At 45.4% G+C, this 128394-nt stretch overlaps 1 protein-coding gene across 1 annotated transcript; it reads right to left on the bottom strand.

The window, feature by feature from the left end:
- Positions 1-17519: 17519 nt before the first annotated feature.
- TBX20 (T-box transcription factor 20) lies at positions 17520-60120 on the bottom strand. Its single transcript, XM_036247268.1, has 8 exons — positions 59994-60120; positions 56583-56838; positions 55419-55583; positions 51856-51964; positions 48007-48165; positions 38808-38884; positions 19067-19176; positions 17520-17871 (listed from the first exon to the last, which is right to left on the bottom strand). The coding sequence occupies exons 1-8, from the start codon at positions 60118-60120 to the stop codon at positions 17531-17533; spliced, it is 1344 nt and encodes a 447-aa protein (XP_036103161.1). The 3' UTR covers positions 17520-17530.
- Between the last annotated feature and the right edge of the window lie 68274 nt (positions 60121-128394).

The following is a 128394-nucleotide window of genomic DNA, read 5'->3' as shown; positions in this document are numbered from 1 at the left end:
CTGGCGTTTCTTGTTGGCCTTGGGGGAGAGCAGGCGAGTACAGAAGCGGAGGCAGCTGGCGATGAGCGGGAGGGGGTGGAGGTGGGAGGGGGCACACATCTATGGTCAGGCTGTCCTGCTAGTCACTCTGTTTTCTAAGCTCTAACAAAGAACAAATTCGCTTAGAGGACACATTCGCTTAAAGGAGTACAGGCCAGCTGGTGCTTCCTCAGTCTGCCTCTGAGAGCTCCCCAGTCGGCCTTTTGTTTATTTAATCAGGGCGAGGTGATGTGAGCAGACCAGCACATTCCCCACTGGTTTTCAGGGGAAACAAGTCATTGTTTCCTCTCCTGAATTTTGAATTCTTTGGTAATGGGTGCTTAGGACCCTAAGTTTAACTGTCTGGATTCTTTCTCTGATATATTTAGTTAAACAGTTAATAATTATGGGGCCAAAAAGTAGCCCTAAGAGCAATAATGGAAGAGGTCCTGCTATTGCTGATAAGAGGGTCGTTAACCATGGAGACCAGTTATATAGACCCTCGAACCAGTTGCTTCCTGATTTTCTTAGTTCTTCTCAGTCTTTAATTCTCTAATTAGAGTCAAACTGTCTCTTATTATTCCAGAGTGGCTAGCATAGAAACAGCAGGTCTCACCTAAAGCCATATATAGACCTCCTTGGTTTAAGAAGAGATCAAGTTCCCGTCTATTCTGTAATAGTACTTCAACTAGGGAATTTAGGGACTTTTCTAAATGGGTGATAGAGTTTTCCAGGTCTGAGAGGTCTCGATCTATCTGTTTACTGTTTAGAATTCTGGTCTCCTGTGACCAGTGCAGTCGTACCAATGGCTGCAGAGCCTGCTGTCCCTAAGCCTGCCAAGAGTGGGACTAATATGGGTGTTGCCCGTTTTTCCTTCCAGCTGAGATTCCAGAATGCTCGCGCCCGCCTTCACCAGAGAAAAGTAGGCCTGTGGGATTACATCAGTTAGAATACAAGTCCAAAATCATCATCACGTGAGTTAATACAGGATGTTAGTCTGGTAGTGCAGGCAAACCAAGTCCCTTCTGGGGCTACAGGTAATCTGGGGCCTTTGTCTTCTTGGAGGTCCTCTGGCATAGGAATCAAAATATAAGTTTGTTGTTCCAAAGGATGTGTTAGTGGCAATAACATGTCCATCATGGGTCCAACTAAGACTCCATAGATACTGAGTTGGCTGGTGGGGATTTCCTCAAGTCAGAGAAGCAGAGGTCCCAAGTAGCAGGGTTGGGATTGGAGTAATTTTACCTTCAAAGTGTTGTCTGTCCGTTGAAGGGTCCATTTTCCTGGTATCTGGTCAGGGTGTGCCTCAGGTAACAGAATTCTTCGATCAGGGAGTATGTACCAACCGGAAGAGTTTATGTTCCCTCCTAGCTTAATTCTGAGTTCTTTTTCTTCTTCTGTATAAGAGGGAACTTCAGGGAGATTTTGTGGAGGTAGCACAGGTAAAATCTGGAGGGGCCCTACTGGTTTTGAGCAGTCTCTCTTGCAGTCTGATCTGCAAAAGCATTTCCCCAGGCCATCAGGTCATCGGTTGTCTGATGTCCTTTACAGTGAATGATGGCAACCTTTTGAGGTAGCCAGATGGCTTCTAACAGGGCCAGGATTTCAGCTTTGTTTTTAATTTCCTTTCCCTCTAAGGTGAGGAGTCCCCACTCCTGATAGGGGCCCCCATGTACATGAACAGTAACGAATACATATCTACTGTCAGTGTAAATGTTTATAGTCTTCTTCTTTCCCCAACATAAGGCTTGTGTTAAGGCTGTAAGTTCAGCCCTCTGTGCAGAAGTCCCATGTCCCGATGCCTGTGCCCAGAGCACCTTATCTTGTGTTACCACAGCAGCTCCTGCATATCTGGGGCCGTTGGACATGAAGCTGCTCCCGTCTGTGTAGAGATTAGCATCTGGGTCCAGCCAGGATGTCTCTGAGGTCTGCTTGAAGATTAGTCAAGGAGTCCAGGACCTTGAGGTTCTTCTGGGTCATCATCAGGCAGCAAGGTGGCAGGGTTTAGGGCAGCAATCTTTAGGAATTTAACCTTTGGGGGGTCTAACAAGAGCACTTGACGTTGGACAATTCTGGCATGGGACATCCATTGTTCAGGGGGACTCCTGAGTAGGGCTTCAACAGCATGGGTGCTGTAATCTGTAAATCTTGTCCCAGGGCCGGCTTAGAGGCTTCCTTAGTGAGCAGGGCTATAGCCGCTACGGCCCTTAAGCAGTGTGGCCACCCAGAGGCTACTGGGTCTAGTCTCTTAGACAGGAAGGCCACTGGACGTTTCCAGGGACCGAGGGCCTGGGTGAGTACTCCTGCAGCAATCCCCGCTTCTCAGAGACAAATAACTGGAAAGGCTTATTGAGGTCAGGTAGGGTCAGGGCAGGGGCACTGATGAGAGTCTCTTTTTTTTTTATCCTCACACGAGGACATTTTTTCCATTTTTTTGTTCAGATAGAGTGGGAGGGAGGGAGTGGGAGGGAGAGAGGAGAGAGAGAGAGAGAGAGAGAGAAACATCGATGTGAAAGGGACACATCGAATGGTTGCCACCTGCACAACCCAACCAGGGCCGGGGACAAACTGCAGCCGAGGCACATGCCCCTAGTGGGAACCAAACCCGGGTCTCTCCGGACCGCAGGCCAACACTCTAACTGCTGAGCCAAACCGGCCAGGGCTCTTTTAGTTCTTGGAAAGCCTTTTCCTCAGTTTCAGTCCAAGTTAAATTGTCTGTCTTTCCCCCTGTACTGGTGTATAGGGGCTTTGCGGTTTCTGCAAATTGGGGTGTCCAGAGGCAGCAGTATCTAGTTGTTCCTAGAAATTCCTGGACCTGTTTCTTTGCTTGTGGTCGGGGTATTTTCAGAAGGGCCTCCATGCGGCTTGTGGAGAGGGACCGTTTTCTTCCTCTCTGCTCACAGCCCAGACAGGTGGCTTTCTCGGGCATAACTGAGCTTTCCCTTAAAGCCCTCTAACTTCTGTAGTTTCTTTCTAATGTCTGGGGCCGACTGGGTAACAAGGGCAATATTAATAGCTGTCCAATTATCAGGGGCTCCCGGGTCTGTGGGTGTAAACAGCTGGTAAGCTTCCATGAGACACTCTAGGAAAGCGGAGGGGGATTCCGCCACCCACTGGACAGTTTCGCTCACCTTAGACAAGTTGGTCGGTTTTTTTAGTTGTTCCCTGGATGCCCCATAATAGAGTCAGGCGACATTGTTCGAGAGCCTCCTTACCTTGGGGGTGTGGGTAGCCCGTGAGGCAGGCAGTTGGGATCAGAGGTGGGTTTTCCGTCTGGCCTAAGAACAGCCTTAGCTGCTTCTCTATAGATTCTAGCTCTTTCTCCAGAGGTGAAAAGGACCTGTAAGAGCTGCTGACAATCATCCCGGGTGGGCTGGGGGTGTGAAACACAGTTTCTAACACAGAGATTAATCCTTGGGGTTTGTCAGAGAAAGAGGGGTTTTGTTGTTTCCAATTATACAGGTCTTAGTGGAGAAGGGGACATATACCATCAAAGGCCAGCAGATGACAGAGTAATGAGTGATTCAGGGCCTCGCACCTCAATAGTCAAACAGCTCGCCTGCGAGAACGTTAATAAGCCTCGCAGAGAGGCGTTGAGCCTTCACCACAAAGAAGCCAATACATCCGTATTCATTCAGACACTGGGTCCTCCCATACACAGGACACAACAGCCGAGGCTTTGAGAGAAGCCCTCCCCACCGGCAAGTCAGGAGGAAGCAGCAAAGAATCATCATCATTTTTAATTCTTTTATGTCAATTTTCCTATCTTCTATCATTCATAAATCTTAAATCCTTATTATCTTTATAATTTCCTTTCATAGAGCCCTTCTCAGGTGGAGACCCAAAGTACATCAGAGGTATCATTTTATCCAGGCTCTAGTAACCATAGCTCAGCTCCATTTTTCTCTTTTTACATGTGAGTACATTGTTGCACCATGAAAGAAAAAACTTCCTCAGTTGAACCAAAAAGAGCTTGATCTTTAGGCCTCTGGGGCTTAATCATGTTCTTTCTTTAAATAACCCAAGCATGACTTTACCAAATATCTCATATTATAAGCCCCTTGAGAGTGAGGACTGTGTTTGTATAGTCCACAGCATTAGCAGAGACCCACATATAAGAGGCATCTACGCATCTGCTCAGTGAAACAAATAATCACTCTCAGTAGTGTGGATGCTCTTGCCCTTGGAGTCTGTTGTCCCCTTACCCGTATTCCAGTGGGGAGACAGACTGTGCTAAGCTATCTGCACTGATTGGTTTCCTTTCGTAAGGAGAGAACACAAATCCTTGAGGAATTCCAGGTCCTGTTGGAAGGACTCAAAGCTAACTCCAGGTCAAGAAAAGGTTTCCTAAAATTCAAATCCCGGGAAGGTTGTCAAACGTATTTGACCAAAAGATTACATAGTATTATTATGAAACAGTATTTAATTATTTATTCATTTAAAGTAATAACAACAGATGTTAAACATAAACATAGGTCAGTGAAACTTCAGTTCTTATGATTAAGAAAATGGGTCTTTAAGGAATCAAGTACCTGATTAACACAACATAGAAACATTTCAATAATATACATAACTTTTGCTTCCCAGACAAATATTGGGGGGCTAATCTTTTTCCCTTTCAACAAGCTGAAAAAGAACCAAATAAATTCAATATTAATTTATTTTAGATTCATGTATCTTATTTCTTTCTTTCTAAGATTTCTCTTAACAAATCTTTTAACTTTCATAAACCCTTTTATCCTTCCAGAAATAACTAGTTTTAGAATAATTTTCTTTCAAAGAATATATATATATATTTGCATACCTTATATCTTCTTTCATCAAAACCATATAATTTCTTTCTAACTTAATCTGCATTTTAATTCTTAGAAATGTTGATTTTCTTTTTTTGCGACAAGTAATTAACATTCCTCAGATTGGCAAATATATTCATATTTTTAATAGACTTTTTTAAATCAATAGATCATTAACAGATCCAAATCCATCTTCTAGCTTTTCTGTAATAAGAACTTAAAGTAGGCAAACTCAGGTTTTTTAACATTTTACTATATCCTTGGGGGTCCTGAAGGACAGGATATAATTTTCTTGGGGGCTGGGAGCAGTTACTGTCCTTCAGGGCAGACTGAGGCATTGTTAACAAAACTGTTATTCCTTTCTTTTGAACCTCTGGACACTGACATTTTTAAATATAATTGGGTTTGTTTGTAGTTATATCAATCCAAATATCAATATATGGCATTTGATCCAGGTGTCCAGGGCTCCTGTATATTTTCTGAGAGACCATAAAAGCCAATTGCAAATTGAAATTACCTTTGGGTGGCCAATTAACCCCTAAGGTAAGCCATTCACGTTCACATAGGGTCAGTAAGGTCCCAGAGCTTACTGGGACATTATAGTTTTTTGTTTGTTTGTTTTTTGCCTGAGCTTTGAAATCTTTAAAATGATCCAGTAGGCATGCAATGGAATTTTTGCACCAGATTGACTTTGGCCCATGACAACAAAGGGAAATGCAACCAAACAACAACAGACAATCAGGAGGGTCAATAAACAAACAGGAAAAAACACAGACAGGGCTGAAACCAAAGTTACTGAAACCAGAAAACACAGACAGAACTGACTGAAACCGAAGTTCAACCAAAAAACAGACAGAACTGACTGAAACCGAAGTTCCCTGCGACGTTTCACTAGGGGACCTGACTGAAGTTCCCTGCGATGTCTCGCTAGGGAACCTGGCCCGCGAAGTGATGCCGCGTCCAGCCTTCCCCCTGGCCACTGAAAGGCACCTACCAGACTGAACAGAAAACAGTCCTCACCAGCGAGATTCCAGGTGACTCAGATGAGTCCAGACGCTCTCTCAGAATTCAGTTTAGAGCAGGATTTGAGACCAGGCTAGGGAAACTGGGAGGGCAGGCTTAATCCCGAGGCAGAGGAACATCCCTCCAAGGCCTTTCCCTAGACCAGCCCCTCCTTGCAGTTTTGATAGCTGGTCTAGTGGTCCGGCCTGGGGCTTCCCCATAAGGGAAGAATCTCACTGGGGCCTCCAAATGTTGTGGTGCAAGAGAACCGAGAGACCACCAGAGCCAAATGAAAGCCAATTAGAGAGCAAAGCCGGCCGGCGACTGATCCCGAGTTCTCAGAGATCAGCCCCGACTTTCAGCTTCATTTCTGTTTTATAGGGGACTTGTTACAAATTTCTGCAACTGGCGTTTCTTGTTGGCCTTGGGGGAGAGCAGGCGAGTACAGAAGCGGAGGCAGCTGGTGATGAGCGGGAGGGAGCACACATCTATGGTCAGGGCTGTCCTGCTAGTCACTCTGTTTTCTAAGTTTTAAAAAATCACAAATTCACTTAGAGGACACACTCGCATAGAGGAGTACAGGCCAGCTGGTGCTTCCTCAGTTTGCCTCTGAGAGCTCCCCAGTTGGCCTTTTGTTTATTTAATCAGGGCGAGGTGATGTGAGTAAGCCAATACAGTATGTGCTTAATAAAAAGAAAAAGTTCTTATATTCTGCTCTGGATGGATTATATCCATAGTGATGGGTATTGCTTTTAATTTTTTGGCTCACCAGATTCCTTGTCACTACATTATGTTATTTCTATCATTAAACAGTAATACAAGTTCTAGATTCATTGGTTAACTTAAAAATGACAATTGCCTACATGATTATGCATTGTTACTAAGGAGACAATCGATTTGCATTAGGTGAGGGGAAACATGGCACTTAGTTTTATTCAGTTGACTAGACAATTAAAATAATGCACTATAATTTGATATAATACAATATATTTTCACACTATCTTATCCTCTTTGAAATGAAGATACCTCGTGACTTAGCAAATTAGTTATCTCTTATACTTAGGGATTTTGAATGTAGTCATCTATATCTAAAACTCACCTCTGTTTTCCCTTTTGTCTTTTAGTGAAGCCAATTGCTAATTTTTGCAAAAAATGCAATGAAACTGTACAACCAGCAGATGGCAATAATGACCTGTAAATCAGAATTTAAAATTTTAGGTAGTTTTACATTTTATTTTTTAAAAGAAAAATCACCGTTCTTGTAGTAAATCAGTTTACTAAATATGAAATTTAGGAAAATTCCAAATGTAACCCTGCATAAAATAGTTACATTGCATATTTCATGCATCAAAGTAATTAAGATATTCATCGCAGCCAATGTTTGGTTTTCCATTTAATACATTAATGGCTTTGCTTTAAGTGATTCAGATAATTTTTTAATCAAATTTAAATGTTTTAACTTTGCACAAATACATAGATATAAATGTAAGTGGATGATAGCCCAGTTACATCTCTGTCTAGCATAGTCATATGGAATGAGAAAGATAGAGGTATTTCAATGAACATCATTTTGAAAATTTGAAATTTCCCACCTAAAGTTTGATCATTTAAAATACTAATTTTATTTTAGTTGATACTCTTCTGTATTAAAGATGTTTTATATTTGTGCTGTTTCATAGGTTCTTTTACATTAAAGTATTTTTTTCCCTTTTATGGTGCAAGGAGTTGGAATTGGCATCTCTAGTCTGTCATCTTTAGTCCCAAAGATGGTAAAAAAAGGCTTAGGATTTCATAATTACATTAGCTATAATTGAACCACATATCCAAGATTCTTTTAGAGCAATTTGATTCAGTAGTTTTAATTCATTTCAATTAAGAAGTTTTAAAAAGGTAAACCAAATGGGATTCACATTTTATACTTTTAAAAAAATTTTTTTTTCTTTATTGATGTTAGAGAGAGAAAGTAAGGGAGAGAGAGATAGAAACACTGATGAGAGAAAATATTGATTGGCCGCCTACTGCATGCCCCCCACTGGGGATTGCACCCACAACCTGGCATGTGCCCTGACCAGAAATCTAACTGGCAACCTCTTGATGCATGGGTCAACATGAAACCACTGAGCCACACTGGCTGGGCTCTTATTTTATACTTTTGCAAGATTTCCTATAAGTTCACAAAGATTAAAATAAAAAAAATAAAAAAACTCACACAAAAACATTTTGTTTAATTATGTATCTCTACTTTTGTCTCAAAAAAAAAAAAAATAGGTATGCTCTTCTTGGTGGCTATTTTCTAATTTAATATGTAACTTGTACATGTTAAAAGGGTTTTTTCCAAATTCCCTTCAGTTAAGTTACCCCCACTGAAAGAAATGTCTTTGCACATGCATCTATTAGAAAACAACTGTTTTAGTCTAACACCATTACATGTCTTGAGGGATTCCCTTTCAAACGGTACGCTCACTGCTGGCGACTTGCTTGGAGAGCACGCTGATTCTGGCTGGAGGCAGGCGCTTCTCCACGGGGAGCAGACGGTGGCACGTGGCCGTGAAGCGGCCAGCGGTGAGGACGCGCATCTGTGTGTACTGCTGTGCGCCGCACCGCCGCATCACGCAGGTGTCCAGAGAAGAGGTATCGGTAATAAGCTGGAATTTCTAGGCGTTCTGGCCTACCTTCCGTGTCTATGAGGGGCCTATTCTCCTCTTAAAACTGGAGCTCGGTCAGCCACCCGTCCTCCGGTTAGGTCCCCAGGCCTACAGCAGATGAAATGAGACCTCCTTGACCTTGAGCAGCCTTGCATGGGCATGCTTCCGTGAACTAATGGGTCAAGGAGAAGGCCTTCACCCCTACGTGGGGACACTGCCCGACTGATTTCAGTAGAAGGGCACTCAGTATACATTGTTATATGGCAACTGATATAGACATATACCACACACCTCAAATAGCAATTTTTTAAATGAACTCAGGGATGACAGTTCCATGTATGAACTCCAACATATTGAGATTATTTTTACTTATCACCAAAGTGGCTAAGACAAGAACCACTGCATTCAATACTAATAAGCAGAAGTCTTAGACTATCTTAAAGAATCGAGTGCGAAACAGCAAACAGCCGTGCCGCTTTGGGCATCTGTACGCTCTGTTTCATGTTACATCGTCTTTTAGGTTGGTTTAAGATTTAACGCTGATTATGACATAGTGGTCTAGAAATATCACTGGACTGGGCTCACGGTGTTTTGGGCAATTTATTTCTCTAGCTCTGATGTCTTAAACTATGAAATAAAGACTTCGGACTACATGTCTTATTAAAGTCTTTTAAACGTATTTGATTCTAGTTAGGGTGTGTGCAGATATTTAGGTAGCTGGGAAGATACACCTGTTGAGTCATACAGTGCCCTGTACCAACTTCTTCTTTCCAGTGTTTTCCCTTCTCTCCAGCTCTGTGTTCTGCTTCAACCCTGGGGGTCTGATTCTCTGTAGTTCACTCCACAGTTTGTCCCCATCCTGTCCTCCAGTTACGACACCTTTCACCGCCAAGCCAGAGTTGCTAAGCCGATCGCCTCTCTCTAACCTGCTCAGCCCAGCGGCAGCCCTGGGCTCTGTTCTTCTGTTCTCCCTGACTTCACTTGCTGTCCAGCCTCTAAGTGCAGTGGGCTCCATCGTTCCTATTTCCCAGTTACTTCTAAATGGCAACCAGAACATGTTCCCCAGTAAGTGCCGGGTGTTTACATCAAGCCCAGCAGACGGTGCTTGGACGGCAGAGTCTCGCTTTCCCATGGCTATTCCCCACCCACCAAAGATAAATGTGAACCCTTCCGATTCCCTTCCGGTCTGCAGTCTGTTCACACTCTTCTTGAGACACTTACCAATGACACTTTATAATCCACTAGGAGAAAAAGTGTTGAGTTCGACAGTTTTTATGTTTCTTAGTTAAAGCCTCTACCTGGGTTCAGAAAAAGCAAGATAAACTTTTCTTTAATCCTTAGAATTTGGAGCTGTTTGTGTGAGGGGTGAGTGCAGTTTGTTAGTTATGAGGGACGACAGGATTCGGACCCCGGCTTTCCCACTTACTGTAGGTCACTTCATCTCTCTAAGCCCCCGTTTCCTAACCCTTCAAATGGGAAGAGCAAGAGCCCCTACCGCAAAGAGTTGTTGCAAACATTAACTAAGATAATGTATGTAAAGTGCATAGCTATAGTAAATGTTTTAACAAATGTAGCAATTATTACCATATCAAAGCTCGGGATGAAGGATTATTTTCACTATCTTTTTCTTTCCCAGGGAATCCTAAGAACCAGCTATAATTCTTCTTGAAAAAAAACAAAAAAATGAAGGGGTGAAAATCAACTAATATAAATTGAGAGCCTAAAGCCACACAAAGTTATCAAATAGGCAATATTATTTTTTGTTAACAGATAAAATAAACTGAGAAAGGAAGAAACTGGACACTCACTGTTAACTCACAAGTACACACAATGTACTCCCCTGGAAGTCCTCAAAGTTGACAAGGTGGGCCCTAAAGAATGAACATAAAAGATTTAATGGCTATCTTTTTTCTTCTACATTTTAAAATAACAGCTTTAGTGAGGTAGAATTCACATGCCATAGCATACATTCTTTTAAGCATAGGATCTGCTGACTCCAGTGTATTCACAAGGTTGTGCAACCCTCGCCCCTACCGGCTGCCACATGCTCAGTTGTGAGGTGGTATCTCGTTGTTTTAATTTGCATTTCCCAAAGGACGTAGGATGTTGAGCAGCTTTTCATGTTCATCAGTGAGCTGTGTGTCTTCTTTGGTGAGGTCTTTTCTCCTTTGTCAGAGATCGGTTGACTATATTCTTCTGGGTGTATTTTCTGGGCTCTCTATTCTGTGTGGTTGATCGTCTTGTCTACTTCTCCAATATCCTACTGTCTTTATTACTGTATTTTTATAGCGAGTTTAGAAGTTGAGTCCTGTCAGTCCTCCAACTTTGTTCTCTTCAGTGTTGGGTTGGACAGTCCGGGTCTTTTCTCTCTTCGTTTTAACTTTACAATCAGTTTGCTGACAGCCAGGAAACTTTCTGGGATTTTGATTGGGATTGTGTTGAATCTCTAGGTCAAGTGAAGAAAAACTGGCATCTTGACAAAATCAAGTCTACCTATCCACAAAAATAAAATGTCTCTCTCTCCACTTATTCTCATTCTCTTATATTTCTCTCATCAGAGGTTTATAGTTTCCTCATATAGATCTTGTACATACTGTTTTATTATATTTATACCTAAGTATTTCTCTTTCCTTTTTTGGTGCTGCTAGAAATGATGTTTTTTTATTTCAAATTCTAGTTATTTGTTGCTGATAGATAGGAAAGCAATTGACTTATTTGTATTCACCTTATATCCTACAACTTTGCTATAACAACTTATTAGTTCTATGAGGTTTTTTGTGGGAAGCATGTTAATATTCCATGTTTTGTTTTGTTTTAAATCCATAAGAATGAGAAGGAAACAAGAACCTTCAAACTGTAAGAAAGCTGAACCAATGAACCCAGTTGTATTGCAAATGAATAACATAACCATGCAGGAGAACCAAAAAGGAGCTAACCCAAGTAACTGCAAAACATGTCACTTCACCTTAGACCCTTAGTTGAGAAGGAGGAAAACATCTTCACACAGATTTTGAACTCTTTGTAGAAGGTGAGTTCACTGTAGTTGTTTGAGTGAAGCAGTATGAAATTCGTTGGGATGTATGGTAGAAATAAGTAAATGCTGTGTGGCTACTGTTGGAAGCCAGGATGCTCACCGTGGAAGGCAGAGACAGACATCGAATGGGGCAAAGCAAGGAAAAAGGGATCCTATGGGGTCCATTGGAATTAGAGATATCAGCATAAACCCATGATTTCTAAGACATTTCACACACACACACACACACACACACACACACACACGAATGTGTGCTTATGTACATCTATGTATTCCTCTCCACTGAAAGGACCTAGAAGCAAACACACCCCACTGGGCACATTGGGTGCCCAGATCGTGGTCCCTAATAAAAAGAATCTGGGCTCCTGTAGAAATGGCTAGCTCCAGGGCTGGGGCAGAAAAGATACAAGATGAGTCTGGAAAAACATTACGCCAGAAATTGAATAAGTGCTAAAAAAATAAATTAAGGCATGTCAAAAGGACACAGGAGCCAGCTTAAGGAGCTCCCAATGGCCAAATCTGGAATGAGTTGTGCATCAATATGACTAAGATTTGTAATGATAAACCACTGAACAACAGGAATGTGTTTTTTTGTGCCATGAAAGACAAAGAAAGGCTGAGCAACCGTGTCAGATAAAAGGAAAGTACAGAAACATAACATGTAATACGTGGCCCCAAACTGGGTCTGTACTGAAGGGAAACACGTGCTGTACAGGACATCACCGAGGTATCTGGTGAAACCGGAGCACAAACGGTAGATCACAGTATTGTTCCCTGGTTAAATGTCCCAAGGTTGCTAACTCTGCCACAGATATTTCATAGAATCTTCCTGGTTTTAGGAAATACACTTTGAATTACATAAGGATAATAAGGCAGGATATGTGATCTCTCAGATGATTCAGAAAAACAATCTGTATACACTACGTGTGCGCGTGTACACACGTGTGTGTATGTGTGTGTGTACACTACTCGGTGCGAGTGCAAATGGTAAAAGAAATGGGTCAAAACGTTAACAATTGGTGAGTCTGTTAACAGTTCATATACAGGGTTTCTTTATACTATTCTTGCGACTTTTCTGTAAGCTTAGACTCATTTGAGAGAAAAGACTTCTACAAGGCTGGTGTGTGGCGTGCACAGACAGTGCAGGGCAACAGCTCAGACCTCTGCAAGGGCAGAGCATGATAGCCTCGGCTGTTCTGAAGGACTGTCATGTGGAAGAAGGATTAAGGCTGAATTCGGCTAATCTTATTTCGTGTCAGCCTGCTGTGCAATGTCATTACATCACATGGCAGAGCTCACGCCTGGAAGGGGAGGTAGGGTTCTTTAAGCTTTGCGGCATCTTCATATCATTCCATACACAGAGGTGCAAGGTCCCCGAATTCTAAGGGTCTATCGGGGAGAGTAAATGAGTGAAGGGGACCAGGTGTAGGACATTTGGAACCAGCGAGGACTTGAGAGCAATGTCTTCTCTATGGGTTTTCAAAGGCAAAACCAAACCCTGTGCGGTAACCCAGTGTCTGTGTCCGGCCTGGGAGTGGCCAGCTTGGCCTGTGATCTTACCTAACCCTCCTCTGCTTTTTCCGGTGAGGAAACAGGTACCAGAAGTCACGCGGCAGATCGTGTCAGACAATGAAAGGTGTAAATGTGTGTGTATATATATCAAAAACACACCGCTTTTAATGAAAGAAATTAATATGCACACATTTGTACTTCTGTACAACTTTGGGTAATATATAATTTTAAGCTGTTTACAAATAACATGTAATGCTTCAAATATTACATAATGTTGATAATACATTTCTAGCAGAAATAAATATATTGCACTTAAAAAGAACTTCGTTAGATGTTACTTCATAGTATTAGGCTTATAACTTCTTTTTTCATAAAACATTTCCCATGCCCTTCCCCCAGCCCCAGCACACACACTTCATTACAGTGACTGTTCTCACACAATTCCTTAAGCAAATGAACACAGCAAACAACAGAATGGTGTGGACTCTACTAAAAAGGCTAATACATATTTTTTTCCTTTAGGAAATCAAAGACCTTCTTTTAGGTTTTTGAAACTAAGAAAAAAAAACAAAAAAAAAAAAAACTAAATACAGTATTATAATATACCAGAAGTAAAATACAACAAACCGTATTTTTTTGTCCAGATGTATTATTTCGCCAAAACGTTTTAATTTTCTTATTATCGGGGGAGGCCATTGGGATTGTTTAAGGCATGGACAGAGAAAGAAGGACCAGAAAATACTTTGGGAATATCTGCCTATCAAACATTTATCAATAAACCTTTTGCATGTGTAAGCATGCTGAAGAAAAGTATTGGTATATTTTATAACTAGTGTGGAATAAACAGTAGTGAGGATTTTTATTTTCCAAATTTTTAAGAGTTTGTAACCTTCCTTTTGCTTGTTTTTCACAGAATCCTTGCATTCTGAAATAATACAGAAATGTATAAAAGTCATCGTCCACCCCAGTGGGATTCTCCTAAGGAGCCAGCTGAAATTTTCTCCATTCAGGGCTTTATTTCTATCTAGGATGTCTGGATTCAGGGTATAATATCGTTTTACTCGCAATAATTATCAAGTGCATACACGTTTCATAGTGAAAACAGGTTTTCCTTACCTAGTGAATGGAAGATTGAGTAAAAAGAGTGTTTTTCTTACAATCTGTGACCCCTGCACATTACATTACCTCTCTGCCCACCCTTAGTGATATAAAGATAAACTTGCTCCCCTGGCTGGTTTGGCTCAGCAGTAGAGTGTTGGCCCGCAGACCAATGAGTCATGGGTTCGATTCCAGCCAAGAGCACATACCTAGGTTGTGGTTCATCCCTGGCCCTGGTTGGGGTCATGTGGGAGGCAACCAGTCCATGTGTCTCTCTCACATCGATGTTTCTTTCTCTCCCTCTCTTTCCCTCCCATTCTATCTGAAGATAAAGGGGAAAATATCCTCGGGTAAGGATTTTTTAAAAGAAGAAATAATAGAGCTTAGAATTCTTGATAATTCTTTTAAAACAAAGCACACACACAGGACCTACTCCGTTGTGAACTGATTCCCCGGGTTAAGCACAGCAGTCCTGCGGCCTCTCCAGCCGCTGCACGGACCAGCGTCTGACGCTGACGGCGTGGAGGGGAACCCGAATTCACCCCACGCACACTGTAACGCCCGCTCTCTATCGCTCACGTTGCTTTCTAATTGGGTCGTTCTTGCAATTACTTTTGGTAAAATAGATTTAACAGTTTTAAATCTTAAATCTCAAGGACTTAAGTAGGAATCAACAACCAGACTGCTCGAAAGGACTTGGGTGGGGGACATTCCTACCCCCGGTTCTCGGGGCTAATCCTCTGAGAGCCACTGTGCGTGTGCAGACGAAATCTCAGACTTAAAAGTCTACCCAATGGAGAATTTCAGGTGTGGGCTTCCGATAGCATGCTTTGACATCCTAGTCGTTTCTCTAAGCGCTCTACTTATGCTGAGTTTTATTGCTTAATTACAAAATAAAGTTACAAAGTCAGGAAAGACTGGTGTCAAACCATATTTAACAAAAACATCCCACCCTACTTTGAGACACACCAATTGGGGAAAATATCGAAACAGTATTAAAGTGATCCTTTCATTCTAATTGAAAAGAAAAGTCAGGGACGATTTACTTGAACAGACCAGTCATTTGCCAGGGTATTGAGTGGCATCATGTCAAATAGCACCTACTTTTGTTGTTGCTGCTTTAAGCAGCTGTACTCTGTCTTCCAAGGAGCCAATGGCAACAGGCCAGCTATTAAATATTAAATCCCTATCCTAAGCTTTTGAATATTATGAATATTTAGACATTAATCATGAATGCTTTTTAAAGGAAATGCACATCTGTGCTGTGTTTGAAGAAAACTACCTGTGCAAACTAGAGTGAACACGCCAGAGGCTGTAAGTTAGCCCACAGTGTCTGCCATAGGACTTGGAGATGCTTGGTTAACACAGCCCGTACTTCTCCACATGCGAACGCGGGGATACAGTTGAGAACGGCATGAGAAGTCCAACCACAGCATCACTGAGACAGGCTATGCCATGTTGCCTGGTGTCATAAGCTGGGAATGCCCGAGAAAGGAATTTGATATGGAAAAGCCTAACGTTAAGACAACCCAATAAAGTCCCCGTGGAGTCTGATGTGATAAGTATATTGCATTTACTCTGAAATATACCTCTTCTCTCAGCAGCAATATTCCCATCTCTCTGAACAGATCCAATCCTTTTGCAGTCAGACAGAGTATATAGAAAATTTAAATTAAATTAAAATGGAGTTGGGAGCTCTGTGGAGAAGACTGGTTATATTCTTGAATCAGGGGTGGGGCACCTTTTTTCTGCCAAGGGCCATTTGGATATTTATAACATTATTTGCAGGCCATACAAAATTATCAACTTAAACATTGGCCTGCTATATTTGGCCAGGCTAATTTGGTGAGGCGTGTGATGTGAGCTGGCATTGATTTCTCGGGTCTCATGCAGCCCGCCGGCCAGACGTTCCCCACCCCCACTAAGTGCAGCTACCGGCATTATCACATCTAAAGTTGAAGCACTATCAGCTTCATTAAATTTCTGTTACTAGGGTTATGCATTGTTGCAAAATACCAAATGTACTATCCTGACCATACATGTTTAGATATACTATGCTGCCCCCAAATAATATAGAGATTATATGTATAACTAAAATATAATTAATCATTATACAACATGAGAGGAAGGATTAAAGAGACAGCAAGAGCTGAAAATAAAGTGGATAAATGTTTAGATTTACTTATAAGCAATGTTTCAGTCAGGGAGTCATTGAGTAACATGTAATTTCATATAATAGGCTAGAAAGATGGTAACGGAATCATTGAATGTAACAACAAGAAAAGCACAAATCAGAGATGTGGACACCTTCCTCCTCGTGGGCACAGGTTAGGTGGTGGCTATGCCGGCATTTAGAACGGTCATTCACAACCCCGTCAACCTGCTGTAGCAGCGGATCCAACCACAGGGCAGATTCGCCAACAGTGAGAATCTGGCCCAGGCATCTTAACGTCCATAAGGTCTCCCAAAGCTGAAGGAAAGACGAAGTGGCCTTTGGCACCCGTGGCAGAGAAGCACCTTTCAGAATAGGGCTACCGTCTCTTTATGCAGCTGCAGGTGACAGAAGTCTCCCATGTCATCATGGAGCAGCTCGAGAGTGTCCTCAGTGACTACATCAGTAGTAAAAAAGAAACCCTCTGTTTTGTGATGTAACACAGAGAGCCTCTCGCTTCCAAACTGTATACAGGAGATTTTCCCCACCTGAATGGCAAGTGATTGCAAGAAAGAGAATCAGGAAGAAAGAAGACAAGACTGTCAGGTACTGGCCCTTCAATATCACAGAGAGGACTTGGTGAAGTCATTACCAAGTGTTCACCCCCAAACAGGATGCATCAGCATCACCTCGGCTCCTTCCCCGCAGGCTAACACAAAGGAAAACTCACCATGCTCAAGCTACAGCACTACCAATACTTCCCTATGGGCTCTCACTCTCTACAGGGAGAAATGGACGGGAGTTAGTTTCGATGCATTATGGTTGGTGTGTTCTACAGTATTGCCTCTCTGAAGATGCTTTTAACCGGTGGAAAGCAGAAAGAAAACCTATACGCGTTGATTTTATACATTACTGCATTGACACAGCATTTTTTCACCACTAGGAATAATGCACTTTTCAGATTCATCTGCCTCGTATTATTAAACTTTCTGGGTAAAATGATATCCCATCCGTTGCAGGACTTAGGCTGGCTGAGCTCTTTGCACTGATTCTTTCTCGAACCCAAGAGTCTCCACCCACAGCTCCGGATGAATCCTGTCCGTGGTGCATTCCCTCCGCAGCGGGCTTCCTGGTGAGTCCAGTTCTCCTCATGAACAGAGCACGTGTCCCCTGGAGAGCCCCTGCCCCCAAACCCACACCCCAGCCAGCCAGCCCTGTCCGCTGTTCCCAAACCCACGTGCACCTTCTGGACGTGGACTCTCCCGCCCTGGCAGAGTCATACGAACGGCGTCATCACTGCGGAGGAATGGCGCAGTCCCTGGATGGCAGCGTAGGGCCCTTGCTGAAAGTAGTGGTGGTACCGGGGCATGTGGAAGGAGGGGAACGTCGGGCCACTGCCCTGCATGGAGCTGGCGATGGCCGAGGGCGTCAGAGGCATCCCGAGGCGGCTGTAGGGCGGCAGAGAGCCCTGGATGGGGTGGGGGATGGGCGTTGCTATGGACGCGGTGCTGGTGCCCAGAGCAGTCAGGGACTGTGGGTGCTGAAAGCCAGGGAAACTGGAGGAAGAGGACACCCAGGAGCTGAGGGACAAATTGTCGGACGTCGTAAAGGCTGACCCTGAAGGGGAACAACGCGTTAGACTAGAAACTCCATGTCAGTGTGCAGCCCGAGGGCTGTATCATTTATCTGTAAGGATCACAGTCTTTTAAGAAACAAACGTGTCATTGATCTGCAACTCAAACAGATAAACATGTCAGCTCAAAGGCAAAGTCACCTTCCAAGATAAGAAATCATTCACACCATACATGGAAGAGAGAATCTGCTAACTAGAAAAGGACAACTTGGTGGCCTGCACCCCCCAGAGAGGGCCTGAAACACCGATCCCCTTCCAAGGAGCCCCAAGGAGGAGCCCCAAGGAGCTGACGCCTGTCCTGGCCTCTGGGCGCCCCCAGAAGAGAGGCTGGTCATAGGGCCTCACAAGGGTACTTGGTTTCCAAAGCCATTGTGAGAACCCACAGAGTGTTTTCTTTCTTTCTTTTTATTTCGGTTTCCAGAATTCTTGATTAACTATTTGACACGTTACAAAGTAATTTTTTCTTACATTGTATTGTCCAGAAGTTTAAATGAGAGTTGACATTGAATTTTTCCCATCGTATAATTACTAGTAGTTTATTTGGGTTAAGTTATAAGCAGTGTCCTATGTTTTGACTAATTATGCTCTTTCTGTAAGATGGACATTAAAATGTGACAGAGGGCTCTCCGCCCATACAGGCGCCCCTGTGCTCAGGGTTGGGGACCCTCTGGTCTCCTTTCTCTGGACTCCCCGGTGCAGATGGCTTCTCCTGGGCCTTTGTGACAGAGGTGTCCCCCCCCCCCCCACTGGGGCCACTGCCTCCCCGTGATGCCCTTTACTGGGGATCTTCTTTTTTGAGCATTTTCAGTTGTCAATGTCCTAATAAGGTATTCCTGACCTAAGGAGAATAGATGTTCATATGATAAAACCGAGGGTCAGGAAGATTAAGGGACTGCCCCCAAGTCCTACAGCTCTTTGGTCAGTTATGGACAAGTAACTCCTGAGCCCTGACTCAGAGACTCAACGTCCCTTTGCTGAAAAACAAAACCAGAGGAAACGTTCAGGCAGCATAATCTCCTAAGACTCCCGGGCAAAATAATGAAGGACGTGAAAGTCAGCCTCCAGAGCTGTCCCTCCTGAAGAGGCTCCTGGAATGCTCTGGGGGTCATGTGTCCCCTGAGGTCCAGCCTCAGTGGCACCTGCCTTCACCCTTCAGGGGCTCGGCCGCAGCCGCCTTACCTCGGGGCTGCGGGGTCTGCACCTCGTCCCCCAGCACGTCCTCCTCTCCGTAGGTGCGGATGGGCGAGCGGGCGTAGGAATGCTTCTGGATCAGGCTCTCCACGCTCTCCCTGGTGAGACAGCAACGTCCTGAGTGTGCGGGACGCTGGGTGCGGGGGGGGGGGGGGGTCTCGCAGCTCAGGTACTGGTCAGCCCAGAGACCTCCACTCTGGGCAGATAACAGACGCTGGCGATGTCTGCCATCGTAGACTTCTCGGGAACAGGACCTCGGGCGTGCAAACCCAGGCACACACACTGGACAGGGCAGGACAATCCCGGATCCCCACGAAAGCAAGCGGCGAACAAGGTGCTACGGACCCTGCTCAGAGGGGTGCGGAGTTTGATTACATGAAAAGCTACCAGGAGGAGCTGCGAAGAAGCTTCTCGCTGATGTCATCAGCTAGCAAATACAAAACCAATACTCAGGTCACAGGAAACACACTGATTCGACATCTGATTAAATGCTGGCAAAACATTCAAAACGGCATTAGTCATAAGAGACTCTCTGTTTCAACTAACAAAACTAGTGAATCCATGGAGTACACGACAATGCGGATAGTTTGGGTAGTGGACACTGGGGTCCTTGTTGCTTTAAGGCTGAAAATGACAGAAAGGCTATGATTTTGTATACATATATAGCCACTAATGAATTGAGGCCCCCATATAAATGGGTCCATCGCCTCTGAAGATGGTGTTTCTCTTGCAACATAGTCTATAAACTAAAGAGTGCATTAACTTCAAAGAGAAAAAAAAGCCAGCATGAGTTTAGTTTAATTTCTTTGCCAAAAAGTGCAAATCGGTAATAGATTAGGTCACACAGTATCCATCTCCAGAATAGCTGTGGGCTGGAGATAATGTCGAATTGACGAAGGACAAAGAAAGCTACCAGGTGGGTCCAGTGGGCAGGCAAGTGAAGGAATGGATGGCAAGGGTGTGTGGTACTTTTCACCATGTATTCCCTGTACCATTTGAACTTTGGTCCTATGCATTGTTTATTGAAAATCAATTACAGATGATAAAGCATCATGAGAAATAATAATCTACCAATGAAAAGAGAAAAGAACTACTGGTCTAAAAAAAACCTGCCTCACAGGGCCATTCATTTATTCAAAAAAGATATGTTTATTGAGTACCTATTATGTACTAATTTGAGGAACTGTGGAGATAGCAGTAAATAAAATTTAATAATCCATGCTTAATGAGGGGGGGCAGAGGGACAATAAGAAAAACGTGGAGCATCATAGATGATGACGACAGTACTGTAGAAAATAAAATAAAGCATAATTATTTAGTGATAAGAACTGTAATTGTGAGGATTCAATGAGATGAGGCTTTTGAATTGCCCAGAACAGTGTCTGGCACTTAGGAGCTCCTCAGTAAATATGAATGACCTATAAAAGTATATCTAGCAGGTAAAAAACATTCTATTGTCTTAGATTATATTTTCTCCAATTTAATTCTGCCCATCTGAATAATCCTAATTTAGAATAATGCAATCCAAACAAGAGGACGTTTCTCAGTGAGGGAAAGCTAAAGTCAGCAGGGAACTTGACTAGAACATGATTTGCAGTTCTATTATAAAATCATATCTGTCATAAAAGATAAAATGTTAAGCTTTCTTGAGTCCGTATCATTTGTTTAAGACTGTAACCTATTTTTGGAAATCCCTTAAGCAGACTTGTTGAATCCTCTGAGTTAGACTTGTTGAAATGAAAATATTTTATCATTCACTAAAGGGTACCCGTAAATATATTAAATTGAATAATTCATATATTAATAAATATGTTAATGGAAAGGATCATTTGGCGTGACATGGACCCTAATTGATCAATTTGCCAACTGCCATGTGTTTCCATCTCTGTGCGCCCACAGTCTGGAAACGTTGGAGCCCCACACCCTTCACAGCTGGAGTCCCCCATGCGAGGACTTAATCCACAGTGTTGAAGAGTCACCATCTCTCTGGGTAACCTGGGTCATTAAGCAAACGGTCAAGTGAGCTGAGTGACCCTTAACAAGATAACAAGCCTTAATAACAGGACATACAAGCCGATGTCCTTTTCATCTGAGCCAAATGCCATGCTGCTAATATGTACTGCTGACACCTCATGTGGTTCTTTTCACATGAAGAAGGCACTTACTTCAGACACTCTAGAAAATATGTTCTCTGCACAGTCATGGAGGGACGACCATCAGCGCCCACTGTGGATGGTGTGTTGCCGAGATGTGTTCCTCTTCCCATCTTAGGCACATGAACTGCTCCATCCAAGCATTTAGTTTAAAAGCAGAGTTTAATCTGACACACACAACACACACACAACACACACACACAAACTCGCTTTCCAAACAACACAATGCATCACTTGTGAAATAGTTTGCTTTTCTAGAAGAAGTACATTATATTCATTTTGTTCTTGGTCGATCACTGGTATCATTACTTATTCCTGTCTCCAGGAGGGAGGAAAAAGGGGATTTTATCGAAATGATTTACTTGTGTCAGGCCTGGGAGTGAACCAAAGCAATGGCGGTTCTCGTACGGAGGATGGCGTAATCGAGTTATTGCCTTTTAAGTGATTGAAAACAGTGGAGCATATCAGGGCCATCTCTCCAAAGATGTTACAAAGAGTAGGCAGCCCTTGCTGTTTATGTCTAATCCCTGTTTCCAGCAAAATGAAAAGTGCAAAGAATTTGTTTAGCCTGGAAGCCAATTGGGGAGATTTTTAAAATACTGTACCCTGAAAAATAAGGGCTGACTCACCTAATGGGTTAAGTGATTTAGGTCACAAGCTGTAATAGTGCTTTGTAGTCCTCAGAGCTGTTCTACTCCAGAGCTAGAGACGGTAGTTTTAGTAGACTTACTTTGGATTTAACAGGTAAATGAAATGGGTACTATTATTGAAGGTCAGCCTTTCTAATATCTAAGACGAAATTACTTTTCTAGGCAAACAAAGTACATCAGCTCGGGCCAGTGTGGCTCAGTTGGTTGAGTGTCATCCCAGGCACTGAAAGGTGCCAATTCAATTCCCAGTCTGGGCACATGCCTGGATTGTGGGCTCGATCCCTGGTAGGCAGTGGATCAATGTTCTGCTCTCACATCCATGTTTCTCTTTCTCTCTCCCTTTTCCTTCCTCTCTCTCTAGAAATCAATACAAAAATATTTTGTTTAAAGAGTACATCAGCCCAGACAGTGTAGCTCAGTGGACTGAGCATCGTCCCATGGACTGAGAGGTCCCAGTTCGATTCCTGGTCAGGGGACATGCCCGGGTTGCAGGCTCGATCTCTAGTAGGGGGCGTGCAGGAGGCAGCTGATCGATGTTTCTCTCTCACATCAATGTTTTCTATCTTTCTCTTCTTTCCTCTCTCTAAAAAAATAATTACAACATATTAAAAATAAAATTTTTTTTAAAGTCTGACCAGTGTAGCTCAGTGGTTGAGCATCAACCCATGAACCAAGAGGTTGCCGGTTCCATTCCCCGTCAGGGCACATGCCCAGGTTGTGGGCCCGATCCCCACGGGGGTGGAGGGCATGCGGGAGGCAGCCAATCGATATTCTCTGCCATCGATGTTTCTATCTTTCTCTCCCTCTCACTTCCTCTCTCTCTAAAATCACTAAAGGAAAAAAAAAAAAAAGAATACATCATACTTTAGGTATTTTTTAAAGATTTCTTCTGACTACTTTGTAGCCATCAATTCCAAGAATAACACCGCCTGTGAGAGGCACAGGCCCAGGCAGAAGGTGGGCAGGACAGACAGCAGCTCCAGTGCCTGTGCTGATCCTGCCGGCGTGGTCAGAACCATTTGAAGTCATTTCAACTATTTGTCCAGACTCTAGATAAGCAAAACCCACAGACTCTATCAGTTTTGGAACCGACTGCCCTTCCTCTGTCTTTGAAACTGGAGTGCAAATCTCTCCTTGCTCCAAGAGCAGAAGCTTCCTCTTCCCTCCTTGCCCTTTGCACCAGCAAGTACCTGATGCGTTCCTCCCCGGCGCGCCTACGAGACTGATGGCAACGGCTGGTTTGCACACGTGTCCGTCCTGCTACGCTGCTGGCCTCTGGACTAGGCAGGGAACAACGCTTTCTCTACCCAGGCATTGCTTCTCACACTTGAGTGTGTGTTACACACTGGATGAGTGTGTGTTCCCCCAGGATTCAGTGTTGAAATCCTAATCCCTAATGGGATGGCATTAGGAGGGGAGCCTTTGGGGACAATTAGGTCTTGAGGGCAGAGCTCTCGTGAATGGGATGAAGGGTCTCATAAGAAGTGACAGGAGCTTGGTTTTGCTTCCTTCTTCTCAGCCATGTGAGGACACGGGGCCGTGGCTCACGGCTGTCTGTGAACCACGAGGCAGGTCCTTGACGGACACTGAACCTGCCCGCACCTTGATGTGGGATGTCCCAGAACTGCAAGAAACAAGTATCTGTGTGAGCCATTCAGGCAATGGCACGTTTGTTACAGCAGCCCAGACAGACTAAGACAGTGTGCATCAGAATTACTTGGAGGGCTTGTCAGGACAGACTGTCCGCCCCTCCCTAGAGTTTCCAATTCAGGAGGTGTGAGGTGTGGCCTGAGAACGTGACATCTAGTGTCTCCAGGTGATGCCGCTGCTGGAGACCACCCTGGGAGAGCCTGCCCCAGCTTGGCAGAAGGAGCATGCTTGCTGGAGCCCACCCACTTAGCTCAACTCCTAGCTCCGCCACTGGCCAGCTGTGTGCTTACGGGCAAATCTCTTCTCCATGCCTCACTTTTCTCATCTGTAAAATGGGGATCTTATTAAAGATCTAACTCTCCTGGTTATTATTAAGATTTAATGAATTAATATACATACAGAGCTTATATATTGGTACCTGGGATATAATAAGTGCTCCAAAAGTGTCTATAGATAACAAAATTAAATTATAATTTTATTATTGAGGATCCAGATCACATGTTCCTAACACTGGTCACATAATCATAATCATTTCAGCTGAAATTCAGACTCCCAGCCACTCTAACCTGCCAGGTTGCAGTCAAACCATCCTGTAATATATACATGTCAGAGAGGAAATTAAATAAAAAGTAAATGTTATTTCAATTTACATTTTAACTTTCTCTCCTAAATATAGGCCTGGAAAAAACCGTGTCCAGGGAGAAAATGTCAAATCCATTAAAATCAAATCTAACTTATAGGAAACAAAATATTGAAAGTTGTTCTTGCTCATCAATTTGCTCCTGTTTGCATCATGTCCTGCTGGGCCTTCGTAAATAACTCCTTGTCACAACATTTTTCTAAAGATTTATGCAGATAATTTTATAAATTACTGGAAGACAACATATCAATATTTATAGCTTCCACAAAGTACTTAATAAATGAAAACTTTAGATAATACAATTTGAAATGTATTATAAATCATTAATTTTAATTTAAAAACTGAAATATATTATGCAATCCATTTTGGAAAAACAAAATAAGTCTAAATTAATCTTTTAAAAAGCTTTTAGACCGTAGTTTATTTTCATTTATCTGACTTAGTCCTACTGGCTTTTCTTTTCAGCAGTAATATGCATTTCTGACTTTGTATCATCATTAGCAACGTACATAAGTAAACTACGCCGCTGAACCGAACAAAAGCTGTGATGTTCAGTTTCCTGCCTTGTGGCTGTGACGGCCAGAAGGAAGGTCTCATGCAAAGTACAGATTACTCAGCTTCCAAATAAACTCCAGTGAACGGTGGGGCAGGGAACACACAGCCTTCACGCACAGAAGGACAGACACAAGCACGGAAGGAAAGGAGGAAAATTTACAGTCGTCCGTCCCTTGGGACGAACTGTCTCCTCTTCCTGTCCCTCACTGGTTGGTTCAGCACGTGTATAAGGTCAGTGCTTCCTCTAAGAAGCTGTCGATAAATGAGCAACATTTCAGCCCTGGCTGGTTTGGCTCAGCGGTTAGAGCGTCCACCTGCGGTCCGGAGAGACCCGGGTTCGGTTCCCGCTAAGGGCACGTACCTCGGTTGCAGTTTGTCCCCGGCCCTGGTTGGTCGTGCGGGTGGCAGCCACTCGATATGTCCCTTTCACATCGATGTTTCCCTCTCTCTCTCTTCCTCTCTCTCCCTCCCACTCTGTCTGTACAAAAAATGGAAAAATGTCCTCAGATGAGGATTAAAAAAAAAAAAAAAAAAGCAACATTTCAGTGCAGAAACCCGGCTTGCTAGTTAAAGAAATTTTGTAGTGGGTACTTCTATAATTTGAAAAAAAAAAATCAGTTCTGTTCAAAATCACATCCCTTCCTCTGTGTGGTTGTTGTCAACAGCTTATTTTTAATTTATTTGACTCACCGATTTTATTTAAACGCAGACCTTAAGCCGGTGACCAAACAAAAGTGCTTTCATTTTATGCACATAGGCTCTTATACTAAGTCTACCTTCACTGGAAGTGATTTTTTTTAATCCTCACCCAAGGATATTTTTTCATTTATCTGATAGAGTGGGAGGGAGGGAGGTAGAGGGGGAGAGAGAGAGAGAGAGAGAACCAGTGATGTGAGAGAGACATCGATTGGTTGCCTCCTGCACAACCCGACCAGGGCTGGGACAAACACAACTAAGGTAGGTATGTGACCTTGGCCAGAATCGAACCTGCAACTCTTTGGTCCCCAGGCCGACACTCTAACCGCTGAGCCGAACTGGCCAGGGCGCATGTCACATATTTTATAATAATTTTATTTAAAATTTCTTTTAGAATTTTTTCAGCCTCTTAAAAAGGTAAAGCCCATTCTCAGCGTGTGCTGGTCCACACGGCGCTGCGCTAACCCACACTCGAAGCCACTGAGCTGCTGAGCGCTGGGCCCCGGCCCGCGGCCGAGCCTGCTGCCCCAGACACTCCGGCCAGCCCGGAGCTGGGTGACAACCAGACGCCGCTTCCTCTCTAGCACCCAGGTCCTTAGGAAAGGCCGAGAAGCTATCCGTGCACCACGAACCTCTTCAGCAAATCTGTCAGAATGCTTGCTGCCCCGTGGCTGGATAGAGATAAAACTTCTATCATTTCCCAGAATATTAGATTTGCGACGGTCTATCTTGAAGTTTCCTTCCTCATCTAAACTAATAGAGTGTCGCTGAGCTCTGAGCAAAAAGGCCTGATTCCCACTGGGCGTGCGTCCAAATCTCATGTGTTGGAAAGTGTTATTCAATGCCAGGGCGTTTTAAACGTATTTTGCAGCGGCGCTCGGTATGAATTCTGAACCAGGATGGTGAGCTCAGCCTATGTATCTAATTCTCGGCCCCACTGACAGGACTGAGGAAGCCAGGGGGACTCAGGGCACCAGGGACAGCGCCAAGGCCCGATTCGGACGCTTTGGCCACAAACAGGAAAGCAGCGAGGGCAGCGTCGCCAGCATGCCATTCGTCGGTGGACGAGGAGGACAGCTACCCGGGGAGGAGAGAGATGACAAGTCCTCCACCAGGGCTTCACCCAACCCACCTTGGAGCAGCACAGGCTGACGACAAAGGCAGCTCCCTTGGCAGGGAGCAGACTCACCCTGCAGCAGCACAGGAGGAGGGAATCCCACAGTGGCAGCTCAGCCGGCTCACGGTGTCTCGGGGACACTGGACCGTGTGGGGCCATGATCGTGACTGCCACCGAAGCAGGGCCCTGAAGCTGCTCTGCTGGGTATGGGGAGGGAGCAGCTGGTTTCTGGCTGCTGAGGCAGTCAGAGAAGGTGGCTTAATCAAACTCCCTTTCCAAGGCTGTCTCCATCTACCCATGGCAACTCCCCAAACCAAACAGAATAATGACACTGCCACGTTGGCAAAATTACAGGTTTAGTTAGTGCCTCTTCTTTGGTCTGTACCTGGGAGAGATTTAACAAAGACCCACATGCTTCTCACGCTATTCAAACAGACATCCCATTCTATAGAGCAGCTAGAGGCAAATAGTGGGACATTAGAAAACATTCAGGAATTTAAAAGAAGAAAATGAGTTTTATAAAGCAGAACACATGATTTCTTTTGAAACAGACTTATTGCAAGAAACAGGGAGACATATTATAAGTCTCTGATTTATACTTCCGAGTATTCAGTGATTTAAGAAGAACCTGTGTTGTTAAGGGAGGAACCAGTAGTCCTGAAAGGGAAACAATCTTGAAATGTAAAAGTATAGCTGGAAATGACGAAACAATAATTACCACCTTTTAAAAGAACTCAGTAAAGTCAGTAAAGAGAATACTGGACACTGCAGAAAATTAAATCAACACATTAGAAGACTGATAAAAATTCTCCCAGTATTGGTAAAGAGTTAAAGAGATGAAAATTATCAAACAACAAATAAGAGAAATAGGGACTCGATTTGGGAGATGTAACATATGTGTTAACGGGAGTTTTATAAGGTCTGAATAAAGAGGACCGGTTAGAAGTTAAGGAGGAGGAGAAACAAATGAAGAAAAATTTCCTGAGCCCAATAATGACCTGAGTTTTCAAATCAAAGGGCTTGATTATATTGTAAATATGAATGAAAAAAATTACAACTAAATAAATACTGGTAAAAATTCTGAACTTCAGTGAAAACCTACTAAAGGCATTTTATCCAGACAGAGAGAAATAAGGTAATTTCCAACAGCAGAAAGACAGTGAGTGAGGCATCAGCTTCCTTCCACAGTATTTAAACGCTGGGTGACCGAGGAAGGTAGAAAGAACTCTGGGGAACCAGATAGTGGCATTAGTCGGGTTCAGAGACAATGGCAACAGATCTGCTCAGATCTGCAAGAACCCCTAGAGAAGGGGACCCACCAGCCTTCCTCAACCAGTTTCTCCACATCTATCAACAACTGAGCACAGTCAGAACACAACGCCAATAGGTGGCGTGCAGAAGGAATGAGCAGAGCAATGAAGTGAGTACGGCGAGAATTCACGTTAAATGACTGTGGTCGATGTCCTGCCATCCTTACGTCCGCATTAAGAACATTTTTGAAAAGGTACATAAATAAAAATCTAGATTTGAATCCCCAGATGATTTAAACCTAAACTACAGGTTGAGGAAGGGGTAGTGCAAGGAAGGATCATTCCCTAAATATCTCCTAGTTGACACGTAGAGAAAATGTATAGTTTTATTCCTGACAATAATAGAAATATCAGTTTCATGATTATGTCCTTTAGGATTTAAAAACAGAATGATTAAAAACAAATGTACAAACTAAACTGGGTGAGAGACTCCCCTGTCACAAAACATGTGATTATGAGTAAAGTATGAATCTCTCCAAGTCTCAGCCTTCACATCTGCTAAATAGGGATGATAATCGTTCTTCAAAAAGATTATTTTGAAGAAGAATTAAAATAAAGTGTGTGAAGCAAAGAGCCTCCTGCGTGACACGTGGTAACTGTGGAATGTGAGCCATAATAAAGAGCAGGGGGAGGGGCTTGATAAATGTAAGAAAAGACAAGAAGAGAAACAAAAGGCAAAACCAGTAGCTCAGTGGTTCTCAACCTTCCTGATGTCGCGACCCTTTAATACAGGTCCTCATGTTGTGGTGACCCCCAATCATAAAATCATTTTTGTTGCTACTTCTAGTTACTATAACTGTAATTTTGCTACTGTTCGGAATCGCCATCGGAAATATGTGTTTTCCGATGGTCTCGGGCGACCCCTGTGAAAGGGTCGTTCAACCCCCAAAGGGGTCGCGACCCACAGGTTGAGAACTGCTACACTAGCTGAAGTAAATAGAAAGCAGAAACAAACAACAACAATATCAAACATATCAGTTATAACACTTGGAGATGAATTAAAATTTTCAATTAGAACACAAAGACTTTCAATTTTTTAAAAATATTAAAATAGTATAATAAGTCTGTAAGTTACTTTTAAAAAGACACATCAGTAAAGGGAACAGACACTGGGTGTCAAACCAGGACAGCCAGCATCCACCGGGAGGGTGCAAAATGAGGTACAACAGATAAACGCAGAGGACACTGGGAAATAACCAGACATTCCCGGAGCTAGAGAGAGAAGTGGACTTCGGACTAAAAAGGTTCACAACAAGCCAATCAGAGAACAACAAATAACACATGATCTCACTTATTTGTGGAACATAATGAACAAAACAAGCTGATGAACAAAATAGACCCAGAGACACAGAAGTAGGGTGCAGACTGACAAACCTCAGAAGAGGGGGTTGGGAGGAAGGAGGGAAGAAATCAACCACAGAACTTATATGCATGTATGCATAACCATGGACATAGACAGCAATGCTGGGGACAGGACGGTGGGGTGGGGGATCTGGAGGACGTGTCAATGGGGGGAAAAGGAGAAACATCAGTAATAAAAATAAATTAATAAAAAAATAAATAAATGAAAATGCAGTGACTGAGGAAAACTCACACCTAACATATCATTGTCAAAAGTAGTTCTTTTCACTTATAAAGCCAGAGAAGACTGTATACCTTTTGAAAAAATATAAACATATATAATACTTAGTATTTATATCTATCTGTAAGAAAAATATAAAATAGCCTGGCCAGTGTGGCTCAGTAGATTGAGCATCAGCCCATGGACTGAGAGGTCCTGGTTTGATTCCCAGTCAGGGCACATCCCCGGGTTGTGAGCTCGATCCCCAGGAGGGGGTGTGCAGGAGGCAGCAGACGGATGCTTCTCTCTCACACATTGATTTTCTATCTCTCTCCCTTCCTCTCCCTCTAAAAAATCAATAAAAATATATTTTTAAAAAAGACACATCATTATTTACTTAACAAATATTTGCTAAGTAAATATTTAAAAGCATTTTCTATGTATCCGGCACTATTCTAGGTTCTGGGGAGACAGTAACAAACAAAAAATAAAACCTTGGATAATTCAGATATTGGAGACAGCATATTCCAGGCAAAGGGCAAGTAAGTATAACGTCCCTAAAGCTGATATGAGAAACGAACACGAGAAAGGTAGATGCGTCCAGGGAGATAACTGGGAGGGTTGGGGTCAGCTTCTGTAGGACCTTTCGGGCCCTGTCTGCACTTCGGATTTTATTGTGAATTAACAGGTGACTTATTGGACAGTTCTGAGCAAGAGTGATGTGGTCCAGCTTCCCTTCTTTGACAAGATCATCCTGACCGGGGTTCTGAAAATGGACTTAAGGGCAGAAAGCGTGGAGGCAGAAAGATCAATTAGAAAATTAATGTAATAATCTAGGATGAGATGACAGTGTCCTAGATAAGGGCGGGGGTCGCAGTGGAGATGGTAAGGAGCAGATGGACTCTTCTGGATACAGTGTGAAGGATGGGCTGGCTGTGTGCAAGGGTAGTGAGAGGAAAAGAGGAGCCCAGGATGACTCCCCGTCTTTCGGCTCAGACAATGGGAAGGACAGAGCTGTCGGCAGCTGAGACGGGGGGCCACAGGGAGGAGGGTATGGAAGAACAGAGGTGGCATCTGTTTTAGATGTGTGAGATCTGAGGTCCCTGTATGGGGAGAGGGAAAAGTGAAAGAAACAGCCAGTCAGATCTTTGACTCTAGAGAAGCCAGAACCAGAGATGCAAATTTAATAGTCAGCACATAATGGTATTTAAAGGCATGAAACTGGGTCAAATCCTCAGGAGATGCAGACTGAGAAGAGAACTGGTCCGAGGACTGAGGCCTGGCACACATCACTGCTAATAGATGGAGGCCAATAGGAAGAGCCAACAAGGGGGAGGTAAAAAGATGGCCAATGAGGTAGAATATAAAGCAGAAGAGTGGGGGCGGAGGGTCTTGGAAGCCAAGAGAAAAGAGGGATACACTGGACAACTGTGTCAAACCTAGCTGATAGGTCAAGTAAGAGAAGGACTACGAACTGACCACTGGACTCAGCAATGGGGAGGCGTGGGGCCCTGGACAAGAGTGGACTGGTGGAGTAGTGAAAGTCTGAAAGGCAGAGTAGAAGAGATAAAAGGAAGAGATGGATTGGATAAGAGAACATGCACAACTCTTTTTAAGGAACTTTGCTGTAAGAAGGGAGTAAAACCTGGGAGAGTCAGTAACTTAAGAGACCAATGGGATCAAGAGAAGGTTGATTTTTCCTTAATGAAAGAAATGTCAGGATATTTGATGATGCAAGAGAGGGGAGTATATTGCTGTAGTGACAAAGATTTTTTTTTTTTAATTAAAAAGCAAATTAAAAAAGCAAACATTTTTAAAGTATAGAATATAAGATTAGACAAAGTAGAATTAAGACAAAAAGCATTAAGTGGAATAGAAGTTAAATATGTATTTGGTAAACTATGAAACAAACTACAAAAGTATTTCCCAAAAGAATACTGCACCCAGATGAGTTTATGAGCAAGATTGTAAAATCTTCAGGTAAAAGATCACATCTTTGCTATTTAAATTGATTTAAACAATAAAAAGGAAAATATCCCAGTTCATCTGAACAAGTTAAGAGAAACCAGAGACCAAAAACTAACAGAGAAGGCAAGAAGAAACAAAGTTAGATCTGTTATGGCGACTGATACAAAAAGTCTTAAATAAAATGAGTAAATTAAAGCTAGCAATGTATTACAAAGGAAAACAGATACAATCCAGACAGGATTTATTCCAGGAATATAAGGATGGCTCAACATAGACAATATGACTACAATGAAGTATATTGTTATTTAAAAGTATAAAAGTAATTAAAATTGTCTCATTAGATATTTTAAAAGCATTTAATATAAATCCAAGTATAATTCAGGATAACAAAAAAACATTCTTGATCTAGGCATAGAAGGGTACTACCTCACTATGATAAAGATATCCACCTGAGACCAACAGCCAATGAAAATCAAATATTATGATAAAACACTAGAGGCATTATTAAATAAGTCAAAAACAAGAGAAAATTCTATCATCATTGCTTTTCAATAGTGTCCTGTAAATTTTAGTTCGTGAAATAAAACAAGAAAAAGACATTTTTATACCTATTAGAAAAATATAAAATTATCATTTTTGTAAATGATACAGCAATCTAACTGGAAAAGTCAACAGACTAAAAGGAAAAATGATCAAAACTAATTTCTTTTTTAAGTTCAGTAAAATGGCAGGATGCCAAAGACAATGTAGGAATCAGCAGCTTTTTACAGACTAAACTGGTTAGATTTCTAATTAAAAATTCTATTTTCGAAAGCAAGTCCTCCCCTCCCCCAAAACAACCCTTTTAGTACAGTGCTATCCAATAGAAAGTACTGTAAGCCGCATGTAATTTTAGTCTGTCACATTTTTTAAATGGTAAAATTAATTTTAATATATTTTATTTAACCTAATATATATCCAAAATATTATTGCATCATCTAGTGAATATTTTAAAACTATTACCGAGATATTTTCATGCTAAACCTTCAAAATCAGTGACGTTTATGTGTGTGCGTGCGCACATGAGTGTATGTGTGTGTGTGTGCATGCACATGAGTGTGTGTGCACACGAGTATGTGTGTGTGTGTGTGTGTACTTACAGCACATGTCACCATGGAATGGCCACATTTCAAGTCTTCACGAGCCACTGATGGTCAGGGGCTACTGAATCGGACAACGGAGCTCTAAAAGACCTAGCTATGTGCCTGAGAAAACACGTGCAGGACTTACACACTTGAATATACCAAAACTTCTAGGGAACACAGGAAGACATTTCAGTAAAAGGACAAATATATGACCTATTTCTAGAAGGAAGTTTCAATACTGTGATGATATCAATTTCCTCCCACAGATTATTGTATAAATTCAAAATAAGGCCAATCAAAATTCTAGTAATATTTTTCGAGCAGAAATGGCAAAATGATTTCAAAGACTGGAAGCCTAAATGTCAAGAAAGTTTGAAAATGACAAGTTAAAAGGTTCTGAGTTTGCTATAGCAGATATCTAAGTGTCATCAAATATGTACATACTTTATCAATTTATAAAAATTACAACAATACAATTCTGGCAGGCCAATAAAGAGACTGAAGAAATTACTATAGGCAAGAATTTAGTATATGATAAAGAAGGAATTATAAATTAGTGGGAAAGGAATATGTAGTAAATATATGGTATTGGGACCACTTATTAACATATACAGTGACATGTATTTTTATATCTTACATTAAAAAGTACTGCATGATGTAAATAGTTAAGTGAAAAAACTAGAAAGCAGTAAAGTGATAAAAAATCTGTAGTTGAATATTTATATAATTTTGGAGTAGGGAACGTCTTTTTAAGATAGAAATCATAGAAAAAGAGAACAACAGATTTGGTGGTAAAATATTCTGTTTGTCAAAAACAAATAGCAAGCTAATTTTAAACAGATAAAATGATTCCAACATAGATGAACAAAAATATTAATACATAACTAGCTTTTATAGATCAAAGAAGATGAATCATCCAAAAGAAAAACATGAGCTAAGGACATAATAAGCCAATTTACTAAAGAAAATACAAATTTCCACCTATCGAAGTGGCAGAGATAAAGTGGCGACGATCATGTTTGAGGTGCAAGGGCACAGGCACGAGGCCGTGACATGGACGATCCTTCTTTGGGGAACTTGGCAACATGTATGAAAAGCCTTACAAACGTGTACATCTTCTCCACTGACATGCGGTCCCTGCACCAGGCAAATTCAGAGACAAAGCAGGGGAGACATTACTGAGGGCTGGAGGAACGAGAAATGTCGGCGTCACGGGTGTAGATTTTCTATTTGCGATGATGGAAACATTCTAAAAACAGATAATGGTGATGGGCACACAACAGTGTGAATGTATTGAGGGCCACTAATTTGTACACTTAAGAGTGGTTAACATGGTAAACTTAAGAATGGTTAAAATGATAAGCTTTACGTTTTCATATTTTACCATGGTTTTTAAGAATTCCATTGTATAACTATAAACATTTATTAAACCATTCTCCTATTAGTGAACATCTAGGTTTTACCCAAAATTTAAACCATTAGAAATAGCATTACAATACAATTTACAGATGATGTATTATAAAAAATTAACATTATGATTTTTTAAATGTATGTCCTTTGACCCAGCATTTTTATTTGTGAGTATTTATCCTGTGGTAATAATGAAGAATATGTATAAAGATGAACATTTCCCTCCTGGCACTGTTTTAATGTAAAGTGGGGAAACACATAACACAGGACTGGTCAAATAAATTACTGTACACAATGGAAGATTAGCAGCTATTAAAAAGTGTACTACAGCCCTTGCTGGTGTGGCTAGACCACCTGCCCGTAGACCGAAGGGTCTCGGGTTCAATTCTCTGTCAAGGGCTCATACACGTGGGTGGCAGATTCCATCCTCCGCCCCAGTTGGGGTTGTGTAGGAGGCAACCAATTGATGTTTCTCTCTCTCTCTCCCTCTCCCTCGCCCTCTCCGTGTTCCTCTCCCTCTCCCTCTCCCCCTTCCTCCCTCCCTTGCATTCTATCTAAAAATCAAGGGGGAAATATCCTCTGTTGACACTGATTTAAGGGTATGTGTGGCAAACTTTAAAGGAAGTAAATGTTCACCTGTGCCGCAGAGGAACGTATCTGGGAGAACGTGTAAGTTTTTGCCAGTGGTCATCTGAGTGAAAGGGACTTGGTTACTGTTTTATGCTCTTTTTCTTACTTGTCAGTATTTCTGTGCAATAAGCATGAACTCTATTTTTTTTAAAGGCCAACAAAAGAGACTTAATCTTTAAGAAAACATTTAAAAACCCTGCTTGTTTTTTTTCTTTTCTGTGAAGAAGCACCATGCCTTTCTTACTGTACAAACTATCCTTTATCACTCCCCCCCCAAAAAAGAAAAAAAATGCCAACAGACTGACTGTCAATAGGTTATTTATTTTATGATATCATCAGATACTTCCTTAAACTAAAATAACTTAAAATTAGATCATATTAAAAAATATCTTTGGTAAAATGACTATGAGGTATCACCTCACACCTGTCAGAATGGCCGCCATCAAGTCATCAAACAAGTGTTGGCGAGGGTGTGGAGAAAGGGGACTCTAGTACACTGCTGGTGGGAATGCAGACTGGAGCAGCCACTATGGAAAACAATATGATGTTTCCTCAAAAAATTAAAAATTGAACTGCCATTTGACCCAGTGATCCCACTTCTAGGAATATACCCTAAGAAGCCTGGAACACCAATCAGGAAGAATATATGCACCCCCATGTTCATAGCAGCACTATTTACAATAGCTAAGATCTGGAAACAGCCCAAGTGTCCATCAATAGATGAGTGGATAAAAAATCTGTGGTCCATATACACAGTGGAGTACTATGCAGCTATAAGAAAAAGAGATCTCTTACCCTTTGATACGACCTGGAGGGACCTGGAGAGTATTATGCTAAGCGAAACAAGCCAGACAGTGACATGGAAGTAGGGAAGAGACTGACAAACCTCAGGGGGAAGGTAGGGGTTGGGGGGCCAGGAAGAGAGAAACCAAATATGCCTATATGTATAACCAATGGACAAAGACAACAGTGTGGTGAAGGTGGGGGAGGGAGGATGAGTGGGGAGAAGGGAATCAGTGTGGGGGAGAAACATCTGTAATCCTTTCATAAATAATGATAAATTAAATCTAAAAAAATAAAAATATAAAATTGAACATGACATTAAAGAAATTCTTATTTGGCTTTAGAGGATAAGGTAAAAGTGTACTGAAATATTAATGTGTTTTATGCCACATGTGACATCTATTTTGGCATCCTTTATCTTTCGGTTTAAAAAAGAAATAGGCATTCATTATAGAAAATGTAAACTATTCAAAAAATATGAAGAAAAATAAATTTAAATTAAAAGTGAAATAGAAAAGAAATCTCTTTGGGCTCCTGGTTTGCTTCCTAGCAGTCCACTGCAGGTCTATGTGCAAAGCACTGAATGAGAATACTTTCTACTTTGGCGAACAAGGCAGACCTCCTTTTACAAACGAGGGAGGTCTGTCTCCGAAAAATAAGGCTCCGGGTGAAGTACGTGAGACATTTGTATCTGAATGAAACCCCATCTGATAAGAGCGAGAAAACGATATGCCTTTCAGAGCATCCCGAAGGCTTGGGCACTTGTGGAGGGATTAAAACTCAGAAGGATGAGTCTGGAGGACAAAGCAAACCACCTTAAAGGCATTTCTGTTTGGGTGTCCCACAGCAGTTGTAAATCTGGAACAGGAAACTGGAAATCACAGAGGTCACATATTTATAACATCACGTCCAATTAGGTTAGAAAAGTGCCAATTCTGTCATCATGTCATAAAAAAGTGTGTTTTTCTCTCAGATCCCTTCCAAACAAAAGTTCCCTGTATTGTTGCGGACAGGGCTGTTTTCAATCAGTTACAAGGAGCAATTCAATTACGAGATGGTTTAGTTCAGTAACTGACTCCAGACTAATTTAATTCCTTTAGGTCTCTAAAGATCAATTGATCTGATTTGTCCCATCCCCAAAGGCTGTTTAGGGAAAATTCAGACTTAAATACCTGGAAATGAAATCCAAAACCTTGGCCAGTTTCACACTACTTGGGTCGTCTTGCACATTCCTGGCTCAGTCACACAAGACGCTCTCTTGGCCCCGGGCCGTTGAGACCAGATCGTGTGTGAGTGTCCCTGAAGTGGGAGTGTGTCCTACGCATCAAGTCTGTCTGTCTGTCTGGGCACTCCTATCTCACGAACACGTGCAGCCAAGGGCCTCTTCTTTCTCCAGGAGTAGCTTATGAAGATATTAGAAGTCAAAAACCATGCTCATCTAATAAGATGAGGAACCCACATTTATAAGCTGCTTTCATAAATGTCATCTTCCCTGGCTCTCAAAATAAACCTGCGAAGCGGACAGGGTTATTTTCTCTATTTTCTAGACGAGGACAACAGACGCAGAGGTTACGTGACTTCTCCAGGAGGCCTCAGCCAGTCAAAGGCAGAGGGGGACTCTAACCCAAAACTTTGTCTCCCAGTGCACCACGTCCGCCCTTGATCTGAGACAGAAGATGCCACGTACACTATGAAAACACATCACCACCACCCCCGCCCAGCCACTCATTCTGTTTTTGTTTTTTTTTAAATCCTCACCTGAGGACATTATTTCACTTTTTTTGTTATTCAGATAGAGTGGGAGGGAGAGAGAGAAACATCGACGTGAAAGGGACACATCGAGTGGCTGCCACCCGCACAACCCAACCAGGGCCGGGGACAAACTGCAACTGAGGTACGTGCCCTTAGCGGGATCCGAACCCAGGACTCTCCGGACCGCAGGCAGACACTCTAACCGCTGAGCAAAACAGCCAGGGCGGAGCCACTCATTCTTGCTTGACACCTGACTACCAGTGAGGATGGTTCACTGATTACAGTGCCACCTGCACAATCCCAGTCTGCACGGTCCCCCCGGCACCCCAGAAATAGATGCAGAAGGTCCCGCCTCCCAGAGCAGCCTGGTCACGGACTCGGTCGTTGCCACGTCTGCAGAGCCGGGTCCCAAGGCCTGTCTGCCCGCCCACATCCCAACGAAAGGAGGGCCGCCAATGCCCGTCCTGTTTCCACTGTGGATCTTCAACCACGGCCCCAGGCCTTTCTCTGCCCTCACACCCACCGTCCGCAAGCTCTCCCACTGACGGATCTTTCTCCTACGCAGATCCCGCAGCTGCTGCCCAACTTGCAGTCTCTTGTCTTCTCCGCCTCCCCTCCAACCTCCAAACCTGGGCTCCCAAACGGAGAGCCCTCCCTGTTCTCGGCGCCTGGGAAGGCCAGGAGAGACCGGACAGGTGTTGCTAAACACGCAATCGCCCCTTAGTCTGGTCGCCCTGACAGCTGGGGAGGAAGTGCAGCGGGTGGGAGACCACATGGCGGGTACCCAAGAGGGTGGCAGAGAAAACCACACCAAGATTCGGAGATGAGATAAAACAGAGGGCTGGTGCCAGGGTGCCCCGCCTGTCACTAAAGACTTCGGGCCCCTAAATGCAGGAGATGAATAGTGTCTGAGGATCTAATGTAGAGCATGGTAATTAGTTAGTCATACTATTACACAACTGAAATTTTTTAATAGAGTGGAACTTAAAAGTTTTAACCTAATAATAATAAGTACAGAAAGTTACAAAGTATGTGTAAGAAATATAGAAAATCAGGTTAAAATGTTTTTCTCTCTGAAAAACACATGTTTTGACATCTCTGTTGGGCAAACCATGGAGCTCAATATCGTCATCACTAATCACACAGATGGTCTCACACTGTGGGAACCATTTGAATTAGGTTAAAAGTGGGGTGAGCTTGAGGCACATGATTGTCACTTGTCTTCTTCAAGGTCCTGAGATCTGACATCTCTCCTATGAAATAGAAGCAGTCTAAGCTCTGGGTAAAATATGTGCCTTGAATTAAATGACCTCTTTTTTTCAAAATTCCAAACGACCCTTGTATTCTTCTTGTTGCAAATACACCCAGTTCAGAGACAAAGGTTATCAAGGGTGCCATATCCCTGCAGATTGCCACTCGAGACGTGGAGCTGAACATCACCAAGAGCACTGAGCCTTTGCAGCAAAGCCTATTTCTACAGAGCAATGACTGTCCCAACCAAAGAAACACTTCGCTCTGAAGCTGGGCACAGAACAGACGCGGCCGCAGCAGCTGTCTAAGTCGGAGCACTTGCATGTGTACACACTCGTGACTGGGAGGAAGGGGCAGAGACTGGAGATTGTATACAATGAGGTTAGGGTTCTTTGGCGTTGAAAGGAGTGTGTTCTTACAAACTCGCTCTTCTCTTTATCTTATCTGGACAAAGAAAGTAAACAGAAAATTCTCATTACCTCTCGATGTCAGTGAGCCTGGAGGAGTCCCGAAATCCTTTGGCAAAAGGGTTGCTGTCTATTTTCAGCTTGGTTATCTGGAAGGGAAGAATGGGTAACACAACAATATCATTTCCGAGGTCTGGGAAATAAAACCAGCAACAAAGCTTTCGCTCAGCCTTGGATGGTTTGGCTCAGCGGTTAGAGTGTTGGCCCACGAACCAGAGTCCCAGGTTCGGTTCCCGTTGGGGGCACGTACCTCGGTTGCAGTTTGTCCCTGGCCCCCGGGGTCGTGTGGGTGGTAGCCACTCGGTGTGTCTCTCTCACATTGATGTTTCTCTCTCTCTCTTCCTCCCTCTCTCCCTCCCGCTCTATCTGAAGATAAATGCGAAAATATCCTCGGGTGAGGATAAAAAAAAAAAGAGTTTGTTCATTTTTCATCAAGGCACCTCAAGAAGGTCTAGTGTCTTTCAGTACCCTGAGAAAGTTGAAATTGCTGGAGAGTTCATGGGAGGGAGGGATGAGTTGGGATGAGAAGATGTTTGAGAACAGGCCAGAGGGCAGTGGATGGTCAGTTAGGGACGGGGCCTGTCCCGAACAGTGCGGCTGCAGTGGGAAGGATTTCCGAGTCCTGGCAGACCACGGCCCCTGGGGAGTGGGGAGCTGTCTAGAGGGCCAGCATCGGTGGGGAATAAAAACAAGAACATTGCCTCATGCTCATTTGGCAACATCAGTTGTTAATACCATGGGCACATATATATACCTTAATGGATAAAAAGATTAAATGGCCAATAATAGCTTCTATATTGAGATACATGATGTAAATACATGCTACACGGATGGGGAGCCTTTTTCTGCCAAGGGCCATTCAGATATTTATAACATCATTCACAGGCCACACAAAATTATCAACTTAAAAATGAGCCTGCTGTATTTGGTCAGGCTAATTCGGTGGAGCATGTGATGGTAGCCGGTATTGATTTCTCAGGCCTTATACGGCCCTCGGGCTGGACGTTCCTCACCAGGACCCCCTCCCATCTTACTGGATTAGACTCACATGAGAACGTCTTTTGCTGCCCACCCCTGCAATGTTATGCACAGACTCTATGTTTACACGGGGAAAAATTATTTGCTAATAAGAGCTGAGTTGCTAATAAGCAAATAAGAAAGGTGTGAAGTATTCAGTGTCTATGCTGGGCTAGGCCTAATTCCCGCAGTATTAATATGAATGTGAAAAGGGCTATTCAATCGTACGCACTGCATCTCCAAAACGTAAGACATCAGGTTAGGAAGCAAAAGTGAGTAAGTAAAGAAAGGAAACACTGATTGAAAGACGCTGGGCTGGTGGAAGCAACTTTGCCCCTGATCAGAGTGTATCTACGGTTCACCGTAAGCCATTAACACCTGAAGAAATGGTTTTATTATTACAAAAGAAAGGCATTTTTTTTTTCCTTTTCAATTTTTTTAAATGTGGCAATCTTATTTTATTTATTTTTATTTTTTTAATTAATTTATTTATTTTTATTACAGATGTTTCTCCTTCTCCCCACAGACACCCTCCTTCCTATCCCGCCCCCCAACTCCGACCCCACAAGGATTACTGTCTATGTCCATTGGTTACATGTACATGCACATGAGTTCTTTGGTTTATCTCATTCCTCCCCCAACTTGCCCTCCTCTGAGGTTTGTCAGTCTGAACCAGACTCCTTTCTATGTCTCAGGGTCTATTTTGTTTTCTTAATGTGAGCTACCAGTGTACAAGCTGCTAAGAAGGTACTTCCCTCGCTTAGCGCAGAAATCCGCCCACTCCCCGGACCAGAGGGCCCGCATTCTGTCGTTACCGCTGGAAGTTACCAGCTGAGTCTTTGGTAGTCATTTTAAGGGCACCTGCCAATGCCAGAGAAAAGCTCATGTTTAGCCCACGCACATTCACTCTAGAGCAGAAAAACGTTTTTTTTTTGCTAATTTCCTTTCAGCTTAGCTCATGGAAATTGGAAAACAGGGAAGGAAATAAGCTAGACAAGTAAGCAATCATTCCTGGCGGACAGCAGCAGCCCTTGGAGGACGCGTGCGAAGAAGCACACAGAAGCCGGCGGTCGCCTCCGGGGTGGCCACCAGGGGGTGGTAGGAATGCCTTGCACACCCGGCCACGGGTCCGAGAGGGTGAAGTCTGAGCCGTTCCTTCAGAGCAGGATTCACTTTGGAAAGTGCATTTTCAGGAAGAGGCAGAAAATTTGTATTTGTCTGAAATAAGTGTATAAACATCTTCTAAAGCCCAAGCAATCAGTAGGTTCGAAGATTATATGATGCCACCAAGATTTTAAATTCCAAGACAGGAGTTGCGTCTCTTTCTACTGGATAATTATATTAAAACACTTTATATTTCTAAAGTACTTTATAGTTCATACAACTGTCTTCACAACAATTCATCAACAAATAGTTAACAGAGATTGATTACGTATCATGAACTATGCGAAACGTTGGATGGAACAAACACACGGTCCCTGCTCTAACAGAGCTTAGAAGGCCACGGAGCGGACAGCGGGCCGCAGCGCTGAGCACGGAGGTGACTGAGGTGCTGGTAAAGAGCGTGGCGTGACAGCCACCGCCGCGTTTGAGATGCTCAGGGCGAGCCGAGGTCAGGTGGGCATTTCACACCGAGGCTGTGCGATCACTACCAGCTCATTTATAAAGTTAAAAAGTAAACGGATTGAGCAACGAATAAAACTTTCTGGAGACAATGGCAGATACTATATCTGCTGGACAAACTAAGGACTTGGCAGTCACAGAAAGACAAATAGCATGTGATTTCACTTGCGAGTGGACTGTAAGGAACAAAATAAACAAACAAACGAAACTGAAACAGACTCCTAGATACAGAGAGCAGATTGGTGGTTGGGGCACTGGGTGAGAGAGGGGAAGGGACTAAGAAGCACAAATTGGCAGATACAAACAGTCACAGAGAAGTAAGGTCAGCACAGGGAATATAGTCAATACTACTGTGATAAGTACGCATGGTGCCAGTTGGGGTACTGGAAATATCGAGGGGAACGCTATGTAAAGTATATGATCGTCTAACCACGGAGCTGCACACCCAAAAGCAATACAGAACACGATAAAGAAAAGCTAAGGACTTGAAAAGAAGTCCTTTTCTGCCATCCCTCTAAAATATGGACCATAGTAGGCTTTGAGTATTTACTAACTAAAAGGATAGGCAGTATTATCTATCCATTATCATAACTGAAGAAGGACTTTTGACCCACTTTGTCCCTGAAAAGAATTTTGAAAATTGTATTTGCTGCTCTTCATATTTCCAAAAGATAAAGACCGTTGGCTCAGAGTGTGATGCTCTCAACATGTGTGTTCAACTGGCGTGTCACCACACCTTACTGCCTTAACTCTGGATGAGCAAGTGAATTAAATTCAACCCCAGTTTCCAGATTTCTTTGGAGTTTTCCCTCATTCTCATAAATCCCTCCTTCATAAGCCCAGGATGTCAGTGGTAACTTTTTTTCTTTACATGTTGAGATCATTTCAAGCTGTAGGAAAGTTTAGCGAATAGGACAAGGTGAAAGGAATACCTAGACTTTCCACCTGGTTACGGCAATGATTTAATTGCAAGACAATAATTGGGTACTTACTTTCTCTATGGACCATTTTATCTCATTCCAGGGAAAACAACTGCTTTTGGAAGTTAGGGGGGAAAGCTGAATGAAGCTCTTATTACTTAAATAGTGTGGGGGCCCTGGATTAACACTACAACTCGAACAGGTTTTATGAAGTATTGATTAGCAACACAGGGACCATGGGTTCAAGTTCTTTGTGAGCCCTTTGTGCTCACTGTGTTATCACCAGACTCTGAATCTACTGGGGTGTCAACAATAATCACCCAGAAATATTTGTTGAACTTTGCTACCAGAGAAAGCAGTCAGAAATAGCAGTTCATCTTTTTACCAGTGATAGACTAAATGAAACTATTCCTCAGTTCACATTTTTAAAGTGTTTTATTCGGTTTTCTATCTTAAGATAAAATAATTTTCAGATAGCAAAATTTTAACATTCCAGGTAATCATGCATTTCTAAAGGTCAGGCATGGGTTTTAGTGCATGGATATTTAAATCAAAAACAGTAGTTATATAGAAATTCATCTCTGAAGACAGAGTTTTACATCCCCTTATGAAATTTGGGGCAACTAAAGAAGTTACAAATTTGAGAACTGATGAGGGACCTGAGTTATAGACAGTGGTTGAGTTGGACATCATTTTGTTGGTCCCTAATATGAAATCCCTGCAGCTCGTAACAGCGTAGAACAGCATCACCTACATCAAAGGTAAGGATCCAAAAACAGCCAACCACTATAACATGTAGTCTTGATCAGCCAAACCACAGGCATGGCTTATAACTCAAAACCAAATTTTAGAAGCAGCAATGTCTTCATTGGGTGAGGGAGCAGCATTAGCAAGTAAGGACTGCACTTTGTGTGGAAGGAATCCTGTAGTTAAGTGTATATGCACATATATACAAATCACTAACTAATACAGGCCAAAACATACCCTTTTCCCCCCATGTATTATCTTAATAACATAATACATGTAATTATTATGTTCTAACCAAAAAAAAAAAAAAAAAACTTACTCTCCCAGCATCTCCTTTATTTATAGATAAATGCATGCGTGACTGGAGGCAGGTCTTTGACAGTCAGCTGTGCGAAAGGGAAGGGGACCTGTGCAGCGTTTGGCATTCCACGTGACATCACTGAATACAGCTGGGGTTCCCAGCCGCAAGGTGAAATAGGCCCTCAGAGACCATTTCTCCAATTATCAGGAGCAGATCTGTCCAAAGGCATTTAAAAATGAAGCCTGACCTACACTTCAACTCTACAGCCGGGGCCTGCCTGCCGAAAAACAATGTATGACCTTTAAATCTTAAATTATAAAATAGTTTGTTGAAAGTATAATGTATTTAGCTTTTATCTAATAAAGTAGACAAATGCGATCATTTCCTCGCCAAAACCAGGGGGAAAAATAATTTTAAAAAGTCCCATTTTCATTACTTATAAATAAAACTACCAGCCACAGTAAATGAGAAGATTTTTCACAAATTCTATTGGAAAATTCTGATCAGGCTTTTACTAGATATACAAAGAACAGTTTTATGTAAAGTTTAAGAGATATGAAGGTGATCCTAAATGTGAACTTTTAAATATTCTTTCTCTCTCTTCTTTTTTGTGCAGAGAAAAATTCTAATATTTCTACTATCCTTAGTACATACTTAATTTATTCCCTATATATGTATTTTATTACATGTTTGCTATAGGAAATCCAGTACACAAACATGATATAATAATTTTTTAAAAAGCAGATATAGGGAGGCCTAGAAAGAATCAAGGATAACTTTAGAAGGCTGCATAGGACTAAAGAAAATACTAGCCCCCAAAATGATTTATTCACCCCATGTGTGTTTATTAAACATGAATTTTGATTGGTCTTATGAGATTTATAAATCATTTCAAAACTTGCTTGAAAACCAAATCAAATCTTTGACTGTTACTTGAATTAAAAAATATATATATTATATATTGTTATATATATATGTTACATATATTTATACACACACACACACACACACACACATATACATATGGCATTGTGCTAGGAATCAGGGTCTTAAAAGTAGATGCCTATAGTAAACTATTTTAATTTGGCAACATTTTCAAACTCGGTTTCCAAACCTTGACGTGTCAGTCGTAACCTCCATGGCCCTACAATCTAGCAGGATGCCACCAAAAAGGAGGAATGAAGACCCAGCCTTGTGACCCTGGGCAGGTGTATTAACTGCTCTGAACCTGTCCCTTTGTCTATAATACAAGGCTCAAGGGGGCCTTCTTTTTTTTTTTTTTTTTTTTTTTTTTATCCTCACCCGAGGACACTTTTTCATTCTTTGTTCAGATAGAGCAGGAGGGAGAGAGAGAGAGAGAGAAACATTGATGTGAAAGGGACACATCGAGTGGCTGCCACCCGCACGACCAACCAGGGCCGGGGACAAACTGCAACCGAGGTACATGCCCTTAGCAGGAACCGAACCCGGGTCTCTCAAGACCGCAGGCCGACGCTTTAACCGCTGAGCCGAACCGGCCAGGGCAAGGGGGCCTTCTTTAGGGGATTAGTGTCGGAACTGAATGAGATACTGAGAGAAAATGTAGAGAAATGTTTTAAATTAATAAATCCGAACCATGAACTTGCGTTGGATCCTAGTTCAGAGGTGGGAAGGGTGACAAAAGACATTCGTTGGTCCATCCTGAAATTTTTCATATTAACTAAATTTTAGATGATATTAAGGAATAATTCTTAGTAGTTTCCTTAGCTGTGATAAAGATACTGTGGTTACAAAAATAATATTCTTTTTTATCCTCACCTGAGGACATTTTTTTTCCATTTTTTGTTCAGATAGAGTGGGAGGGAAAGAGAGAGAGAAACTTCGACGTGAAAGGGACACATCGAGTGGCCGCCACCCGCACGACCAACCAGGGCCGGGGACAAACTGCAACCGAGGTACGTGCCCTTAGCGGGAACCGAACCCGGGTCTCTCTGGACCGCAGGCCGACACTCTAACCACTGAACCAAACCGGCCAGGGCCAAAGATAATATTCTTATTGTCAGCATGTACTTGTAGAAGTATTTACAGGTAAAGTATGATGCATGTAACTTAGTATCAAATGATTAAAGGAACAGGAAGCATGGATACATACAGAGGCAGAAATGGGGTAGAGGACGTTAAGTTGCAAAATGTAAATTTTTGAATCTGGGTGGAGTACATGGGGTTCATTTTACCATCTGTTTATTTTACATATTTGAACATTTTCTAAATAAAAAGCTGAGGGGGAAAGAACAGAATTAAATGACATAACGTCGTTAGAACACATGGCTACTCATAGATGCAGCCAGTGCTGGGAGGCATTCTGACCACCAGTCTAAGACGACTGCCATCTCATTACATGGCAGGTAAGCAGTGAGAACATGTTATAAAGGGAAAAAAATGAACATAAAGAGATGAAATCCTCTTAAAAGGATGTCTCGGAGTCCATCAGGGTCACAGGACATGAGGACACCAGGTACCTAAAGCTCGAGGTTAAGGACACTGATCTCTTGAACCTAACACCTGGATGCAAGTTGGGGTGGGTGCAGGAAGGTCCCCTTGGATGAGCTAATTCTCTCTGTGCCTCTGTTTTCCCAGCTATGACAGTAACATAAAAATACTGTTGTCCTTATCACATAAAATCCTTGTGAAGATTAAATAAAGCAATGAGCCTTAAATGGTGCCTTGCACATTTACTTGTACCCAAATATTAGCTATTATTATAAGTACGTAGAGAATAACCTCCTAGTCCCACGAACCGTGGTTTGAGAGGTCCTGCCGACATTTATTGGGGATCGCTCCTTCACTTGTTAAACTCGATCTAAGACGCTGTACTGGGAGACTTCCTTTATTTTGCTTTTATTTATTTATTTTTTATCCTCACCTGAGGACATTTTTGCATTTTTTTGTTCAGATAGAGCAGGAGGGAGAGAGAGGAAGAAAGAGAGAGAGAGATAAACATCGACGTGAAAGGGACACATCGAGTGGCTGCCACCCTCACGACCAACCAGGGCCAGGGACAAACTGCAACTGAGGTACGTGCCCTTAGAGGGAACTGAACCCGGGTCTCTCCGGACCGCAGGCCGACGCTCTAACCGCTGAGCCAAACCGGCCAGGGCTATTTTGCTTTTATACATTCAGATCATTATTATGATAGCATTTGTCACCCATTGATCTCACTAAAAATGTCACTAACATTTTAAAATGCAAATGATGACAGTCCCTCTTTGGACATTCCAGAGACAGTCCAGTAATAACCACAGGCCTTATTTACAGAGTGCCTACAGTTTCCAAAGGCGTGTTTCCATGTGTCCTCACGGGGATTCCCTAAGATGGTCCGGGCAGTTCTTAGCCCCAACTGCAGGTAAGGAAAACGACAGCCACTGAGGCAAAGTGAAACCTCCTCCAATCATCCAGGAATCGCGGGTGCTGACACCTCGCAGAGACACGCCCCACTCGGCCCTCTGCCCACACTCTGCTCTGGGCTCCCGCGTCCCATCTGCGTGGGGCTGCCTGGGCTTTCAGCCTCATCTCGCTGCTCTTCCTGAGAGACCCGACCCCCTGTCTCCTCGGATCGGCCAGCCCACCCGAGCCACACAGAACCGAACAGTGATTCACTCAGAACCCAAAACATCACAAGACAGGAGGGACTAGCCCTGGCGACCCATAACTAATCAAATGGAAGCAAGCTCGGGAGACCTAGAGAGGAAACTGACCATGTGGGTTCCTTGTCCTGAAGCATATTAGAAGGAATCCTACCCGGGTCCTTCCTGCCGGTGACAAGTTCCTTGTCCTCTCTCAGCCTTAGGTCCCTCACCAGAGGGACTGTTATCCCGTCTTCAAGGTCACGCTCACCATGAGAGTCGAAGATACATGGGGAAGTATCTAACAGCACCCAGTCCTTACTAAGACTTTGATAAATATTTATCAAATTGAACTAACCCGTATGGATGAAAAAAAGTATACAAATTTTACATGCGATGTCCAACAGAGCATAGGAAATATACAACTCAATATTATAAATTAAATATCTTGAGGTTAATTAAATACACACTGCTTACATACTACAGTTTATTATCTAAAGAGACATTTAAAATCATTCTACTATAATTGTTGTACCATAAATTACAGCTGAGGAAGCCTCATAAAGTATCAGTAGTTTGGGGCAGTTGGCTAGAATGCGTGTGCTCATTTAGCAGAGAAATCAAACTTCTATTGTATGTAGCAATCAATGAGTGTATGGTTATGTACATTATAAGGCTCTATCAGGAAGAAGAAAAGGAAGCTGGTAATTTCTTAAGAAGAAAATTCGAGAAGGCAAAGGGGCAGGATTGGGTCAGGCAGTGGGCAGTGAGCAACCTCACCAGGTGTAGAAAGATTCTAGAAAAGATGGCACAATATGGACCTTCATAACCTTGAGCACGGTCACTCAACACACACAGAGGTCCTGGGGCTGGTACACAAGAGCTGTCTCCAAAGAGAACGTCTATTTTAAGTACTGGGAGAGTTGTTCTCTCCACGAAAATGAAAGGGCCTCCTACATCCTTTTCTCACTCAGGAGATGAACTGTGACCAGTGCGCTTACCAGTTGATTCTGATAGGCGGTGACCGCCGTGAACACCGTCTCCGGGAAGATGAACGTCCGGAATTCTTCAGACTTAAGGTTGAGCAACGAGGCCGTGTGGTCTTTCTTCTTAATGATGTGTACCCGTGGCTGGTACTTATGCATTGAGTTCAAAATGATCTACAACAAAGAAATGGGGAATTTTATGTATTTATAATGCTAAACAGGCCAAACTACAGTGAGGCAAAGAGAGAGCCATAAAGTCTACAATTTCTGGAGCAGAAGCTACCCTGTTTGTCCTTAAATCATTCTCACAGGCTCGTCCTAGTAAATCACATTCCACCCAGACCCCTGCAGGTAATACAGGTCGTGTCAAGTGTCTTTTCTAAGATGACAGGGAGAAAGTCACCTGGAAAATAAGTTTATTTATTTTTAAAGCAAGTCTTTAAATTGTGTGTCAGTCTGGTTAGAGCAAAGGATGTATGTCTACATTTTCTTAAGTGAGAAATAATATATGCTAGGGGGGTAGACTGTTATTCATGGGGGGATTAAACAATTTAGAAAGGTGGTGTGTTGTTAGACAGACCTGGGTTAGAATACTGAATCTGCTACTTCCTGTTTCTTTCATCATAGGGTGAGTGATCTCACCTCTCCAACCTCATCTCAAATGCAAAGCTAGTATTGACCTCACAGGGCAGGGTTAGGAGGGGTAACCCTTGCAAATCACATAGCAAGCAGGAAGTGCTCAGTAAATGTGAGCTGTATCATATTTGTTTTTGTTGTTACCTCTGGCAGCTTCACTGGTTCCTGGCTTCCGGTTACAAACTAAATATGAATAATAAGGATGGCCATCTTCCATTCCGTAGCTAGTAAGAGTTGCCCAGGACTCAGAAATCATAGCAAACCCTGGTCAACAAGGCAGTATGTTTCATGTATCTTTTAAATCAAATAAAATTTGCCATTATGAAAACTGAGCAACAAAATTCACTCTCTGATATAAAATGTTTTCCACATCTTCCCACCACCCAGGCAGCTACTTAAATCTGTAAGGCTGGGCACAGCTTTCCTGGGGTAACAGGCCTCGCAGTGTATGCCATGCACCCCCCAAGGCCCCAGCAGGGAGCCCAGTTCTCAGGGGAGTCAGTTTATAAATACTGTGGCAGGACCAAGTTGCAAGGCGCACAGCGGTGTTGCACTAATGGCTCCTTGTTTCTCGGCTGAGGTGGGCGCGGCGGAGGAGGGATTCTGCTGGTTGACTTGAGCAGAGTCCAATACTAGCCTGTGGCATGACTGACAGAGTCAGCCTCCCTCTGCGCTGAGGCGTCAGCCACGTTAACTGGCACTGAATTCTGTGCATGCCACCTCCGTACGCTCCCAACCCGGAGCAGGAATAACTGACAAATGAGAGCTTCAAACGAACTGAAATAATCTTTTTTTAAAAACTCATCTCTTGGTATCCTAAGGAGTTCAGGATATCTGTGTTCAGTCATAAAACTGGGAGAAACTTGAAGTGACAAAATACTGATATAAGAAAAACCTGAGCATTCACTCTACGCTCTACTAAGAAGATAGAATTTTCAAATCACGCACACACACACACACGTGCACGTGTGCGCGCGCACACACACACACACACACACACACACACACACACAAAGCCCTAAGCGTTAAATAAGGTCCCAGCTCCCCTACCTGCACCACCACATGATCAATTCCCTTTGGGAAAGGATGCCAGACAGACTCAGGCCCCAGACTGAGTCTCAGACCCCAGGGCTCCCTGACTCTCGGCTAAGCCCTTATGGGGCTAAGGAACACTAATGGAAATGTGGAGTCTGCATCATCTCACTTCCAAACAAATTCCTGGAAGTAAGAAATGTTCCTGTTACAAAGCTAAAAGTGCACCAGTAAGAGGCACTTCTTCAGGACTAACTCAGAGAATGTCGCTACACAACACAGGACCTGAAAACCCGTCTTTGTAGTTTCCAGACCACATTATGGCTGGTGACAACAGGTCACTATTATTAAATAATAAATGTGGATAATAACAACCATCCAAAACTAAACGAGGTGTCAAGGTTATCCATAATCAGACCAGAACGGGAGCTCCCGAAAGGCAGCCTGGTGCCGTGCCTACCCGGAGCTGATGCTAAGAGAAAACACCAAATTCTGGACAGCAGATCTCAGAATGAAATTTCAAGTCCTTCTGGAAAGACTCAGTTCTTCTCAAAGCTTCACATATGGAAAATACTAGAACCATTAAAAATTTTCATTTCTCCCTGCAAAGATCTCAGCAGAGCCCCAAAAATATGAATATAGATAACACTAGGAACAATCATCGGCCTGCAGAAAATGTCTCTCAGATGCTTCACAAATTTTAACCTGAAGAAGAAAAACTGTCGATGGAAACATCTTTGAAAATAAAGGACACTTATGACAACATCTTTGAAGATAAAGGTCAACTCTCTTTTTCAACACATGAGATAACAGAAACCTGTCCACCTGCTTTTAACATCTGAACACAGCCACCAGCAGTCAGGAGTTACCCTGGTTACCCTGATCGGTCCTGATTAACCAAGGTCTCCTGTGGGTGCTGCCAAGGCCTGAAGAGATTTATCCAGTTTCAAGTACAAGCCAACCATTTGAAACCATGTCTAGAACTGTAAGTTATTATCTACTGATAACCATCTTTTCTGAAAAAGTATTGAAATTCTTCTGAGTTGCATAGATCCAACAAAAACTAAAACCTAAAATAATAAAGGGATAAGAGAGGAAATAATTATATCAGACTATCTAAGCGAAAAAAAAGTCACTATGAAAATACCAATGTGCTTTGTGGCAATTAAGGCCCAAAAGCAAACAACAACAAAAACAGTATTCTTATTCAAAACAAGTATGCAAGTCTGTCTAAAGTTTTCTCAGCAAAACATCTAAAACTGAATTTTTATGTAAGTCTTTATTTCCGAGCACAGAATAATCTCACAGATAGTTCCTTGAAAAGCAATCTTAGCAAATGTGGCAAGGCCCGAGTCAGTGGTATTCATTCCATGAACTATTGATAAGAGCTCAGAATTCCAGTTTCTCCTTCCCCACATGTTGCTGGGCTCCTTATTGACACAAAATCATCAATTGTGTTTCATGGCAAGACTTCTCTGCACTTTAATATCCATCAGACTCTCCACAAAGGGGTTAGAGGACCAGTAAAGAGCCCTTCCCCAAACTTATTTAGACACGGTTTCAAATGATTGGCTTGAACCTGAAACCAAATCAGTCGCTTCAGGCGTTGCCCACACCCATTTGCCCACAGGAGACCTTGTCAATCAGGACCACGTCAGAGAAACCAGGTCACCTCATTAACTCTGCTGGTGGCACTGTCCAGGGGTCGGAAGTAGGTGAACACATTTCAGACTTACTTGGACATAAAGCCCTTTTTGCTCTATTGCATCTCATGGGAACATGCCCTATAGAACACACTGTGAGCAGCCCCCACACGGGGATCTCAGCCCCACCCCCTTTATGCTGCGTTATCTGATACACCGCCGACAGAATTCAGATGCTTAACCCTGGAATGGGCTGTAGGAGCCTCCAGAATGCACGTTCTCTCTGTTGAATTGGCGAAGGTACAAAGCAGTTGTTGAACTTCAGGAAATCCATGGTGCTGAAGGCCCCCGACCCTCTTGCAGAGAAAAGGCACACAGCATCCCTGTAAAGGGTCTCTTGACAACAGGAATACAGGAAGGTTCTCACAGAATGGCTCAGAGCCAGTGGGTGGGAGGGGTAGAGGGTGAGGAGGAAGAGACTTAGAGGGGGAAGTCTTGGGAGCTTCTCCATGCTGTCCTGGGGAAGCCACACAGATGAAGGTCCCGGACTTACGTGGCCATGTTGATCCAGTTCATTGTTGGTGAGTTTCACCTTTTCAAAAGACACCATCTGTTTGAGCAGCTGCTCACCAGTAAAAGGAGAGTCTGGGTGTACATACAGCCTAAGAAAATTATGAGAAATTTTATTGAGGCATTTTTAGAATTCTTTTCTCTGTGGGTTACAAATATTCTGATTCTAAAGGAACATGAAACCCCCATATAAATGGTGAATTTTATGTATCCCATATAACGTCCAATTTAAGAATATAGCAATACCAAAACAACTCTAAAACCTCTAAATGTGTTTCTTAATGTGTCAATGATCTAAAAGGGGTAATACTTAATAAATTTTCTATTATCTGTTGAGCAAGCCATTTTTAAACATGGTTTTTTCCCCCCTATCTTTCTAATAGACTACTGAGCGACTTCTGTAAAATATACAATCTATTGGCATAGGTATTTTCAAAAGAAAAATTAGGCTATACAATTGCATAATAAGTTCCTAGGATAACCATTGCTAAAAAGCAATGAAGACGTAAAGAATTTAAAAGAGGAAGCAATTCTAGAGCATCCAATCATTTAAAATTGCAGGTGACTGAGTTTAAAGTTTATGTTCTTTATAAATACCAGACAGAGTAACTTTAATTCAGTGACCTGGGAACTTTTAATAGTCCACACATAATCTGTTACTCCTCCTGTTGCCTTAACTGTTATTTATTACTTTCCTCATCATCTTGATAAGTGATGAAAATAAGCTGAGTAAGCTTTACATTATTCAGTGGATTCATTTGTAAACAGCCTAAGTGAAAAAATGTGTTTACCAGGTATTTATCATCTATTGATCAGCTGCAAAAACGATGTTTCACAGTTAAACGCAGGCCGTGTGTTCTACCTGGGAGGACCCCACTGCCTACGGCTCTTTGTAAATCCCAATCCTGGTTCCACTTGACATAAGCTTTTCTGAAGTCAGGGGAGATTACAGAACCAGTGAGGGGGAGGAAATATGCTTGATTCAACAGGAAAAATCCCTTCATCTAGGTAACAGGTGATGTATATATCAACTTGTAGAGGATCCTTATAACAATAGCTGAACATCAATATCACGGTTGGGCAAAGGCAAGGGAATAAGGCACAGAACCCTCCCTTGCGGTGTCCAAGCGAAGGGCAAGAAGTCTGTGCCACAGTCTGTCACACAGAGGATGAAGAATAGAGGAACTGGATGCACAGGCTGGAACAAAGCCCCCCAGAGCGAAGCACAGGTCAGGCTGACAGCAGTAAAGATTCTCCCTAGACCCATGCGAGAACCGGGAAGGCTTTATTTAGGTGTTTGTTTGCCTGCCTGCCTGCTTCTTTGATTGTTTTTTTCAAGGAGGAGTGTTCAAAATTGCTTTCAATTGAAGAATTCTTTGATGACACAACTGTAATGGCCATTCAAGGCTATAACTTGACTGATCAGCGCCATGTCTCACCCTCCCTGCCAAAAATAAACACACACACACACACACACACACACACACACACACACCCCAGTTTGAGAACATTTAAAAAGTCCCAGAAGCTGCTGAAATGCGCTCTCTTCAAGTCTCAATTCAGCAGATGCAGCGCATTAATAAAGATTCACTCCCTTAAATATCAATTCCATTAAAGAAAAGGAAAAGCCCATGTGAAAACAGCGTATGATTTTAGACCCTGTACAATGTCTCGCCCAGGGTTACGGTCACCTGCGATTGTCAAGCATTAGTTCTTCTGATTCGGAATAAGGGACCGATGAAGTTTGGCCTGAAGTACAATGTGTCCAACAACTAGAACCGCAAGGAATTCCCACCCTCAGTACAAAAATGATCACCCTACCAAGTTCCCTTCCTTTCTGGAGCTAGACATGATAGCACCATTTCTTTTTTTAATAATAATAGAGAACAGTTGTTTAAATGATCTCGACTATTTCTATCCTATCACACCCTAAACATTTTTATTTGATACCAGTATAAATAAGCTGAACTAAGATGAATTAAAAAGTATCCAGGAAGCCCCTCCTCTCTCAAGGTCCCTGGGACTTAAAATTCCAGCAATAGCTTACACATGCTTCAGTCGAGATAGTGTGTGGGTACGTGCTTGTCTTCTCCAACCAGAACAGACTGGTAACATAAACAAGGCCAGTCATCTTTCCAAAGCCCTGCTGGCCTGCGCCTGTTCCCCTACCTTCAGATAGGAAGAAACCGTAGGCTCAGTGAGAGTGATTAATGTCTTAGAGGGAAGGCTTTGAAGGGGGGACACAAAAAAAGAGTGTTTGTTTGTAAAAATGGTTAGGAATCTGCTACAATCGCTCTCTCTCCTTTAAAAGCTGCAGAGTAATGTGAATCTGCTATTTAGCAGCACGTAGTAGAGAACACTAATTATATTCATTTTAATATCTGTTGTAAATGGGTGAATCTTGCTCAATTGAAAAATGAGTAACAATTTTTTTTTAATATATTTTCTTAGTCATTTAATGTTTTTAACGGAGGGACGTGGAAGGGTCTGGGAGACGTCCTTCCGGGTCTCTTGTGGGAATGGGGAATGAGAGGCTCCGGTGATCTCTCCGCGCATGGAGCATACTGTCAGCTCGATGCGCATCCACCAGGAGAGCCTGATGCTCCGTCGGAAATGTATGTGTAATGACCTGTTGGTTCTGTGCACGGACTGAGACTCCAGACTATGTGCTTACGAAGAACCAGCTGTACCTTCAAAGTTCCCAAATCTTTCCACTGGCTACTTAATACTACATTTTTAGCTCTAATAGGAACTTTCAATCAATTACAAAAATTAGTCATAACACCACTTAAAAGCTGCGAGGCTTGGTCTTAGAACCCTCATGCAAAGTCAGCTGATATTCTTTGTATTAAAGTACACGGTTAGATTCCTATAACCACAGCTGTTACTGTTCACAAAAGCAAATATATGCCCCCCAGCCCCGCCCCCAGTGCTCAAGAGGGCAAAGCAGCAATAATGAAGGTTTACATGTGTGATTTTAAAAACAGGGTTGTCCTGGAGCAACAAAGAACATTATTACCAATGAATAGCACAAAAATAAACATATATGATCCCTAATATACTGAGTAATGTTTCATGTAAAAAAAAAAAATGCTAACCTGAGGTTGAATTACATTTGTCCACTTAAACTTTAAACTTAAAATCTCTGAGCCCTTTCAGCAACCACTTTACCAAAATGCACTTTCTCAAAAAGGACTTTAGGGCGACCACTTCATCAGTAGCATGGAGTAGTCCGCTAGAAAGGACGAGTGCCACAGGTCCAGCCTTCTAACGAATATTCCCACTGCACTTTCAGGAAATGCTAAGAATGAATTAAGAGCAAAGATAAAATTACAGACCGTGCCCTGGCCAGGCACGAACCGGCCTTTCTCAGAGACTAGCTCATATTCTGTATAATCCAACCTAGAGTGTCCGGGCTGGGACCCCTACCATTGCCCAGGGCTTCACAAACAGGCCTGCTTAAAATTCGAACCACCAGGGCAGGACACGGTCTGCCAGCAGGGTTAACAGGCATTTCTGGTCAGGCGGAAATCTCGAGGCACAGACCTGGCTGGCAGCGGGGGGTCCGCCTTGCCAGCCACCAGCCAGGAGGACCGGTGGTAGGCGTAGCGGTACCTCTTGTTGTCCACGGGGACGATGTCCATCAGGACTATGTACTTGGCCTCAGGGTCCACACCGGAAAAGGACACCCGGATGGTAGGAAACATCCTCCTGACACAGGGAGACAAAGAGAATCGGCTGAGCTCACCCGGCCCCGAAGAGCTGCCGGAAGGAGAGGGGAGAAAAGGGTGGGGCTCCCCTCCCTCTGAGGCCCCTAAACCCTTCTGTTGTGAGTTTAGAGATGGACATTCTAGATAAGTTTAAATGTCACCTTTACAAGAGTCCTCATGGCTGGGGGGAAAGGGTTTTTTGTTTCGTTTTGGATGCCGGAAGATCTGTGATCGCGGGAAATCCTAAACTGGACTAGCAAGGCCACTCGGCCCCCACCCGGGTCCCTGGAGCAGACCCAGACCTGCGATGCCCTGGCTCTGCTGGGGAAACCTTGCTCCCGCCACAGAGAGTAGGCGCCGGGCTCTCAGGCTGGGTTTAGGGGACCCTGCGGGTGTTTCCCAGAATCCTGAGAGTTGGAGCAAGGCCACTGACCTCCGGAGTCTTTGCCCGGCCCCGGGAGTGCCTGCACCCTAGCTTCCCGCCTGCCCCAGCCTGCCCCGCTGCAGCCCCCACGGCTGGGCCCCGAGCCAGCCCTCCCTCCTGCGCGCAGTGTGATCCTTACGGATCCATTCTGCCATCCACGTTTTACTTTTAGTTTTCATGGCAGCTGGAGGCTTCTGCAGATAGAGGCCCATCTAAAAGAAGCTAGTGCTTCCCTGGAAGCACTCAGCTGCCCCCCTGCACCCTGGGCTCCAGTTCCTCCTCCCCAGCCTGCACCCCCACACCCTCCCGGGCTGCAGGGGATGGAGGGCCCTGGTCCCTGTGCCCTTCTCATCAAGACCAGGTAAGGTTTCCCTTGGCCAGATCTTGAGAAGGCAAAAACCTGGAAATCTTCCTGAGCAGCATCTTCCAAAGCAAGTCGGTGGAAAGAGCCTTCTGTGAGCGAAGCTTTCTCTCTGTGCTCAGAACAGGCAGGGATTCACCCAATTCCTGAACACTCCCCCCGCCACCCAGGGCGCGCTCCCATCACCCACTCCTCACCCGCCAAGGCCCCGCTACCTGCCAGACTTGGTGATGATCATCTCCGTGCCCAGCTCGTGGAATTTATCCCAGAGCTCCTTGGTCTCCAGGCTGCAGGCAATTTTGGCCATTTCCTCGCTGGGGATGATGGGGGTGGTGGGGATCAGTGGCTCGGTGCACAGCGAGGAGGAAGGGGGGCTGCTGCCGCCGCCACCGCCACCAAACTCCCCGTGAGCATCCAGGCTGGTCAGCTCGCCTAGAGGCTGGGCGCAGGATGACTTCTCCACAAATTGTTCTGCAAGAGAAGGGACGATGACAGCCAATGCTGTCGAGCAAAGATACAGGAAGGAGAACTGCACAACTGAAACCCGTACTCGGATTTGACCTTGGAAACGCTAAGCTCAGAAACTCAGGCAGGCAGCTGAGAAGCCCTCACTGCACACGTCAAGGGTGCCCTTCCCACGGAGCGGCACGTCCTTGCTTACTGAGCCAAGTGAGTGAGTTCCAGTTTGTTGCCGCCTCTACCGAAACCCACGCTGGAGAAAAAACGCGTGAGGGCTGGAAAGGTGGTCATGATGGATAAAAACAAGCATCCTTTGTGTATCCTTCCCAAGTTCTAGGTGCCAGTCCTGCCCCGTGACAACCCACAAAGACCAAGGGAGGCAGGAGCCCCTCCCTTGCTGAGAGGAACTTCTCCTTCCCTCTTGGAGCCCTCGCTCCACAAAATAACAAGACGTGGGTGGGAGTGAAGAGGTGGTTAAAAAAATTCAGTCACTTCGCTTCTCTACCTGGCTCTCAGTTTCCTAGGCTTTAAGATGTTAGATTAAGGCATTTGTCCAAGGTACCTCCCAGCCTGAGATCATATGAAAGACTAGCGTTTAGCTTGTTAAATCACAGGCGTATACACTCTGGGCCATTTCTGGGGTGAGGGGGAGAGGTCCTAGAAGTGAGGAAAACAACCCGAAGCCCAGAGCCGGGTGCTAAAGTTGGAAGAAGGCTTTGCCATCCACCAGGAGACGGGAACAGCACTGCCTATGAACCAAACATTCTCCCCCACAGCTATAAGGGCCTGGGACTCCACCAGTCACTTTGATGGAATACAGGGGGACTTTTGTAATTACCCCAATTATCTTACATCCCTTTAAAAAGAAACTACTTGAATCTGCAATGTGAAACTGACCTCCAAAGAACTCTCAGTGCCCTCAAGAACTGAAATTAGTTCTGAATGTAGGTATGTACATCTATATGTATCATATAAAATGTTTTGGTTTCTGTATTTCTCCTTGAATTCAGGCAGGAAGTGGGAAATGTTTATCTCCTCTTCTTTTACAATAACAATGCAACGCCTGGAAATGTTTTAAATGAAGAATTATCCAATTATTTATCTGATTCTTCTAGTTTCAAATTTAAAGCAAGAGACCCATGCTATGGCAAAACCTTACCTGCAACTAACATTTTCAGAAGCACATTCACATAATGTCTTCATAGGGAATTAACAAGTAGCCTTAGGAATTTTCTTATTTTCTGACCATTGAAAAATGCAAATTCCCTAAACCCCAGACTAACCAGTCTATGTTAGGGCTGGGAAGCGGAGGAAAAAGAAAATGATACAGAAATGCTCTAACCCAATGCTAAATGTCAATTATATCTCAAAAATTTTTAAATAAATGCTCTAGTGTTCTGAGGCTGTTCTTCTAAATAGACTTAACGTGTTTGAACGGCAATCAGGAGACACTTTTGACCTGTATCCTGCATTTGCCTCAACATCTCTGTGGGGTTTCATACCACATTCTCTCTCAACAGGAATTTGAGGTGTTTCTCTTGCTGGGAGTCCTTGCGCTCTGTTGAAATGACCCCTAAAAGGGGCAAGAGTGACTCCTGGTCCTTCCAGAGGGATGCTTACTTACAGACCGCATGTGGGGAGGAAGCGGGTGGTGGTTCTGCGGGCTGGGAATAGCTCCATAGTTTAGAATTTCCACTGGTGTTTTCTCTCAGGAAAATAAATAGACAAGGAAGCAATGTTGAAATGACAGTGGCGCTGAAGCTGGCTTGTTTCCCAGGCTTCTGTCTGTATGTCTGTCAGGAATTTCAACCTGACATCTTTTCCTGCTAGCTACCAGTGATGGGGGCGATCCATAAAGAATTTGGGAGCCCCCTAAACAGGAGTGGATAATGTTGGAAAGTCCCATAACCACAACTTTGAAATCGGTGGTTATTGTTTTCTGAACAGTCAGGGTCTGTGTGATTGGTTGTTTCCACTACTTTGGCAGGTTTAGATTTAGACGGGAGGGTGGGTGGGAAAAAGCAGGGACAAGTGAAAGCCTGGAGGAGAGACGTTTTGACATGATGTTTTCTAGAGACCTTCTGGTTCGATTTTCCTGGGTCATGAGTTGCTACAGGGGTTTTAATTCCCTCTTCTTCCTCTGCCCAGACCCTTCTTTTTCGCCTCTAGGGGTTCATCTTTCATATTATTATCATTGTTTTGGATGTGAGATGTTAAATTTGGGGGGAAGGATAGGGGCGGGGAGGGGAATTGGGGAGAGTTCAAAAGAAACATTACCCTGTTTGCTATTTGATGTTTTTCACTGTTTTAGGCTCCCAGCTGATCAGGATATGAAATAGTTATTTCTTGTGGCCCCAAGAGGTGATGGTGAGGACACTTCTTTCTTAGTTGTGAAGGAACATTTAACACATCTCTGGCCGGTCCTTTCCCACACAATTCACTTGTGCTAAGGGGAACATACTCCCTTTCCTCCGAGCCTAGAGTCTTCTATAAATGGTAAAGGTTGTTAAATAAACAGTATAGCTAAAAGTTGAGGAATTTGGGAAATGGTTACTGGCTGATGTTTTTTGCCAGCCTCTACTGATGACCACAGTTAGAAAATGGTGTCTTATTGATAAGTCGAGAACTTCCGTGAGGAAACTGGTTCACTCAGAGAGAACCGGCTTATTCTACAGCCCCTGACAGTGGTTTAAGGAACTAACCCTATTTTAGTCTATCAAGTCGGGAGGAAAACAAAATTGAACTAGTGTCTTGTGAGGTTGCTTCCAGTCTCCTTAGTTTCAACTGCACGAGCAGGTGTGACACGCATCGTAAAGGTAAATCCTGTTGAGTCTTAAAGGGGTTATTATTATTATTTATCCTTGAATGCTATTATCCCAACAAAGTTACAGACCTACACCCACACCCCCTGGGATTCTAGACAAACAGGGAGAGCGCCTACCGCCTGGGTGAGACGCAAAACCGACTGTCATTAACAGACAGTGAAGCTCCCAAAGAAAACGTGGTCCTTAAAGGACATCTCCCACTCCCGACATGTGGTCTATGGCCTGAGGGTCAGAAGCTGCCACCCTCCCGAGGCTCCCGCAGCCAGGGGACTGGGGGTGGGGTGGGGGAATGCGCAGCACCCTGCCTCTGCCCACAGCGGAGAGTCAGGCAGCCCGACTTACCCAGGGGTTTGATGGTGTTTTCCGTGGCCTCCTTCTCCTTGGAGCCGCCGCTGGACATGAGCGCGGCGATGGAGAAGGCGTTGGCCCGGGAGGAGAGCTGCGGTTTGGGCGACGCCGTGAACTCCATGGCCCCCAGTAGGCGGTCCTGCCCAGCGACAGGGCCTGCCGAAGTGCTGTCCAGCTTCCCCAAGGGAGACAAAGACCGAAACACAGCGCAGAGTTTTCAAGTGCAATCACAGCGAAGTCGGGGCTCCAGGAGAATCAGCCCAACCTCCCAAGAGCTCCACGCCGGCCTCTGCACTCCCCCACCGCAGAGCCCTGGAACCGCACACTTCGAACGAGCCGGAGAGGACAGGAGAGGACCAACTTCGGGCTCCACCGGGTGCGCAAGCCCCGGGACGCTCCGCAGGACCACAGGCTGCACCGATGCAAGCTGGTGACGAGCAACAGCAGCGCAAAACCCAGGGGTCCCGCAGCACCCCCTCCGCGTCCTTGCTGCCTTCCCCCCGCTGGGGACAGCCGGACGGCCCGGCTGCAGGGAGGTGGGGACCGGTGCAGCGCCAATGAGAGGGCGCGGGCAGCAGGAGCCGGATCGCGGCGCGCCGCACGGAGGACTCTGCGCCCGGGGGCTCGCAGCCCTGCGCCTTAATTTGCTGGCGGCGCCGATCCCCGCGGCCAGCAGCCAGTCAGCGCCGCCCCACGTCACCGCTTCCTGATTCCGCCGGCGGGGGCGGGGCCGCGGGGCTCCAGGGGAGGGCAGCGTCCCGGTGGCCTTGCGCCGCAGCCCGCCGCAAACCTGGCACCCGCTGGGGAAAAGGGGGTGCCACCACCTGGCGGGCACCAACTCCGCGGACGCCCCCTCCCGGTCTTGCAGTCCCGGGGCGGGAGGGAGGTGCGCTCTGTCGGGAGGGGGCATTTTTGCGGCGACCTGAAATCCGGGATCCCGGGAGTGGCGCAGAGCTTGAACCTAGCCCAGGGGAAGACTCGGGAGTTCGTGCTTTGTCCAGTGTTTTCTTACCGGTGCTCCAAGTTCCAAAAGAAAGTTGGGAAGCGCTTAGAGAAGAAAGCGGTGCCACAGAGCTGGCGCCCACGGCTAAAGGCAGACTGCAGCCCAGATCCCATTCTGCGGTTACCCCCCAGGGCTGGGTCCCCGCGCTGGGTAGTCTCCAATGTCTGCCTGCTTGACAGTGAGGCCGAGGGGCTCAGTCCTGCAAACGATGCGCTAAGAGGGGGCTGCGAGCCTGGGCAAAGGACGCTGCACCGGCAACCGCCGTTTGTGCTGCGCGGCAGTGCGCCTCTCACTCTGCTCCGGTCCCCGAGACTCAGAAAGATGGGGCTTCCACCGGAGGGAAGGCGATGGCGGGGCGCTGTGCGGGGGCGCGGCACCCTGCGGGGACAGGCGACCGCAGTGGGGGAGTGCGAGCCGTGCAGCGCCCCAGCTTGGCCGACACGGACCCCTCTGCCCTCCCAGACTAGGCGGCGACCGGGGCTTCCCACGGCCTTGTGGGGGTCGTCCTGCTGGCCTTGTTCAGCTTGAATAACTCAAATTCTCCGAATTCGCAGGGTAATCCGCTTCGCTCGCTCGGAGCCGTGTAAACTCACGCTGACACGCACCCTCGAGCTGTACATGTAAATATTTGCGCTCCTTTTCAGCCAGTCGGCCTGGCGATTAGGAGCCTCTTGGTAGGTCTTAGAGGAGAAAGAAAAGAAAACAGCTCCTATTTCCCACCAGCCTTTTACTTTCTTCAGTGCATCTCCCCGCCCTGGCTCCTGAAATAAGCTCATGCGGAAAAGCTGAAAGTCCAAAGTTGAGACCATGTATGAAAGTAAAACGATGTCATCTGGGAGGGTCGTCATCGCTTATAATAGTTTCTCACCAGGTGCTGCAGGGGGGTGACTGAGAAACGTTTTCTGTAATCAGTCTGATGTACAAAGTGTGTATGTGTAAATGTCTGGGGAAAGTCCTAACATCATGGACTTTTTGTACCATGGTTTGTCCTGGAAGGGGTTCCGCTGTCATCTAGCCCACCTCTGTTTTCTTTTGAAAGAGAAACCGGGTCTGGCGCGGAGGCGGCGGGGGTGACCCCCTTGCCGTCTGCCCAGTGGGCTAAAGGCAGACTGCAGCCGGGCCGCACTCCAGGCCACTGTCCTGATCCCCACCCACACCCCCACACACCCTGCAGCTGCTCTGGGCTATTCCTGCGAGACCGATAGTCCCTCTAGCAGGCTGAGAGCAGAAGGCTTTCCGATTAAACCTCGGCGAGAGAGAGACTGAATCACCGGTGCGCCTAGGGGTCGGTTTCCATTCCTGAGTCTTTGGTCCTTTTCGGTTTTTGGACAACCCAGCCCCAATCCGGGTCCTTCAGTTCTTAAAACCTCCTGCCTCTCCCCCAACCCCACCTCCAAACAACAGCGTTTCCCTTTTCCGAGTGTAGGGCACCTTGGTTCTGTTCCTGTCTCAAATGCTAAGTTTGGCCAGGAGGAAGATTTTTGTCAAGAGTTTTGGTGGTGGTGGTGGGTGGGTTTGGGGCGAGGGTGCGTGAGGAGGATGTCAGGATTAGTCTAGAACTTAAAGTATGTTTCAGCTAGGTGTGGAAGATCTCATCTGCTGGTTTTAGTTTTCAAAAAATTATTGTGGGATTATACCTCAATGTATATATTTTTAAAACTTGCCATTGCATTTCCACACAGAGGGAATGCCATCGTTTTTTGAAATTGTCTTAATGGTTCAGACTGGAATTTCGATAATATCATAACAGGGATGTTTGTAGAAAAATTGCTGGAGCAGGGGGGAGGCGACCTCACCCCCCCCACCCCCACCCCCCGTCAGTTTCCATTTCCTTTTCCAATTGCCCACCCGCCTTGGTCCAGCCCTGGGTCTCTGGTGAGCAGGGAACTCCAGCTATTCATCCTATTACAGGTAAGAGGAAGAAAAAGAGAGGGAGAGAGAGAGAAAATAAACTGAGCGAGCCCGGGAAGCAGGCGGCAAACAGAGGACCCGGAAAGGCCACTTGAAAGGAACGCGGCGCCAGAGGCGAGCCACTGGGATGCCTCACAAGCTATGCGTCTTGTTGGTGATGAAACCGCTTCAGTGAAACGTATAGACTACAACATAATTATCGGGGGCACAGAGTCCCTTCTCTTAGATTTATTGCCTTTGCAAATCAATATGGTGCTATAAAAAAACGGGGAACCGGTGCTTGGCACAGAGGTGCTGTCAAAAGGTATCTCAGAGACGTCCCCAGGGAGAGCGCCCAATGCGAGGTCCCTTCGCCCTCCCTCCGAGAGGGCTGGTTAACAGGTAAAGCCACTGGAGAAGCTGGAACAGAACAACCCCATTAACACTTCCCTCCAGGCCCTTCTCAGGCAGACACCAGGAAGTGCCTTGGGCTCCGGAAGACTGAATCTTTAGTCCACGTTAGCCCCGAGACTTCGTGGGTTCCCTAAACCTCTCAAAGCCTCAACTTCACCCTCTTTCTTAAAATACAACCAATACTATATTCCTACCTGGAAAATGGCTCTGTGATGAATGAGGTAACAACGTGTGTGTAGCGCCTAAACCATAAGTGACCTCAACGGTCACCCCAATGTAAGTAAAACACTAAGTACAGAATTTTATTATATTGAATTTTTGAACAGAAATTTCGAGATGGCAGAGCTGTGGACAGTTTGGGAATGTGCGCAGAGAACCGTGGCCATGGGGTGGTAAGGGACCATTATTCAAATCCTGTTGAACTCTGGCGTCTGGGAATTTAAGATTTTGGTTATATGTCTGAGCTTGATTATACGGACTGCCACTATATGGAGGACTGGAAGATGTCTTATGCACGCCACCCTTTCAAGTTCTTATTTGTAGCATCCAGAACTCAAAAGAACTGTCCTGGACGCAAAAGGTTTCTCGCTTTTGGCCAATAATCCCTTGATTAACTACAGCCAAAGCAGAAAGAAGCCTTCGCCGACAGCGGCGGGGACCGGTGGGGACTGACGCCCCCGCCGACGCTGGGAGCAGCTGGGCCTGGGCGGCGGGAGCGGGGCGGGTGCCAGACCCAGGGCGTCCTCCAGCACCCGGCGTGAGCGCGGGACAGGGGAAAGGAGACTGGCTTCTCAGCACGCGGGCAGCTGCTCCTGAGCGTGGACACCCGGCCCTGGCTCTTCTTCCGCTCTTTCTGGTGAACGCGTTAAAAGCACAGCGATGGGCCTCGGCGCTTTGGATTTCTAAATTCGGTTCGCGGAACAGGAAAGACGCCCAAAGCACCGGGGAGGGAGGCCGCAGCCACCGGCAGGCTGCAGCTGCGGGTCCCCGCGGCGAGACAAGGGCAGCGCGCGTCCCCGCACCCGGTAGGGAGCGCGCGGCGCGGCCCCGAATTTCACGGGCTCGGAGAGGGCGGGTCCCAGCCTTTCCTCCGCAGAGCTCCAGCCCAGGCTCCGGCGCAAAGCTGGCGAGGTTAAGTTTTCTTGACATTCCCCCCTACCCCGCCCACCCCAAAAGGTCCCCAAGATGCGCCCCTTCCAGCCCAGGCAGCAAGTACTGGCCCAGAAAGGAGGACCCCGGGCGGGGCCGCTTGGGGCGAGGCTCCTGGAGGAGCACGGCCGGAATGTCACTGAAGGTCCCAGGTGGTGTGTACGCGCGCACCTCGCCAGGGACTTCACAATCGCGCTCAGCTACCGGGCCAAGGAAAGGATGTCGTGTGGGATGTCCAGGGCAGGTCGCAGCCTTGTCCAGGACCCAGTCCTCAGGTGGTGAAGGGAAAATGTCACTCTGGGACGGAGCCCGGGTGCTGAGACGTTACACGCCCTGGGCTTCCTCCTGTTTCCACCGCGAGGCAGTGCTTGGTCTAGGGGCAGAGGTCAGGCGCGGGGCCCCATTGCCTCCGCCCCTCTGGGCTGCGACCCTCCCGCTCCACCCCGTGACCACTCGCTACCCAGTTCTTCCTCCGCGAGCTCGCGACTGCAGGGACCGGCCCTCGGCGCCCCAGGCCTTATGACCCAGGAAGAACCAGTGCGCTACAGCTGGGTGCGAAACTCGCAGCGTGATCCCAAGGAGAGAGAGAGAGACAGAGACAGAGACAGAGAGAGACACACACAGAGAGAGAAATCTCCTCTGACTCTGTGAAAGAGGGATGCAGACCGCTCGCCCTCCTTCCTTCTCCAACCCTCTTCTTGGGACTTCGCTGCCTCCCTCCCCGCTCCCAGCTGCCTGGCTGCCAACGCATCCCGTCTCTATTTAAAGTTTAAATATTTTGTCCATCGTGAATTTGTTCATGAGTTTTGCTTTTTAAAAAATACTGCATTAAAACATTATTTCTTGATTACTGCGTTTTGGGCACCCCTTTAAATTTTGGGCTGTCACCCTAGTCCCGGCACCATCAAGAAGGTTAAGAATTTGATCGAAATTACATTGATGATAAGGGGGGATTCCAAGGCAAATTTCTAGTTTCGAAAGCATAGCTCCTGCACTGGACTGATTAAGCGGGAACTCCCACCAAGAGGAAGAAAGGGGACGGTGGAAGGTTGGTTCCCTGTTTCAGGATGAATGCCCTGTTGGTGGGTTCCCACCACCCCGGTGCAGATTCGTGAGGCCTGCGTGGATAGGGCACGCTGCAGCCAGGCAGGGGCCGGAGCACACTCCCTGAGCTACAGTGTCAGGCATTTAAAACAGACTCAAATCTAAACGAGACAACTTCCGTAAAAGAGCAACTACGGCTGTGTTGCCGGCAGCGCCCTTCCTCCCACAAAGAAGCGCCAGCTTTGGAGATGTCACCTAATTACATTTAGCGATTGCCGCATTTGGGGAGATGATCCAGCCTTCCACCAACCAACTGCACCCTGTCCTCTCTGGCGATTGCTGGGGCGCGTCTGCCTTCACTCTTCACTCTGCAGTGGAGCTGTTTGGTTACAAACCATCCACCGCCTCTCTGGAGGGCTCAAAGATCAAGGTGAGGAAGCCACAGGCAGAAAGTAGCCCTCCAAGGTCTCTGCCGCCAGCTCCCATTGCGAATCACCCCAGAAGCCATCCATGGAAACACATCTTATTCCCTACCAAGGAGGAGATATACCCAGTAAGAGCTTGGGAACCTGTTCCCAAATGTCAGCCTGCTCCAGAAGACTTGAAGCATGTATTACACAAGGGAACAAAGACATTCGCATCTAATAAAAGGTAAAGAGTACAGAGTATGTGTTCATTCATCCAACGGTATCTGGTACTTGGTCTGCGCTGGGTACTGTGTTAGGTTCCCAGAATAGACCAGCAATCAGAACCCTAAATTCCTGCTTCATGTGACTCACATTCTGGTGGGAGACACTAATAAGCATGTAAAACACACACACACACACACACACACACACACGAAATAAATATTTTGACTAAGACTCGAGAAAATAAGAAGCAGAGATAGCAGACTCAACCTATTTGGGGCAGTCATTCATTCTGGACCAGGCACTGGCTTATTGGGGTGGGGATGTGGTTGGATAATTTGCATGCGATCCCTGCCCATCAAGGATTCAAAGCCCAGCTGCAGATGTATAAGAGCTTGGATCTTTTTCTTTTTTTCCTAATACACGGAAGGTGTTAGAGTTTGGAGCAAGCTGTGCCGGCTCAGTTTCCATATCTGTAAAATATGGCTACTGATGACAATATCTACATCAAGAATTTGTTGTTCCGATTAAATGGAGTAATGTCCCTGGAGGGCAAAGGACTTCATAGGCATTACTATTGGCCTGCTCTGGAACTTGGAAAAAAGCCTCCTTTTCAATTTAGGGATGATACAAATTAGATCTGATCAAGAAGTGTGTTCGAGAGCCCCAATTTCCACACTCAAGAAATGAAAGGAGCAGCTTTCTTTCTGGGGTCTGTGAGACTGGGTCTCACTTAGGGGCACACGTGCCACGAGGAGGAGGAGGGGGCCAGGTCCCCACAGATGCTCCAACAGTGCCCTCTCTTCTGTGAACACCTGGCTGGAAAAAGGCTGGTGGCCCACAGGCCTCTCCGCTGCCTTTTCTCTTATTCATTCACACAGTTTGAAGGCGCTTTGAATACATTTCAAGTTCTGGATGCTAGTTTTTCAACGCATTACAAAGAGCTATTGCGCACTTAATATGTGCCAGGCGCAGCACTTAGGCATTCCAAGAAATATATAATGTTAGTAATAATATCAGTTGGGTAGCATTATCATGTGCATTTTAAAGTTGCTGAAAACGAGGCTAGGAAGGCTAACTCACTTGCTCAAAGGCACATGAACAGTTTCATGGAGAGCTGGAGGCGACCCTGGGCCCTGTAACCCAAGTCGTTGTGCTGCTCCACCGTAACCTCCGCCCCGTATCGAGTTCTAGCACTAACTTGTTTGGTTTCCTGTTCTGGAAGCAGGGGCAGTTCGGAGAGGGCTGAATTTGCTTGGTCTGTTTGTAAAGCGCAGCCCCAAAGCCGGGAAACGCGTGCCTGTCTTTGTGGTCTGCCCACCGGGACCCGGGACTTGACTCCTCCACACAAGCCCGCGGTCCAGCTTCCTGCCGCTCTTAGCAGCAAGGCCAGCAAGCGAAGGTCTTTCGGGGAAGCGCGTGGACCGCGAGCCCAGGCGGCCTTTGTGCTTTTTTCCTGAAGGGGAGAAACCAGCAGGTCCGCGGAGGCACGGGAGGCCGCCAGGCAGTTAGGGACCGGGCCGGCCTGGGGGGCACGCACCGCGCTCGTGGGGAGTCCGTGCGGCTCACAGCCCGCGTACCCTGCGTTTTGGAGGCAGACTGCCAAATGTTCGAGATTCGAAGTCAGATTTGGCCTTTGCTGGCCACGTGACCCTAAGCTTGTCTGGACTGCCCTGAGCCTCGGTTTCCCGAGCTGTGAAGAGGGAGGCTCGAAGGGTGCTCGGGGGCCTGGGAGCACAGTGCGAGCGGCGACCCCCGTCGGACGAGGCCCCGGTAGCGGCGGGAAGCGGATCCTTCCCCTAAACAGGCGGCGCAGCTGCGTTGAGTGCAGGGGCTTGAAGGCGCCCTCGCGCCTCTTGCGTCTGGGATTTGCTGGTTCTCTCCCACCAACCCACCCCATCCTTAGCAACCATCGTTGTTCCCAGACCTTCCCTTGAAGAGGCCAAGGGGACAGCGGCGCCATGCACCGGGTCCACTTAGTTCCCCTGCTTGGTGACCCTAGAGGGGGGATTCCAAGTCCTAAAGGCTCCAGGGCGACAGCTGCAGGGTCCCTGCGGAAGACTACGTTTTCGGAAAGGCAGACCCAAACCCGTTTTTCCGTCGAGGCGCTCCAAGACCCCTGCGAACACCCGAGGCTCCCACCCAGGACCCGAGGCCGGCCGGAGACGCTGACTTCGGCTCCGGACGCGGTCGTCCCTGGGGCTGGGACGCAGATGTCCAAGATAGAGCCCCCGCCACTGCCGGCCCCTGCTCAGTCGGCGCGGTGACCGTGGCGCTGGCGGCGGCGGGGGCCTTCTTGGCTGTCCTGCCATTTAATCAGGGCTATTATCAGACTCGGCTTGCAGGATGGCGCCGTCCGAGCTTTACCCCCATTAGCGCAGGGCAGGGTGGGGGCTGGGTCCCCAGACCGCCGCCTGCCGGGGCCGCAGCTGCAGCGCTTCGAGAAAGGCCGAGGCGCGGGGTCTGGCGGCGGCTCCGGGCCCTTTCAACCCAGCCTTGCTCGGGCTGACAGTTTATTTGACTTTTGTTTCCTGGCTCCCAATTCCACCCTGACTAGCCCTGTGGGGTTGTGACAAATCCCTGTGCTGCTCTGCATGACAAATCTCGGAGCCTCAGTGTCTCATCTGTAAAATGGACACTTAACTCAAGATTGTCACGAAAATGAACTAAAACGGTGCACATTAGGGGTAATGCGGGAGACCTAACACGCACACGTTACTAATGCCACGACACTAGAATTGCATCTGCTTTTGTAAAGTCTTTTTAAAAATTATTATTAAAAAGGAGATGAAGCGCCCTGGCCGGTTTGGCTCAGCGGTTGGAGCGTCGGCCTGCGGACCAGAGTCCCTGGTTCGGTTCCCGCTAAGGGCACGTACCAAAAAAAATAAATAAAAAATTAAAAAGGAGATGAAGAGAGGAAAAGATCCCTTACAGACCTGCTGAGTGAATTCATAACTGACCAGGCTCGTGTTTCACCTCTGCACTTGCTCCGCATGGCTCAGGGCCCTGCACCTCCTCTCCGCACTCGCTCAGCTGTAACACGGCCGAACACGAGCGCCCGCGTTAACCCCCTCGTGCCACAGGAGCCCACGCACGTGGTGCTGAGCAAGGGCAGCTCTCCTTAAGCACAGACTAATTGTTGTCGTTTATTAGCAAAATGTTTTTACAAACCACAGACTTTAGTTTTTGTTTTGTTTTTTTAAATCTCCCTACAGTCTTCTGATCCTGAGGGTTATTCGTGGGGAGAGGGGCTCAGGTTTAGAGCCGAGTGTCAGGCCTGGGAATGCTGGGGAAGGGGAGCGTGAATCCCCCGGGCCTCCAGGGTTTCCTCTTTGCATTCCCATCACAGGCCCTATTGACACAGTCCATTTAAAGATAAAAGCTGGACAGCAAAATCAGTCACCATTATTTTCCGATGGCTGCTAAAAGATTAGCACTCCCAGCAACCCCTGTATTGTCAACGGCCCTTTCTAATCAGTAAAGTGTAATTAGCAAAGCAAGACTAATTGTTAAAGTGACCTTCTCTGTAGTGAATGTTTGTGAATGGTCCTTAAGTGGGCTGTGCTGGGCACCGGCCCAATCCTGAAGTCTGTGCTTGACTGCCGGAGCACTGGCCCCCGCTCCCCGATTCTCCAAAAACCTCCAATGACTTGCTTCCTCCGACATGTAAAGCAAATGGCTCATAACAATGGTCATCGCGTTTCCAGTGTTTGTATCTGCCTGGCAATAGCCTGAGCGCCCTACTTGTATTATTTTATTCTCCCCATTTTACGGATGAGTAAATGAGGCACAGAGGTTATACAACTTACTCTAAATCCCACAGCTAATGGGCGGTGGAGGATAGGTTTGCATTCTCCTCTCCCTTTCTCCAACTTCTAGGCCCCCATCGCCTAGATTTTACCCCCTACTCTTGCAACTCTAAACACATTTCAAAATGGATGGTAACTCTGAGTTTCGAGGGAACAAACGAAAAACTTCAGAATTCTCTGCTTCTAGCAGTAGAGGGGACACTAAATACCTGGCAGGGATCTGGTCGCCTTCACTACTCAGAATGACTTCTTGTTACTCATTCTCCTTTATGCCGCAATTTACTCTTTATAAAATGATTGCATGCGTCTTGTATGCTACAGCTGTTAGAGATACAGGGCAGGGCAAAAGTAGGTTTACAGTTGTTCCCATGGAAAAGAATGTAGTAGTTGATAAATGATAATGCAAGAATAAACTCTGTGTTTCACACACTCAGAGATGGAAACCTACTTTTGCCCATGTGTGTTGTATAACATTTAGTGAGACCTGATAATTGTCAAAGCCTGTGTGGTAGGTGCTTATATATTCATCCTTTCTTTGTAAAAGAAATTTGATAACCTTTATTTTATAATAAATACTGTCTACTTCACAGGGCTTTTGTGATGAGCCAATGAGCCAAATTATTGGGAAGTATTAAAGAAATAGACTTTATTAGAAATAACTGTTATTTATTTTAAACATTCAAAAAAGACATCTTTGGACAGTAATTTTTCAATGTATGATTCAAAGTTGACCTGCTTCCAAAGCTCTGAGGAGCTCTGTGTGTTTCTCCACTCAGGGTGACTGCACTGAGCCCCTGGTGCCTACAGGGGCTGTCGTGATGGGCAGGAATATGCATTTGCACGCACCAAGCAACTCCTGGTCCTCACGGCACCCACTCTTCCTAGTGTCCTCATTTAGCCTTGGACTTGACCAGAACAAAGAGAAACAAGAACGTCCTGCTTCTTCTGAGAAGCCATCTGTAATGAATCGAAACGTCCCATACTGAAACCTGTAACTTTCATAATTTCCTACTATACCCTTAACCGGAAAGTGTGGCTTCTGGGTCTGACATGTCTGTTTCTTCCAAGGGTGAATACTGGGAGAGCATGACTGACTCTGTGCGACCTGAGAATAGAAAAGCCACCAGCAAGTCCCCCCACCACACGCAGACACATTGCGTAGAGGACACTGTCAGGGGTTAGTCCTTAGCTTGAATTATTACAGCAGAAACCAGAACATTTCAGGGTATTTGAAAAGACCAGCAGGGTCACTAAAATATACCCTCCTCCCCATCTTATCAATGAGGACATTGAGAATTGAAGGCTGAGTCCAGAAGAGGCATAGCCCAAATTCGTGCTAATGTTGTGTCTTTGAACCCAATTTGCCTGACTTGGAATTAATGTGACGCCTTTGACAGGAGTTCTCCTTGGGAGTAGGAAAGCCTTCTCATTATCTAACACTGGGGTCCTAATTTTATGCAAAAGCACTCTCTGAGCTGTGGTCCCCATAATTTGGGCTTTTTGGTGATGATCACAACTGCTCTAAGAATTAAACCTGAATTCTGCAGCATGGTCTCATCTACCCATGAGCAGGGAACAAACTTGGAATCCTGCCCTTGGAATCAAGGATCTGAGGCCCAGAGGATTTTCTTGTCATCTGGGTCTCACAACAGTCATCTTTGGATCTGAAGGTTGACTGACCTGCAGGATGAATTTGCAGGAGGGAGTACAAGGAGGGGTTTACATATGACCTGAAAAAATGCAAGTATTTGAAACAAAATTTTGAGGAAGAAGCATTGAGATAATGTGTGCATCAATTAAGATTTTATGTTGTGAAGAATGGAAAATTCTTTTCAATCTAGTTAAAGCAGTAAGAGGAATTTGTTGGCCCATCCACTTAAATAGTTTAGGTATAGTTTCAGGTGATACATGATCCAAGATGCAAAGGAAATCTTTCTCATCTCTGGCTTCTTGGTTGTGTTCCTATTTTTAGGAAGGCTTTCCCTTGGGGTCAAAAGCAGCCTGTCAACAGGTTTCATGGCTACATCCTTTTTTCTTTGCATCCATTAGGAAATAGTGTCTCTCCTTCCGTTGCACCTGTAGAGAAAGGAGTCCCGGAACTGTCTTCACATCTCATTGGCCCTGGTTTAGGATCATGTACCTTGAACCCAAAACCATGACCAAATGATTAGGGAACACCAATTGGCTTAACCAACTCAGTGCTCTACCCGTAGAGTTTGAGGATGGTGAAAGTCCTCCCAAACCATACGACTGAGACCAGGAAAGGGGTGACTTCATTAAGGAAAAATGAGATTACAGTTGGCCATACTTGAGCTTGGGAAACCTTGCTTAAGAAGATTTTTTCTTTTTCTTTTCAGGAAACCTGGATTGTGTTCCCCAAATGAAGCTGTGCAGAACACAGGTCGTTTCAGATACTGCCTGTTTTTGTACATTCCGAAAGCTAAGAATGGTCTTTACATTTTCAAGTGGTTGGGGTGAAAAAATGAAAAAAGAATAGCGTTTTGAATGTGAAAATTACTTGAAATTCTAATTTCGGTGTCCACAACGTTTTATTGCAGGGGTTGGCAGACTTTTTCTGTTGAGGGTCAGACAGTAGGCTGTATGATCTCTGCCCCAGTCACTCAACTCTGCCCTCATCCCGTCACAACAGCCATTGAAAACACACAAACACATGGATGTGGCTGGATTCTGATAAAATCATATGTATGCACGCCGAAATGTGAACTTCACATAACTTTCGCATGTCACAAAATATTACGCTTTGATTTTTTTTCTTTTTTTTTTAACCATTAAAAATGTAAAGATCCTTCTGGGCTAGAGCTGCATAAAGTCAGCGACTGGCCAGGTGGGGCCCACAGACCATCCTTCGCAGAGCCGTTTTATTGGCTGTTTTTACCGTGCAGGGCAGAGCTGAGGAGCTGTGACTGATCACATGGCTGACAAGGTCGAAAATATTTACTAGTTGGTCCTTGACAGAAAAAGTTTGCTGCCCCTTCCTCTGGAATGGTACTTCTCAAACTCTAATTTGCATACAAAGCACCGGGAGTCTGATTAAAAGGCAGAATCTGATTCTGTGAGTCTGAGTCAGTCCGGAGAATCTGCACTTCAACACTTTTGCAGCTGGACCACATGTGGAGGGTTTTCCAGTGATTTCTCTCTGGATATTTCATGTCAGAAACCTCAGAGGGGCGCCTCCCCCCCCTCCCCCACTTGGATTAGAACTATTGTTTCAAGGGGATGAGAATCTACATATTAAATATCAAATAAGCAGATGCTTACCCTGACTCTTCTTGAGAACCATTGATGTAGATGTTTTGACAGAGATGCAGTGACAAATGCATTGAGAATTGGGTATTTAGTCAAACAATTGACCTCAGAGTTGGTGAGATGTCGGTGTTTTTTATGTTCAACAAAGAATGAATATATTTTATTTGTTTTGTTGTTGTTGTTGTTTGTTTGTTTTTATCCTCACCCAAGGACATTTTTCCATTTTTTGTTCAGATAAAGTGGGAGGGAGAGAGAGAGAGAGAGAGAAACATCAACGTGAAAGGGACACATCGAGTGGCTGCCATCCACACGACCCAACCAGGGCCGGGGACAAACTGCAACTGAGGTACACGCCCCTAGCGGGAACCAAACCCGGGTCTCTCTGGACCACAGGCCGACGCTCTAACTGCTGAGCCAAACTGGCCAGGGAGAATATGATATATTTTAAATGCCATCTCATTATTATAGCATAAAGACTACTTTTTTGTTGTTGTTAATCTGTACTCAATATTTATCCACTGATTTTTAGATAGAGCAGAAGGGAGAGCGGGAAAGAGACAGAGAAACATCGACGTGAGAGAGACACATTGACTGGTTGCCTCCAGCATGACCCTGACTGGGGCCAGGGATCAAATCTGCAACCCAGGCAGGTGCCCTTGACAGGGAATTGAACCTGATACCTTCCATCTGAGGGCCGACGCTCTAACTGCTGAGCCAAACTGACCAGAGCAAGACTATTTTTTGTTGGTTAATCTCAGCGAGTGCATGCTGTTTATAGCAGCTTGATTTCAAACAAAGGCAGTTATTTAAGGATACTGATAGCTAGCAAACTGGGACTACCCTCCATTTCCCCCATTTTAACTAAGCGTTTATAGCCTGCAGGACCTATCTATGTACAGATAGGGCTAAAGAGTAGGATTGGGTTTTTATCTATTCTGTATAGAGCAGCAAGGCAAACTTTCTAGAAAACCCATTTAACCCTTTTTCTGTTGGCTTCCTCTTTTCTTCTTCCCTTCATTCTTCCCTGGATGGCCATCTATTTTGAATTTTTTTAGCTTTGCTTCTAACTTTAGTAAACTTCCAAAGCATGAACCTTCCGAAACATGCAGCTTTTGTATTAGAGCGAAGAAAGAAAGAAGAAGTGGGGAATGTTTACCAGACATGGTTTGGGGGCTTACAGAATGTGAATCAAAACTCAGGTGCTGGCCCGGCCGGTGTGGCTCAGTGGTTGAGCACTGACCTGTGCACCAAGAGGTCGCTGGTTCAATTCCCCATCAGGGCACGTGCCCAGGTTGTGAGCCAAATCCCCAGTCAGGGGGCGTGCAAGAGGCGGCCAATCGATGTTCTCTCTCATTGATGTTTCTATCTCTCTTTCCCCCTCCACCCCCCCCCCTTTCTTAAAAAAATCAATAAAGAAAACAAAAAACAAAAAACTCAGGGGCTGGACAGCAAAAAGCAACCCCCCCAGAGAGCCCAGAGTGGTGGAGCTTGGGCAGCTGTAGAAATAGGGCAGTGTGGCCCCTGACTGAGTTGGGGATCTGTGTTGTGATGTGTGACATGTGGGTCACTCACAACACTGTGGGTCACCTGAGTGGATAAACACCACTTGTTTTCTTCTTTTTTTATACTTGGTAATGACTCGAAGCCAACTTCATGATTCAATCTGTGCACTTGGTCATATAATCCGAGCCTGTTGGTCCCGTTGGCTTCTGGGAGAGGCACTGGGCACCGGGAACCAGGAGGTGGGTGGAAGTAAGCATCCCATTCAAAGGCTGCGGATAAGTCTAGGGCATCTTGAGGCGCTACTGATCTTTTATTAATTTAAATTTTAGCTGCTTCACGTTGGACCCTGATGGGTATTTTTGTTTTCACTAAAATTAGCAGAATTTCTTAGGAAAAGGGAAAATCTTTTCCTAAGACATATAAGCTTAGAAGCAGATCCTCCAATCCAAGTCAAGTTTCTATAGATGATTTCAGTCTTGACCAACTATTTGACCAGTAGATCACAGTGAATACTGATGATTTTTTTTTTGAAGAGCTATCTCAAATGTTCTTAAATAGTTAAACTCTTATTTAACCAAGTCATGATGATAGAGAAAAGCAATATTTTCTTTAAATAAAACGGACCCACAACCACCACCCCAAATAGCTAACTTGTCAGGTTGGGAGCAGTGGATACAGAGGACCTTCCGCTCACCATAATGCAGAATGATCCGCCTTCCAGCTTAAAGGGCCCAGAGTAAAAGACACCTGAAAATGATAACCTCCTTAGACCTCTTGGAATAAATGACGTGGGTTCGCTAAACACACAGATGGGCCCTCTTAAAAGGGAGATAACCACTTAACTATTGTTTTAGAAAGAGAATCATTGAGGCCAATGGAAGAATCTTATTTTACATTCATAACTGTACTACCTTGCACCCTTCACAAGGTGTTGTTTCAAAATAAAAACCAAACGAATTTGGGATCAGTTTACATTTCAAAGATAAAGCTGCAGAGTAGTGAAGAGCCCGCCAGGCCGGGTCAGAGACCAAATTCTGCAGATTCCTGGGCCAGCTCAGCAGTTGGTGAGCCCAGAGATCTCATCTTCAAAAGGCAGAGAGAAATACCAGCCCCACATTCTTCATGAGGTTTCTTTCTTCTAGTTCATTGTGGTACTTTTGTGAATTACAAGTGAAAGAGAAGATACACAATTCCACTTTGAAAATGATAAATTTTTTTTTTTATCCTCACCCAAGGACATTTCTCCATTTTTAGTTCAGATAGAGTAGGAGGGAGGGAGGGGAGAGAGAGAGAGAGAGAGAGAGAGAGAGAGAGAGAGAGAGAGAGAGAGAGAGAGAGAAACATCGATGTGAAAGGGACACATCGAGTGGTCGCCACCCGCACGACCCAACCAGGGCCGGGGACAAACTGCAACCGAGGTACGCGCCCTTAGCAGGAACCGAACCCGGGTCTCTCTGGACCGCAGGCCAACACTCTAACCGCTGAGCCAAACTGGCCAGGGCAGAAAATGATAAATTTTAACAAAAAATATTTTGGCAGGTTTAAGTTGGTTTATCGAGACTGTAACATTTACATGACTATTTTAACACGAAGTCGTGTTCCATTTTCCTCTTTCCCCTCAAGCCTCACTTTCTTCAGGTAAGCATTAGATATAAAATATCAGAAAAGGAAGGAAACTTCTTTCCTGATGGCAATGGTAGATTCTGTGGTAGCCAGCCGAGATGGCCCCCAGCGAACCCTCCTCTGGGTATCACCCTCTTGTGTGGCACCTCCTGTATTGACCATGGTTGGCTGTGTGACCAACAGAACACAACAGAGGTGATGGTGTATCACTTCTGAGAGTAGTTTATAAAATACTGAACCTTTCATGTCTCCTGTCTGTCTGTCTGTCTGTCTCTCTCTCTCTCTGTGAGCTGCCGTATTATAAGCAGCCTTACACAGAAGCCCCTGTGGCTCGGAACCGAAGTCTCACGGCAACAACTCAGCTGAGAAGCAGATCCTCCCATCCATGTCAAGCTTCTAGATGGTTTCCATCATGACCAACCAGAAGTGTCCTGCAGGCACACCTTGGAGATATTGCAGGTTTGGTTTCAGACCACCGCAATAAAGCAAGGATCGCAATCAAGGGATTCACACAAAATGTTTGGTTTTCTAGTACATATAAAAATGTATGTTTACACTATACTGTATTCTATGAAGTGTGCATTATGTCTAAAAAAAACAATGTGCATACCTTAATTAACAAATATTGTATTGCTAAAAAATGCTGTCCATAGGCTGAGCCTTCGGAGAGTTGTAATCTTTTTGCTGCTGGAAGCTCTTACCTTCAATTTGTAAAAAACCCCCAAAACACAGTATCTGCAAAGGGCGGTAAGGCAAAGTACAACAAAATGAGGTTTACCTGTATATATCAATCAGGGTATATTTACGTGATTATTTTTTTACATGATTAAACTCACTTGCATTATACACATACAATGTATGCACTGTGCTATATGTGTGTTATAATTCCAAAAAATTTTTAAAACATTATTCAAGTATTGCAAATATAGGACTCTACCAATTTGGATCCAAATCTCCCTCCTGGATTATTTATACAGCATGTATAAATAAATTGAAAAAGAGATATGATTATGAATTAAAGGAATTATTACTTTTATATAACTTATAAACTGACCTAGGACAGACTGATATGCTTTGTTTAATATTGTGGTAATTGTACGTAAATAATTTAAATCAACTCTAGTGGTCAAGAAAGGTATTTTGTAAAACAAGCTTGTGTTAAGTAATAATATAATTTAGTTTTATGCATCAATCTTCTAGATCAATAGAGCAATAAATACTCCAGCTACACCACCCTCACATTCCATATATCCTCATATTATAATGTAAAAATATAATAATTAACAATGATAAAAAACCCATAAAAAAGAACATGAAGTTAGACACAGGATTCAAAGTTAGACAAGTTTGAATCCTGGCTCTATTCTTGCTAGCCTTGGACCCTTTGTGATTATCTTATTTAACCTCTCCGAACTTTGGTTGTCTTACCTGTACAATGAGGATAATAAGACATTTCAGAAAACTGTAGCAATACATGAAATTGTATAATGTATATAAAGTCCCTGACATTTAATAGGTGTTCAATAATGGCAACCACTAATAATGACAATAATTGTTATAAATGTCATTCATAAGATAATTATGGCTTATGCTACTTCTATTACACATACAATATTTTCCAGTCTAAAATACTGTATTACTGTCCATTGTGGTTTCATAGATACTACCTAGAGCACCTACAGTCGTCCCCCCCTTACCCAGGTGGAATATATTTCAAGATCCCCCGTGGATGCCTGAAACCGTGGGTAGTACCAAATTCTTCATATACTATGATTTTTCCTGTATGTACAAACCTATGGAAAAGGTTAAGCACAGTAAAAGATTAACAACAATAACCAATAATAAAACAGAACAATTATAACAATGTACTGTAATAAAAATTGTGTGAATGTGGTCTCTCCCTCTCAAAACACCTTATTGTACGGTACTAATTTTTTCACTTAAAGGGAGCACCTGACGGCTTCTCTTCGGTATGTCTGAATCGGCAGCATCCTTCCATGGGCTCTGGGCCCGTCGTTCAGTAAAAGCAGGGCCGTGTGAGCCCAGAACTGGGACACCTTGACTGGACTGGTCACGGCAGGGCTGCTAGGTGACCAGCAGGCGGGGAGTGTGCAACCTGGAGACGCCGGCAACGACGATTCACGGCTCGGACCCAGCGGACCGGGTCAGTGTGAGATTTCACCAGGCTGCTCAGAACGGCATGCGATTTAAAACTTATGAACTGCTTATTTCTGGAATTTTCCATTTAATGTTTTCAGACCGCAGTTGACCAAGGGTCACTGAACCCGCGGATAAGGGGGACCCACTGCACACTGAAGCCGAGCGCGGGGCTTCAGAACTGATTCCTGACATCATGATTTTCCCTTCCTTTTATTTCACTTCCCGCAGGATGATGCTCTCCTGGGACATCTGGGGTCAGGCACGGGGCAGTCCCAAAGAGACGGAGGCTGAAGCCACCCAGCCCCTCTGATGGCCAGGGGCTTCTAGAGGAGGCAGTCTCGGGACAGACCTTTCAGCACAGGAAGGGGCCCAGTAGCAGCAAACGCATCAAAGAAAAGGATCATTGGCTTTGCGACTCCGGGGGTCATTTCGACCTTTGGGAGAAGCGGTTGTGAGAGTGGCTGGGGCTGAGCCCAGACGCCCGCCCGGCGCAGAGCGAGGTTGAGTGACTGGCAAGCAAATGGGAGCAGGGGTGTGACCGCGTCTTTGAGAAGGTCCATCCCCACCGTGGATGGTTCTCCTGGGGCGGTGAGGCAGCAGGGTCGGAAGGTAGAGAGCCATGCCAATGCCCTGGGGCCCCATTTTAATGCTGTCCCAAGGGGTCCCTGCGGCCAGTCTGCTTTATGATGACAGCTCCGAGACTGCGTACCTCCCCTCCTTGGGCACGTCGGTGCTGCCCGCCTTTGACTAAACAGTGGGCAGTGCTACTGAGGAGCTCAGCCGGCAGGATGTCTGTTTCTCCGCAGCAGTAAGCAAGCCTCACCTACCTGTGGCACGCCCCCTCTCTGCCTGCTGTGCAGGGGCGAGTGCCCCCAGGTGTCCAGGCTGTGCAGCTAGTCCAACAGAGGCGGGGGCTCGGGGCACACAGGTGACTGTGCCTGAACGGGAATGGTCACAGCGAAGTAATATGTCCCAGAGGATGCGGGAGGTGGTGCGGGAACATGGCCTGGGGAGACTTTTTAGAGAAGGTCTTGAAGAGTGGGTAGGAGTTCACAACCCAGCTCATATGGAAGCCGGCCAGTTGGTGAAACGAGTTATTTGTCGGATGAGAATGAGCTGGGAGAGTGAAGGGCACCCAGGGGGAGCTGCTTCGTTCTCCGGACTATCGGACACACCGTGCACGTCTTTGCTTGACCATTTCACGAGGAAATAGAAGTGTGCTGGTGTGCATGCGGCTACCGTACAGAGTCGTTTCGTACACGTGGCCAGGAACTCCAAACAGGAAAATAAGTGACTCGGATCACATTCCTCGTCACGTGGACACAATGTGCTCGGGCCAGGAGCCACCTGCAGAGAGAGGTGCGGCTCGCCCCAAAAGGCCAGCACTTGAGATGAATAAAAAGGCAGGTGCACAGTGGAAAGCCAGGCTATCCCACCGTGAAAATCCGGGCAGGAAGACGACATCATCCCCAGGAGAGCTCGTCTTCCTCAAGGTCTGGGCGGGACGACCCCTCCGGAGCGGGAGAATTGCTTCTTTCTGCCTGGCACAGGGCGCTGGGTGGACGGCTTCTCTAATCTGCTCTGATGACAGGCCCGGCGACCTTCCGTGGCACACAGACTCTTTAAGGGAAGAAAATGATGAAGTGCAGAAGCCTAAACAATCCAGTTCCCAGGATTAGCAGACCATGTCCAGCCTTCACCTTGAATCCTTCATCGCGCTCAGTTTCCCATGAACACGAGACAAGGAATTAGGAAGGTCGGGGTTTTGAAGCAGAGACAGTGCACTGGCTTTTTTAGGGGCCCATCTTTGCAGCACATTGAAAGCCTCGCTCTGTAACTTCATCTGCAGCTGAAGAGGCCCAAAGGAAAGCTAACGGGGCTTTTCAGGGGAACATCCGTGGCCTGGAGCGGGGCACTCATGGTACGACTGCGAAGCTACCTGTAGCCGGTCCCTTTTCAATAGCTTGTCAGGGGGCAAAGCCTCCCTTATGAGATCTGACAAGTGTCTGTTCCAGAGGAAGTGGAGGGGAAGGTCTCCGCTCATATGACTAATTAGACGGACTTCATGCTGGGTTGCTCTTTTTTGATGCAGGTCCTGGTCCTAATTGTCGGTTTGCTCCTCGGAAAAGTGAGGTTGAGTTCAAATGCTTATGTGCCCTGTTTTCTTTTAGCATTCCTGACCTGAAACTGATGCGGGGTGACAGGGAGCAGACGGGAAAGGGCCCCCGCGTTGCACCCAGGGTAAACCTTTTCAAGTTCCCCACTAGGAAGACGGGGTCACTAGGGCTGTGTTTAACGGGGCTCACAGCAGCTGGGCCCCTACCCGGGAGAGTGCAGCCTCTGTGATGGTCAGATAAGCCCCAGCGACGAGACCTGCGACACTCATCGGCCAAGTCGGCCTGGATGGTTCTCCAGAGGCCAAGGCAGTTACTGCACAGACATGGAGCACGTGCACGGGGATAACGCCGGGCGATGGGGTCTAAGAGACTGATGGCAAGAATGGCTGTGATTCTTTATCCCTCCCTACAGCCGTGCGTGCCCTTTGCAAAGTTTCTCCTATCAAGAGGTGGGCCCTGATTCCCCACCCTGGCATCTGGACGCCTTCTGAGTGGCCTTGACTATTGGAATGCCAGGGAAGGGAGTCTGTGTCATTTCAAACCCAGGTCGCCAAAGGCTTGAGCACTTATGCTCTTGAGAGCACGCCATGTGCACAAGTAGAAGGACGAGAGGTCACATGAGCAAGGGCGAAGCATCTCCGTGGAGGCAGACCTAGCTCATTCTGTGCCCCGCTGACCCGTCACCTGACTTGGATGCGTTTGCAGACCCAGCCGAGTTGAGGTCAGTCTAGTAGAAGTAGCACTCTGTGGACTTAGGTGAGAGGGAAAAAAAAATGAATCACATTGTTTTAAGTGATTCAACTTTGGAGTGTGTGCTAGTTCAAGTCCTCTGAGACGCAGATGCCAAGATGGCATTAGATATCCAGGAGATGTCCCGGATGAAACACTGTTGAAGAATAAAGAAGAGGGAGACAGGTCTGACCTCCACGGGAGACACGGGGAAGGCTGGACTGAGTGGGCAGAGTCTCAGACTGAGCACGTTGCTAAGGAAGTTCTGGCCGGCCTGCTGGGGAGGCTTTGAGCCAAGGTCATTGTGAAAGGAAACTGCATATCACAGAAGTAAGCTTGGTGCCCCCACTGTGGCTAATCAGTGGAAGTGTGGCCTGGTTGACTTGGGGCCATTGATCAGCTGCACTCCCCACAGCTGGAGATCTGAGTGGCAGGGGGTGGTTTGTTACACAGCATTATTGGGGCAGCAGATAACTCATACATTTGGGGCAAGTAGGTTTTGGTGCCTCCGGAGATTTTTTTCTGCGTCCTGAGCTTGGTTTGTCTTCACCTGGAACAGGTCTCTTTGACTAAAACCAGAGTGGACTCTTTTTCTTGAATGACGTCAAAGTTTTACGATTCTCTTTGCCAACTGCAGCACCCAGGCCTAGAGTGTCCTGAGGACATCCCCACCCCTTGGCCCACCCCTGAGAGCCTGCTTTGCCCAAGAAGGTGTCACACGGTGTCCTTCAGGGCATGCCAGGGGGAGCGGTCCTTGACTAACAGGCTTTTAATTACCTAGATTTGCAATTGGCGTCAGCCTGGGAGATAAAACGTAGGGACTATTGTTGTTGATGGCAAATCCTTTACCTAATATGTGGCCCGGATTAGCATGCCTCATTATTATTGTTTTCATAAAGCAATTTAATTACTAAGCAGTTGTAATCACCGCTATTAATTAGTTTTTTATCGATATCTTGGAAGGAGATACAACCTCAGATTCAATTAACATTTCTGGAACTTCTTTATGTGCTCGGCACTTTGCCAAGGACATATTTCATTGAATTCGCACCAAAACCAGGCGAGGTGCTTAGTCTCAGCGACCACACAGCCAGTAAATGAGACCACAGGCTCGCGGGGGGGGGGGGGGTCCCCTGCCTTCATAATTCATGTACTCAGCAAACACTCATTGAGCATCGACAGTGTTCTGGGAGCTACACTATTTGATAGTCATGCCACAGTTCCTGTTCTCGTCTTGTCCACAGATTAGTAGGGGAGACACATGTCACGTTTGTATATCGAGTGACACACTCACACTGACTGAGACAGGCCAGGGCACTGTAGAGACAGGAATGGCACCTGTTAGGGGCTGAATTGTGTCCTCCCCAAACTCACATGTTTAAGTCCTAACTGCCTTTACTTCAGATGTGACTACATGTAGAGTTAGGGCCTTCAAAGAGGTAATTAAGGTAAAATAAGGTCATATGGTTGGGTCCTAATCCACAGTGACGTGCGTCTATGAGGAGAGAAGACTGGCCACAGACAGTTGCACACAGAGGAATCGCTGTGTGAGAACACGGCGAGGGCCGCCGTCTGCGGCCGAGGGAGAGGCCCCAGCAGAAACCACATCTGTCCACACCTGGATCCGCAATTCCGCCTCCGGAATCGTGAGCATAAATTGGTTGCTTAAGTCTGTGAGGTTCTGTGACAGCAGCCCTACCGGACTCGAGTTGTTCTTTAAGGTCAAGTGACAAAATAAAGAAAAGGGGATTTTAAAAAGTAATGTTAGCAATTACCTTTAGCAAAGTTTCCTTTACTAACCACTTAATAAAATATTTATATATAAAACTTTCTGGTCCACATTTACAGTTCTAGCTGTGAAAACATCACATCTCTGTTAACAAATGCACTTACCTGTCTCTTGTCACAAGACACTTGCTAAAAAAAATGTGTCTTCTGTAAACTTTTTCTCAGATTGACTTTCAGAATATGTTAACAATAGAGCCGGACTAATTATTCCCATAAAGTAAGGTGGAAAAAATCATGAGGACTGGTACTCCATATCTCTTATCTTAATGGAAAACAAGGCAAAGAAAATAAGACACCAAGGGAAATGGCCTTGGGCTGATTTATTTGATAGTTGACCAGTTTATTTCAAATTTATCATTGATCTAAATGCTTCTTCACATCTTGATAGTAATGCTCAGATACACGTCAAGGACGGATTATTAATTTATGCGCATTTCAGCAATGTCTGCCAAGCAGGCTTTGGAAATCTTCAGAAAAACACATGCATGAAGTTCAGGAACATCGTTAGTCTCTTCGTTTCTCTTTCAACTGTAGCAGCAGCCACACTGCTCAGCCCGTGTCAAAGCCGGGGCCACGGGAGAATACCTGCGTGGTTTTTCCCAGCCCCAGGAATTCGTGGATTACTTCTCTGCTAAATGAGGGGCGTGACTCAACAGATCATAGAACAGTAGGGCTAGAAGTTAACCTTGGTTAACTGCTAATAGCGCAGGCCACTTTATCATATGCATTCCCTCACTTTTGGGGGACATCACTGACAGTGTTAAAGATAAATAAAATGCCATATCAAGAAGAAAGTCTTAGCTAATAGCAGGGTGGTAATATGCCTCCTGTGGGCAGACCATGTCTGTGGAACCAAGCTAAGACTGTTGTCGTATTTGAGAGTCACAGGATGCCAGAACGGGATGTGACATTAAGATCCTATTGTCCATCAGTTCATGTTATGAATCATTATAGAGGGAGGGCCAGAGTGCTTGAACGATGTGCTTTCTCACGATGCCAGACTGCCCAACTGCTCATCTGTCTCATTTCTATGTCCTGGGTCCCTAGGAAGACTGCACTTACCAAATTTGCGGTCAGATCAGAGTTATGTGACTATCCATGGGATGTGAGCACAGTGATATATGCCGTGCCAAGCCTGGTACAAGCCTCATCTCTCATTCATTATTTAAATGCAAAGGATCCTGTGGTAGAATCTGGATGTCTTAAGAGACGGAAGACTTGGCATCCCTACAGTATCACACTGATGGCTGGATACCCAGTCGGACTGTGATATGGGTGAGAAACACAGTGTTAGGCCACTAAGATGGTGGGAGTTGATTGTTACAGCAGCTAGTGGAATTATCCTGACTAATACCCTGATGTGGTAATTCAGTGATGACAAAGCTGAAAACAAGATTTCCAATATTCTGTCCTTGCTCTCAATTATGTATCATCCTTTAGGCAGAAATTATTTATCTTCACAGACTCCCCAAGGAATGTTTTCTTATTGAATACCTTATGGAGAAGGGAATTTAATTTTTCAAGGCATAAGTGACAAGCTGCGGATGTGGTCATACTTAAGAGTGCTCAGTTCCTCTCACAGTAGCATGTATTTTTGTTCCTTCAGCTACAGCTGAGGAGTAGTTGGGCAACTACCCAATGGGAAAGAACTGTGCTCTTTTTGATTGCTTAGAAGATGCGGAGGACCTTAGCAATATTTAGGCACCTCTAGAAATGTATCACGAGTCAAGGGAACTGACTCAGTCTGCTTGAAAAAGACAGTCTCATCTGCTTTTCTGATTCCTTTTTTTCTTATCATTAGCTTAGAAAATGATTAACAAGTCCACAAGTGGGTAATGTTCCACTTGACAAGCTGGCCTGTAGGTTGAACATTGAACTCATATTAAACTGTGGGTGACCTGTCTCCATAAATTCACAAATGAGCCCCCAAATAATCTCACTTTCATGTTCATGGGGAGGGAGAGAGAAGGTTTGCTTCTTCAAGCCACGCTGATAGACTCATTGATATACCCCATTGTGTCAAAAAAGGTGAATTATGTTTCTTAGTTGGGAATTTGAGCTTTTTTGGTGACGTTTCCTGTGGGATATTTTTTTATCCTTTTCATTTTTTTCTGAGATGCATTTCTGATTTAAATATTTTTCAGACTGGGATGATGGATAATTTACTTTTAGTCTTCTTATATCACTTATTTCACCCTAGTTTCTTAGAATAACAGAGCTATTTGGGGAAAGAATAAAATTCTTGATGAATGCTTTTAACTTGAGTTGAACCAACTGACCAGATAGAGGAGTTGTAATTGGCTTCCTCTGCAGACTGCAACACTATTTCAGGGGACATTAGGAAGCAGTTTGATCTAAACTAACATCTATTTGAAGAAGTTAGGAAAAGAACATCAAAATAAATTCAAATAAACAGAAGGAAAGAAATAAACAGAAGCTAATTCAACAGAAAACACAGATATGATAGGGAGGAACAACAAAATCAAATGTTGACAACTGGTGATGTTAAGAGAAATCAAGTTGTTCCACACCCCCTCCAACACTGGGGACTTTTCATTTTAGCCATTTGAGTGGGGTTGAAAGGGTATCACACTGTGATTCCATTCTTTCCCTGACGACTGATAATATAGAGCACATTTTCCTGCACTTATTTGCCATTCATCTATCTTCTTTGATGAGTTGCTTGTTCAAATCTTTTGCCCATCTTTTAAAAATTAGGTTGTTTATCTTTTTGTTATTGATTTGTGAGAATTCCCCATGTATTCTGGATATAAATTTTTTTGTCAGATGCATGCATTATGAATATTTTTTTCCTACCCTGTAGCCTGCCTATTTGTTTTCTTAATGATTTCTTTTAATGAGAAGATTTAAATCTTATAAAGTCTAATTTATCTTTCTTTTTTTTTTTTCTTTTGTAATTATTGTTTTTCATGTCCCATCTAAGAAAAATGTGCTTAAACTCAGGAAGATATTCTTTTATGTTTTCTTTGCAATCTTTAGAAGTCTGGCTTTTACATCAAAGTCTATAGTCCACCTTGAATTACACTTTATGTGTGGTATGAACTAGTGATTGAGGTCCATTTTATCCAGTTTCGTTTATCAGTTATTCCAGAACCATTTGTTGAAAAGATTTTTCTTTCCCCATTGAAAATCCATGATGCCTTTGTTAAAAATCAATAATGTATATGTAAAAAAACCAAAAAATTCTTCAAAAAGACTATTAAAATTGATCAAGAAATCAATTGGCAATATTTTTTTAAAAAATCAATTGGCTAAACTGATCAAGAAAAACAAAAGCAGTCTCTTTTTCTAATATATTCATTTTGAGGATATGATTTTCCCTCTTAAAAACTCCTTTGACTACATACAGCCCACAAGTTTTTTAATGCAGATTTTTTTTTTAATTGGTTAGTATGGCTTTCAGACTTAATTTCTAATTCCATTTTGCTTTCTCCTTTGACCTACAGATTATTGAGGAATATCTGTCTTAATTTCCAAATATGTGGATTTTTCCAATTTTTAGATTTATTTCATTTCAATCACTTGACATCTTATGAGACCTTTTTTTTTATGGTCTAGTATATGTCCCGGTTTTTTAACATTCCATTTGTGTTTGCGAGACATGTACTCAGCCGTATTCTACATGTGTCAATTGGTTCAAGTCTATAATAGTGACGAGAATGTCCTCTGTGTTCCTCCAGACTTTGTAAGATACAGAAGGTTCCAGCAACATGATTACAAATAACTGTCAGTTTCTGAGAAAGATGATTGTCAATTTGTCTACTTCCCCTTTTAGTTCTGTCAAAATCTATCTTCATATATTTTGAAACCATATTTTTAGGTGTAAACACGTTGGTGAAACAAACCTTTTAGCATTATTTGGTGTTTTTAATCTCTAGTAACTTCTTAAAATCTTAAATCTACCTACTTTAATATTAATATAGCCATACCAGCTTTCATTTGTTGTTTTCATAGGCTACATTAAATATTATATATAGTATGTGATAGATAAATAGATAGATAGATGATAGATAGGTAGATAGATAGATAGATAGATAGATAGATAGATGATAGATAGATAGATAGATGATAGATAGATAGAATTATGTTTTACTCTCTACCTTCTTGTTTCTTATGTTTCAGGTGTGCATTTTATAAGCCATACATATTTTTTTCCCTCCCTTAAACCCTGTCTGACAATCTTTGCCTATTAATTGGAGTAATTCATCCATTTATCCAGCGAGAGGTACTCTAATAATGTGACTAAATTTGTAAAAATAAAAATTAGACCTGATTTAGTGTCTTGGCTTTGGGGTTATAGACAGTCACACTGGTTTGTAGCTACTGGCTGGGAGTGTCCTTCCTTGTGTCTCTAGGTGGTACCCAAACAAATCACAGACCAGGGCCTCTGTGGCATCACTTCTTGTTTCTGAGAGTCCGTTGTCTGCCAGGGCACAGGAGACAGGAGGCAGGAGTGCCCTGCAGGACCAGCCGGCTCAACCCCCCCACCCTGGCTCCTTACACAGGACAACCAGCAGGGACATCCAGGATGCCCCGAGGGGTGTTCCGTTCCTTCTCCTCCCCAGCGACTGGGAGTGAAGCGCCCGGGGCAGATTCTCAGCCTGCTGAGCAGAGGTGGGGCTGTGATGCAGGACAGAAGTGCTTCTGCTTTCAGAGTCCACCCCGGAGAACGTCCTTCTTCAGGATGAAACCCCCCCCCGGCCCAGATTGGAAAGCCGGATGGCGTGACTCCAGTGTTTGTGCGTAGCCTGCTGATACCCAGGGCTGATAGAGCGTCCTGTGTAGTCCTGACGGCACAATTTACATCCAGCTGTACCTGCTCCTGTGTCTGCCTCTTGCACGTGGGCCCTGACACCATGAAGAAGCCTGCCTCTTTTTCATCTTTGATTTCCCTTCTATCCCGGCATAGAGTAAGGATTCTGCTAAATGATGGGACCATAAACAAATGAATAAACAATCTGCATCATAGTTTTACTGGTAAGTGTGGAAGCAGGAGAAGCTCGGTCTATAAGAAAGGGGGTCTTGTGCACCTATTTACAAGCCTTTTGGAAATGTATTGCTGTTAAGAGGTAAGACATGCTTAATTCATAACTTCAAGTTCAAAGTGATGTCTTTTTGTCCTGAGTTTATCATGGAAATTTGTATTCTCCATCACATCTTTCTGAGAGGAGTCGGGGTGATCATTAGTCACATGGCGCTGCCTGGCCTCTATCTGTTAGAACCCAGCCTTCTCCGTGACGTGCGGGTCACTGCAGAAGAATGTGTCACCAAGAGCCTTGAGCCCTTGGGACTTGGTTCTTCCTGCCATGTAGGAGCTCAATGTCTTTGAAGATATAAACTACTTTAAAGTAAGATTGTATAATCTGCGATTACCCTGAAAGCTGTCGAAAAATCGCTGACATTGCATTGAACATGAAAGAAATTCAATATCCCTTCCGATCATTTAAATTCTAAAGTTAGACTCGTACTTCTTAACTGAAACGATCCAAGGATCCTGGCGGACTGACTGGGTGCAGTCAGCCACCTGGCCAAGGGAAGGACCCCCGGGAGCCGAGGGGACACGGGCGGCTCTTTCTAACACGGCTCTGGGGGAATGAGGAGGTGGTTGGCGACCGTGTGGCATGTGCCCTGGCTTTGAGGTACATGAACAAGCTCACTCTAAGTCGGGGTTAATGAGAGGCTGGGATATGTTGAGGACTCGATAATAGTATAATGTTTGCTGATTCCACATCTTCATGGTCGAAGCGAAAAATCGCTCTGAATGCCCTTCCGTTCAGGTACTGGAGGCAGAACAGAAGCTAACATCTTCAGGTCTCGACGTATTCTCACCTCCTGCCCCCTGGTCTCACCACCGGCCCCCTGGTCTCACTGCCTCACCGCCTGTCCCCTGGTCTCACGGCCTGTCCCCTGGTCTCACCGCCTGCCCCCTGGTCTCACGGCCTGTCCCCTGGTCTCACCTCCTGCCCCCTGGTCTCATGGCCTGTCCCCTGGTCTCACCGCCGGTCCCCTGGTCTCACGGCCTGTCCCCTGGTCTCACCTCCTGCCCCCTGGTCTCACAGCCTGTCCCCTGGTCTCACCGCCTGTCCCCTGGTCTCATGGCCTGTCCCCTGGTCTCACGGCCTGTCCCCTGGTCTCACCTCCTGCCCCCTGGTCTCACAGCCTGTCCCCTGGTCTCATGGCCTGTCCCCTGGTCTCATGGCCTGTCCCCTGGTCTCACGGCCTGTCCTCTGGTCTCACCGCCTGTCCCCTGGTCTCATGGCCTGTCCCCTGGTCTCACCACCGGCCCCCGGGTCTCACCGCCGGCCGCTGGTGTGGGTCTGTGGCTCTCTGGGCCACGTATTTTGGAGTTAGTTCTCTTCCGCTGTTAGAGGAAGGAAGTTGTTTCTTGGGATGGAGGAGAAGGGGATTGTTCTTGGCCACTGAGATATCAGGAGAGCTTTACAGAGAAGCAGCAGGTTGGTAAAGATGTTGATGAGAGTAGTACCCATGGATGTGTCCGGGGAAAATGGTCACAAGAAGTCAGCTTGGTGTGGTGAAGGGAAGGTCACAAAGGTCAGTGTCTCTTCATGAGAACCCATTGGCATAGTCGGGAGGACAGGCCTTCTCAGGAGAAGGGCCCCAAGCAATGGGGGACACTTAGTGTGCCTCATTATCAGGACAGAAGCCCCCCTCCAGGCACCGTGTAATAATCAAATATTCTCCTATAGATTTCTAAATGCTCCCTAGGGGGACAGTACTGTCCTCCACTGAGGGCCGCTGATAGATGTTCAGAGATTCAGGCCCTAGACTGGGCTTGGCTACTATCATACTGTGGTCCCCAGAGAAGTCCTTTTACATAGACCTGAAAAATTAAAAGGATTGGAAGTTCTATAAGATCTCTTTCAGCTCATACATTCACTACATCTATGATTTTTAAGTAAAAGGAAATACAAGTGGCCTCTCTGAATTCTAGAAAACAGACTACGTTGACCACCAAAAGCACAGCGGAAAGCTAAGTCTGAGATGCTTTCCCCCAAAGAAACTACACATGGGCAGTGAATTGTAGGCATTTCAGGTCCTCCCGGACTGGTGATCATTTTAACTTCTGTTGGATAGGAATGGGAAGGAGATCACGTACAAAGGGAGAGAAAAAAGTTTCATGATTTTAAGTGAGTTTGATGAGAAAGAAGTTATGATGTCATCGCTTGCCTCCTGTTTATTTCATTTTTAACATTCCCTCCCCTCCTACACCTTAGTCCTCCCTCCAAAAGCCAGGCTTTTATCACTGGGATCATTTGATAAAAGTCCTACTTTGCTGTGTGACATTGCAAAAAGGATCTGTGTACCCAGGAACATTCTCACCATTTCCAAAGTATCCAATTTCTGTCTCACTTGCTCTGTAGAGATGTTTCCCCTCGGGGTGTTCTTACTCACTTGAGTGCTTTAAGTCTACGTTAATACACTTATTTCAACTAGACCTTTAATCAATATTTCATGGGATGGACTGAGAAGACCCACTTAATCTCTTTACGTCTCTGCAGGTGTAGGAGTGAGAGAAAACACTGGCCCCAGAAGACGAATGTCATTTACACACAAATGAAGATGTTCCTATCGATCATGAGCTTGTTGGGATAATAATACTTGTGATAAATCATTAACAGGAAGGGGACAAGGCATTTTATGTTTTACAGAATGGGACTTTGAGATCCTTAAATATCTATCAGAGTCTCATTATTGAAGGAGTCAAGGAAAACCATTGGGTTGACCTCCTGGCAAGAAAAAATATTAATATACATAAAATGACGTGAATAGCCAAACCAATGGGGTCACAAATGAGTCTATGATTTGTAAATGTAGATATTCTAAAGAGATCTCAGAGCTTTATCATCCATAGGACTTTGTTCTTGTTTTATGAATGAAATATCCTCCTGAAAGTTTTAGGAGGATGCTAATTAAAGGTTTTAAATTTCTTTTCCATTTTTCATATCTTTTGTTCTCTTCAACATTGAACATCCTGTCTGTTTATCTTGGCTCTTTCTTTGTTCCTTTTGGTTTTTCTCAAATGTCTGGTGATCTCTTAATTGCTCGCTGATCCCAACAATGAAGGACTGGGATGATGAGTGTTTGAGGTTGGGGTGGATGCCCCTTCTGTGCACATCTGTTTCCAAAATAGGTGTCTCCCCTGACTGGAAGTCTCGACCGGAGGTTGGGCCTGCTAATGAGTATGTTTCTCTTTCAGAGCGGAGGAGGAAGACCCGTTGGGGTCCCCTAGCTTGCCAAAGGAAGCAAGACTTTAACCTGCTACTAGAGCACGTTAGTGTTTTCATTCCTGATAGTCACCTTTTTCCTCCACCCGTGTTCCCTGCATGGCCATGAGGAAGGACCAGAACTTTCTGGAGCTCTGTTCTACTTTTCTCTCTTTCCAAAATCAAAAAATGTGAGTACACCCTCTCCCTGGAGCATCATGGGAAATGTTCTCAAGATTTGTCCTGGAGACAAACCATGGCCAGCCTCCCTCTCCACATGCAGGACTGGATGGGGACAACAGACCCAGCAGGCAGGTCCTCATTTAATTCTCCTGAGGACCGCCCCCAGCCAGGGTTTCCTCCCGCTCCGTGTGTGTATTCTGAGTTGGAAGATTCTAGAACTCTTGGGAAGCACAGCTCTCTTCTCCGAAGCAGCTCTTTTCACCCTCTTGTTTTGTGTTGTAGTTTGCTCTCCTCTGGTTTCTCAATTAATCTGATCTTATTAATTTCCTAACTTCTAGAAATTCCCCAAAATATATCTGGTCTACTCATGGTATCCTTTCCTGCGTCTCAGGTTGTTATGAATTCACTTTTTATATACTTTGTGCCATTTCAAATAGCTATGGGCAAGAGAGGAGGTTAGATGTGTGTGCTTAGCCGCCGGCCACGTTGAAATGAAAGTCTTCACCTATTTTTGATCCACAGTTAAGGTCCTATAGGCCACTCAAGTGGAAGGTGCCACCAGTATGTAGATTCTACTTGAAATTATCTCTTAGTTTCAAAATAAAATCTCTAAAGCGGGAATTCGTATCCTAGGGTCCATGGATCCCTGGAGATCAAGTAATCCCTGTGCTCAGAAATAGGTCCTAGTCAGCTCTCTAGGATTTCAAAACTCTTCAAAAATATTTTTATGGACTACTTAAAATAGCAATGAACAACTAATAAAGATAAATAAGATCTAAAACTGCACATATCATTCATCATTCAGGAAAACGTCATGCAAGATGACCTTCCCCTAGCATCATATTATGAGAAATTTTAACATATAGAAAAGTTGAAAAAAAATTGTACAGCAATCCCCCACATACCTACTTAGTTTTGACAATTACACTCAACTCTGTTTGCTTTATATCCCATCTAGCCATTCCTCTATCCAGCAATGAATTCTTATTTCCTTTTTGATGTATATCCAAGGAAGTTGGTCACTAGTGCATTTTAGAAGGTACTTTCAAAATGACAATACATTTTCTCTGATTTCCCTTCCTCTCACTTTCTCTCTGTTTTTGTCATCATGTTCTCATGAAGCGAGCTCCCTCCAAACAGCAGGCCTTCACCTGCTTGGTTGGCTAATTGGGTGGGTGTTTAGACAAGCGTACCATGGGGACTGGTGAGGACCAGCACAAAGCTCACCTCTTCCATGAAGCCTTCCTTGATCGAGTGGCTTCACAGTCCTATTTCTTGTGATCTTGAAGCACTTTGAGCAGATCTCTGCTAAGCTATGTATCAGGTTCATGTTGTGATTCTTCCTTTGTATGAATATCTCTCTTTTTAACTACAGGATCCTATAGGTATATGTGTGTGTGTGTGTGTGTGTGTGTGTGTGTGGTTGTGGGAGACAGTGGGTTAGAGACTGGGTCTTAGTTATCCCTGTGTCTAAGACCGGAAACAGTTCCTAGAACATACTGACTGAGTAAATCATTGGGTGAACAAGTGAATCAATGCTTGTCTGTTTAGGCTAGATGAGTTTGTTCAAAATTGCTTTTATGATCATTTATTTTTTATTAGTTTAGTAGTTCCATGAGATTGATTGCTTTGCTTAAGGGTGTTTGCAGTCCACACCACGGGTATGGCTTCGGTGCAGTTCCTAAGGAAGGTAATAAGATGGCCCTAGAGAGGCTCTACGCATGATTCAGATTTCACATCTCAAAGGCAAGGGTGGATATCACTGTGCAAACTGGAATCTATCAAGTTGCAACCTCAGGTTCATGGGAAAACCTAATGTCATCTGCATGCTGCTTTGCTGGTGTCTTTGGAAACTTTTCATACACACACACACACACACACACACATATACATATATTATTAGGAATAATCGACGTCATACCATTGAAAGAAATTGCTTCTGATTTTTACTTTTCCTCATTTTTAGAAATTTTCCCAAGGGTTATTGCAGTAACTGATCTAACAATACCATCTTGAGAGCTGGAGTGAGACCTTGTATCTTGACCCAGCTTCTCTATATGTTATGCCTGCCTCTGAGGGTAGGTGATTCAGAGCCATCCACACGAAGAAATGCAGACACGTGTTAAATGGTACCCAACATCTTCCTTCCTTCCTTCCTTCCTTCCTTCCTTCCTTCCTTCCTTCCTTCCTTCCTTCCTTCCTCTCTCTCTCTCTCTCTCTCTCTCTCTCTCTCTCTTTTCGGTACGTGCCCTTAGCGGGAACTGAACCCAGGACTCTGGTCCACAGGCCGATGCTCCAACCGCTGAGCCACACCAGCCAGGGCGACCCAACATTTCTTGATGGAAGATCACATGCGTGGCACTGTACTAGGCAATGTACATGGGTGGCTTTTGTCCGAAAGGGCTTCCAACTGAGGGAAAATTCACGCAGGTGAACTATCTCCTTGGTTACGCGTTGCTTGCGGAGTTGAGGTTAAGGAACCCTGCCTCCGCCTTCACATTAGTCTTCATGATTTAACATCCTCCTAAGAGCAGTGCCAGAGAGCTAAGCACCAAAGGAGTCCCACAGGGGATGCTGAACCCACGACAGTACTCACTGTTCAAACATGAAAGCACTCCAGAGAATTCCCTGGTGGACGAGTCCTGGGGAAGACCTCTCGGGCGCAGTTTTTGCTTTTGTCCAGGTCACAGACTCCTGACCTTTAAGACAAAAGACACAGACCCGTTCTTCTTTCTCCTCGCTCTTCGGAGGCAGCCGGCAGCCCTCCTCGAGCCCCGGAGCTCACCTCACCGTGGATAACAAATGTGGCCCAGGAGGATCAGAGGTGATCGACGCGGGAGAACTTCGGTGTGCAGTCCTTCCTGAGCCCGGGACACCCACAGGGACCAGGCACCGTGGCTGGGTTCCCCGGCACGCAGCGTTGGGGCAGCCTGTGCTCGTGGGAGCAGATAAGAAGTGAGCTTAGACGGGCCCGTTATCAGCTGCTGTGTTCGCAGAGGCCAGCCGATCTTCAAGGAGTTGCTTAGAGATGTAAAGCACTGATGTGACAAGGGGGCTTTGATTCCAGCGCTCCGGCCGGCTCTGCACCGCCGGTGTTTATGTGCACTTGAAAACCCTGCCACTACTGTTCATCGCCCTCATTTTTCAACCTTAATGGTAATTACATTCCAAGGACTAGGAGAAATTGCGCGTCCTCAAGTCTGGGGTGAGATTCTCCCCTAGACATGGTGCCGGGGTGCTGCGGTCCAGCCCTTGGAGGCAAGGGCAAGGCAGGCTGGAGGAGACAGGGAGGCCATTCACGGACTGTTACTGTAGATGCAAAGTTCTGTCTCAAAAGACTCGACGTCTCTTTCTGCTTTAATGTATGAATCAAAATTCAAGAATCAGAAATCGCGGCTTTCCCGCTGCACTTTGTGGAGACCAGATCTCTTTCCCAAACCCTCAGTCTCTTCTCCCCCCTCACCGTTCTCCCCCCTCAGCGTCAAATTCCGTCTTCTCTCTTTCGTGGCCCCTCTCCAGCAGCAAAGATGGGGCTCTGTGAAGAAGAGAGACCTGTCCCAACAGTTCAGAATCCTACATCCAAAGGAGGAAACACTAAGAAATGAGACCGGTGTACCCCAAATCAAGGACATACGGTTGCCCCTTGGCTGGCTTTAAGTACCTTTCTCCTGCCTTCCACTTCTATGGAGCCTCGATTTCTCTTCTTCAATCTGTTATTGTCCCCATATCTACATTTTTACAACAGCAAAGGGACAACAAAAGACTTTGGGTGGGGGATGGAGCTGTGTGTGAGAATATAGTATTTTTATCTCTGCTTCACTCGCTTTTCCTAATCAAGACCTAAAGGATGAAGTTGCTGGGTGCCAGTAGACATATCCTTGGCTTGAGCATCCCAGCCACCCTAGGGCAACTCTCTGACGTCTGTTTGGCATCTCAGTGCCAATGAAGCCTGGCCCTGCCTTCCGGCCGATCACTGGAGTGGTGTCGAGGGCTGTGAGCACAGCCACCCAGATGAAAGGAACTTGGATCCTGTCCCTGGGATCCAGAGCAAGGATGCTGATGGAGCCTTTTCCTTCCTCTCGGAGGCCCCGCCTCTGGCGGACCTCTTTCCCCTCTGTCCAGGAAGGCCAGCTTTCAACAGAGTTTTCAGAGCGTCCATCCTGCTCTTGCATCCAAGAGCCGGTCCACAGCACAGCTCGTGACTTTTCTCAAAACCAGCTTTGCTAGGCTGGGAATGTGAACTCCAGAGTTTCGTTTCTGGATCCTGGCATTTTTCAACTTTCCTATCATAAGTAGAAATTCAGGAGCAGATGCAAGTTTGGGGAGGCTTGAAAATTTGTACAACTTTGAGGGGTTCTCTTTAAGAAAAACCATGTAATGTTATAAACACAAAGTGAGATACTCAGCTTCCTCTTAGGCACATTCCCCAAATGCCCAAGACATTTCAAAACCAGCAAGCTGGTGGGAGGCGTGATGAAGTAGAAGATGGGGTGGAAAGAGACAGCGGCCTTGCTAACTGGGTAGGAGTGTCTGCCTCCGCACCTGAGCAAACCAACGGCCTGTGACCCGGTGAGCACATTACCAGAGCCCGCCCGAGCCTCGGAAGGAGACCACGCACGTTCGGGGCCTGTGGTTCATGCGTCATCAGCCTCCTGTAAATTTGCCTCTGCAGAAATATTTTCTCCTTAAAAAAATATTCTCCAAACTACATTACCTGATATTTCTAAAACTGCTTTCAAATGACTTTTGCTCCATTTGACAAGGTAGCAAGAGTCTGAAGATGTCATGTTTTACCCCAGTAATTTCACTTTGGGCGATCCAGTCTCAGAACACTACACAAGCGACAGAAGGGCTCTCAGCAGCAAGGTGTCTACCGAAGCAGCATTGATAACTGCAGCGATCGGGACAAACCGACTGACGACATGGGAATGACGGGTAAAGTGTGATTTACTCTCTCGGTGGAGGGTTATGCCATTCGTGTCCATTTTTCCTTTAGAATGCTTACATGAATCTGGGGAAATGCTACCACAGTGATGTCAGAAAATAACAGCACACAAAGCTATATAACAGCTCGTGTAAACAGCCACTTGGTAACATCACCCTGAGTTTCCAGTCTTTGGAGGGACTCTTGCATTACACATATCTTCTTAGGGGAGCCAAAGAAAGCTCTGGACCCTTGGAATTTCCAAAGCTGAGGACCAACACTGACCACACGAGAAGAAAGTCCGGAGAGTATTATGCTGAGCGAAATAAGCCAGTCAGAGAAAGACAAGTACAGCATGATCTCACTTAGTTGTGGAATATCATGAACAAAATAAGCTGACGATCAAAATCGATCCAGAGACATGGAAGTAGGGGTCAGACTGACAAACCTCAGAGGGAAGGGGGTGGCAAGGTTAGGAAGAGATAGACCAAAGAACTGATATGCGTACACGCACCACCAATGGACACAGACAGTAGTGGGGGGAAAGTAGGAGAGGGGGGAGCAGGGAGGAGGGGGTCAATAGGGGAGAAAAAGGGGGACATCTGTAATAGTTTCAACAATAAAGACACAAAATAACAAAATAAATAAATAAAATAACCTCTGATTGAGGGAAGGGGGGGTGGGAGGCAGGAAGAAATAAACCAAAGGACACAGACAATGGGAGGAGAGTGTCAGTGTGTGTGTGTGTGTGGGGGGGCATTTGTAATACTTTCAACAATAAAGATAATTAAAATAAAATTTAATAACCTCTGAATTTTATATTATATCTAAAAGATAATTCTCAACATTGTTGGGAATGTGATGAAATCAGCAGGTTTATTTATTGCTCATAGAGGAATAATAAAAAGATCAAACTTTTGGCAATGCCGAAAGCCTCCTAAACATTCATTCCCTTTGACACAGTGATGCCACCCCCAGCATTCCACTCCCAGGACGTCCCAGGAATACAGTCGTCCCTCGCCACTTCGCACTTCGACTTTCATGGCTTCACTCTATCGCGGTTTTTGATTTGAAAAATAAAGAATCCTACTTCGCGGAAATTCATTTATCGCGGTAGAGTCTGGAACTGATTAACCTCAAAAAACGAGGGCCGACTGTATAAAGCTATGATGCACAAAGATGTCAACTGCAATGAAGTACGCAGTAGGAAAGTGTTACTAGTACCCTAAAGACCCCAAAATTGGGAAGTCTTAAGAAAACATCACCACGTATTTGAAATGGCATATTAACCACTGAAATGGTGAAATTAGAAGACAAAGAAAAGGGATAAAACAAAGGTAAGAACATACAATGGAACTGTGAGTGAGATTAACACAAAAATGGATATTGAAGAACTTATTTTGTTGAAGTCTTACATGGACCAGCCATGGTTCTGCACTCCTTATGAAGATTAAGCCATTTACTCTGGTAAGTGGTGAGCCACAGTCCTCTGGAGTCAGATGTCCCTGCCTTGATCCTGAATGTTGTGCGACCCCAGACTTAGCCCTAAGATTTCTGGTCACCAGCATGAAAATGGAAACCAGATCAGCTACTCAATTCAATGTCAGTAACAGGAGAATAAAACAGTTCAATAGAAGCTATTCTTGATACTCAAACCAGAAAACATTTCTTTTGAACACCGTATCTACAGAATGTGGTACTACTTAATGAGCATCATCCTTGGAGGAAGGCCCACACCCCACTTTATATGACATTGCTGATGCTCACTCCTCGCTGAGGGCTGAGCCAATGGTATCATCGAACACCAGTGGGTACATCGGCAGGAGCAGGCTATGGGGAGGGGGGCAAGGGAGCTATTCAAAAATGCTCAGGTGCTTTCTGTCATGAGATGACTTAATTCAAGGATAAACTAAAGAATATCCAGAAGAATAAGTATGGGTGTATATTCTTGACCCAATACTCCATAGATACTCTTCCTTCAGCCAGGCTTTGGGTGTGGGTCAGTACAGTAATCTAGCTATCCTCACAATTCTGTGTAGGGAGCCAAATAGGTATAGTAGCTAATTAAAGACAGAGAGGTAAAGGGACTTGTCCAAGCTGCAGCCCAGGTGTTTCAACCCGTAGCTTAGGCTGTGCGCCATAGGGCCTTTGTGAAGTCTGCTTGGGTCTTGTGTCCATGACCCTCAGTCATTCTGTGTTTTCTTTCTTTTTCTTTTTTAAGTTGTCAGAGGTAGTACTATTTGTGGTATTTATCGATTCATTCTTTTGAATTAATATTTAAATGTTTATTATTTTTATTTTTCAATTACAGTTAATTTTCAATATTATTTTGTATTTGTTTCAGGTATACAACTTGGTAGTTAGACACTCCTATACTTTACATGGTGCTCCCCTTGGTATTTCCAGTACCTACCTGGCACCGTAAATCGTTATTACAATATTATTGACTCTATTCCCTGTGCTGTACTTGACATCCCTGGGACTATTTTGTAACTGCCAATTCGCATTTCTTAATTCCTTCACCTCTTTCTCCCATCCCCCAAAGGCCCCTCTTCTCTGGCAACTATCAGTCCACTCTGTGTGTCTATGGGTCTGTTTCAATTTTGTTTGTCCTTTAATTGTGGTTTTTAGATTCCACATATAAGTGAAATCATATGGTATTTGTCTTTCTCTGACTGACTTATTTCACTGAGCATAATACACTCTAGAACCATCCATGCTGTCACAAAGGGTAAGATGTCTTTCTTTTTTATGGTTGAGTAATATTCCATTGTACCAAAGCTTTTTTATCCATTTATCTATTTATGGGCACTTGGGTTGCTTTCATATCTTGGCTATTACAAATAACGCTGCAATGAACATAAGGGTGTATATATTCTTTTGAATTAATATTTTGGGTTCCTTTGGATAAATCCCCAGAATGAAAATCGCTGGGTCATAAGGCAATTCCATTTTTAATTTTTTGAGGTAACTCCATACTGATTTCCACAGTGCCTGCACCAGTCTGCATTCCCACCAACAGTGCACAAGGGTTCCCTTTTGCCCACATCCTCGCCAGCACTTGTTGTTTGTTGATTTCTTGATGACAGCCATTTTGGCAGATGTGACATGATATCTCATTGTAGTTTTAATTTGCATTTCTCTGATGATTAGTGATGTTGAGAAACTTTTCATGTCTATTGGCCATCTGTATGTCCTCTTTGGAAAAGTGTCTATTCAGGTCCTCTGCCCATTTTTTAATTGGATTGTTTGTCGTCCTGGCATCAAGTTGTATAAGTTCTTTATAAATCTGAGGTATTAACCCCTTATCAGATGTATCATTGGCAAATATGTTCTCCCATTTAGTGTGTTGTCTTTTCATTTTGTTGAAGGTTTCCTTTGCTGTGCAAACCCTTTTTAGTTTGATGTAGTCCCATCTGTTTATTTTTTCTTTTGTTCCCCTTGCCCTAGGAGACATATCAGAAAAAATATTGCTAAGAGAAAGAACATCCGTGTTTTCAAGGGAGCGGCTGTGTGCAGGTGGGGCTTGTTCTCTCGGTCACTGGGGTGGGAATATCACTCGCAAATAGATAAAACATACAAGTTAAAAAATGCAATACGGCCCTGGCCAGTTTGGCTCAGCGGTTAGAGCGTCGGCCTGCGGTCCGGAGAGACCCGGGTTCGGTTCCCGCTAAGGGCACATACTTCGGTTGCAGTTTGTCCCCGGCCCTGGTTGGTCGTGCGGGTGGCAGCCACTCGATGTGTCCCTTCACGTCGATGTTTCTCTCTCTCTCTCTCCCTTCCTCTCTCTCCCTCCCACTCTGTCTGTACAAAAAATGGAAAAATATCCTCGGGTGAGGATAAAAAATAAATAAATAAATAATAAATAAATAAATAATGCAATACGATTTTTCAGGGTAGATCTGCAATCCTGGAGAAAGAGAAAAAGAAAAGAAAACATAAAAGAGAAAGCCAAGTGTGATTCACCCAATTCCTGCTCTAAGTAACACCAATTCTCCCCTCCTCTCCCCCATCCCAAGGGTCAGGAATGAGCCAAGTCAGTGCCACCGCGTGCTTGTGAGTGACAGTCAGCCATGTCCTGCCTCCCTCAGTCAGCCCCAGAGTCACAGCTAAAACAACATGCAGGAGCGAGCGGGACTGTGTGTGTTGTTCTGACTCCTTTAAAGAAAGGGCCTGGGAACCGATGGGCTGGCTCCATGAAGACAAACGGACAGTCATTTACATCTCAGCAGCCACGGGCTTGTTCTGGGCCCGGGCACGATCCCCCCATTCTGTTGGCTAAGGTTTCCCGCATTGATTGGGGGCTTCTTGTTGTTGTCTTGTTTGGGGATGGGTTCCACTCCCCACGACACCATTGTCACAGTGTACCTGTGAGGTATGAGTATGTCATTAACGGGGACCTATTTTATACTCCCTGTCGTGGGTGGTTTATTGGAGCGACTAAGTAAACGCACAGCTGGAGTTGCAGCTACCTGGAGAGGACAAATCCGTCTTTTCCGTGTACATTGCTTTGTACTGAGTGTAGCAGGGAGCGGGTCTCATTTCACTAGGGGCAGGACCCGATGCCATGACTGGGGTCTCCAGGGACATTTCCACACAAACGCAGCCCTTCCCGTCCTCCTGCATATCCACCCACACATCCACACACCTGCTCACACTCCGGTTCCCCCTCCGGACGAGGGCTTGTCATTGTGGCCCCTCCCCCACCCCATGCCCAGCTTTCCTAAGGAGAGTCCAGACCCTGCACCCCCCCCCCCCCCAACTAACTCTCTGCTGTGACCTGAGCCTCCTCCGGAACTCTGCTCCCAGCTCGTTTCTCTGATAAACAAACAGTGCTTAGCTACTGCGGGTAATGATGGTTTACGACAGTGCTTCTCAATTTTATTGTATACAAAGATCACTTTGGATGTTTGTTTTAAAAAGTACATTTCTTGGTCTTTGTCCACAGGATTCTGATTCTGTAAGTCAATTCCTCATTTTGTTTGTTGTTGATGTCAATAAAAACAATGGATGCCTAGAGCGTAAAAAAAAAAAAAAATGGATAACATGGAGGTGCTCCCCTTGCATGATACCCCAAAACAAAGCACAGATAAATCCTCTTAGCAACCTAGGAATAGAAATAAACTTCCTTAATATGACAAATGACATCCACAAAACAAATTGCAGCAAAATTATACCTCACTGGTAAAATGTTGAAAATCTTTTTCTCTTGAGATTGGAAAGCAGACAGAAATACTACTATTCTCGCTTCTATTCAACATTGTTCTAGGGGTTCAAGCCAGAGTAATAAGCAAGAAAAGGAAATAAAAGGTTAAATGATTTAAAGCTGCCATCAATAGCAAGAAGCTATACTTCTGTGTATAGAAAATGCAAGAGAATCTATAGATTTGAACAAATCAATAAGTTTAGTAAGGCGGTTGGTATACAATATCAATATTGCGAAATATTTAAAATGTCAATTGAATAAACTGTTAGAAAATGAAATTTTAAAATACCATTTACAATATAGTAAAAATAACATCAAATGCCTAGAGTTATGTCTGATGTGAGATGTTCGGGCCTATTTCCCAGAAAACTATACAATATTATTGAAAGAAATTGGACAAGACCTAATAAGTGGAACTGTACTATGTTCATGGATTGAGAAGTGAAATATTGTTAGAGGATGTGTGTACCTGCCCAACTGATCTATAGCTTCAATGCAATCCCTAGCAAAATCCCAGCTTTATAATTTTTTTACTTTTTGTAAATTATAGGTTCGTTCTAAAGTTCATAAAGAAATACGAAGAACTAAAGATAGCAAAAGCAATCTTGGGGAAGAGTAAAACTGGAGGATTCACTCAACTAGATATCAAAACAGCCAGTGTGGAGTTATTTGTCATCACAGTTAGTACTGGTAGTGTATTATATTAAACATCTCCCCCCTCCATCAACTTTGTTTTTATTTTTATTAAAGGAATGTATCATATATATATTAATATATATATATTAATATGTTTTTACTGACTATTTAGAGGGGAGAAGAGAGAGAGGGAGACAGAAACATGGATCGGCTGCCTCCTGCACACCCCCTACTGGGGACTGAGCCCACAACCTGGGCATGTGCCCTGACCGGAATCGAACTGGGACCTCTCAGTCCATGGGACAATGCTCCATCCACTGGGCCACACTGGCCAGGCTTTTCTATATTTTTACTAAAGATATATATGACTATAAATACTAAGTATTCTATATGTTTATATGTTTTCAAAAGTTATACTGTCCTCTCTGGCTTTATAAGTGAAAAGAACTCCTTTGGACAATGATATGTTAGGTGTGAGTTTTCCTCAGTCATTGCATTTTGTGTGTAGTGAACCTTTTCAGTCCGAAATCCACTTCTCTCTTCAGCTCTGGGAAGGTCTGGCTATTTCCCTGGTAACTGTGTCCTCTGCATTATTGTTGTACCTCATACAGCACTCTCCTGGTGGGACGCGGGGCCTCCTGGTGGGACGCGGGGCCTCCTGGTGGGACGCGGGGCCTCCTGGTGGGACGCTCCTGGTGGGTTTGATGCTCAGCACCTGTTACCTTTGCTGCTCATATTTCCCATCCCTCTGCCCTTTTATTTTTGTGCTCCGAGAGGTTTTCTAGACTTTGCCCCTGATGCTTCTGTTAAATTTTTATTCGCCAATCACATTTTTAATTTCCAAAACTACTTTCTTGTACCCTAGTCATTCCTTTGCATGGTTTTCTATTCTTGATTATTTGTGGATTAAATAGCTCCTCGGATCTCACAGAACCTAAGGATTAGGTTTTTTCAAAAAACTCACTGAACTTGAATTATGTTCATGTTCAATTTCTCTTGGACTTTCTCTTGCAAACTGCTGTTTTTCCTAAAATGTCTTGATATACATTTTAATATGCTGGAGTGCCTTCGCGTGTTAGCTGCCATCCCGGAGCGCGGACCAGGGAGGCGACTCCGCGCTCTGCGCCCTGCGTGGGCCTGTGGGCAGGCACCTGTGAGGGTAGCGCTGGGGGCCAACTCTCCCCCAAAGACCTTCGGAAGCCGGGGCGGGCTGCTTCACTTTTAGGCACTAACCCCTCCAGCAGTTGCTTTAATTTACTTCAGGTATATTGTAAGTTTTTTCTCTCCTTATAAGAAAAATGCCCCCCCCCTTTTGTTGGGGAGAAATGGCTGCTGGCCTGGGTGTTGCGCAAAGACGGAGCCATTTCCTCTCCTATTCGCTCGTGCCCTGGTCATCCGCGCTGCCCCGTATTCCCACCCTCGTGTGCAAGGGCCCCGAGGCCAGGGGCTCTGGCGTCCGACCGCCCCGCCCCGCCCCGCCCCTCGAGGTCGCTGCCCCTGCTCTGCTCGAGCCAGGGGTGCGGGTGCCGGGCGGCCAGTGGCAGACCCAGCCCTGGCCCAGGGCGCCCTTTTGTGGCTTCACCTCCAGTTTTCTCAGAACTGAGGGATGAACACGGGGATTTCGTCTGCTGTCCTGCAGCCACGTCTTTTAGTGGACTTAAGAGGAATCCCTTAAATGTCATGGAAGATGTTTGATTGAAGCGCAGTTTTCAAAAAGAAATAGAATTCGAACAGAAACCGAGGGTCGTGAAGACAGAGCCGAGGACACGTGGGCGCAGTCGCGTGGCGCTGGGTAAGGCCGCCTTAGGGTTGAGCAGCAATGAGCGTGCTGGCCAGGCAGGGTCCCGCGGGTCTGAGGGAGACGCGGGCAATGAGACGGAAGAAGGAGCCTGGGTCCAGAGCCTCCAGTTCTGGATGGAAAAAACTGGCCGTTTTGAGAAGAGTAGAAAAGCAATTAAATCAGTATTTTAGAAGGATGCATTTGGCAGGACATGAACTATGCTTTGGAGGGAGATGGACTGGCGGCAGGGGGCCAGTCAGGAATCAGCGGTGCTCATCCATTTGTGAAATGAAGAATGATGGCAGCAGAAAGGAAAAGTAGGAAGAGATGGAGGCACGTTAGGAATAAGAATCTGTGGTGCTTGGTGACCACGTGGGTAGAGAGGACAAGACAACTCTACGCGTTCAGGGCTAAAGAACTACGGAGACTTATGGGCATAGACATAATTGGAAAATTCATGGGCACCTCTCCTCCTTCAACCTCCTCTCGATTAAGAGTAGGTTGTCCACAGTGGGATCCGTGTTTCCCAGTCTAGGTTTCTACAGGTAGGGGTGTGGTGTGGTAGTGAGGATGGTAGAGACAGTGGTGGTGGTGGTAATGAGGATGGAGGTAGTGGTGATGAGGGAGGCAGCAGAAATACTGGTGATGGTGATGGTGCAATGGTGGCGGCAGTGATGTTGAAGGTGGTGATGGTGATGGTGGTAGAGGTTCCACCTCAGGGAGAGGTTTTCCGCCTCTAGAGAGACTTGGAAATCGTTGTAAGATACGAACTGAAGAGAAATGTGGACTCAGAGTCTTTGTCATCACACGTCAATGAAATGCTGAGTAGAGCTGAGGTTAAGAGCGAGCTCACAAGTTAGGAGGACGCAGAAAAGGGCAGCAGGCAAAGGGAGGCAGGAAATGAAGTAGAAATGCCAGACGAGCAGCCGCCTCCGTCCTTGCTGACACGGTCCGGGCCTCGTGGGTGCCCAGAGAGAACACTCAAGTCTACCCTGGTCTTAGATGGCCATGACATTGCCAGGTGCGTTCTTTCTATAAAAACTTCCCTTTTATTTGATCACTTTGTGTGAGTTGCTGTTCCTTGCAACCAAATATCAGAAATCAATATGTTCACAAAGTAAATTGCTTATCGTCCATGCTGTTCGCAGACTTCTTCAAGGTCACGATCCTGGATACCACTGTTAGATGCGTTTATGTTTGGGCCACTCAGCTGTCTCCCAGGGAGCTTACATTGCCAGATCGTACACCTACGGATCATGTTTAATATCAGATCCATTTCATATGGGGTTCAGGCTTTTAAAAGTATAATCTATTGCTTAATAGTACCCACTTAATATTTCAAAATTAGAGTTTCCTAACCTGGTTGGACATCTCTTCCTACTTCTCTGTGGCAGGAATATCCCTAGATTCTGTCTCCCACACCCCCTTGCTATGTTCTTGTTTTTCTGCTTTGTGTTCTCTTGACTTACACCTTGACCTTCCTCCCTTCTCTGCCTTTCCCCTTTCACATGCTGCACCTGGACTCTCCATCTGACTGTGGTTTTGGCCCACCCACAAAATCCTGGCTCTGGTGTCTCTCTCCTGGGGACAGAAGAGGGCAGCTGACTGACAGGCTGGACTCAGGAGCCTGATGCTCCTCACTTCTGCAGGAGGGTAAGAGAAAAGGAGGGAGGCAGAGCCTCCATCTGCGGGGCAGCCTGCATGTATCAGATGCTCAGCACCTGGAAGGTCATTCACTTTACGACGGTGAACCTGAAGCTCAGGGCTTTCAGAGTGACTTGCCCAAGTTTACATAGCAAATGAGTGGCAGCCCTGGGATGCAAACCCAAGTGTCTCTGACTCCAAAACTCACTTTTTTCCCTGGCTAGGTATCTCAGTCAGTTATAGTGTCATCCCGATATGCCAAGGTTACGGGTTCGATCTCCAGTCAGGGCACATCCAACAATCAACCAATGAATGCATAAATAAGCGAAACAACAAATAGATGTTTCTCTCTCTCTGTCTCTACCTCCCTCCCTTCCTCTCTCTCTTTAAAAATCAATCAATAAAAATGTTTTTAAAAGCTTGCCTTTTCCTTTTAAACTGTGTGGACTTGCCACCGCTGGAATAGAACCAACATTTGTTGAGCACCATGGCAGTGACCTTTTGTGGCCACTCAATGTCTATTCTCCCTTTTTTCTTGATAGCAAAACCCTGGTTTCATTTAGTATGGAGATGTGTCCTCCTTAAGACTCCATGTCCCAGGCATCCTGGAGCAAAACATGAGGACATGTGACAGCCGAGAGATGCAAGTGGAAGTTTCCAGAAAGGCCGTTTCAAGGTCCAAGTTGATCCTGCTGGGAGGTCCTCCCTTCTGCTCTTCCTGCTGCTCAGAGCACAGGTGGAGCTCTGGTGACCACCTCGGACGTGAGGATCCTGAAGACAGAACCCCAGGCGGAGGAGCCTGGGTCCCTGAGGCCGCAGGGCCGCCACATCAGTTCTGAAATGCCTGTGTCGGGACTCGTCAGTGGAAAAGTTATAAACGACTATTTCATTTGAACTAATCTTACATGCAATACAATTCAAGCACCTCGTATATGTAAGACATCTCTGGCGTTGAACATTTGGTTGCCCAATTTCAGAAGAAGACCCCAGGTTTCAGACAGCTTACGCAATTAACTTAAGATCATGCAGCTGGTTAATGGCATGTCTTGACTTTAGAGCATGTTGTTCTAATAGAATAAAAATCTATATTTTTTAATATGGCGTTAAAAAAACACCCATGATTTAACTATATTGCCTTCTGTTTTATGCTTTTGTTGTTGTTAATCCTCACCCAAGGATATTTTTCCATTGATTTTTTGTTTGTTTGTTTGTTTGTTTTTAGAGAGTAGAAGGGAGGGGGAAGAAAGAGAGAAAGAGAAACATCGATGTGAGAGAGACACGTGAATTGGTTGCCTCCCACAGGACCCCAACTGGAGCCAGGAATCAAACCTGAAACCCAGGTACGTGCCCTTGACTGGGAATCTAACCTGTGACCCTTCGGTCCAAAGGCCAACGCTCTAACTGCTGAGCCAAATTGGCCAGGGTTGTTGTATGCTTTTAAAAACGCTGTTTCCCCGCCTAGAAGTCTCTGCCCCTACTTTTCCTCTGAGAAACTCCTACTCATCCTTTAAGACCCAACATGTTACCTCCTCGAAGTCTTTCCTAAATAGCTGTCTCATGACCTAGGTCTTTCTTCAGAGTGCCTGTTGCTCCATGCTGTACCTTATTAAGACGCTGTGTCACACACAGTATGGTAACTGTCTACCTACCTGTCTCCCTGTCAAAAATGTCAGCTTCTCGAGGGGCCAGACCTTCCCAACTCTGTTCTCAGCCCTAGCTTACTGCCCAGCACACAAAGAAGGACATTGTTAGTGAATGGCTGACTGTGAATGAATGAAAATAGACAATCAAGTTGAATGGTATCTTCTAGTGAACTTCAGGGGCTAATGCCACATAGTGAGGCTTATCCCCTCATGTGTCTCCTAAGCCACCCGGGGAGCAGGTGGGAGCATATCCTTGGAGGGCTACTTTCGACAGAGACCCATGAGATCTCGTATCTCCATGGAGACCTTTCTATTTACTTGACTCTCTTTCCGTGGCCCCTGCACCTAAGGAGGACTGTGGCGTGTTTTCAATTCAAACCACCATTCTGGTAGGGAATGTGACCGACGGGATCACCCCCTGGCTCTGATCCTTGCTTTAATCCCGTGAGGAAGGCGAATCAGTCCTGACACAGCATCCGTTTTCGAGATTTTCAAAACTTTTGAATCATTCTAAACTAAATTGTAATTGACAAACCCACTGGAACATTAGCGAACAGTTAAATACTAATTAGCCAAGTGCTTGCTAATCTCTCAGCTGTCAAAGGCAGAGATAGAGCAAAAGCTTCCATTAAACCTGAGTTGGTCCCTGAGGAGGGAGAGGTCAGAGGGGAGTGTTCAGTCAACTGTGAGATGTGAAGGAAGTCCAAGTAATAATCATAAAGAAAACATGCAAATGTCCCTTTACTCACTTAAAAAGACATTGTATTGACATAAAAACTCTCTTTTTTGTCCTTCTACTTTCCCCAAGCTCCCCATCACTGAAGTGTTCCACACTCTTTTAAGAATAAAGCTCAAAACCTTTCCCCTGAATTGCTGTCGCCAACTTTATAAGATCTCCAGTTCTATGTGCCACGTCCTCCTCCTCCTGGACCTTCTGCTCATAGGCTGGACGTGCCCTTCGGTACCAAAGAGGAAGATAGCTGTGCGATGCAAGACGGACAGAGATGCTGCGGTGGTGGATGGTGGTGGTGAGCTGGCGGGTGGGTGGTCAGGTGGTGTGTTGAGGCGGGAAGGTAGAGAAAGCTGCTCCCTGAAGATCCAAATGGGTCTGCCCAAAAGACCAACTCCACTGTGGGCTAGCTCTCTAGGCTTACTCTTCACTGCCCTCCAAAATTTCTCCTAATACTTTTTCAGAATTTGAGCAAATGTAACCCAGTATTTCAGCCCAAGTTCCCTATTCAAGTGAAGGTAGGCTGGAACCTGTCCTCTAGAGGTTCCATTGCAACGGGAGACTTTCTTTCACTCCTTGGTATACAGGTGAATTGGGAGGTGGGATGTCCATAACTTTTATATAATTCTCACAGGTATTTTAAGCCCCTAAAAGGGTGAGAAACATTAAATTAGAAGAAATTAATATGAAAGTTTAAAACAGAAATGTAGACCATTTATATTGGGATCAACTGGAGGGCTTATTTTTAATATAGATCCTTGGACCTCAACCCAGAACTCTTGAATTAGAAACTCTGCAGTGGGAGCCCCAGAATCTGCATTTTAAAACCCTCCCAGAAGACGTAATTTAAAATTTGAGATCCATTGGCTTTAAATGGATGTATGTCCATGTTTAGTGGTATTTTAGAATTTGTGAGTACTTTATAATTACCCATATCTGAATTCTAAAATTTGAATAGTTAGCTCCTTGGATTTTCCCTGAAAGACAATCACATCATTAGAATTAATTATAAGTTTCCCTCCTCCTTTCAACATTTGTGACTATTATTTCTTTTTCTTCTCTTATTGCTGTGTCATAGAATGGGGACTGACAGACTATGGCCCACAGTCTTAATTCAATCATCATCTATTTTTGTATGACCCATGAGCTAAGACTGGTTTTTACATTGAAAAATGGTTATTATAGAAGTGCCTAGATAATATCCTCTATGTTACCTCTTAGCAGACAAAGCCTAAAATATTTACTATCTGGCTCTGTACTGAAAAACTTTGATGACCACTGCTGTAGACTCAGAAATGCACCATCCAGAGCCTCTTGTGAAGGACAAGCTGCCCAGCACAGAGTGTGACCTCTAATAAACATCTTCTACTCCACACCCTACACCTTGACATCTACTTTCAGAGAACCCAACCTTTGACAGGCTATAATTTAGAGTACAACATTAATATTGGTAATAATGAGCATTACTGTCTTACTTCTAACTTTGAGAGAACTATTTCTTGTCCATTATTACATAAAATGCTTGCTATACATTTTAGGTAGATATTCTTTATCTTAAGTCTTTTTTTTTTTTTTTTTATTCTCACCGGAGGATATTTTTCCATTTTTTTGTACAGATAGAGTGGGAGGGAGAGAGAGGAAGGGAGAGAGAGAGAGAAACATCAATGTGAAGGGACACATCGAGTGGCTGCCACCCGCACGACCAACCAGGGCCGGGGACAAACTGCAACCGAAGTACGTGCCCTTAGCGGGAACCGAACCCGGGTCTCTCCGGACCGCAGGCCGACGCTCTAACCACTGAGCAAAACTGGCCAGGGCTCTTAAGTCTTTTTTGATATTTCATCAGGACTTTATAGTTTTTAAGATACAGATCCTACACGTTTTGTTAGTTTTATACCTGTGTTTCTCTTTTTCCAAGTTAATTAAGAGGCATTTAAAATTGTTTTCAGTTTCCAGGTGTTGATTACTAATGTATAGAAATACAATTGATTTTGTATCCTTTAATCTTGCTAATGGCACTTATTAGTCCTGGTATCTTGTTGTTGTTGTTGTTGTTGTTGCTAATTCTCTCCTGAGGCTATTTTTCCATTGACTTTTTTGTTGTTGTTGCTGTTTTTTTGTTTTTGTAGAGAGAATGGGAGGAAGGGAGGGAGAAAGAGAGAGAGAAACATTGATGTGAGAGAGACACATCAATTGGTTGCCTCCCATACAACCCCAACTGGAGCCAGGGATTGAACCTACAACTCAGGCACATGCCCTTGACTGGGAATCAAACCCCGGACTATTTGGTCCTAGGGCAGATGCTCTAACTACTGAGTCAAACCAGCGAGGGCTAGTTCTGGTATCTTTTTGTGTTGAATTTTGTCAAATGCTTTTTCTGCATCCGTTGATACATGATCACATGGTTTTTATTCTTTAGTCAGTTTATATGATAGATTATATTGATTGATTTCTGAATGTTGAACCAGCTTTGTATTTCTATAATGAAACCCATTTTGTGATGTATTAGTCCTTTTATAAATTACTAGAATTGATTTGATAATGTGTTCTTAAGGATTTATGTCTGTATTTATAAGGGACTTATGGCCTTAATTTTCTGGGGTTATCTTTGTCTTGTTTGATATCAGGTTAATGCTGGCTGCATGAATTGACTTGGGACACATTTTCTTTTCTTCTATTTTCTGGAAGATAGTGTGTAGAATTTCTTTCAATCCTTGTTAGAATATATCAAAGAAACCATGTGGGCTGGAGCTTTCATTTTAGAAAGGGTTTAAACTAAAATTTCAATTTCCTTAAAAGATATGATTAGTCAGATTATCCATATTTTTGTGGGTGAGTCTTAGTAGTTTGTGTCTTCCAAAGAATTGGACCATTTTGTCTAAGTTGTTAAACTTTTATTCATAAGGTTGTTATAATATTCCCATATTATCCTTTTAATGTTATGAGGTCTGTATTGATATTTCCTCTTTCATTTCTGATGTTAGTAATTAAGGTTTTTTTTATTTTCTCCTTTGTCAATCTGTGTGTAGTTTGACAAATATAATTGTTGTTTCAAAGAATCAGTTTTTGGTTTTATTGATGTTCTCTGTGGTTTTTTTCTTTTCAATTTTATTAATTTCTGCTCTTGTCTTTATTGTTTTCTTTCCTCTATTTGGCATCACTATTTTAATTGTTATGCTATCACATCTCAATACTTAATCACGTAATTTTGTTTCAATGTTAAGTATTGGTAGTTTGTCTCCAACCATTTATTTTCAAGAAAGACAATATATATGTCATATAGTTTTTGAACGCCTATCTCCCTGAAAATTTCTCTCTGTTGGTCATACATAAAAGCCAACTTAACTAGGTATAAAATTCTTAGTTTATAACATTTTTCCTTCAAAAATCCATGAAGGTGGTTTCATGTCATCTAGAATTAGGTAATAGATGTGACTGAAGCTACTCCTATTTGTGTTCCACCATAGGAAACAGATCCCTTTCTCCCGATAACGACAGCCTTTTCTTTATTTTTTGTAATTTACTTATTTTCTGAGAAGTGTGGACCAAGTTTTGATAGTTTGTACCTGGATGGTAGTTGGTTCATTTAAGTCTTTCCTCAGCTCAGAAAAGTTGTATTAGATGATGTATGTCGTTGACTTCATTGTTTTTCTTTATTTCTCTGCAGTTTGTAATACCTGATTTTATTACTCTTTATCTCATCTTATTCTCTTGATTTGGGATTTTTTACAAATGGATTTGTTTCTACTCACTGAGGTTATTTCTCCTTGTACTCTTCTGAATATGCTAATTCACTTTTCTGAAATTTTATTGAGTCTTCCAGTAGATATTTTCTAGGTTTATGCTTTTCTTCTCAGTCTTTATTACATTGTTCTTTTTCAGTGCTTTAGGAAAAATAAACTTACATTGATTCTCTTCTCTTTACTCAGTCACTACCTAGAACAGGGCCTGGCATACCACAGGGACTTAATGGACATCTGTTTCATGAATGAATCATGAGCAAGTGACATCTTTCTAGACATCGGGTGTGTGAGTAGCCTTGGGCCCTGCTTTTCCCCGCTTATATGATGGCCGAATCCCCTTTTTTAGATCTACACTAATTGATGTGCCCGTGCCCAATCTAATTCCCAGACTTTCCATTAAGAGGTCTCGTTCTACTAGGCTGGCATCGCTTCCTGTGTCTGATGTCCACCTGTCTGATACCCTGATCGCATGAAATGAACGAACAAGCATAGTTCCCACACTATCACCTTTTTGTCCTGTCTGTGCACATCGACAATGGTTTCTCCGGGTGGGTTCCTATCTCACGTACAGCTCTCAAACCAAAATCTGCTCCCTGGGCTTCCTATCCAGATGGCACCTGGCATCTGCTCTTGGACTATAGGAAGGTGTCAGACAGAGGGAGGTTTGGAGGCATCCCACTTAAGCATATTCACAACTGCTGATCTCCAAAATCATTTTATGCTGACTCATACTTTCATTTTACTCCAATGCAGTCCAGCTGTGCTTAGTCACTGAAGGAAACATTTTTGCCTAACTGTGTGGGGGACATTCCGGACTCTGAGACGGGGGTGGTATGAAACACAGTATCATGTTACCCTTCTTCCAGTCTCCTAGCATCACTGCTCGGGCATTCCTATTTCATTTACTCAGAAGTTAGACAACATGAAACACCGAGTTATCAGCCAACACCCCACGAGCTAGAATTCCATTTCTACTATATTTTTAAAGTATTAGAATGATTTCAAAATTAGAATTATTTTAGAAACTAGGGCATTTACTTTGAATGAAGACATGTTGCTGGGTTGCTTTTTTTTGGTCACACACACACCTCCTCTTACACACTTTTTTTTTTTCCCCTCAGTTTTTCATTTTTTGTTCAGATAGAGTGGGAGGGAGAGAGAGGAAGAGACAGAGAGAGAAACATCGACGTGAAAGGGACACATCGAGTGGTTGCCACCCACATGACCCAACCAGGGCCGGGGACAAACTGCAACCTTAGCGGGAACCGAACCCGGGTCTCTCTGGACCGCAGGCCGACACTCTAACCGCTGAGCCAAACCGGCCAGGGCTCCTACACACTTTTATACACAGTATGACCCAAACTAATACACTGGGCTCTCACACCAGACAGTTGGTAAAGAATTTTTGAAGCAATTTATAAATATTTAGTAAAGCAAAATAATAGCAGCTGTTGCCAAAAAATAGCATCCCACTTAAGCATAGTCACAACTGCTGATCTCCAAAATCATTTTATGCTGACTCATACTTTCATTCTACTCCAATGCTAACATGTTACTCTCTCCCGAATCCCTTCAGAAGGACCAGCTCCTCTCCCTCGAGAATCCCCGTCCAATTAGCAAACCCGTCTGTCTTCTGTTCCACCATCTGTCGCAGGGCTTGCTGAGTTCCAAGCCCAGCACAATCTATTTCTAGGCTGTGGTTCCTCCCACTGGCATTTTTTGCGATTCTTCAATATCAAAGAATTTATTTTTAAAATAAAAACTGATAAACAAGTTGTAGAAAAAATGTGTGTTTCCCGCCCAAGAAAGACTACTGCAAAATGTCAGAAAAACTCATAGACTCCGGACTTCTCATGTGCTCTGATCCCGGTTTACACATGGCCCCAGCAACCCCACAGTGCCTGCCTGCCCAGCCCAAAGGCAGAGTGGAGGGCTCGCCATCCCCCCAAAACCAAAGGCAGAGGAATACTCGATTTTAAAAAAATTAGAAGCCAGAGCTGTGAAAACTGATACATTTTTCACTAATAACATTTAGCTTCTCTCTTACTGATCAACCTCTTCACCCTCTTTTTACTTTCTTAAAAGCAGTGAACATGGTCTAAACTACTGCATTTGCTGTTTTCAAATCCGGTGTTTTTCTTTGTGTGAACAATGGCTGTAATCATGTTTTCTCAGGGCGCTTAGAAGTCCCACTCGCAAGAAGCTGCATTCGGAGAGCAGATTTCTCATGTGTCAAGACACAAAGCAAAAAACATCACTTCACATCCAGCGAAGCCCTGTATCTGAGACCCTGTGAGGTCACGTCTGTGCTGCAGATCGGAATCCTGCTCCGTTTTCCTGTGCAGGCAGGAGTGGTTCGGTGATGACATAAGGGGCCCTCCCAGGGGACTGTCAGCTTTTTCTTAGATGACAGGACTAGTTCAGAAAAACAAAAGTGTCCAATCAGCTCCTGCCCTGGCTTGGCCGGGGCAAATCACCCTGTCTTAATCACCGCCACCTGCCTCTAAAAATAGGTGTTGATGTGAAGATTAGGACTCTAATTCTTCCACCTCCTGCCTCTTCTCGCCTCGCTGGCAAAAGTACGAGGCTGATTGAATGTGTTTCTTGAAAGTTTATTTCTAAGCCAAACCCGAGACGCAATTGTGCTTGTGGTATCATCAGTGGGCTCGTCCAATGAGCATCAGAAAACAGACACGTGCGCGGGTGCCTTTGGCATAACAAGGTGCATTTCAAAGTTGGCAGCATGTGTCAGGAGAAAATCCGTTTTATGCGATGGCTTAAAGGACCGATTTCTTGTGAAAAGACCCCAGAGAACAGAGCCGGAGGTCCAGGGGCAGTGGAGAGAAAGCAGTGTGTCTGCCTCACACATTCAGGCTGTGTTTCCAAACAGGCTGCAGGAGGAGAGCAGGTGTCAGAACGGAGAAGGAGTGGGGAGGGTGACCGAGACCGGAGAGAAACAGCCCGGGGAAGGTCCGGAAGCAGAAAGCTGAAGAGAAAAGACAGTTACCCCAAAGTTCCCGTGGTAGGCATGACGGAGATCCTTTCAATAATGGAATTGTTTAACGCCTATTCTTAATTTCTTTGTTGTGTTATACAGTCAATTCTCCTTATTGGTCTCAGTTACATTCTATAAATCTTCGATCTCTCAATTAATTAATTCTGAACCATTGCTCCTAGGGGAAGTACAAGGTTAGGTTCCTGTGAGCCTCTGGTCATAACATTTTCATCAACTACTCAGTATATAACCTTGTTTTAGGTATTTGTATGTTTAAAGACACCTCATTTAATATGTTGTTGATTCATGAACACTGAACTCACAGCCAACAGAACTATGACTCGTGATTGAAAAAAGCTTATTTTGTATGATGGTTACCAGAGGGAAAGAGGGTGGGGGGCAGTAGAAGAGGGTAAAGGGGGTCAAATATCTGGTGATGGAAATAGACTTGACTTTGGGTGATGAACACACAATGAAAGATACAGATGGTGTATCATAGAATTGTGCAATCAAAACCTATATTATCTTATTAACCAGTGTCACCCCAATAAATTTAGTAAACTTAAAAAATTTTTTCCCTTTATTGATTCTAGAGCAAGAGGAAGTGAGAGGGAGAGAGAGACAGAAACATCGATGAGAGAGAACATCGAGTGGCCGCCTCCTGCGAGCCCCCCACTGGGGACCAGGCCCACAACCCGGGCTGGGAGTTGAACCGGCAACCTCCTGACACATGGGTCGATGCTCAACCACTGAGCCACACTGGCTGGACAATTTAGTGAACTATTTAAGAAAGAGAAAAGCCTCCTTTCTACACACACCTTACAATGCACGCTTCCCTTCATGGTGACCTTTGCTATTTTAAAATAGTGTCAACTGTGTAAGGGGGAGTCTGTGGCATCTGCATGCAAGGAAGCACAGTGAGCTGCTCAGCCTGCACTCCACCGGAAGGGGCTCGACGCCAGAACCCTTGTTTTCATTTGCTCCTACTTCTGCCTCCTCCCCCCCCCCCATTTTTATAAGAGGCTACTAGCAGAAAAAGAATCTTGTGTTTGTTATTTGTATCTTAGTAAATTTAACGCTTCGTCTATTGTCCCATTTAGTGACCCATCTTCCCCTTCTTCTCTCTCTATTCTTTCCTCGTTCCCCTGGAATGCTAACAGGGATGTAAGAAATGACCAAAGGCAGCCATTCAAAGCCTTCAAAGGAGGGCTGACCTGCCCTCCCGCAGTGCCCTTCCATGACCCTTTGTCAAGACAAGGAACCTGTGGCAAAAGTCTTAGGGATTCTGGCAACTGAGGTCTCCAGCCGATATCACCGATACATATGTAACCCAAAGTTCAAGGTCTTTGTCCGAGAAACTTACTCTGATTTGCCACCCAGGACGCCTGTCTCAGAGTCATCTCCAAATACGTATGCTCTCAAATCCACTGAATGAAATCTCTCTCCCCTGGACAACGGTGATGAGGACAGCACACCCCTAGCCCGGATGTCAGCTTCCTCAGCAATGTGGTGGGGAACCCACAGCCCGGCCTGGGGTCAGGCCTCGTGGCTCTTCCCACGTTTCCGCACGGCCGGGATGGGCCTGTCATGTCCCCTCCTCAGCCTTGGGTGGAAGGTGTGTTCTCTGTAACCGAGGAGACCGAACCAGGTAAACTTCAAGGTAGGATTCACAAATTTAAGGGGAAATGAGGAATATACATATAAATATATAATGTTCAGTTAAAAAATATATAGATATATATATGTATACACACATAAGTCTAAATTTGTATTACAGAGAAACAACAAATTATTTTTTTAGTATATCTCATTCCATATTTGGGACAGACTTATGCTGAAACAGTGTTATTTCTCAGAAATTCAAACGTAACTGGGCGTCCCGTCGTCGGTCTGGCCACCTCCCCGGCAGATCCCTGTGAGCCCGAGTGTTCCAGGGTGGCGTCTGTGGTCTGTCCGTCGGGTCCGTAGGGAAAGCGGAAGCACTGAGTTGTGACGAGATGTGTTGCTGCAATTAGACCTGACCCAGCGGTGGACGAACTGGGAAGTGATCTCAGAACGGGAGTGGAAAGATCAAAGAAAGAGTCCCCAACCAGTCGCCCAGAGGCCTAGGCTCCCAGCCCCCAGCGCAGCGGCACAGGGCGGTCTGTGGGACGCTGTGTCCAAGCGGCCACCACCTCTGGGCTCTGCTGCGGAGAGCCTTTGGGGCTCGTGGTGACCCCGCGTCTGCCCAGCACCGCACCCCACTGAGACGGCCTCAGGCCGTGGTGGTTGTTGCTTCACTTCTGTGTCTAGTTATATGTTTCCACGTTTATCACAGACTGTGTCTGACATGACAGTTCTTTGTACAGGGCTACATTGTGTCATTTCCCACTGCACACGGGACTCACTGAGTCGGCGGTGCTGAGAGGAATTAGCAGTTTTCAGAGGATGAGCGAGCCCCAGGGCCCTCACCCAAAGACAGCCCGAGGAGTGTATTTTTAATGAAACAGTACTTTGTTTATATAATGTTCTACCATTTATTTATAAATCTTCCTCACATAACAAGAGCCAGGCTGAGCCAATATTTGCATTTTCCTGGGGAAGCGGATTTATCTAATGTTGCGTGGCCAGCGAAAGGGCAGGGCTGGGAGAGGACCTCCGACGTCTTCCTTCTAATCTGTGCCTTGTTGAACTGAGCGGTCCAGCTGGGAAGGGAACCTCGCGACCCCTCAGTCCGAGAGCCCGTGGTTTCCACGTCCGCTGCTTCATGCGGGGTGCAGAACTTCTGACCACAGGCCAGGTTCAGTCTGTAGTCGGAGTGGACTGGCACTTACTTTGGGATTGGTTCACCGGGGCAGAGCAGCGTGGCCAGGGCACGGCTGTCCCTGCCGGCCCTCAGACACCAGTCCCCTGGCCTGTGCGGGAGCTGCAGCTTTTCTCCCCTCCCAGGTGGGGGGCAGGGCTGCCCCACCTCTCGGGCGACACTGTGGCCCGGGCTCCTCCACGGAGGTCACCGGACCCTGTAGATTTTCTACAAATGTCTCTGGCATCTGAGAGGCGAGGAGCCGCACCCGCCTGCTGTTCACAGAGGCCTTATCAGTTGTTGATGAGACCCTGTCTAGGCTCACAGACGGGCAGTTTCCTCCAGCCCCGAGCCGAGCCCGCCGTGGAGCCAGAAGGAGGTGATAAGCCTCCGAGAAGATTTTTTAGGAGCCTTGCCTATCTTTCACACGAAGTCGCCAGGGCGCATTTTCCATGGTCGCCATTCACAGATAGGGGCGGCTGGATAAGGCGGCAGCTGGGGGGGCTGTTAAAGGGGCAAATGGTTTTTCCAATTAGCTACCCTTGGGCGCCGTCCCCCAGGACCCTAGAGGCTTGGTCTTGGATGACTTTTTTTTTCTTTTTAATTGTAAAAGGCCCTCCCTAGCCAGCCAAGCAGGCCCTTCGCGGCTCCCAAGCAGCGGCCCAGCACCTCCCGGTGAAGACTTGCACCTTGCTCGGCCTCCTTGGTTGCCTGCAGCTGCCAGACCCGAGGGCTGAGGGGACAGGCGGGGGTCTGCCACAGGGAAGCCCAACACGAGGCCCAGTGTCCCGGGACATATGTTTACAGAGCCCCTCTGCACAGAGTGTCTCTGCCCACTGCTCGGGCCACGTCAGGGAGGGCACGAAGACACCCCACTGCGGACCGGAGCAAACGACAGGCTCCTACCCTGGGACCGGGAACCCCGCCTTCTCCTTGGAGGTGGTCTGAGAGCCGGACGTGAGCGCTACAGGCGCACAGCGGGTCACACCGCGGGTCACACGAGGCCTGACGGCGTTCAGACGGTGCTGCGTCCCGTTCTCCGGCGTGCACGAGTGCGCTCTGGGCTTTCCACAAGCGCCGAAGTACAAGCCAGTTTCTAATGTCATGTCCCAAGTTCTTTGCTAAGTGCTGGTGTTGTTGCACCACAGTGTTGTCGCATTTCATTATTCTCGTCGCTGTTTCCCAAGGAAGAACTGAGGTGCGGGGAGGGGAGCGGCCGCCCAATGTCGCACACCTGCTGGGGGCAGAGTGGGAGGTCAGGAAGGCATGGCTGCTCTCGTTTCCTGTCACTGTTGGTCTCATTGGGGTCATTCCCCCAAAGGCAGACCCAGACAGAGTCCCCGTGAGGTGTGATAACCACCCAACAGTGAGTGTTGGCGGGTGGGGTCAGCAGAGGGGTGGTGTCCATGGCAGGCTGGCCTTGCTGGGGGAGATCTTCACTGTGTGCCACCCAAAGGCGGCTCCTTTCTCCGCTCACGTTTCCCAGTGACAACAACCAGACCACGATCAACGCCCTCAAACACTGTTCTGTTTTTCCCACGGTCGACTCACATTGCAATCTCACGACTATGTCTCAGGTCCCGTGGTGTGGAGTGGGCACCTCGGGTCTAGCCTCGCGTTCTTCGATGAGACGACACCAGAGCACAGTGCTGGGCACCCAGAGTAAGGACTGAAGTGGAGGCCACAGTTGTCGTTGTGATCATTGTCATCATTGTTTCTAGCGAGAAGAAATGGTATGACTAGGGGCTGGGGCTTTACTACAAAATTCATAAGCAGATAAAATATGAAAATTACATATGATGGGACTTCACTTAAGACTCCCCATGAGTCATGGAGGAAAAGGGACCACTTTGCAAATACAGGGCCGCGGGCTCGCTCCTCCACTGGAAAGTTTGGATGTGCTCTTTCTGGTTCCTGTTCATCCTGAGAAACCCGAGCCTCGGGGAGAAGGACGGAGAGAGAAATGCCCTTCTGGTCCCCCTGGAAGGAAGGACTAATTAGTCATCTGCAGGGGAGACTCCCATGCCTAATATTGACCTTCCTGCCCCAGCTTCCTTTGTTTTGGAACTTGATAACTCAAGGCAACCACCAGCAAAGACCACTGACTGCTCACCGTGTAGGTGAAATTCCTCACTGGGACATGGCTTTGAGGGGTTATTTTGAAGGACAAAAGTGGGTGCCGACAGCCGCAGTTCATGAGGTTAGCGCTGTCGGCCCCTGGGTGCTATCCGGTCCCAGGCAGCTCTCTTGCAGAGAGGTAGCTCAGATCCAGCTGAAATGGTCACAATGCTGCTGAAAGACCCATGCTGTCTACCCTTTGGACTCTGACAGGGTGGGTGGTATATCTGTTCTGTAGGCGAGGAGATAGAAGAAAAGAGAAGGTTACACTGAGCTCTGGGAATCTAAATCCTGGAAGGTTCTGGATCTTAGAAAGCACACTGCCTGGGTTTGTCCCGTTGTGTATTTAACACAGCGGGATGGACTCACCAGAGGGTTTGTTTTTCTAGCTTCATGTTCTAGTCTGGCTAGTGTGCCCCATGGGGACACTAAGGAGCTCATGTTAGGACTCCCAGACTGTGACTCAGCCCCCTCTCCTGCCCACTAACACTGGCCAGCGGACGTCATACTCTGCAGTTTCTGGTGCAACACTGCCCTAGGGGCCCCTCTAGCCACACTGGAATGCAGCAGGTCGGGCCCAGGGAAGCCTCATCGCTTCGTTCCTGCATGTCCCAGCATTTACGAGTCTTCCTTCCCACATATATTTACTGGTAAGGTTGAGAAATACAAATTATCCCCTGGAAAAAGAAATACCATGTATACTTTTTAAAAATTTAAATGAGAAGCATATTCCCTTTCTAATAAAGTCCCTTATATCCATCATCTAACCAACTAGAAATTTGGTAACTCAAGGTTTTCAAAGCATGCCGGTGATCTGAATAGAAGACAAATAATAAGCGTGCCTGCACTGGGAAAACGTGTATAAGCGATGTTCAGAGATAACGCCTGTAAGGCAGTATACTTGTCATTTCATACCCCAGTCAGTGTCTCTCAAAGTATGTGCTCTGGGACCACCAGGTATCTGGGGCCCCTGCAGGGAGGCCCCCACTTCCCTGAATGTCGGTAACTCTGGGGAACTCCCGTGTGCCCCTCCGACATCCGCAGACGAGATCTTGACGCCTGATTCATACCCCAAAGCTCCTCCCAACCCTTCAGCCTCATTTGAATGGCTCTTTGGCTTTTTGGTGCAAATGGCATAACTCAGCCAATTTTGGGCATCATTTAAAGGTTCCCAGAGTGCTCCTATTTTTTCTCACCCTGGAGAAGTTGGGGACGTTTTGCATGTGTAAAAAGGTGATTTCTTCTTTTTTTTTTCTAAATGTACTGAGTTGCCTTCAGTGTGTGGTGTCAACGATGTCTTAATCCTGTGCACTACTCTGTTTTAGGCTAGTTAGGGTCTTCCTTCCTCCCGCCAAAGTGACTTTAGAATTTAAAGTGAATATTTACTTTTAAAAACCTATGTCCTAAGCAACTCAAACGTCCATGGACAGGTGACTGGGTAAATAAAATGTGGCATTTTATTTAAACAATGGGATGATTATTATTTGGCTTTTAAAACAAGGCAATTCTGACACATGGATAGACCTAGAGAACATCATGCTCAGTGAAGTACGCTGGACAAAAGAGAAAGTATTACAATAGGATCCCCCTTATTTGAGGTCCCTCGAATAGTCGGATGTACAGAGACAGGAAGTAGGATGGTGGCGGCCTGGGGCTGGGGGTGGGGAGATGGAGAGTGGTTTAATGGGGACAGAATTTCAGTTTTACAAGATGAAAAGAGTTCTGGAAACAGAAAATACTGATGAAGCTGACTGTGCAACAATGCACAGTGCAGAGCGCTACTTAGAAACTGGTTAAAATGGTACCTTTCGTGTATGTTTCCAGCTAAACCAACCCGTGCTGGGGGTGCGCCCTCCGCTCAGCGTGCGTGGGGCGTTCTGAATGGAGAACGGAGACCCGCTCACTCTGCCCAGCACGCAGGCAGCTTGGGGTTCTCTGTCAAACTGATATCAGAGTCCAACTGCCCACAGCCAGGGCCCCTGATGCGTAGGACACTTAACAGAGGGCTTTTCCTGGGCCCGTGTGCTTCTCAGCAAAGTGATAATGCTCCTAATTAGCACGGAGACCTGCGCCTGCACAGCCTGACAGGCGGGTCCCCGGTCAGGATGGGGAGGGAGGCCCCAGGACCTGCTCTGGGGCTGGAGCTGGCCTGCGAGCGGCGGAGCAGCCAGCAGCCAGGAGGCAGGGGCTGGGAGGAAGAGGGTGGGAGATAGAGGGGCCAAGAGGGGAACGCGCTGCTGACAGAGAAGAGATCTAGTTTAGACCGATTTCTCCTGCCAGTGAGGTTTAATCTCATTGCAGAGCACAGTGCTCGCAGGATGACCTGAATTAACTTAGTGTCTCCTCTGCTCCTCCTCCTCTGAGGGCCAGGGAGACTGCAAAAGCATGCCTCTCTCTCCTCTCCTCTGCTTCTCTCTGAGCCTCCACACCCACAAGGACCCTTGCTGAATGATTTAAAACAGACTGCGGGGCCCTAAGAGCTGCAAGTCATCTGCAACAATGTGGCACCCAGCCCTTTTCCTTCTCTTGTGACGGGTCCTCAAATCTTGGAGACTGTCTCCCTCACTGACCCCCGTAAGGCAGTAGTGAGTTGAATAGGGGCCCCCAAAGCATCAACCAGCACCTGTGACTGTCACCTTGTTTGGAAGAAAGGTCTTTGCACAGGTAATTAAGGATCTCGAGATAAGGTCATCCTGGATCACCCAGGCAGGCCCGAAACCCAGTAGCAAGTGTCCACGTAACACAAAGACAGAGGGAAACTTGGGGCACAGACTGGATAGAGACAGGGATTGCAGGGATTCAGCCACAAACCATGGGACACCTGGTGCCACCAGGAGCTGGAAGAGGCAAGAAGAATCCTCTCTCTAGAGCCAACTGGCACCTTGATTTTGGACTCTGGCCTCCAGAACTCAGAGGGAAAAACCCCTACGGTTTCAAGCCACTGCATTTGTGGTAACTGATCACAGCATCTCCAGGAAACGATGGCAACACGAAACCAGCATGCAGTCTCCCTTGCTGCTGAACTGGAGCTGGGGACCTGCGCCTGCTGTCCTTGATGAGCAGCCATGCCAGTGACATGCTGGAGCTGCCTTTCTCACACTGTCACCACACACACCTCCTGGGGACCCTGCTGTGGGGCCGGGGGTCCAGGATTCTGCACCTCTCAGCCACTTCCTGCGGCACAGATGTTGCTGTCTGCACGGCACACTTTAAACCCACAAAACCAGACTGACATCAGATTTTCAAGCAGAAGCACAATCCACAGACATGCTAATTGTGCTCCGCTGGGAGCCACTGGCCAGCATTCCGTCTTTACCTGGGGCTCTTCCTGCTCCGGTATTACCTACATTTTGTGATTTTCATCACAGTAGAATTGGTCCTAATGTGTTCAGTGCTGTAGACAGTGTCATTATTCAAGGTCTCTGCCCAAAAAACATAGAATCAAATCACTTTTGCAGGCAGGTCTCCGCACTCCATGCTGCTAAACAAGAAACTTGGGCGTGGGTTGCTCAAGTCTCTCCCAGCTCAAACTTTCTTTGAATAAGGATACTTTCCCCCCACAGACAGGAGACTCTGGAGGGTCCCAGTGTCCATCTCTGCCTTTGAACACCATCCTTTGCATTCAGCTTGAGGCCTTTCTCCTCATTTTGCCCTATATCAGGGGCACCAAAAGTCCTGATTTTTGCCTCATAAGGAAAAGTGCTAGAATGTTCCTTTGATCACTGCTGCTGTGGTCTTTCTCACTGATCAGTTGAGGCATGTTCAGCGAGTTGTGGGCTTTCTTTCAAAGAGCTCATTCCCACGGACCAACTGCTGCTGAGCCATCTGCTACATCTTCCGTCTTCAGGGCTGTGTGCATGAGTGTGTGTGTGTGCATGTGTGTGCGTGTGTGTGCACGTGTGTGCGTGTGTGTGTGAATAAACCTCACGGACCACACCCTGTGGTCAGCTCACGCAAGTAACTGAGTGTAATGTCTCACTGTGCAAAGACGCACCTGCGATGTGTGTTCCCTTCACACAATCTGGAAAACACCCATCCTCCATGGGTGTCGCTCTGTGGGCTTAAAATGACCACTGCCTTTAGCAGAATGTCACTCCCTTCACAAGTGTTTTTTCAAAAAGCACTTTATTCCCAGGACTGACACCGTAGAATTTTGCAAAGATGCCATGTGAATGTCCCACCATCCCAGCAGGACAGCCATTTTCGAGAGTCTCATGTCTGTTCCTCTGAGTTCTTATTACCCTGCCACACTCTTAAAGGTATGCACTGAAAAGGTTTGGCTTAAACACACACACACACACACTCACACACTCTCTCACAAGCGCACACCCCGGTAACAGGGGAGCCCCTGCCCAGTGACAGGTGCCCTGCTCATTGAAATGCACTTGCCTTCCTCACAGGTGTAGCGGATGTGTTCTCACGACCTTCACCCGGGAGGGTGTCACTGGAAATGGAACGAGGTCACGTTAAACACACCCACACCGTTTGTACGGGAACTATTTCTACTGGAGGGCGAATGGTAACCACCTTCCTTCCTTCCTTTCTGTTCATTTGCTTTACTTTCCTCCCTCAGCTCTCTCTCTTTCTCTCGGTTTTGGTCAAACGTGTTGGGGAGGAAAACAGAGGCCCTCACGAGATAGCTATGGGGGTCGGACGCAGGTTGAACGATCGGGGCAGGATTCTGCTTGTGGGATCTGGGACAGAGGCACGTCCAGGACCCGTGTCCCTTCCTGGCACCTCTGACCTCACAACGGCTCAGTGCCCCCTGCCCCACCCCCCAGCCACAGCTTGCTCTGCCTGCCCAGGGTTCCTGCGTCTGTCACTCAGGTCTCCACGTGGCCCTTGCAGCCCCTGACCTGTCCCTGGCCACGTCTGGCTTCGCCTCTGATCGCACATTCTTCCCACGTGTTTCCATTCAAATCCTCAAAGCAAAGAATCTGATCATAGGAGGCGCTTATCTTTTCACGGGGCCACTGGAAGAACGCTGACCAGCCTCTGATTGGTGCCCCTGGGTCATGTGACTCACATTGGTCCAATGAGCTGTGGAGAGTCGCTGTGAAGGAGGCTTGGGAAAGGCCGCGAGGACCCAGCTTCCAGGGCACAAGCTCCCTGTTCCTCCGGTGGCTTTCGATAAAAACGGCCAGTGTGGGAGTCAAGGCACCGGGGTCACGGCTGCACACTTCGCTGGTGCCGTCCTCGTTTCCGTCTTCGAAGGCAAGAAGGGGAGAAGCCACAGTCATGGAGAACGGAGACTGACCTTGCAGACAGCAAACAAGGGTGTGGAAACCCCAAAGTGAGCTGGTGCCTCGTCGAGTCTTACACCGTCGGGAGGAGCAGGCCGTGGCCTTTCGGGACGTGGAGGGTGTCCCAGGACAGGAGGGGCAAGCTCTCGCTCCGAATGTGTGCTGCCCTTGGACGCAAACCGGGCCATCGCCCGCCACGCTGCCCATCGAGGGTCACGGCACTGTGTGAGTTCCATGTGCAGGTCCCCTCTGTAAAAGGCAGAGCCGGCCTCCCTGGCTCTAATGGAGAGGAGGGGGTGCAGCCGGCATGGGGAGACCAGCTCAGTGCTCCCCCGCGTCACCTCCTTCCCACATCCGGTGCGGCTGACTTTTACTAAAGGGTTCTCGGGTTCAAACAGGCACCACGTGGCATCCAAAGTGACCCTGTTATAAGAGTCCTGCAACAAAGCTTCTGTAAGAAAATAAAGAATACCCTGGCACCTTCGTTCCTGAAGATAGGTAAAAGGTTTCTTAGACAGGACACAAAACTTCTGCTCATCAACAGACACCATCAAGAAAATAAAATGAGTGAAAGTCTGAGAGAAATATTGACAATATGGATGTCTAACTTGCTTCTAGAATATATAAAGCACACCTCCAAATCAGTGATAAAAAGATAAACAACACAACAGAAACTAAGTTCAAGACTTGAACAGACTCTTCCCAAACACACAAGTGGTGTGTAAGCTCACACGGAGTGCCCAACATCATCGCTCGTGAGGACGTACAAGTCCGAAACCACGAGGTGCTACCCACTCCCAGGCCCTCAGTAGCTGATAATAATCCAGCGTCCACTGAGTACAGAAAAACGACCCCCGTGTGCTCCTGTATGCTGCTGGCTGAAGGCCGAGTGGTGAACCCACTTTGGGTGCTTATTCTTTAACTGGTAGAATACACCTGCCCCATGTCCCAGCATTTCTAAGTATTATTTATCTGAAGGAAATAAAAGCATATGTCCACATAAAGACTTGTTCAAGAATGTCCATAACACTTTTATTCTTTTTTTATAGTATATTTTTATTTATTTATTTATTCATTCATTTTTTTATCCTCACCCAAGGACATTTTTTCATTTTTTTTATTCAGATAGAGCGGGAAGGAGAGAGAGGAATAGAGAGAGAGAAACATCAATGTGAAAGGGACACATCCAGTGGCCGCCACCCACACAACCCAACCAGGACTGGGGACAAACTGCAGCCAAGGTACATGCCCTTAGCAGGAACCGAACCCGGGTCTCTGTGAACCACAGGCTGATGCTCTAACCGCTGAGCCAAACCGGCCAGGGCAACACTTTTATTCTTAACAGCTAGAAACTGAAAACAGCAGAAATGTCCACCCATAAGTCAATGTATGAATAATTTTCAGTATACGCATATAATGGAATATTTTTATAAAAATTTTGATAGACACAAACATGTGATTGGATCTAAAATTCATCATGAATGCCAGACTCTACGGACTCTTTCCTTTGCGAGTCCATTCACATGAACTTGGAGAAGTCACCAAAGTCACCTGAGGTGATAGAAATGTAAGCAGTGTATGTTTATCTCTTAAGGGGGATGTTGGCTACATGATGCAGTAGGTACCATGGTGCTCTGCCCAGATGCCCTCTTTGGGACTGTGATCTGGGAATATCAGCCAGGACAGCTCACCATCTGCATTCCTTACTGGGCATTGGTGGGCTGCAGGAACTGTCCTGCCCAGTTATCTCCCTTGCAGGAGGTGGCAGTGACTAATGACTGACCCATGCAGGGATTCAAAGGCCTGACATCCTGGCCTCACTTTGGGACACTCGAACGGGCCATCCCTTCTCCAAAGCTCCCCATAGGATTAGCTATGGTCTCAGGTGCAACAACATGGTGGGTCTCCTTCTGCCTGGCCCTGCCCCCTCACTTCTTTGCAACTGTATCATCTGAGCGGATGCAGCAGTCAACTTTCTGCAACATATTATCCACTTCAGCATCTGATTCCAGTGAATGGAACCAGAAATGGTCCTAGGGAAGGACGCTAAGATGAGATTTTTAGAGCTGGGGAAATGGCCAATGAGAGCCAGTCTCTAGCAGAGGATGGAGAGTTCTTAGCATGTCATAAGGTGTAATTACTAAAGCTGTGCTGGTGATGGGCATGGCTGGGAGGTGTTAGTAGTGCACTGGGTGGGATGAGGGAAAGAGTAACCCCAAGGATGGTAGGACTGAGTGACTGCTGCTGCACCTGAGTTCACCAATGCGCGTGAAAGCCAAGTAAACACAGCCTATGGAATACACCAATACAAAGCAGGGATGCACAGTTATTTGGAGATGGAATGGAGGGCAGATGTGCCTGTTATACTACCAGCAATAAATAATACCACTTACAGTTTGTTGAGCAACTGCTATGTACCAGGATTGTCCACGTTTGCTCCTTCATTTAGTCCTAAAGACAACCCTGGGAGGTGAACAGCATGCCCATTTCAGAGAGAATGCAACCGAGGCTCAGAGAGCTGAGATAAATGGCCCAGAGTCATAAATCTCATGCAAGATAGGGTCAGCATCCCGGCCCTGCCTGCCGATCATGGGACCAGGGCTGTTTCCATCACACGAGATTGTATCCTGGTTGCAGAGTCTGTGCCTTCGGCATGCTGGAGAAATCACTTGGCTTCCAGCAAGTAGGCTTAAGAAAATATGCTATTTCTTTCATGTTTTTGAAGACAGAATCAGTCATAAAGGGCATTCCTTGAAGACCTTCTGCTCTGAAGTGATAAAAGCTAGATTGAGGGGAGGCCCACAGGCCCCTGCTCTGGGCTCACCCCTGACCCTGGAGCCAGGAAATGTGATTTCTCCTGCCATCCCTTTCACTGACTATCCTTGCTCTGCTTCTCGGGTCTCCGGTGATTTTTTTTTTTTTCCTTAAGAAAAGAAGATAGCTGGGTTAATTTCAAGTTCTCCACAATTTATCTGTCCTGAGCTGGAAGAGTGTTGAGTGGGAAAGGGTTTCATCGTCCACGAGGGCCTCACGACTCTTCAACACCCACCACTTCTGCCTCATGTCAAAGGAGAGCAAATGGGTTTATTAAATAGCTGTCAGACCGAATGAGCGAGCACCGGGAACACACAGAGGGGAGATTGGATTAGAGGGAGAGGACATGCCACACTAAACAAGGGCACAGATTTATGGCCTTGGCCAGGGGGCCTTAGCGATGATGCCCAAGGTAGATATGTGTGCGTGGGGCGGGGGGGCAGTCTGGGCCAAGGAAGCGGATCGCGAGGTGGAGGGAAGGACTGAGGCGCAGGGGCCTCCAGAGAGGCCAGGCTCCGGGCCCCGCTCGTGGAGCACTGGGACACCCAGGCTTGGTCCTCCGGCCTCCTCAGCACGTCGACAG

This window comes from Molossus molossus, unplaced genomic scaffold (assembly GCF_014108415.1).
Source record: "Molossus molossus isolate mMolMol1 unplaced genomic scaffold, mMolMol1.p scaffold_m16_p_7, whole genome shotgun sequence".
Classification (NCBI taxonomy): Eukaryota; Metazoa; Chordata; class Mammalia; order Chiroptera; family Molossidae; genus Molossus; species Molossus molossus.
Note: the sequence above shows the minus strand (reverse complement) of the source record. Positions and strands in the feature narration are given on the sequence as shown.

What these genes read in the sequence shown, in the direction of transcription:
- TBX20 (XM_036247268.1), bottom strand. Translation starts at nt 60,120, where the DNA reads ATGGAGTTCACGGCGTCGCCCAAACCGCAGCTCTCCTCCCGGGCCAAC. An exon ending in AAACACCATCAAACCCCTGG is followed by an intron (nt 56,839 to 59,993) that starts GTAAGTCGGGCT and finishes CTTCTCTTGCAG; the next exon opens with AACAATTTGTGGAGAAGTCA. An exon ending in ATCATCACCAAGTCTGGCAG is followed by an intron (nt 55,584 to 56,582) that starts GTAGCGGGGCCT and finishes TCCCTGTGTCAG; the next exon opens with GAGGATGTTTCCTACCATCC.